The sequence below is a fragment of the Labrus bergylta genome, chromosome 13 (assembly GCF_963930695.1).
Source record: "Labrus bergylta chromosome 13, fLabBer1.1, whole genome shotgun sequence".
Taxonomy (NCBI): domain Eukaryota; kingdom Metazoa; phylum Chordata; class Actinopteri; order Labriformes; family Labridae; genus Labrus; species Labrus bergylta.
The window spans coordinates 4,829,112-4,935,389 of NC_089207.1; the positions used below are offsets into that span (position 1 = coordinate 4,829,112).

Sequence of the window (106,278 nt, forward strand, 5' to 3'; positions counted from 1 at the left end):
AGATTCACTCTTGAATCCTTCTGCAGCAGCTGAACATTGTACGATGCTTCTTTCTTTTCTCTCAGGTACCCTGACACCACTGGCACAGCAGAGGCCATCAACCAGCTGGGCTGCAAACATGTTAGTAAGAGTGTCGGCGAGAGCCACGTGGACCAGAAGAACAAACTGGTCACCACCTCCGCCTACATGTGCAACGCTCCCATACACGAGATCTTTGATGGAATCGGGGCGATGGTTAAGGACGTGCTGAAACTAGCTTGAATGTAGCAATACTCGCTTTTGGGGAAAATATCAGAGGCTTTTATTTTAGATATTTTTTTGTCTGATATATTGACTTCCTGATTTAAAGCACTAAAAAAAATACATGTTAGTAGTAATGTGGGCTACATGGTCTGTGTTACTTTACTTTGCAAAACTCTGTTTTACTGACTGGATTGTAAACTAATACAGAGCATCAAAATGTCAAACTGAAGAATGACATTCAGAATATGAGAAGCAGCTTGTACAAAAAATTCAATAAAAAAAAACATTTATTTTAAAAGTTCTGTTTATTTTGAATTTTTACTTTGTGGAAAAAAAGAGTACAGAATATTTACATTGTGTTTCTTTTGCATACTACTGCTAGGAAAAATGTACACCACATTGCTTCAGTAGCTTCATCAGATACAGTACATTTAAAAGCTCCTTGTCCTGTATAATTGCTTGTGTTGACTGCTTGTCATTCTCAGATATGAACTCAGGATCGAACTTTCTCTCACTCGCTCGATGTTTCCGATCACATCGTTCACTCCCTCCACTCCCTCTGTGCACAACACAGAGGAAGCGTTCACACTGAACTTCTCCACCAGGTCCCTCTGACTCAGAGGCTTCCTCCAGTGGCCATAAAAGGTATCACACCTGGCCCCATATCTCTGGCCCTGATCTGTTTCAATCTTAACCTCGCAGTACATCTTGTCAAAGCTTGGCTTGTTGTCTTCAGGGGTCTCCACCTCCACTTTGGAGAGGAGCTCTTTCAGGGCAGGCCTGTTGATCTGATCTTCGTCGAAAGAAGACACTGTCACTTTGTTATCCAGCAGAGCGGAGCCGCAGTTGAACTGAAACGAGTGCCTGGCTTGGTGCTCTGATGTGGGTGAGGGGCAGTCGACGTATTTGGATGGAGGCACTCGAAGTGTGACTCGCCTGATTTTTCTGAGGTCAAAGTTTCCGTCTGTGTTTTCAAGTTTTGCACGTGCTGCCAATGCGGCATCCACAACCCAGTGCATCCCCAGATGAGCCGGGATGCGCTTGAAGGCAACATCCTGTTTTTCAAGCCTCCATTTAAAGTCCCCAGAAGCAGAATGTGGCATCACTGAAGGACTGTAGTCCTTGTAATACACCCCAAATCCGCAGTTCTTATCCAGGATGGCAGGGTTCCCCTCCAGTCCCAGCCGGGCCAGCTGAGCGGCCTCCAGGCCTCTTCGAGCAGCGTTTCCTATGTGCAGGGGTTTGGTTTGTGTGGCGGCGTTGGCCAAAGGAGCCCCAGCAGAGGAGGCTGCGATGGCCAGAGCATGAGCACACTGAGCGGGGGACAGAGCCAGGAGCTTAGCTGAGGCTGCAGCACTGCCCATCACACCGACGACACTGGGAGGATGGAATCTGAGTGAAGAAAGATAAATAAAGGATTAGGAAACACTCGAGTAAAATAACTGATTAAGTTTCTATTACAATGAAAATTAACAAGCTGATTCCAAGAAAGTTAATTGGTTATATTAGTTTCAGCAACTTGGATTTGAGGGTTTAACCCAAACTTGAACTTTTTTTTTTTGTTTAAGATATTGTCAAATGAAATGGTTGAATTTAAGACTGCTTAAAGCACAACCAAACAATATAAAAATGTCACCTTTAGTTTAGGAACAAAACAAAGCACAGATGAAGAATAGAAGAGTGGGAGCAATTAAACCAAAGTTGCAAGAAGACACTGAAGACGGTACAGCTGGTATACTTTCATACATTTGCAGCGTTCAGGTACTGAACCTTAATAAGGCGATATGTATAATATATACATTAATCAAAACCTTTCCTTATTCTCAAAAGGACATTGAGGTTTCCCTCATTTTCAATGCTGTCTAGGTTACAATCTCATTTAAAAACAAGCGAGAAACACAACACATACAATAAAATAGAAATAGAAGAGAAATCAATTAAAACACTCAAATCAAAGTGGCTACAAATCAAATTCCTGAACTCTACAAGAGAGGGAAGAACTCCAATCTTTACAGTTTGATGGAATGATTCCATGAGTTTGTGGCATCAAAAGAAAATGCAGATTCACCGAGTTCAGTGAAAGCTCAAGGGACAAGCTAATCAGTATAAATGAGTGCAAGGTAGTAGTTAATGTGTGGAAGTGGTTTGTACTCTTGAGATATTATAACATGACTTTTCTTTATGTTATTTTCTGACATTTTATTGACCATTCGATTAGTTAGGAAAGTAATTAAGAGTCTGACACTTCACTACAAGACAGTTAAAACTGTATTATGTTTTCCTTCAGTTTTCTTCTTGAATATTTTTACAGTTGGAAACACTTTTTACTGAAAAAATAGTTTATGAAAGCTGTTGACAGTGAGGTGTGTAAAATGGGACACTGTTAAATAATATATGTTTTTAAATGTCATCTTTCAACACTGAGAAGCACTAACTGATATCAATTTACCTTAAAAGCCTCACATAAAACTACTCAAATGCATGGCCACTAGAGGTCAGTGTTGTACTCTTTGACACTTTGGCTGATTAGTCCCTGAATCCAGTGAACAGAGGCAAAGCACTGGAAAGAAGGTCAGCACATTTTGTTGGTTAAGGACTTGTAGCATCAATTACTCACCTTTCAGGGATGTTGTAGGCCTCTGTAGAGAATCTCATAAGTCTGCCCTGGACCTCGATGCCCACATTAAAGGCCAGCAGCAGGTCCAGACCAGAGGGCTGGCTCGGCAGCGTCTCTGCCAGGGCGAGCAGGGCTGGTAACACAGCTCCTGAGGGATGAGTAGCAGGGTGCCAAGTGTCATCAAAATCCATGGAGTGAACCTGGTGGAATGAGTCAGACAAAAAGATAATCAGAGGTGAAAAAATAGAGGCCATATCAGGTTAATGTTTTCGACTTATTATAATGCGGTTACTTGACTGAGCTTACCGCGATGCCATTAACAAATGCAGCATAATGAGGAGGAAGAGAGATCTCCGATGCACCCCAAACACTGCTCCTCTCGTCAGATGAGAAAGACTGCCAATCATAAATATAAATGTAAATATTAAAAGATTGACTTCAGAGATAAGGGGTAGGATTCCCAGTTGTCAACCTTAAAGGGCAATGCAAAAATAGCAGATAAAAAAAGATTATATCAGCTGATTGTCAAGAAGAAGACCAGAAGAAAATAAGCAGCCCACTGTATGGCTTCATACTAATTAAACATTTTATAAACTGTCAAAGAAATATGACAATCCTTGGTTTGGTATTTTAGTTTCAACACAAACAATCTCAAACAGATCTGTAGGAAGATGACAAACGGACACAAAAAAATGGTTTAAGTAAATCCTATAGGAGTGAGCCTGATGTAACAGACATGTGATAGCATCAGAACTTCCTCTTAAGAAAACAGCCTGTATTAGAAAACATAGAGGAGATACAGAAAATCCCAGGATATTTGTGAAATTCACATAGTTACATATTTGGGAAATGCCAGAATGGGAAGATGAATGCAGGGAACATAACACCTCATTTCATCCCAGGAGGACATCCAGTGGATCTTCAGAAACACTATACTCTGTGTGTACTTCCTCATACATATATATGTATTTGTGAAGGATTAGGATATGCTGCTATATCCTGCTTTAAAGTTACCTTCATTAATGAATTCATCATTATTATAAAAAGTCTATATCTATAAAGACTAAAACTATTTCATTATTCTTCTGATTACTTGCTTGCTCTCAGAATGACTGATACATACTCAGTCTAACATAAAAAAGGGTAAAAAAAGGTTCTTTATCCTTTATTATGCAGGTACTGATACTTCACAAATAAACACAGAGAACGTGTTTGTTGTCTTGTCATATTGTTGTTTTGTTGAAATGAATTGTATATTTTTTCCTCTTTAAATCAGATTATAACACTTTTTTCATATTAACAATATTGTTTGTGCCAAACCTGCTGCCATTCAAACAAACTGAATTCAACTTAAACATCATGTTTAGTAGCCTATATTAAAAAAAATATGGCTGATAGTCTTTGTTGGTATAAAGTTTATAAGAACATCCTAATTAAATCTTCCTTGTTAGTTGTTAACTTTTGTTTGTATTTTGTTTTGATCAGAAATATTTTCTTAGTTATCAGAAACCGGGTGAAACAGGTGAAACGCACCTGGCTGTACTTGAGAGCCTTGTTGAACACAGCTGTCCTGGTTCCTAGCAACCCGACACCCAAAGTGTCCAGCATCATCCTTTTGCTCCGGTTAATCACCACATCTGTCAGATGAGAGGTGCCGAGTGAATGGACAGCAGCTCCAAAGCTCTCAGTGATTCCCTGCAGAGGTGAAACGCAGCTCATCAGAAACAATCTCCTCGGACAAGAGGTCTCTTTTTGATTATGTAAAAAGACTGAGACATTGTGCAGCAAAGTAGCGTTTTAGGAAAAAGTTATTAAAGATAGGCTCATTGCCAAGTATGAAAAAAAAAAACAATACCTTGCGCAGCATTGTTAAAGCTCAGCAACGTCTCCAAGTGACAAGACATCCCTGTGCAGATGCATTTTTATAGGTAACACCAAAGTCAGGAGGCTGTTCCACGAAATACACCAAATTTCCAAAGTTGCACAAAAAAAACCTTCTGATGAGAAGTAAACACTTTCAGTATGACTGGACATCACCTTTGATTCATTGTTCCTGAGTTTGCTGACACAGGCAAATCTACTTTTGCTTTCGTTTTGAGCTATAAAAAAGAAGAAAAACGTAAACAAAAATAAAAAAATCCTATTTTACCTGTCTTTGGGTCATGAACTTATTGATGAAGTTTCTTTTGTAAATCACAAACTTTGAAATAATAAGAATCTGATGACAAATGTGGTTCAGATATTTTGAATATAATACACTGGTTTCCTGTCACTTACAGGTTGTCTTTCAGTAACCTTGGGAATTTTGGAAATGTTGGCTCTCTTCAGTGTGGAGTTTTGAAAGATTAAAGACACAACTCAATCACTCACTGACAGTCACATGACAAAGGGAAGCTCCTATCTCTCCTTCTCTCTCTTTGTACATTCCCATCATGTGACTGCAGCTCGCTCTCATAGGTTCTTCTAGATTTGTTGGTGCAGTCATGATAATATTTTCAAACTCATCTTGACCTCAGCTTAAACAAAAAATGTAAGATCATATTTCTTTAGCAGCTCTTTTTGGAAAAGACAAATCTGGACCTATTATAGCTTGTATATGAACACAAGAGGAGCAACTATGTTACTATGTGGTTACAATGTTTTTTTTAAATTATTGAGCCCAAGATTAATTTCCCTTAGGGGACAATAAAGTGTATCATATAGTATCGTATCGTATTGTTATCTTTTGGAGGTTTGTCACTTAAAATGTGAAATTTTTTTAATGTTGCACTTGATCAGTGAAAAGGAAAATGAATGTACTTTGTATATCGTGGTATAGATCATTATTAAAGTACAGGAACATAAGATTAAAGCATTTTTCTAATGTAAAAAGTCAAATCAGATCGATATTTTGGCAGGCCGATATAAGCCTCTCACAAGTATTGGCAAATATTTTTCAAATTAGTACTGATGTGAAGCATTTTTTCCCCCCGTAATATACAGTATATCAAACTGGAAACACTGCATCTGATGATTTGTCTGATGCCATGTTTGACTTTATCATTTCACTACCGTCAGCTCTGTCTGCAGCACATTCAGCAGAGTATCACATGCTGACAGTGTTTAATCATGTCAAACTTAAATCAAGTTGTAACTTTAAGAACTCAGCCTTCTTTGTATCTTGATCTTCATAGTCCAATTAGAAAACAACTTTTTTTAAACCAGCAACAATTTTATTTTATTTCATCAGACATCATATCAGTAACTGGTATTGTTATCGGCCTCAAACATTCCATATCTGCCAGGAGTTATATCTTAACTCATCTCAGTTTTTCAAATGAAAATAAAAATGTATGTTTTGTCTCTTTTAAGTTTTATTTGTGGACTAAAAGCGGTCCATATATGGTTTAGCATTACATTTAGGGGTTAAGATTAAGATTTTGTTGAATAAAAGAAAGTAAAGAATTAGGTTTTGGGTAACACATAAAGCAGTCTTGTAACTTATTTGCAGTCATCGTCTCTTGTTTTCCTCTGTAGATGTCTGGTTATAGAGATTAGACACTTAGCGGTCATGGTTTATCTTTAGTAAGTCTTCAGGCAGTGAACATCATGCAGTGTCTTCCTTCCTCGGTGATAAAATGAAGTTTGGGTGTTTCTGCTCTTGTACATCTGACTCTGTCCCAATTTGAGTTTCAAACCTAGAGAGGGATCGTTTTTGACGGACTCACTTCTTCAAAGGGCCGTTTAAGGGTTAAAGTTCTGTGTGTGTATTTGTCCATGCATATAGAGAGTGTGTATGTGTGTGTGTGTGTGTGTGTGTGTGTGTGTGTGTGTGACCGCTAGATGGCTGCATTTCCATCCCAGTTGCAATGGGTGTCCCTCTTTTCCATATTTTCCCATCAATTTCTTGATTTCAAGGCTTTTCTTACTCCATCCAACTGTGTGGTTCCTGGTTTTGAGAGTTCCTGTGGGAAGTCTGGAAAAATCTGAACATCATTTATTTCATGACTAATAAACATCGGCTAGAAGTTATGTGATAGAAGGATCGAAGTTATGTGACCAGTTATTTCTTGCGGTACTTCCTTTAGGACACAAACTATTGGTGCTGCAAGAACAAAAGATTTGCAGCTGTGCCCCAGAGACTCAGAAGATATCAGCAGCAGCAACTTGAAATGTTTGAGGGTTAAAGTTCTGTGTGTGTGTGTGTGTGTGTATTTGTCCATGCATATAGAGTGTATGTGTGTGTGTGTGTGTGTGTGTGTGTGTGTGTGTGTGACTGCTAGATGGCTGCATTTCCATCCCAGTTGCAATGGGTGTCACTCTTTTCCATATTTTCCCATCAATTTCTTGATTTCAAGGCTTTTCTTACTCCATCCAACTGTGTGGTTCTGGTTTTGAGAGTTCCTGTGGGAAGTCTGGAAAAATCTCAACATCATTTATTTCATGAATTAAATAAACATCGGATAGAAGGCTACAATTATATGTGTGCCAAACTCAGAAGGGAAAAACAAATGACACATTATCGAATGTGCTTGCTTCTCTCTCTCTCTCTCTCTCTCTCTCTCACACTCATGCCTACGCAAACACTCACTTAAAAGAAAAGATGAGAGAGACAGAGAGTGAGAGAAAGAACTGCACATGCACTCACACAGGGGGACACAGTCATGTTATAGTTAAATGTTAATTTAACAGTCAAACCCCCCTCTCAAGCACGTGGTTGAGCCAAAGGCTTCATAAACAAGCCCGCTGCCACCGAGTCGCTCATTCAGTGTTTCCACTGATCCCACATCAGTGCAGCGGCTCAGAGAACATGGCACTGGCTGACACAGAGCTCGGAGGGTCCAACTGCGGAGACTCGGGCTCTCCATTCTCAGAGATCATCGAGCTGAATGTTGGCGGACAGGTTTATGTCACCAGGCACAAAACTCTCATCGCGGTCCAGGACTCTCTGCTGTGGAACATGTTTAGTAAGAAGTCCCCAAAGGAGTTGGCGAGAGACAGCAAAGGGCGCTTCTTCTTGGACAGAGACGGCTTCTTGTTCCGCTACATCCTAGATTACCTCCGGGACCTGAACCTGGTGCTGCCGGACTATTTCCCCGAGAAAAGTCGTCTGCAGAGGGAGGCTGACTTTTTCCAGCTGCGGGACCTCGCCAAACGGCTAAGCCCACGCATGATTAAGGACAATTCAATGAGCGAGGAAATCAGCCAGAGCGACACGGAGGACGGCGCGCAGCAGTGCGGCTCCTCCGGCGCCATGGAGACTTTACGCACCATGACGGTCAGCTCCAGCGGGACCATGCGCTCCCCGTCTTTGGACTCCAGAAAGTCGGGTTACATCACGATAGGATACCGCGGCTCGTACACCATCGGCAGGGACATCCAAACCGACGCCAAGTTCAGGAGAGTGGCGCGCATCACGGTGTGCGGGAAGACGGCTCTGGCCAAAGAAGTGTTTGGAGACACGCTGAATGAGAGCAGAGACCCGGACAGGCCTCCAGAGAGATACACATCCCGGTATTATCTCAAGTATAATTTTCTAGAGCAGGCGTTTGACAAGCTGACAGAGGCGGGATTTCACATGGTGGCCTGCAGCTCCACAGGCACCTGCGCGTACACCAGCAATGATCCAAACGAGGACAAAATATGGACAAGCTACACTGAATACGTCTTCTGCCGGGAATAACTGTTAACATGTCGTGTTGATATACATTTCATAATATAGAGGGGGCAGGTGTTGCATTTGCTGTGTTGAATGGTAACGTTTCTCAGAGCGAGTGGCTTCAATATGTTGCTCCATTATTCTAAGAATAGCTGAATGCCAGTAGGCTATTATACAATCTGTGATTTAACACGCAGTGCCCCTATAGATTCCAAATCAGTCAGACAGTTTTTTCAAGTCATGATCATTCAATTTGATGTTCAAATTGAGAGGTAGGGCTGCAACTGTTATTGTCTCATCAATTATTCAAGTATAGCTATGAAAAGTCAAATATTTGTGAAAATTTTCACATCAGAATTTCAAAACTCAAAGTTGCTTCATTTGTCCAGCAAATAGTCCCAAACCCCAAACATTTCATTTACATTCAGATTGCAAAGAAAATATGATTTAAGAATCTTCAAAAAACAGCAAATGTTTGACATTTTTGAGTGAAAAATGAAATTATTAATGGATAATCAAAAAGTTGCAGTTAATCCACTCATGTTTAGATGTACTGTGGTACTGTGTATGCCGGTTAATGCACCTCTCCAACGTGTAACCAAAAGCCCCCCCCCCCCCAAAAAAAAAGAAATCAACTTATTTCAGGTAAATGAATGATGCTAGCAGAGTGTAATGTTACTGGAAGCTCTCAACAGTCAACAATCAGTATTTTTTTTTAATCAATATTATGTTTTTATGTTAGTTATCAGAACATCTCTGCAAAAGTTGCAGCTCCAGTTACCAGTGTAGTTTTGGGTCGACACACACCCATCCAAAGTGAGCACCAACAAAATGCCACCATCTCCATCTCATAGAGATGCATGTCAATGTTTCCGTCATTTCTGACTCAGTGCTGTGTGAAGTGATCGCCATCCAAGAACTGATGAGCAGCGATTAGTATTCAGTGTCATTGTAACTTCTAGGCTTGCTTTGGTCACCAGTTTTGTACTCTCTAATAATAGGCTCTTCTATCAGCAGTTCTATCACTGCCATGACTGTAAGTGTCCGTGCTTGCTTGGTAGAGTTGTTTGTGTTAAATCTGTTCAGATGAAATAAAATCTTATACTTGGGTTATTCTCAGCCCACTTTGCCAATCTACCTATCTTCTTTATAACATCTGCACGACATAAAAAAACAAAAACAGAGACATTCATCGCCCTCCAACCTTTTAAACTTTGCTCAGTGGAGAATCAAAGGAGTCAGCCTCAAAGAGAGATGCCCTACCCAGGAACCGCAGCCCGTCATGGCACTGAGCCTGCAAGCCCAACAAAATCTGTCACACTGTTTTAACCCAGAAGGAGGTACAAACGCAAGAGGCAAAACCCTGACCATGAACTTCCCTTGGCTCTGACTTTGCAAAAACCTTCCGAAAAGACTGCAACATTCAAGGCTTTGCATTTATTTTTATCTCTAACTTCTCCCCGTCATTAAACCACACCAGGAGAAAAACATTCTCACCCAAATATAGTTTGCATGTAGATACTGCGTGAGGATCCGTTTTGTCACACAAATTCAGCAGCTTGCAAGTCGCATGGATGCAAATAGTGCAGCTGTGCACACATGATGTCATTATCATTTCAAGTGTAAATAATGAAAGGGTCCAGCAGCTGCACACCAATAGGCGGGTCCGGTCTGCCAGGGATGCTGGGTGAATGGATCAGAGTTGATTGGTGCACCTCTGCATGTAAAAGAAACTTCTGTGGAACCAAACCTGGATTATTAGTTTCACTCAAACAGAAATGAAAAAAAAAAGATTAACATTCAAGGTCATAGGTTGGTTTAGGCCATCCTCTGCTACTAACCAGGGACATCCTCAAAGAGAGAAAATCTAGTTTCACATGAAAAATGAATCAGTCTGGTTCAATTTGGCCATTAGAAGTTTGGAAATGTTCAGCTTGGTTGGGAACAAAAAAGTTAATTTGGAAAATGATCTAACTTAGTATCATTTGAAAACACAAACAAATGAAAAAGGTTGCTGTTACCAATTATATATATATACAAGAATTCTTCACTGAAGACAAGTCTAAAACATAAAAATCATACGTGTAAAAAACAAGTTCAGTGATGGAAGACTTCCATTTAAAGGCTTCATATGCGATTTTTTGATCCAGCAGATGTTGCCCTTGAGCACCAGCATGAAACCAAAACAAGCATGCTAATGCTAGCGATCTTTATTATGCTGGTATCTTCACACTGCATGTAAATTTACCTGAAATGAGCGTGATCTAGAAACACAGTTAAGCAGTGAGTACAGTATGTTATTCTTCTTTTCTCTAGTCCCTCGATTAAACAACTTTTATACACGAGGGGAGGAGTCAGCCGGCCGTCCCGGCGATGTAAACAAAGTGAAGATAGGACTCTGAAAACTCTGAAAACATCACAGACAGTGGGACTCGGGTGTTACACCCATTGTAGACAGTCATGACTCACAGAGTTATTTTCAGAGGATATACTTGATTTCTATTATATTTAAGTGTGAAAAATCACATATAAAGACTTTAACTATCTCTCCTCTAGGATCCTTGTTTTCTGCATGCGGGCTCCCTGTCACAAATTCATGCCTTCTGGGCTCTTTGACATCAACTGAGCCACTCTGAATTGAATTTGTAACACCACAGTCCAAATGTGTAAAATATTTTAGTCATTAGCCTCACCTCCAAAAACTTGATCTGCATAATGACGGGGCATGGCTTAGTTGAATGACAGTTGGGCACGTTGTAGTTAATAATGTAGTGAAAAGGAGCCTCAAGTCCCACACTTACTTACTGTTCCTCTTTTCCTAGATTTATAGAAAGTCCAGCGGGGCAGCATTTCCAATATTGTGACCGCCATCATTGGACTCCTTTTGCCTCTTCAGAATCCGATGGGTGACATCACTGGGATCACGTCTATGTTTTATACACTCTATGAACAAAGCCATCCTTATGACTATGTACGTTAACTGTACTGCACAGAATCCAGGTAGAACAAGAGACGTCAGCAGCATTAACTAAGATTATTGTAAGCCAGGATAACGTCACACCTGTGAATTTAATCATTCTTTATACACGGGAATGTGCATATATATCAAGCTGACCTTTTGTTAATAATACACGCAAGCACAAACATCAGGGGCAAAAGCTAAATGTCTTGTAAATTATATCCAATAATACCGTTTTTTAAATTGATTTTTCTTTTTGTGTTAAAATAAATTATACATGTACTTAGAGTCATATCTGAATAGAGGTCATGTCCAAATCTCGCATGGTCCCATTCTTGTCTAACTTTGATAGTTTTCAAATTCAAAAACAGAGAAACACTCCGGGGCGGTGATAATTACTCTGTTGTTATCTGTACCAGCTTTCACTGTAGCACAAACGGGAAACATCACAGTTCAGTCAGCAATCCGTCATGGCAGTCAGCCTCCAACAATCACTGACTCACGCCTACGTTTACACACACACACAGAACAGTGTGATCAGAGAGCTTCCACATTACTTACACTCTCTGCTGTGGGAGGGGAACCCACTCGAACATGTGTGGCAAACGCTGTCATTCATTGCTGAACTAATGGCTCAAGCTGTTGCAACACACGCAGCTGCATATCCCATTGTGATCCAAAAAACATTTAGATATATTTGCAAGTCAGTTCAGAGCCAGTAGGATTTTATATCTCCCCGGGGATGCATATTATCTGCAGTTTTTAATTAAATGATAAGAAATCACAAATGTGGAACAATTTGGATGGAAGACACTTTGTTTTTTACTTCACTCACATGATCTAATATGAATCGGTAACACTTTGTATTAAGGTGCTTGTAATAAGCATTAATAACAGGTAAGTCACTTATAAGACCTTATTAGATTCTTATTTACACAAATAAGACTATATAAGTGTTAATATGGGCATAATTAACGCATTTATTATGTCTTATAAGACACTTATAGGCTCTTATTAGAAATGTACTGACACTTTATATACCGTCATAAACATTAATAAGATGTTTATTAACATTAATAAGACTTCATGAGTGTTAATTAAACTATAAATTAACTTCCACTCAAACAGTTTGTGAAAAAAAAAAAATGCTACGACAAATACAAGTATTATCTTTAACGTTAACAACATTATGATAACATTTGATGTGTCATAGCTACCAACATCAAATTCAGAGAAAAAGCATGGTTGTTTTTAACCCATGTTACTGTAAATAAAGTGTTGAAGGTGGACAAACATCAGAAGGCTAGGACTCCTGGAGCCCAAGGTCTGAATACAAGTCAAGAGATGCACACAGGAATACAAATATTGCAGGTCAAGATTACAATATACAATTTACCAATGCAATTAACAACTTAATAAAGTGTGCACATGAAATAAAACAAACATTTGAAGTGTCTAGGCCCAGTCTTTTTCGTCGGGGCTCTATCCAGGTGTGTGTTTCTGTTTAATCTGTGCTCTATGAAGTAGCAAAGGAAGTTCTTCCTTAGAAGAAACAGTCTTCTTAATCCCACTTGAGGTCTTGAAGGTTGGGCTCACTATCCAGTTAGCTGCTTACAGTTCTGTGGTGGATGCTCTTGTTGGTGGATGGTCTTCTGGATGAGCCTAAAATCTGCCTTTTACCAAAACCTGACCTACAGACAGGTCACACCACCCCTATAAAGATAAACATGCACTTCAGCATCAACACAGGCTTCATCTCAATTTAAGCACTTTGCATTTAACACCAATTATTAAAATAACATCTGTTTTTATTCACAATTTTCCATTAGCTCTGTATACTACAAAAAAAAGTGTCTGTTTTCATGAACTGCTCCTCCTTGCTCCCTCTATGCTCTGAGTCCGTCAGCTGCACTCTGTTGAGCCCACACTGTTAGACCCCACGTGGGCCAAGTCTGCTCTGATTGGTCTGCCGATCCGCTCTGTCGTTATTGGTCAGTTGCTCAGCACGCTTCTCGGAAATTTCAACATGAGCTGCAGGGCTTGCCACAACGAGCCAATGGGCTTAGATCAGTGATCTCACACTGACAATGACGCCACACTGACACATTTTATTCGAGGGGGGCTAGAACTGAGCGTTACATGCAGCTAATGCTACAGCTAACAGGAGGAGGTAGGAGAAGCTGCGTTTCCGCAGACTTTGAATTTTTGCACATAGATGTGCCTAAACATGCACAGGACACTTGGAAAACACACTAAAGGGCATATAAAACCAGAAAAAGCACAATATGGGACCTTTAAAGCTAAATACACAACTGTAATTAATGATGTGATTTGATATTAAATAAAGACTTAAGTGATGAGTGGTGATTAAGAGAAGAGCTTCTCACCCACTTTGTCACAATGTTATGTCAAGTTTTCTATGTGCTGATTCAGCTGACTGTAAACTCCCCTAAGTGTTACCACAGGGCTAGGGTTGCAGGAAGCGAGAAACCCTGAGGTCTTACTGGGCGCTGCCTTATTTTGTGTCTGTGCTCAGTTCACTCACAGAGTGAAGGATTATGGGGGATCTGCCGGCTAAAAATGTTGTTTCTCAGAGAGTATTACAAACAATTTACATCTATATCTATTTTTTCTGTCTTTTGTAAATCTACAGACACTGAGGACGGCATAACAAAGCATATGAACGTCAGCATCCTCCTGGTGATAGAAGATGAGGTCGTCCTGGAGCATCAGATCAAGCAGCATTAATTCATTTAACTCAATATTTTAGATGGATTCAACTTTTGATAAAGTATTTTAACTTTGGATTTCAAGTCAAAAGAAACTGAAAGAGCATTTTGCCTCAACTAGATAACGAGATAATTTCACAGGAACTGAGTTGTGTCCAAAAGTTTTGTGAACTTAAAGATTTAAGTACAACTGACTTGATGTCAAGTTTATTTGACTATGGAACATTTTATTTCTTTGGAATAATCACAAATTTATCTCAACTTATCTTTTTTAAGTTCAGGTAACTTAACATTTTAAGGCAACCCAGACACTAACTTTTTTAAGTCATAACTAGTTTTTTTTTTTTTTTACAGTGCTGTTTTATCTTTCCCAGTCCTTGTGATTAAAATCTGTAGATCACCTTCATCCTGCTGTGAACTTCTCATGCTGCAGAAAATGAAGTGTTCTACATTTCAACTGATTGTGTTTGAAGATGCACTCCAAGGTCTGTCCTTTTGTATTTTTGGTGTCCTCCTGTCAGCCCAAGAAAAGGGAATGTTTTACTCACTGCATTTGTTAACTGTGCTTCAAATTGTTGGAATGGCCCTTTTTAAGGATGGACTGCAGATTATATTTAGAAGTGTTTCCGCTGGAGTGGAGAACAGCAAATGTTAAACAAAAAGTCAAACTTGCCTTATATACAAATTATAGTCTTATTTGTGTTAATAAGAATCTAATAAGGTCTTATAAGTGACTTATTAATGCTTATTACAAGCACCTTAATATAAAGTGTTACCTATGAATCTTAATGTTGAAATATTGCTTAATTAAGGCTGCACATAGGCTGTCTTTTCGTTGTATAGTTACAGATCTTTAATGTTTAATTATTTTAAGGCAAAAGGCAACAGTATCTGACTTTGTGTATAACATTCTGGAGGTTCATTTCCATATTTTTTTGTGACAAGCTGTTTGATGAAGAAGGAAAAATCAGGAAAAAAAACAAACAAAGAATAACAATTCTTGATTCTTATTGTCATTGTGAGCATGAACAAAGGAGGATTTCAAGACACTGAATGGCAGATAAACATACTTCCTAAAATTCCCACGCTCGCCGTGTTACCTTTTTAGTAAAATGGAAATATAATAAATGTGCTGTCAGGTGTTTCACTGCGAGTGATGATGGGGATAACGAGGAACAAAAGAAAGGAAGCTGTGAGACAAATTGAATCACGGTCTGCAGAAAAATAGGAAGATGGAGAGATAAGCTTATCTCTCCCGTTTGTAATATTAGTTCTCCCGTCTCTGTGCGCGCATGCTCCATGTGGAGCTCCCAGCCATGAACCTCAGGACATCAGGACTGTTTGAATTGCACGCGTGGGTCCAGGATGCGTTTCAACTTCCTGGAGTTATTTTAGATCAAAGTCTGAATCATTAGCACATCACAACAGTAACTCCAGACCAAAGGCTTCATTATTCTAATTAAATTCTGAGTCAAAAATACATTTTAAACTTGACTTCCTCGCAACAGGGGATATGCATCAGTCAGTGTTCATCGGAGGACAGATCCCGCTGTTAAGTGAAAGTGTAATATTATGTTTCAAGGCTTGTGATCTCAGGAGCAACCCATCAGTGAGCACGATTTTAAAGAACTTATCAAACATCTACTTTTAGTTTGAACCACAATATGCTTCTACAGTAAAATCTGCAGCATGCCGCGAATGCTCGACATCTTATTAGAAAACCGGAACGACATACAGAAGTATTTTATAGTTAAAAATGTTAACCAGCATGCTGTCTTTAAGGGATGTTCATCAGTTTTTAGACTCATCTCTCTATTGTCTCTGTGAAGTTAATAGTATGAAAAAACATTTCAAGTTGCTGCTGCTGATATCTTCTGAGTCTCTGGGGCACAACTGCAAATCTTTTGTTCTTGCAGCACCAATAGTTTGTGTCCTAAAGGAAGTACAGCGAGAAATAACTGGTCACATAACTCCAGCTTTAGTTAAACAACACAGACAACCCCAGAGTAAGACAGTAGGCAGAGATGGAAAATAAAAGTTTTTTTCTTAAGTCAACAGAAAAAAGAACACTAAAGATGAAAACAAGAGGTTGGTACAGAGTTTGTGTTTTGTGTTCATGATATCTGGAACACAGGGGCAAAAAGAGAGAGTAAAGAAGCAGCTCATGTAGCCAGTGTGGTAAACATGGTTGCAGTTGAAACAAAAATGTGTCCTGCTGAATATTAAAGGAACATTATGGAGGAATTCGGTCTGGTGTGCTTTGGTGCCCCCGAAGGTCTCTGAGTGCAACTACACTGTCGTATAACATCATTGACACAGCAAGCTCTACGTCTGACTTGTAGCCTAAAGTTTCGCAAATCTCTCACCAACATGTAAAAGCCTGTCCAATATTTGATGTAGTCCATCATCCATCACTGACCGCTTAGCTTCAGCCTCTGTATAACACAGTATGGAGACGAGCTAACTGGCTAACTTGTTTCTGGCTGAAGGATGTTGTGTGAACTAGTGTTGTAAGGTCATAAGAACTTCTCTCCTGCTGCCAAAGTTATAGGTTGACTGGGGCGCTCTGTGGAAATGGGATGGATGCCGATCTCCCTGTTAGTTATCTCACTATTTCATAGACTTTTAGACCAATTTAACGTGATGTCACTGTTCTACAACAGTCAACAACATATCTGACAGTGCGTTGCAAGCCTCTAATGTGCTGTGCTCCTATTTTAGACCCTTTTCATTTCACACTTCTGACATCAAATGCCGTCATATGTGATCATCAGCATGCGCACTAATGCAACGTGTCCCGATCACCTGCGCTCAGACGCTGCTCCATTTCTATTCACGAGGCCTTTAAGCCACCCACCTTTTCATCCCCCTGAGTTCTTTAGAAAATTACAGTCATCAAGTCGAAAATGCTCTTTCCACTTGTATGAAAGCAGCTTTTTGTGCCGGGGCCACTCATCTGACATGGAGGAGACATTTTCTCTGACTTCAAGGGTTTATTGCATATCAGATGTCCTTTTAAACAGAAAATAATGCTGATTACTTTGATGTTTATTTCATTTTCAGTATGATACCTGAACTGTATAGGGACTCTCTTTTAAGAAATGTATTCCCTATTCCTATTTCCAATGTATTATTTATAAAAGACATGCTGTACAGAGAGCCTTTCCTGATTTTACTTGAATCTGAGTTGGTATTGTTCTGTCATGTTTGTGGAAAAACAAGGGAAACATGAGGATAGGAAATGAAAAAATAAAACAGGAAACACTAAAGGAGTTCTAAACACTGACATTAACAAAATATAAAAACTAAACAAGAACAAATCCTGACCTTTTATCGAAATATATTTCAATTTCAAATATTTATAATTCTGTCTGAACCATAGTAATCAATTTTCTTTTAATAACCTGATCATTTTCTTAACTATGTTGCTACATTATTTCCTTAGTAAAGCACTTTTGTAATGTGCTCTAGAAATCAAAGTCTTTCTTTTAAGGTGCAACCACTTTGAAACTTCTACAAGATAATCTCAACATCCATTGTTGTTTTTTTTATTTCACAATCTTCATTAGAAATTGTAGGTGAAAGCAAAAAACAACAACCCAACAATTTTATTTGTGAGGCATCATTTGTCGTTTGTTATCAGTTTTGGGAACAATATCAAGTGCTGTCATGAGAGAAGCATGCTTTAAAGGATGTATATATCATACACTTTCTTGTATGATGTCTGAAGTGTTTATCTTTTCTTGCTGAATCTGGGAAGTTGTTAAAAGCCGTCTGAATCATCCTGTAGGAGCCGAATTAGTCCAACATGGCAGAGTAATGTCTGCACGAATGCGGTTCCTTTTCCAGTGGTTTTTTAACATGAATTCAAAGGATTCGGTTTTGTAGCCATTCCTTCAGTCTCTGGATTTCTACATCTGCTTTGGTTTTGACGAGGTCTCAAAATTACAGGGTGCAGTCGCGTACATAAAAGGGGCAAAGGATCAAATTAAATGCTGACGTCTGAGTGTAGAAATAGTCATATTTAATGTATTGGTTATTGAATCTGTGGATATGAGTGGAATACCTGCAGAAATAGCATGTCATTATACATTAAATGTTAATTACTGCACTGCAGGCAAAAGGCAATTAATTCTTAGCGTTTCTTTTTCCAACTCAGAACCACTTAGCCTTTAATAACTTCTCTGAGACGCACTTTCAACAATACTCTGCGTGACCTATACTTTTGTTACATATGGCAGGAATTATGTTAATGACAGGCTGGCGTATGAACCACAGGATCTCTGGTTTCCTTTAGAGTCTCCTCTGTGCGGTTTAAGTTGGTTTGTTAAACAGCATTCACAGAGCATCAAGGACTCACTTTAAGTGCACTCCAGTTGAAGAGATGAGAGCTTGACTTGTGAACTCTTCCTATGTTCATGCTGTATTTTAACACTTAACTCTTTTTTCAAGGGCTTGATTTTTTTTTTTTTTTTTTTTTAAACTCGTATAAGAAACGATATTTGAAAGCACAACCACTTGTTTGCCAGTTTAAGTGAATCCATAGGAATTGGAATATATTTTCTTATCTGCCCTGATGTGGTACAAATGATGGTACAGTAGTTTTTATGATCAACTACAGATTGCACAAGTGCATAAAACATTTGATGATAATGGAAATAGAAAGAAAATCGAGTTTTGATTCAAGACTTTAAGGGTGTGTCTCATTATTTCAAATTTCATGTTGCATAGTGTCTTTAATCCATCTTGTGAAGTTAGGAGTTTTCTTTTGACTTTCCAGGTGAGAAATATTTGCTGTCTGGCTGTTAAAGAGGTCAATGCTGTAACATCAGCTTTGGCTTTAGGTAGAGGAATTCCCCGGCTATACCCAAATGAGGGAGACATGGGATTGGGAGTGATGTCTTTCTTTTTTAAAGATTCATTTCAATACCTTTATTCTAGAGACAGGACAGTAGATAGAGTTGGAAATCAGGGACAAAGAGAGTCGGGAATGGCATTTGGCAAATTAGCCACAGGTCGGGCCCGATCCAATGCCGCCTGTTAGCCACTGTACATGGGGCGTGCAAACTAACCACTGGACCACCGACGTGATGTCTTTCTGAAAACATCAGAAAGACATCAGTACAGAAGCCAAACATATGGACGTAGTCTGTGGGCTGATCTATAGACAATGAAGGGGTTTATATTTGGGTACATTTTGTGCCAGCCTTGCCTTGGTCAAATGTACTCTCCAATCTATTTTGAGTTGTTTCGAGCAGTATCTAGTACAAGGGGAAGATGTATTTAATATTCTAAGCACTACATGCTATTGGTTATCTGTCATTTCTTTTCCAAGGTCAATCTCCCAAAGTCTCCTAACATCTTGAAGTGAGTGAGGAATAACATGCATTCTTTAGAATGGCCAATAGGGGGTGACTGCACTGATTGCAAAAGGAATCCAGTTGTATGAGGTTTAAAGACTTAATCTGAAAATAACTCTGTGAGTCATGACTGTCTACAATGGGTGTAACACCCGAGTCCCACTGTCTGTGATGTTTTCAGAGTTTTCAGAGTCCTATCTTCAGTTTGTTTACATCGCCAGGACGGCCGGCTGACTCCTCCCCTCGTGTATAAAAGTTGTTTAATTGAGAGACTAGAGAAAAGAAGAATAACATACTGTACTCACTGCTTAACTGTGTTTCTAGATTACGCTCATTTCAGGTAAATTTACATGCAGTGTGAAGATACCAGCAGAATAAAGATCGCTAGCATTAGCATGCTAACACAACAATGCAGCGCGAGTTGTTTTGGTTTCATGCTGGTGCTCAAGGGCGACATCTGCTGGATCAAAAAATCACATATAAAGCCTTTAAGAGGAATCTACTCTACTTCTCTGGTGATTTACAACCACAATAAATATGATACAGTGTGATGTTTATGTTTATCATATATTAAAACATTTGAATTTTTCAATTAAAATAGGCAATAAAGCAGGGTCTCCTTTGGGGGGTAGCTAACTTAAGATTGACAAGTCTTTTGCCATGGTGACTTCCTAAATAACCGTAAAACACAAACACAGAAAAGCCTATCCTCCCCAGCTCCACCCCCTCAACCAATAACAGTCACTTGTGTCTGAAAAAACAAAACAAGATGGTTAAGTGCAAACGTGAGAATTAAAACCTGATATAACGTCACAGTGGCTTTTTCCACTTCGAGAGGTCTATAACTTTACTATACATTACAAATGTAAAACCCTATCACTTTTGGATAGCTAATTTAATATGTAGCTGGGGCAGCTGGTTAGCTTAACTTAGCTCAATGACTGGAAGATCAGAGGCTAAAAGAGATGTTGGTTGCCTAGCAACTGCTCAAAGCCACAAGCCCCCATAAAAATTGCATGTTGTGGTTTTTACAGTTGTTTTTGCAGTACGTTAAATATTCAAAATTATTTTAAAGTGAGCTTTAGAGATGCTGGCTAGTGAATTTTGTTACATTTGAAAGCCAGGGTCACAGCTGTATCACTGTCACTGTTCTTTATATTGCAAACAATTTTGTGGTGATGCCAACAACAGAAAAAAGTTCAGATTTCTGACACAAAATAAAATGCATACATAATTTAATAAACAACTGCTATAATGTTAACGGTTGACATAGATTCTCAAATTATTCTCTTTGCATGGGTGACGAAAACTTTTGGTAATGCTATTCTTCCAATCTCAGGATTTCCTTATCCTTCGACAAACTCTAAAAGCTTGTTTGATTTTCATGCAAAGGAAGCGCTCTCAAGCATGCATCATTGTTCTCCTTTTTGTTTGAGTTTGCATTTTTCTTTTGGTCAAAACGCTGACGATAGAAATATAATCTAAAGTACACGGATTCAAAGTGAATATTTGTGGTCTGAAATAAAAACAGTCCTGACAATTTAGTCTAAAATGCTTGCAACAGAACACTCGTCAATGACATTTGCACATGGTCTAAAGAAAAATGCAAACACAACATTAACTTCAATTTTATTGGTCGTAAATGAGGAAGTAGCTGTTATTCCATCTACTTTTCTTTTTCTTTTATGGGAGCCAATCCAAACCCAATGAACAATTCAAAGAAAAGGGCCAGTTTGTTGCACTTTCTCTCTGAAAAGGATGTGTTTCTCTGAGAGAATGTAGAACTCTTTTGTTTAACTGAATGCCGGTTCTCCTTTTTTAAAGCCCGGCTCACACTGCAGGACAATCGGGCCGATTTGAGCTCCGATTCTTCCTTCCTGACAATCGCAGGGTCTCGCTCCCGACTCGAGGCTGCTCGGAACCGATTCTCTGCTCAGATTGTGAGTGGTACTCTGATTTATTTCAAACATGTTTGATATTTAGAATTTAAAATCTTGACGATTACGTCATGAAAGGGTCTGGAATAAGTTGTGTGTGACTGTAGTCATGGCGACCAGTGGCAGGACGCAACCCAACGTTTTTTTAGTTTTTTTTTTAGTTTTTGGTACAGATCATCAATGCAGCACTTTTCTGAAACTGGGATCCATATATCTACGATTGTATCAACTTTTCTGTTTCTTTTAACAACTTCCACAACCGCCGTCCGTCGGAGTTTTCAAATGAAACTTTTGCCAACAATTGTCAACGCTCCGTCCTGATTTCACTCGTACAGTGTGAGCTCTCCGGTCGTGTCCGACAATCGGGTCATAGTGTGAGTACGTACATCGCAAAGTCTGGTTGGGTGTCGTAAACAATTCAGTCCTACAGTGTGAGCTGACATGCTACCCTGACTTTTATATAATTTATATAACAGTGTGAGCCAGGCTTAAGGCTAAACAAGAACTGGACATGCAGTATAAATCACAAACGATTAAGAGGAACAATTCAAAACATGAGATCAATTTCTTTATTCTAACCACCTCGAATACTGTCCAGAATTTATATTCATTCAGATTCAAAACAAACAGACTATGGGACTGCTTGTTCTGCAAACTATAGCCTAATAGGTAGAAACAATGTAACAGTAAAAGGATATGGGTCTCAAGGCCACAACTCCCAAAAAGCCCTCTCAGAAGCTGATGAAACCCCAGAAACCAGCTGTGTTGTTCAGATAAAAGGAACTGTCTGTATCTATCATATCAGATTCAAAGCAAGGACCCGGTGGAAAAAAACAAAACATTCTGCTTTTCACAGGTGATTTCATCCAGCGGGCTTTGAGCTCTGCTGCATTGTTCATCTGCACGCTGGCAGTCTGACAATCCTCTATTTGTAGCAGGAGAATAAAACACTGGTGGAGTTCATGGAAGCCCCTACAGATATGATGTAACGTACGCTAAATCAATATCAGCCGACAGGGACACGGTTCAGGTGGAATACGCTTTTTTTCTGGGTGGTTTTTCAGTTGAATTTTTGAACAAACATTGAGAAAAAGAAAGCCTCCCTCTGAGGATAGAGGAGGAGCCACATCAGGCTTGACAGATGGACAGCTCAAAACTATAATAAACATATCGAAATGTTTGCAGCAGAACAGAATTAAAGCATGAGATGTGCAGAAAGGCTGTGTGATCACAACAATGACAGTTCGCCTGTTCAGAACCGACGACAGTATTTAGGGACGATGAAATGGGGAGAGATAGAAATACAGGGTTTGCAATCAGGAAATATATCTGACATCTGCTTGTCTTTATTCTGACAGATGTTTGCCTCTGCTGGATTTGTTTACAGGTTTTAGCTTGATTAACTAACTAGGTCAAATAAGCTCCCTTTAACACAAACAACTTTTTTTCTTCTTCTAATCATGACATACATACAAAGGCACAGAGGAGCCACTTTATAATTATATTCTGGCAAGTAACATAATGTCATGGCTTGTATTGGTTTTTAAGGATACAGTTGAAGATGTAAATCAGATCTGCCTTATTTCTTTGCAACAAGCTCACGGAAAAAATAATGCAAAAACATGAACTCATCAGGTTTTTGAAAGAAATGCTGAGGGACGAGTTTCTCTGGCAAGAAAACTCAAATCAAATGTTCTGCACTGGAGCTTCATCCTCCAGGCAAAGCTCACACTGCATGTTCTGGTGAGCATCAGTGGCGTTATTTTGATGCTAGAACAGCATCATAACTAAGAACAACTTTTTAAGAAACAAATTTGGATCACATGTTTAACACTAGCTCTTATTTTTATAACTTCACAATCCAGTTAAAGGTAAACCACATGCTTTTTCCACATTTCTTCATGTTTTTATCAACATTTTAGAATAATTCCGTCCTCTAAAAAAATGATTCTTAAAACTCTTGAGGTGTATCATAGTGAATGAATGTGACTTAGCTGGGCATGTGTAATTGGTTCTTTATCAAACTGGCGACATGTTGTCGAAGTGAAGCAACATCAGGTTGTTATTGTTAACTATCACCCCAGCTTTGATAAAACAGCTGGCTATGAAAAGGTTGGTCAGTTATAGACGATAACAATACCTGTTAATAGAATTAAATATGAAGGTGTCCAAGTAAAAGATGTCAAGCCACTGTATTAGCACATCTGTTCACTTGTCAAGCCTGAAACAGAAAGACATCAGCCTCATTCATTTCAACATGTTAAGGTATACATGCCATAATCAGGCAAGATAGAATATAAGAATTAGACAACAATTGGAAATACAGGGTTATGTTTTATGAAACTGTGTTTGTAAGGTTTGTCAAAGCTGTCAACAAATTTCAAATTTTGAAAGAAAAAAAAAAGGGATGTGGTCATTTGTTTGTTGATGATTGATCGACTAAACCACTTCACTGCAGCACGAACATTTCTTGAGGATTTTTGCCTCTGTGCACTTCCTGTCAGTAACTTTGTCCGATCTGACTTAAATTTGTTTTTTTTTGCACATACTAACGTTGTTCCTCCTCTCGAGATCTTTTCTTGTGTTGTACTTACTCTCGTCTGCTAAATGAATTGTAGATTGAAATTGAAAATATAAAAAAAAGGAGTTCATACTCTACTACTGAAGACCAACACACTTTATTTAATTGTACCATCCTTGAAATTATACAGCAAAAAAGCAGTTTAAAAAAAGCAGTGAAGACTTGAGAGGTTTAATGACCTGACTCTTAAGGAGAAACTGTGAATCAATCTCTGCCATTATACAGAACGCTCAGCAGTCTGCAATTGAATATCTATTATATATTGACTCGGGTATTTTCTGCGGGTTTACAAAGACCTGCCGCTTGATCCCCCACAGTGCTCCACAAAAGAACCTCTGGCTCTGTCAGACAAGGCTGTTGAATTGCCTGAGTAAGTGCTGTTATATCATTGATCACTTCATCTAAAGCTCCACTGAAGCCATTTCTAATGACTGCTGTTTTTATAACTGTGGTGTCGTATACCTTTAATCTTTGCTAAGAGCTCATGGGAAGGTCAAGTAAGACCAGGTAGAAGCTCTTATAGCATACTCTTATAAAAACACCTCGGTGAAAATGGCAGAAAGTTGAAAGGATTGAGTGTGTGTGAATCAATTTCAAATTATGGATACAATGAAATGGTGGGGAGTATTCAAGAGTGCTGACACTGCCAGTTTGATTTCACTCTTTAATTGAGGTGCTGCTGAGATATTATTTTATTTATTCATGTGCTTGTTGACAGTGTCTTGTTTTTCCAAGGGCATTGATTATCTTGGCCTATGACTTGCACTAGCTTAAGTTGACCCATGAAGAACTGCTCTACTCTTCACCAATGCACACAGATTACACTGAGGTTGATGACGTCAATGCAACAGGTGGTCTGAGGAGTCTCACTCAGTGCCGTCCTTTTTCACAGTGAAGCTGAGGTCACACCGAGACAGGTGACATTTAAAGACTCTGCTGTGGTTAAGGGAGATTTTCTGGAAATGTAAAGGTCAAATGATGCCAGGGTGGCAGAAAAAAACATTCACAATATGCTCGCTGTTTGTTTGTGTAAAAATCAACTTAATGTTTGAGTTCAAATCATCATCATCAGAACACTGTGCTAATAAAAAGAAAAGGGGAATGAAAACTGTTGTTAACTTTGATTTCATACTCTATCACATGTAATGCAGATCATCTCCAAGACTAGCGGTTCCCGACCGTGAAGTTGGTTCTCATCATAAATGTAAGCTGTTGCAAGTGCGTACTTCCAAGTGCACACTTTTTATTTAAATACTTAGATGTGCACACTCTTGAGTGTACACTTTCAAGTTTAGGCTAAGTGCAAAGTGCAAACGGCCCAATACAAGCTCACGCTTACAAGTTAACACTTTCAAGGACGAGCTACTACAGTGCACACTTTACAGTTCTGACTTTCAGAGGTGCCCACTTTACAAGTACAGTACGTGTGCACAAGTGACAACACTTGAGATTGCACACTAACTCGTGCAAACATATAACTGCACACTCTTAACTGCCCAACTGCTAGTGCACACTTTCAAATGCACAATTTACAAATACATGAATACACTGTGGACATTTTAAAGTGCACACTTGCTAATGCAAACTTGCAACTGCTAATTTTCAAGTGCACACAAACAAGTGCAAACTTTAAATGTACAAGTGCACACTTTCAAATACACACTTACAAGTGCACACTTTCAAGTGAATACTTACAGGGGCATACTTTCGAGTGCATTAGCGCATGCTTTGAATTGAATACAAGCACACTTTCATATTCACACTTCCAAGTGCACACCTTTGAGAGCAGACTTACAAGTTAACCTTCTCAAGTTCTTAAGTGCACCCTTTCAAATATTCCCCTTTCAAGCACATACTTGTATACTTTCAAGTGCCAGAATAAAAAAAATAAGTTTTTTGTTTTCATGCTGTTATTTTTCACCATTAAGCCATTTTTAAGCACACAGGTTGTAACGGTTTGTCTTATTTAGCCTTTCCTTCAGCTTGGTAATTTCTTTGACAAAGTTTGCTGTAGCTACCAAAGAGGGATAGGCTAAGAGTGTTTCAAAGGCAAGCAACAGTTTCCTCGTTTTGTGAAGAAATAAGCAAATCTGTGTACAAATCCTGCAAAAAAGGAAAACCAACAGAATACAAGAGCTTTCTTTTCAAGACATCACAAGATATGGGGTGGCTGTTTCGCAAAGATTTCAGAGCAGGCTCTCCATATATAGACCCTAAGTCCTCGTCAGTATGTCCTGCTGGATCAGGTTTTCACAATTTACGCCTTCAATGATCACAACAGAGACACCACCATGTTCTATTCTTCATCAGTTACATCTGGCCTGTGCTCTTGCTTTTGTTGTTCTTCACTTACGTAGCCTCTTAGGGTGTAATTTCACTCTCCACTCTGAACGAATGGTGCAGCCAAGATGACGATGATGGATTGAAAGGCCTACAGACTTCAGGGAATAATCTCGAAAGCTTCACAGAGAAATCATCGCCATCATGGTAGTTCTGTAGGAGAGATATAGACATATGGATTGATAAGGAATCAGTTAGCCTCATTAGCATGTAAAAAGAGGGAACATTACCTTGCTTTACATTTGAAAGTTAATCATAGACAGTCGACTTTGAGTTTGATGATCTGAATTGTATTTTGAAGAACTTGGAGACACCTTGTTGCTATATTTATATCACTTTAAGAATCAGCTGAGCCCAAAATTACAAAATCCTTTTTTTCAACTCCAAAACTCCAGAAAATAGAATTAGTCATGCAGATGGTCTTTGTTAGCTCAATAAACATCCCACTGTGAGGTCTGTGAATAATTCAGAGCCAACCAGGGGGAGCGGGGGAGAGATGAAGCATGGAGGGAGACATATGATGGGGATACAACATGAGGGGAAAGGGACAAGTGAATCCCAGTTTTTCTTTTCTCTTTGTTCGACCCAGTTAATAAAAAAAAGTCAGCAGAAGCAGCAGCAGTGGTGAGCTCATGACGGTAATACTTAGGGCTCCATTGATGCTGCTGGCGCTGCACTCCTTCTCGGTTTCTCAAACTCAGTGAAAGGCCAACACAATGACACTATAGACATATATAGTATTTACATTCTGGACTTGATTACTTTCAATGATAAATAAGAATGAATGTCCACATACCTGTTTAGAAGACTCTTCTGCTGACTCCAGAACGTCTCTTAGAAATATTGCTTCTTAGGTTTATTCAGTATTAAAGTTGTACTGTGATAGCTTTCTCTACATCCTTAGGTCTAATGCAAACAGGAACTGCTACAGTAGTTGCAAATTCAGCATGTTTTTATTTGTGCCAATTTCTCACATTGTCACAAACATAAGCAAAAAAAAAAACACGAGTGTAACTTTATTGAAGCGAATTGAAGCGAATTAATTTTGTGATGCTATAATGTCCCCTGTAGAAAAAACCCCAGATATGAATATTTCTCAGAACTGAAAATAATATTTGATTTTTAATATAAATGGGAAATATTATCAAATAAATAAAGATATACAAAAGAGCTTTTTAAATGAACAAATAGCCTATAAGTATATTTTCCAAGGAACATGATCTGTCATTTTGTGTGTTTCCATGAGCTTATATGTTGATGAACTTTTACCAGGCAAGTATTTCTTTTAAAAATCTTTTGTGATGCCTCCTGGCTTTCTGTTATATTTTTCATTTGATGAGGAATTTATTTGATTTTTTTTTGCATATTGCTGAGTGCCTGTGGTTGTTTTTTTCTAGCTGGACCATGCATGAAGCTCCTGGAGGAATGTCCGTCCTCTGTATGAGCCGCTGTCTGCGGCCTGGCACCGTTTGGATGCTGACAACAACTGTGCTCGAGGAGACAGTGGACAGATTCAACCTAAATTAATATCTCCTTCTAACAAACTGACCCATGTGCTGTGTGTGACAACACTTACAATTGATGCCGACATGAATTTGTCAGGAAGTGAATTGAATTTACAGGGATCAAATTACCGGCCTCTGTTTCCTTGAACAATTTATTTTAGAGTGTTTAAGGCAATCATGTAGTTTCATTTCCCCTTTTTCTTTCAAATCACCCTATTTATGTAATATTGCTGCTCTAAAATATTACTGTTTACATCTGAGGGAAACTAAAAGAAATCAGAGACAGACTTATCATGATAGTGAATTATTCATATAAGAGAATGATGCCATTTTCTCACCATAATTTATGATTTTTGAAACCTTAATAATCAATGATGAAGTTTGAATTATTGTCTTATTTTCAAAAACCAATCTTTTTTTTTAGAATTTGCAACCTCATTTAATCAATATTAATATGTTTATTTATTACTATGTTTTTTTGTTTATTTATCAGCTACTTGCCTTTATTTATATATTACTGTCCCAAATTGTCCAAATGTAATTTGCTCTACAATAATCTGTCATGATCATTTAGTGTTGTTTCAGTTAAGCAGTCCTGCTCATGCATTTTTCTTTCAAAAGGGATCTTTAATTAATTTGTTTCTCATGTAGCTTTTTAGGGAAAGTTTAGACTGCAAAATGTTTTGATTCTTTATCCAACTAAGCCTATGAAAATACTGATAAAAAAGGCAGATTGAAAAGTACCTGGTTTGACATTGAAATGCAGAGGTGGGTGCTGGTTCATGACATCAAGTCATCAAGAAATGAATCCTGATGTGGCAACATGATTGTCTGTAATGTGCACTGATATCCTGCGTTGTGCAGTCAATCTTTTTATTGGCTTATGCTGAGACATTAATGCTATTTTTAAATGACACGTGTAACAAGAGGGGACTGCTTGGCTTTAAGCTCCATCTCCTGTAACACCACAGGGGAACAAGAAGAATTATATCATTAAGAAGTGATGTAATGTCTAATGATAGTTCCAGAAAATGAAGAACGCTGTTGACACTTTCATCAGCCCCTAAGAGCATTTATTGAAAAGTTATTATCTGCATATGAAGGGAATATTGAAGATTGATTGTTTTCATCGTTCAACAAGACTTTAAGAATATTTATTGACTTTGTTGCGCGCCAAAGTGTTTTCTAAGCTAAATACAAATTTTTCTCATGCAAATATATAAAAGAAATCTGACTGGCGTTTAAAAAGGGATCCATGTTGTCTTGCAGTTAGTTAATTACTGCTTTTGCTGATGTGTCTGCACATGCAAACCCCAGCTGTGCTCTGATATCTAAACTTAGAAGAGGAGCAGCAGGCTTTTCTATCAGCCGATAAAGGCCCGAGGTAAGCAACCAACCTCGACCAGGATGAATCTTCTCCTCCATCCTGCTCACTTAGCCAACTAATCTCCCCCTACCTGGACAGGCATTGACCCAATGCAAAACATTCTGTAGGCAGGATGAGACCAGATGGTATAGCATATTAGCAGTATTGATTACTTATTAGATCGGAGAGAGTTTGTCAGGAAGAGCGAGGGTGGTGTTTTGGAGGAAATGCAGCCTACAGCAGCTGGTGAATCAGCAGATAGCTGCTTTATCATGGCCTACAGTCGGAATCAAGGCACTAGAATCAGAGCTAAATCTATCTCCATAGTGGAGGTCAACAGCTGCCACTCCTCAGTCAGGAAATCAGGCTGGCAGCAAGAGATTACTAAAGGGCAAAGGAGGATTAATGAGCACTAAAGAGAAGAGAGAGGGAAACAACACACAAACAACAATACACTTTCTATGGATTTTTAACGGCCCCTGCTCTGCTTTGAAACATTCACACTTTTCTATTTTACAAAATGAACTATCTATAAATATAATATACACATAGCGTTAAACAGTTTAGGGCGTTGAACAACTTCATGGTCTTTAAGGAGCTGTGATGATGAGAAAAAGTCAATTACCCACCGGCTGCAACGTTGAAGTTATATAAGAGTATGTATTAGTGTATGCACAATAACCCCTCAATGGATGCTATCGTTTCATATAACATACTTATAATCTAACACGTCTTACACACAATAACATAACTTTTCTTTTTGGTATTTTTATTGTATTATGATGGTAATATTTTTGTACTTTGAATTCAGAATATTTTATTAAAGGTCACATATTATCAATAATACACTTCACCATGTTTTTCTAACTCTAATTTGTGTCCCTAGCCTGTCTACAGACACCCACTAATTATAAGAAAAGTCCATCCTCTCCGTCTTTTGCCTGCTCCACTTTTCAGAAAATGTGTGCTCAAAAAGGCCGTTTGGATATTTTCTCTTTGTGACATCACAAAGGGAAGTAACCCCTCCCCCAGGTGGGTGTTTGCTCTGCCCTCTGAGTCTGCCTTCTTACTGTAAACAATTGGGCATGGTGCAACCAAAGCCACCCAAGATCTTCCAAAGAGGGGGCGTGGTCAGACACAGTTCATTTGCATTTAAAGCTACAGATACGGAAACAGCCTGTTCTGAGCAGGGCTGAAATAGAGGGGTTGATAGACATGCGAAAATAGAGTATCAGAGTGGACGAGTGGACTTTTGGCAAGTAACTTCACAGACATGTTTTGGGGAACTCTGAGAATTATCTAAACTTGTTGAAAATGAGGAGAACATGTCACCTTTAAAGTTATTCTGCACAGTTCAGCTCACTAGTTCACAGTTTTGTCTGGTTTGATTTGTGTGTACAGAAACTTAAGTCTTAATACGTCAATTTTTTTTTTTTTTAAGGCTGTTGTATGCCAGACAGTTTGTTGGCTTAGAACAGGGAATATCTGGAATCTTGTTTTCACCATCAGACCAGCACTGAATATACCATCAAGTTATCACACTCAGGCAATAAACAGTCTAGAGAAAAACTTCCCTGTGTTTATTGCGACAAGAGGGGGAATAAGCAGATCATCAAAATTTCAAGAATTCATTTAACTGGACCCAAAAGTTACTGAAAGTAAGGCTGAAAAACTTGTGATTGATTGAAAAAAAACAAACAGTTCTGTGTTTGGTGGAAAAATATCTCAAGTTATTTCTACCAAAGGCGAGAAAGCTTGAAATAACCGGTATGATTCATGTGGAGCCATAAAGAGCGAGAGCCCTCAAAGAAATCAATCAGCACTTTAGAGAAAAACACTCAGTCTCATGTCCTCAAGAGGCCTGCATTACAATGGGAAGCAGGTGTTTATCAACAAACTGCCCAGCTTAGTGGCGTTGTTAATTAAGAAAAAGGATTATTCTCCTTAAATATGTACAGAGCCGGGGGAATATCACACTACAATAACAGTTAGCACAAGTCGACGATTCAGTCATAGCAGGAAGTTGTTTTGGTTTCTAGACAGCTGAGTTTTTAAATATTGTAAAAAGGACCTGCTAATATTAATGGAAAAAAATAGGCTTCATTTACACTATGGCCTCTACAGTAACGATGGCAATAACAAAGAAAAAGCTATGAGCCCTTTAAAGATTTATTGCAATGGAATTAAGTTCTGTAGCCCCAAAGATTCCTGAAGAGCAGAAAAAGCAGAACCTGTAGGCCACTAAGTGTCAGATAAAAAGCGAATTACATTTCATGATGAAGAATTGGCCACATACAGGTAAAAACATGTCAGGTGTGAAATATGATGTGGCTAAAATCAATGCAGTGTGTGAAAATGGGAATCCAACACAGGCGTCAATACACCAGTCATCATAAATCTGTAGATTTCTTTGTGAAATGGATAAGCAATGGTAAAATAACTTACATGTATATGCATACTCACACGTGTTCTTCTATTCACTTTTGAAACTAGATGTTTTATCTGTCATGTTGAAGAAAAGTGGATACATTCAATGATATGTTTAAATGTAATAACAAGGGATCTAATTATAATGCTGTTTTAGGAAAAGCACATAATACCTCTTTGAGTAAACTGAAAACATACTGATTTTACAAACATGAATGATACACAAAGATTGAGTCAACTGCTCACATATGAAACACTCAAGATAACAAATTAGAGGAGAAAGCCACAAAAAGTAAAACAATGTCAGGGTACACTAAGGCTAACTAACTAACTAACTGACCGACCAACCCTCCTTCCTTCCTTCCTTCCTTCCTTCCTTCCTAACTAGTTAGCTGAATGACTGAATAAATGAATGACTGACTGACAAATCACTCAATTTTTTCTTTCTTTTCTTAAGCAAGCAGGTAGACAAACTTATAAATGAGTTACAGCTATCCTAATGTAATGGCGCTTCTTGGATGATGTTGATTATCCTCGGTTGTCTTGCCGTTAATTATAACACTAAACATACTTAATTAAATATATATCTTCGGTTGTGGGCAAGTAAAAACACGGAGACAACTCCTGCTGTGCGTCTCATACTTTTAATGTCCGTCCATAACAAAGCATAACATATCCAGAGTGAACAACAACAACAGCGACACCTTACTTGTCTTAAAGCAATATCGCTCCTCCAACCGTAACCATGGGTAACCTTAAAGGCAAAGTGCATCATATAAAACAGATACTCTTGTAAAGTACAAATTGTACATATAAATGAAATTAGCATTAAATCAAATAATGTATATTATCTCGACCTGAGAAAAATAAAGATCTATAAAATAAAACTTCACAAAAATAAATCTCATCTCCATCTTACACTAACTTCACCTTTTTGGAGAAATTTTCAACAAATAAAACCAGAATAAAAAAGTCAAACCACAAAAAAAATAACAGATAGAAGACATAAAATGGCAAACAAAATACTTTTGATAGCCACTTTTATTCCCATCGTATAACTGGTCAAGAGAATATTATTAACAACACGTTGGCTATGACTCCTCTTCTTTTGATGCAGCTGCTTGTCTGCTGTTTTCAGGTTTAACTGATGAAGTGAAGCTCATACCACAGCAGCTTAATGATGTAGATGTTTTGAAAATCAGACAGTAACATCTTCCATTAGTGAGGTTTCTTGCTTCGAGTGTTTTTCCTACACAGACACAGTAAAATCACATGTTTGGTGCCTGGACCATCCATTCTGCTCAAACTGCCTCATATCTCCTCCTCCTTAGGACATGGAGTATCAGCTCAGGAGAGCATGAAATTGAGTTAGGAGACAAATGGGAGTAAGTGATGTTTTCATGATAACCTAAAGCAAACACCAAGGCCATTAGCAAGTTAACAAGCCAAACACTCTAATAAGCTTGGCTTTTTCTGTTTGCTCTGTGTACGACTGTGGAGCACTTACTGGGTTTAATGATGAACAGGCGATATGGCTGGATTGCAAAAAACAGACGAAGATACTGCAGGGGGGCCACTGGTGGTCTGAGCATATCTCTTTCTCCCTCCAACAGTGGAATTTGAGATCAAATCTGTCAACTGGAAAACATACTGAGGGAACCTGGAAGAAAGGTATGTACATTAATTAATGTCTGCAGAAGTGTTTAATTAAGAGAACATTACCACAGGCACCAGGGGATTAAACTTGATTATGCACAGTCAGACTTTAAGACAGCATATAATATAAAACACAACAGGGAACAGGTAGAAAGTCTTTACATAGCTTTACATATGTATACAGAAGAAATGTTTTGTATTGGTTTAAAAGGGAATGAGAGGACAAGTCAGTGGAATTTAATTTCCTATCTCCTTAGAGAGCCCCCACAATGTGAATATGAATGATGAGCATTCATCCAAAACAAACAAAAAAAAGGGAACAGTGATTTAGGAGCGAGGACTCTAGAGGAATACCTAAGGGGCACACTGTCCCCGCTCCAGCTCCGGCTCCAGCTCCAGCTCCGGCTCTAGCTTCAATACTCGGGGGCCTGCAGTCAAGTATGAAGAAGATAGCAGCTGGCGTATTGACATTCTGGACCCCTGGGACTTAAGGGCAAAAGCCTCTGAAAATTAAACTCATATTTGCAGCTTTAAAGTCCAAATGAAATTTCTCATTAAGTCTGGAAGTAAAAGAAAAAAAAAGGTTTTTGAAATATAGCAAATATTCAGGTCAACATCAATCGCTGTTCATGTTATTCTGCATTTATCTTCTGATATCACTCTCAGGACGGGAAGCTCCCCGTGGCATAATATTCTAGTAGTGTCCTTAGGTTGTAAGTTGTTCAAAGCTGGGAATCAGACAAATTGTGAGAATTTCAATAGCTTATAATTGATGAGCTACTAAAAAGACAGTAGATAGTGGAAACATGTTGCGACTTTTGGCCATATTTCAATTTAAATAACATATCGGCAATCATTTTCTGACTTATAAATTAAGTCAGCCTTTCCTTTAAAAATGTCAATAGGTAATGTTTACACTAAGGGCGCGGTCACACTGGCCATCTGTACCGTGCTGTACTCAAGCACGGTTGCCCCCCCCCGCTGCACCATACCCACGCTGGCCGGCACGGCCCGCGGTTATACTGGCCACGGCTAACCGTGCCTAAAAGCACGATTACCTCTTGTACATAACGTCGTAGTACAACACATGCACGCTTTATGTTATTATGAAGCGTGCTCAGTTGACAAACAGGCGGACGAGAGAGAGGGAGAGAGAGAGAGACGCGCAGTCGAGTCCGCGTCTGCACATCGGAGAACAACACAGAGAGCATGACAGCTACTTTACTGATTTTACAGCTTATTTTAAGCCATTTTAATCAGACACAGCAATAAATAAATTAAAAAATAAAATAGACGGCGCTAGTCCGTGCGGGCGCCTGCACATCGGAGTGTGCTCGTGCATGAAGTGTACCGTGCCTGAGCACGATACGGAGCGGTCACACTGGTCAAACGAACTGGACTTTAGCGTTGACGCATGCTTGGGCACGGTACAGATGGCCAGTGAGACCGCGCCCCGAGCTACTATTTAGCTTATACTTCTGCTAGTAAGTATATAATTCTTTAGGTTAACATTTCATTTTCTTTTTGGATAAGATAGGAAAGAGGTAATTAGCTAACTAATTTTAGCAAGGTATAGTAGCTTAATGCTTACATTAGCTGTTGCGTGTTGGTAACAAATGGGTTACGATGTATGCTGCTTTTATAAAGTTAAGTCTGTTCATGACTTTCCTATTGTGTCTCATAATACTTTTAAAAGACAATGTTATCATTAAACCACTTTTAGGAGGTGGCTTACACTTGAATTAACTGTATGATTTTTATCTGGGATTATCAAATAAATTGTTTTAAATTGATACGGCCCATATTTTGGACCCAGATGGTTAATGTTTATTTTCAATCAATATTGAAGCTTTTTTTTTTTTCTACATAGGACTTACAACCTGTAGCACAGAAGCTCAACATGAAAACAACAATTCAGCTCGACACCCTGAGCATAATGTCAGAGGTAAAAGGCTGCTGTGTGGAGCCAATATAAAAGGTAGCCTAAGCCTATACAAAGCAACTGGGGTCAACTTTTCAATATGTCAGAGGCTGTTAGAACTATTTTCTCCTCAAACTTCTCATTGATCCATGTTTCATTCTTTTGATGTAGCCACAAGGTGAAAAAGAAAAACCTTCCCCACTGGTGCCAACATGAAAATTGTTGATATCAATATCCACAAAAGCTCATCTCCTCTGTTGTGTAGCATGGACAAAACGAGAAGCTTACAGTGCAGGAAATGATGGTTTCTGGAAAGCTATTCACCATACAGTAATTACAGCTCTGCGGGGAGATAATGATGTTGAATGGACCTCTAACAAAAGACTGGACTCACAGCTTCACGTTCGAGTGGGGCTTTTCAGACAAAATAGTGCCCGGTTGCTGCAGTGGCGACAATAAAGTCCCATCATGACTGGCCAGCTGTCTTTTCAGGAATCCATTCAGAAACATAGTCACTGTGCTTGAGGAGTAGGAATGGGCTTTTATATTCACTCTTTCTGTTTAATTTACTCTTTTAATTTATGTTTAATTTGATGATGACAGATGCACACTGTCACAAATTTAAGTAGCACTTTATACAGCAATCACTTTCTCTTGGTTTTGATTTCTTATAGGCAACATAGCCAAAGATTTGTCATCTAAATCTTACAGCACAAGTATTCACTGTTTCATGATAGGCTAAGTGTATTACTGGTGTTAATTTCTTACTTTCAACTGGTTTTAATAATTCATTATTATTTACATTTTAAAGGGGACATAGTATGAAAAATCCACTTCGACAGTGTTTTTGAACAACAAATTTGGGTAACCTTTAATCTTTAACCTATAGTATCACTGATTGCACATCTCCCTATGTCAATACTGTCCATTTACAACTCTGTTTTTGCACATTTACATTTAATCTTTCATATTTTAGACTAGTAATGCTTAGTTAAATCCTGGTTGTATATATTCCCATTCTTAGTTTTGATATTTTTAGTGCTTATTTACTTTGTATTTAATATTATATTGTGTTTAAATTTGCTAATATTGTGTTTTTCTGCTAATATTGTGTGTTTGGACAACCTGCTGACAATTTCCCAGCTTGGGATCAATAAAGTAATTCTATTCTATTCTATTCTATTCTAAACTGAGTGTCTAACTTTTGCGCAGGTCTGCCATTTTTATTCTCTCTACAGAGGAGTGATGTCTACCGGGAAAACTCAGGGGGGGCTCGCTGCATTTAAAAAGACACACACACCAAAACGGAGCGTTCTGAGAGAGCTGGTTTATACAGGGTCACTAACCTCCTCTGGTGCTTGATTCATGTTATATTTTGACCAAAGCACAGCACAGATGTTTCATTTAGACCACAGGGGGACTGTTTGAAAAAGTGGAAAAGGGGATAATATGCCCTATTTAATGTTTTTTCTTCTTTAATTTTGTAGTCTTGCAGAATTGAATCTAGTGTTGCCACATTATTGTTCCTATTTCTGTTCGTTTGTTCCTATAATAAGCATTTTTAGCTTTCATTTGAAAGGTGCTATAGAGGTAAGTGGAATTAGAAATCCCTGAACTCAAAGTAGTTTACACCTGTCAGAAAAATGACATATCAAATAAACACAGGAACTCATAATTGCAATTGACAAGAAAATAGCTTTTCATTTTCTGTTCTGGTTGTTGGATTCTTCCGCACACATGATATGTCAGAGTAGGAATACTCTAAAAAAGTAAAAATGATACACATGACACAGCCATAGACCAAAACATACACTTTGAGCATAAATATGTCTTTCAACTGTCTGAGATGAAAGGCCAGATGAATGACATCAGTCAAAGTCCAAATCACAGAGAAGAGCACTTTAAATTGCTGTCTTAGGAACGTACACATAATGGTGAAGGCAGGTCATGTCAGCCAGGAAGCAGAGTCACTGTCAGGCACATAGTGCTGCTTTTATGTGTGTGTGTGATATCTGCCGCTCTGAAAAGATGCCATGACAAAAATATGCTTCGAGCTGATGTGTCATCAGTCTGGTCTTTACACATCTTCAAAGTAACGTTCCATATGAAACAAAGGCTGAAGAAAACCCTCACCATTCAGACACCAAACATCTTGGTTGTACTGAGACGACTCTTCAGAAACTTTTTATGTAAAGAAAAGGAATAAAAATCTGATCTGTCTCCTGCTTTGACAGAAAATCCCTCCTTTGAAAGAACTCTTTTATTTTCTTTATATCGTCCATTGTGCTCTGTGTAATCCTAAGAAGTGTTGAAAAGAGGCTTCTGACACATGATTCAGTCTCAGATTGAGACTCATGTTGTGTTTTGAGGTTTGATTAGCAACTTTTTCAAACATTTAAATGTTTCAAAATATATCTAGACATAATCCTTTTTAGTTGTGAGTCACACAAAAGAAGCAATTGATATGTAAAAGACTGAAGAAGGACAGGGGGACATTATGTAAATAAATGTGATGAAGGGTAACATCAATTAAACTGTAAAACATTTCTTTGTGAAGACAATATCTGCAGGAGTCATGTCACAATTTTTTTATAAGGTTGTCATAATATGAAAGGAAACAACTCCCAAAATCCCATGCTTTTTCACAACATCATCGATCCACAAGTTTGTGTTTTTGAAGTTTTTTAACTTAAATCCTGAGTCACAGAGCATACTTACTTACATCGTGGTAAAGGTAGAGAAAACAAATTAATTGGTTGGCACATGGGAGAAGTTTGGTATAATTAAATGATTATTGCTGCATTGTAGACTGGAATAATCATTTTATTTTACAATCTGTGGGCAGTATTTGAAAACAAAAACATAATAGCTAAGGGTTGGACAAAGAAGGAACATTATCCAGTCATTTAAAGTCATACATCTGGTCATCTTCAGATCCAAGTGTGACAAAGTTGTGGGCTGGACGGCTAACAAGAGTTAAAACTTGTTATAACAGCTCTGTCAGGCCTTATGAGAGCTCTGTAAAGATACAGGAGAGCTGCAGATTTGACGTTTGGCTCTCTGTAGCTTCATTATTTCAAGCAACACCATTATCATTAACATCATGTGAGACCTAATTGTCCTAAAATATCACTTAGTTGCTTTAAAGTTAAATTCCTAAAGAGCAGGCTCTCTCTAAGAGTCTTTCCCATTGCATCTTTTTTTATGTCTTTAGGTATTTATCCATAACTTTTACAAATCTGTCAACTATTTTTGCATAATAGTTGATTCATTACACTCCTAATACATGATATTTACTTCAATGTCTAAAGTGTCAAGACCTGCCAACCAAATTGTCTGTTTAACTGAACTCATCATTTCCCCTTACGTAATCTGCACAACAGACTGTTCTGCCTAAAGTGGTTAGAGTTCCACAAAAAGATCCTTTTATAGTCCAAAGAAGAGGAAGGATTTGAAAAAAAAAAAGGCAGGGGAAACCACAAATGAATAGTTCAGAGAACATTTACAAAAGGTTGCATTTTTGTAAACATCCCTGCTAGTTATTTAAAAAAAAAAAACCTATTGAAAGGTTGTAGAAAATATACTTAAACATACAGTATATCACATTCTAAATAGACAAATATAGCAAACATATACGCTTCAGCCTCTGCCGTGAATCACTCCGGTGTGTTATGTAATCATCTGAAACAAAGACAGTAAATTGTTCTACTGTCAGTGTGTGTTAATCTGTCGGTTTCAGCCTCAGGTTGGCTTCAGGCTCTCCAGAGGATTACAGAGTTGTCCTTATATGGCTACTCTAAGACAGAGAGAGAGAGAGAGAGAGAGAGAGAGAGAGAGAGAGAGAGAGAGAGAGAGAGAGAGAGAGAGAGGAACAAAGCTGGGTCTTGGCATTTTTACATCTCCTGGTGAATGAGCAGCACTCATGCACAGTCACACACACTCCCCACAGATCCCTCATATACTCTGACACTGTCCTGCCAGAGAGGAATTTACGCTCGACTTCTCTGTCCTCCACACTGCTACACTGCACAACCACACACACAAATACACAGTTGAACCACCATGAATCCACTTGACCTCCTTCACCCTTTGTTTGTTTATGTGACACAGACGTTAAAAGGGTCTTTGAGCTGCGCATGTAGAGAAATCATGAACTTGCTATCCATAGTTTGAAGGAATGGTCCCTTGAGGCCGGCTAGAAAAGTGAGGCCAATTGACTTACTAGTTTAAAGTTAATAAAGGTTCAAAGTTATTCATTTGTTTTGTTCGTTAGTTTTGTTTTTAATTAGGTCGTTTTACTTACAGAAGTTTGTATGCTAGCTAGCATTGATTTTTATATGTTCCTTTACTGTTTAGTCCCTAAACTACCACCACAAATACAATCGTGTTTGTCTGTGATTAAGTAGCTATTGAACTGGCTAATGAATGAGTTATGGTCATAGACTGTAAAGTTTTAGACTCTTCTCCTCTGTCGCCCCCCGGTGGTGGAATCAACTTCCAAACTCCATTGGATCTGCAGAGTCCCTCTGCACCTTTAAGAAAAAGCTAAAGACGCAGCTCTTTCATGAATACCTACTAACTTAATGATGATGGTCTCCATATTATTGATGATGATGATGGTAATGACGATGGTTTCTGTTTGATAACGACGACTTATAAGATGGTTTCTATACTGATTAGAGCTCTCAAGAACTGCCCTCAATGTTGTGCTTTGCCTCTGGTCACTTCCTGTCAGCACCTGTGTGTCCAATCAGACTCAAAGCTGATCGTTTGCTCTTACTGACATTGTTCCCTTTTTTTCTAGATCCTTGCTTGTGTTGTTCTTACTCTCTGATGTACGTCGCTGAAGTGAATTGTAGAATTTCCAGCTCCAGTATTTTGTTGAAAAATAGTTTTTCAGACTCCCAAAAAGAAAACAACACAGAGACAGTCTGAGTGCCAAACCTGAGGCTTTGCAGTCCACAAACTAACGGCTGACATCATGGTGGCTACCTCAACCTCTTTGTACATTTCTAACGATACCCACAGCTTCAAACTTCAATCTCAGTCGAGGTCTAATCAGTGATTGATGACACCTGTGTGGGTGTGCAGTGTTTCAGCATTTTAGGAAACGTTTCCTTTCTTGTTTAGCTAAACAGATTTCTTTTTTTTTTTTACCAATTTAATATACTTTCACTTCATATTTTCCAACAACCATCTACCATCTAGCCTAGCTTTCCATGAAGTCTGGAAACTAGCCTGGATCTGTCAAAACCTAACATCACTTAATTTTACTTTTTTAGCTTCATACATTTGGATTAAACCAAAAAGAGATATTTGTGGTTCTGTTTTTTATATCTGTATGTTGTCTGTGCTCCTGCTAGAGTTGTAAACAGCAATAACTTGACATTTAGCTATAATGTGAGCATGACGGTGAGCTGGAGGTTGTGGGTGGCAGCTGCATTCAGGACCCTCTAACCCCCCCCCTCCCCCCACTACCACCACCACCAGAACCCCTTCTATCTTTGTAGCGCTTTGCATAGTGCAAACGTCAAAAAAACGAATCTCCTGACATCAAATGAAGGGCAGATTTTAGAGTGTGTCATCGTCTCTTTTAAGTTTCCCTCTGATAAAATTCTAATTAACTTCAGTCCTGTATGACAAGTGAGGGCAAGATGGGTAATGGGTCCCTGTCAGTTCATGACAGACGAGAATTGCCGTTCCCATCTGTGACACCTACACATTATAAACCAGTGTGCCAGCTGCAATCTATGAAGCAAATTCTCCTTCTTCTTCTTTTTCTTTCAATTGCACTGAAAAGTGACACACATCCAAATATTCGTCACCTGCTTTTATCTCACACCTGTCTTCCTGTCTGGGTAATGTTTGAACAGATGCAGCAGACTGTGAGGTAGTGCTGCTTTAATGAACGGGGAGTGCGACAGCCTCCGGACTACAAATAGGAAATGTGCGCCGAGTTTAATATCGGATAAATTTGATAGTATTCATTCTCGGCAAATTACTTCTCTCTACGCTCATCTTCCCCTGCTTGACACGCACAAAAACAACAGATAAAGGAGTGGGGAAATGCTTGACAGAGAATCAGTATTCCAACTCATGCTCTGCTGAAACAGGACGGATTAATATGAGGGCAGGAAAACTTGGTCCCCTGTCACCCACGGGGGTATAATGCAGTCTGGAGCATATCAGGGTGCCCCAGCTGTGACCATGCAGTCTTATCATTTCACAGCCATGTAACCCTTTCTAGACTCTTTTGCTATTTCCCTTCCAGCTGGATAGAGAAACTCCAATGCACTCCTTTGCCAGTAAGACTCTTCCTTTCTCAGCTGCTAAAGAGAGGAACCAAAATAAATCAGAGTGCTCTTTGAGGTCACGGGGAGAAATCACAGATGTTCTTTTTCCTGATTGTTACATGGCTGCATGTTTTCTTTTCTGCACGCAGAGGAAGAAAGATTAAGAAAAGCTTTCTTTTGTTTTGTTTTTTTCTCTTTCTTTGGGCGTTTGGATGAATAATTCTCATGGTTTGTTGGACTGTCTCCATGCAGAGGCTGTTTTTCTGTAGGAAACAGAGGATAAAAAAAAAATGGGGCTCCTTTGTCAAAAGTAACATTCAAGAAGGCATTATTGCTCATGATGAGTCATGTTAAACGATTCCTCTGCAGACAACTAACCTGCTCCTTTTGAATGTGTCATGTTTTCTTCAGTTCACTTCTAAAGCCCTCAGTCAATCTTCGCTGGTCTTGTTTGGAAAATGAATTGAGTTGAATCCCTCAAGCTTTACCCTTTTGTGAGTCAGGGATTAGAGTTCATAATGAGGACAAGCAGGGATCTATGCCGATCATTTCCTCACCGAACAAAAGGTCACAGATCAATATCTCCCCACAAGTTTGAAAAATGTTTTCATGTCTGCAATTAGAGGCGATAATCTGTTGATAATCGACAATTAATTCGCCACCTGTGCAAGCCATGAAGGGGGATTTCATTGTGAAGTGCTTTTCCACTTGATGAACACTTTTGTGAAACATTCATTACCTCGCATGGATTTATACTCTGCACAGGCCCCCCAGGAGGCAAATGGTTCAGGGGGCCCAAGGGCCAGAGCCTCTGTTTGAAGGGACTCTTGACTTGTTCTTGTTTGGAAGTCAATTAAAGGATCAGAGAGACTTACAAACAAAACAAAGACAACTTTTAAAGAGACTCAAAAACATCTCAACTAAACTCTTTAAACTCTTCACAGCTCAATCAGCAGCGTTTGTTCAGCTAACTTTCTTCTCTGTGACTCATCGGATCGTCTTGTCATTCATCCATTTATTTGGGCTTCTTCTGAACCTTGGGTGTGTGCACAAAGCGAGGCGATGCAAGCCTGTCTTCAGTCAGTCTTGGTTCAATAAGGCTGGATTGCGTTAGTTTCAGCCTGACTTTTTCAGGTGAGCCTGGCTTTGTTTATTCAATTCAAAGCTTTATTGTCATTTAGTTGTACATACAACAGTAGTGCAAGCAAAATGAGAGAGCGTTTCTCACCGTCAGGATCCAAAAAATAAAATAAAGAAGACACAATTAAACTACACACACACAAACACATACACACACACCTACGTACAGCCCATTGTTCTCCAGGGTGGCAGTAGCTCGGTCTGTAGGGACTTGGGTTGGGAACCAGACGGTGGCCGGTTCAAGTCCCGGTGCAAACCAAATATGGAAGTTGGGCTGGAGAGATCAACTCCTGAGCACTGCCAAGGTGCCCTTGAGCAAGGCACTGAACCATCAGCTCAGGAGCACCTGCTGTGGGCAGCTCTCCATTAGTGCATGTCCATAGGACTGCACTGTTTGTGCATGTGTGTATATTTCAGCCTGTGTGTGTGTGTGTTGCATGACTTACAGAGTGTAAAAACAGAAATTTCCCCTTCCGGGGTTCAATGAAGTTAATCTTAATCTTTTCCATATTAGGAACTCCGTGCTATGTTGTTGGAATGCCCCCCAGAAAGAGAAATACAATGAATAAATACATTGTACAAGTAGCCCAAAGGAGACACAAAACAACTAGAAAAAAGATGTTAGGCGATGATAACAACAACAAAAAAACAGAATATCATCCAACAGAGAGTTCAAAAACAACAGAGGAGCGGAGAAGAACTACAAAGAGATATCAAATTATTACAGACATACTAAAGAGGCACACAATAATCACAAAGATAAACCAAATAACAAAAAACAGGTGTAAACAACAACAACAACAACAACAACAACAGCAACAAGAAAAGAGAACACAAAATAGACTGACAAAATAAAGACACATATGACCAGACAGGGTCAAAACAACCAAAAAGTAAATACTACATTTTTATTAAGAAACGATAGAACCAAAATCAAACACATAATGATTACGAGAATTAATAATGTACAACAGAACACAAATATAGGTTCAAATGACAAAACAGAGACACAAACTGGATTCACCAAGACTACAAAAAGACAAAAAGACAAAAGGAATGAACACAAACCAACCAAAACAGCCAAAATGGAGACAAAGCCACCAAAATAGACTCAATTAAAAACACAACAAAGAGGTACAAAATGACAAAATGACAAAATTACAGAATACAGAGATATAGATTAATTAATTAATTAGAGTACAAAAACGATGACGGAAAGACACCTAATGAACCCAAACAGCCTAAAAAAACAACAAACAAAAAGATGAATTGACTCAAAGCAACAAATAAGACACATAAGGTGTCAAGGAGACGTTTACAACAACAGAGACACAAAACAACAATAATGAGACTTTGGTCCCATAATCTGTCAGTTTGACTGAGCAGCTGTATGAGATATGCAGCTGCTGGTAATATTTCTGTAATAATTAATCCACTAGAGTACAAAGAAGCAGTTGCATATACAGAGCACATTAAAGATTCAAGCGTTTAGTTTGAAGATTGGATCTAAAACGAAGAATGACGTTTAATGCCTGAACCGTGAGAGAGCATAAAGCAGCTTTATGAATTATACGCTGCAAAAAAAATCGATACACTTCTTAATCGCCTCTATGGCCTCGCAAGGTATTTGGTCAGAGTTCATGGCATATTTAGCTTCACCTTCTAACATTTCCAAATAATATCCAATAGCTGCTTCTCTGAACTGTAATTAAATCAACGCACTGGATTCATCATTTCTCCTGGAGAGCCATAATTTCCCGAGCTCACATGAATACATTATAACTATCATACAAGTGGTATTTTCATCACTTTAATGGTATGCTGCCTGCTCATGTTGTCAATGATTGTCGTATTCATGCCTCATTTTTCCGGTTAAACAAAATCTAGTGGGGATTGAATATGCCACTGTGAGTGGAGAACAGTCTCTCGTCCTGATGTTCTCTGTGTGAATTTCCAGGTTTACTTATAATCCATTTCCTTTAATCTCTGTAGTTAATTTTATTTGACAGCGCATCAAGTCGTATGCACGGTGCCCGCAAGCCATGGCAACAGGTCTGGTGAGACAAGTGTGCAATTACATGACTAATTATAGCATCAGATCAGGCTGCAGGTGAATTAGTGCCTGGTGGCTCCTCTTAAGTGTGAAAAGCATTTCTTCTAAAATGGCAGAAGATGCAGCTGGACTACAATGTTTTTATTTCATTTTAGATCAAATAGGTTTTTTCTTGTAGGTTAGAAGTGAATTAATATATGTATTTTTCACTAACGAAAAATACAGAACATCGTCCCAGTCTGATGACATCACTTCTGATAAAAACTAGAGCCAAAATGTGCTGTCAATCATGATTAATTTTCAAAATAAAACACAGCATCTTATAATGTTATCTGCATTATATTGTGTTGTATCAGTTGGACTATTGATCAGTGATATGGGCTTTAAAAAAAATGTGGTTACAGTCAGCACAGAACAAAGTAGACGACATTGAGTTAAAGTGAGGACAAAATTTATATCATTAAGCTTGATGTATATTAAAGAGCAGGTTACATTATTCTCTTAAAAAATAACTAGAACCCTGGAAAAACTTTATTGTATCCTATCTCTTTTTCCAGAGAGACATCATAGCTCTACTTGACATTCATATAAGGGACGTTTTGTGTAATTTAAAGAGGACATATTATCCCCCTTTTCCACCTTTTCAAACAGTCCTCTGTGGTCTAAATGAAACATCTGTGCTATGCTTTGGTCAAAATATAATATGAATCAAGCACCAGAGGAGGTTAGTGACCCTGTATAAACCAGCCCTCTCAGAACGCTCCGTTTTGGTGTGTGTGTCTCTTTAAATGCAATGCGCCCCCCCTGAGTTTTCCCACGGTGGATATCACTCCTTTGCTAGCGAGAAAAAAATGGCAGACCTGCGCAAAAGTTTTGCTCTAGACTGGGGGTGGAGATACCAGGGGAGGGGAGTTTTTTTTTTTAGCAGAATCCCACTGTGACATCACAAGGAGAGCAAATTTGCATTTTTCTCTATATTGTAAGACTTATACAGACCACAAACAAGGACTGGATGGATTTATTTCACATTTTGTGGGTCTTTAAACACTGAGGTTATGCAAATATATTTTCAAAAACACTGCAAAAGTAGATTTTTCATAATATGTCCCCTTTAAGTTTGGACTGAGTTTTACGTCTGATTTTAATTGGCTCTTATTTTACTGTTGATGTAATCCATCTGTATCGTGTCTTTCTGTGTGCTCCTGCTTTATATCAATATCAAATGTGCTCTTGTTGGACAATAAACATGATCTAAATCTGAAACCGTGTACAATTCAAACAGAGTTCTGTTCATTATCAAGCAATATTTGCAAAACAATCATAAACAAATTGCTTGATTTCAGAAAGTAATGTTTAAACTAAAAGTCTAAATGATACCAATACACATTATTTTTGTATTCTTATAATTGGTACTTGCATGTTTTTATCTGTTTGTCTGTCAGTCATTGTTGAATCATGTTGCAGGGATATGTAGTATTGCTTTTTATATGCAGGAAAGGTAGCTACTGATGCAATACAGGAGCTTATGGGGATCCAAATAAATAATTATTATGCAAATATGCTGCTGTGGTCAAGGCAACATGTTTCTACTTATCATGAAGTATGCAGTGTTCATGACATGCTTAGAAGTGCAAGTAACTCAAGTTAGATACAGCTGCAGTCTTACTTAGCATGAATCTTAGATCACAGTGCCCCCTTTTGGCTCCAGCAAAGCTTAAAAGAAAACTTCATAACGCTCAACAGTGGTGAGGAAATGCTGCATGATTATCAGTCACTCTGGTATGTTCACAGTTGGGTGAAAAATCCTTCCCATGGGCCTCCAATTCTTGAAGAAATGTTTGATTCTTTCCGTCTCGTGGGTAGAGCATTAAAAAGGAGCTTATAGATAGGAATGACTATATTTTAAATGGAGGGGAGAGCGAGCATGTCTAAGCTCTTCCATCTGTCCTCCATCTTTTTACCGACTCTTTTCTTCAGAGCAGGAAGGTAAAAACTGTCTCTCTGTAAGCCCAAACACATGCACGCCATTTGATTCCTCTTACATCAGTCTGGTTGCATCCTTGACTTTTTTGTTTTAAGGGGGGAAAACATGGGACGGCTGATCATGCTGAAAGGTTTAGAATTTCTTAGTCACTCGACTCTGCTTGGCGCCATTCAGGCCGTGCTTGTTTTCTAAGCGTAAGGATTAACATCTCTTCCTCCCACGAGAGCGCCAACAGGAATCTAAATAAAGGAATCCGAGAATTTGAGATGCCTGCCTCCAGGGGCTGTGTGTGCTTCACCTCAAGGAAACCGAGACTGTTTGTGCGCCATCCAATCTTTTTCCATATGTTGCAGAAACTGAGTTTATTTCGATTTATGGGAAATGAGGAAGATTTAAAATAATAAAAAAAACATTTTGGAGCTTCAGGTTGAACAAACAGGAGAGCCTCCACATATATGAATATTCCATATAATGTTTATGCAGATATGATTTCATGAAACGGCTGAAAACGACAGAATGCATGAAGAAAATAGCTTATCAAAGTGTAATCAAATGTAATGCATGCACACTGGATGAAATATGCATGACAAATTGGCTTTGGAGAACACAGAGCAGGCAGGTCCTCTGAACCCCTTTTGCACAAAAGCTCATTGAAATTCCTTTCATTACGACTGTGGCACTACAGAGAAACAGAGAAGGACGGGGACGGGCAGAGAAAGAGGAGTATAATGATTTCTGATTACAGAGGCAGGAAAAGCTTTGCATCATGGGCCGGCAATATCATAACAGAGAATCATTGCGATTTCACAGTCGGAGAAAGTCAACATAAACACACAGGAGATGAGCTTTTTTTTTAGTTGTTTTATTTACAAATGTTTACTGTCCGATGCCATTCAGGATGATATATTCTTCACCTGCTAGTGTGCACAATCCTCCATTTATCAGTGAACAATCAAGACGAGCGTACGGTTTTTAAATACATATTTGAAAAGAGCTCTAACAATCTTAATTACTTCTCCCTGTTACAGACATAAAAGGCACATTGACATGATAAGAATACCTTGGGCGACGAAAGCGTTAATACCACAAGACGGAGCGGAAGAAGAAGAAGAAGAAGAAGCATGAATAAGAGATGATCCAGCACAAATCCTCCACAATTCTCTCTCGATTCACTCAAATTTGCCTCAGAAAACCTTATTGACAATTTTTTTTTTACTAGTTTTGTAGCTAAAATATTAAATACTCTGGTGCATGCAGGACCCTTACACTTTGTACAACAGTAATACTTAACATGATATAAGTAGATAACATCTTTGCAAGCTTACCCCCCTTTAGTCACACGCGAATAAAAGCGCAAATATAATTCTCATCAGCGAGTTTTAAAACGGAAGTAAATTCCAAACCAAAGTGCCCCCCCGGCTGTTTCGCAATGGCTTCAATGTTCACTTTTAAAGTTCACGGGTTGTTGTCACAAGTACTTTCTTCATCAATCTGCTGGAGCACGGTCATATCACATAGCGGTGGGCTGGCCAGCTGAAAGACAAAAATAAATAAAAAAATCATCACAGACTGAAAGAAAGATGAAAACAAACGCGCCATGAGGCTGATCGGTTTCGGCTTCATACTCACTTTTGAATCGCATGTAGCAGGAGTTACAGTAGAGCTGTTTGTTTCGTATTCTGACTTCAGCCCCAGCCTCCGATCCCCCGAGTTCAGAATGACAGTCGATACACTGAGGAAGTTGAGGAAAGACGAGCGTTAAAGGAATACTTTACGGAATAAACTCAACCAAAGGAACCAAGTCCAAAGACAGGAGGAACGAGGACAGAAAGAAACACCTAGAACAAAAAAGGGAGGGACAAACATTCGCAGGATGAATGGATTCAGATGAGGGAGACAAAACTGAAGGGAAGACTAAAGTTCCAGGTAAGCTCAACTCCAGACTTGGACGAAGATAGAGAGAAAGAAAGTCAGGGAAGGACGAGTTTGGCCTACAGGTTTTGGCACAGAAAATCTACTTTGGACAGGTGCATCAGGATCTTGAGATTCATCGGTGTTAGTAGAAACAGAAAAAGAGTTTTAAGTGTAGATTTTTTTTTAGGATCGGTTGCGGAGTGCCGGCGAAAGTGCTCCGGGGGGGGGGAGGGCGTCTGGAGCCCAGCTCTCACCTTAAAACAGCCCAAATGATAACAGAGTCCGAGGGACTCGATGATCATGGCTGCTCCCTTTCCCAGCGCGGTGTCACAGTAGGTACAGATTTTCTTTCCACTTACTGACCTGGATTACAGAACGCACAGCTTTGATATTATGGTTGAGCACACATGCATGACACATGTATGTAAGCACGCACACACACACGCACACACACACACAACAAATGTCACACAGGTATACAACAGGGTTTCACCTGGCCACAGTATTGGCCTTTTGTTAAACATTAATATTGAGATAATTGTGGCCCTCACAAAAAAAGAAAATACGCCCATGTATGACTATCACTTGATTAAAACCATTTCCTTTTTTTTTTTTTAAATGTTATGTTGCCTCTAAGAATTTTTTCTGTTGAAAGTCTATTTTTGAAGGATTCAGAAAAAAAAGATCTTTAAGTATTTGAATAATTAGTCTCAAATAATGAACAGAATTCAACTCTTCAAATATCAGTGCTAGACCTTTGCTTCAAAACTTGATGAAAAAACACACAAACATGCACCATGCTGTAGGTGCACGATTAAATAAAAAGGGAATGAGTAAAAAAAAAAAAAAGTCTGTATAGAAACTGGGTAGAGAAGGTTACATTAAAGAATATCATATGAAACAACAACAGCACTTTAAAAAAACATGCACAAGTGGAAAATAACTGTAGTCACATTGCCACCACTTCCCATCCCAACTTAAGGTTTTAAACACCAACCTAACCCTGATCATGTAACCCAGTATACCAGTGAGAGGTTAGAGGCGGCCTGCTGGCGGTTGTTAGGGGAAGCAGCGTTTTACCTGCTCCTCTGCTGAGGGCCGCCTGCCTCCGACGTGGGCTCCGGAGAGGTGGTGGGTGACAGAGAAGAGAGGGAGGGGGAGGAAGACTGCCGGGACCAAGGGGCCGAGGGGTTTCCTGTGCCACCTCGCAGGGAGCCCATGGAGTAGGAGGAGGGCAGAGTGGAGGAGCCTGACCTATGAGACCCTGACCAGCCCTGGTAAGAGTTAGTGACGCCGGAGAGGGCAGAGTGAGGGCGGCTGTAGTTTGGGATGGAAGAGCTGCTTCTTGGTGTCCACGATGAGCGCCAGGAGTTGTAGGTGGTGTCCAGGTTGTCGAGAGACTCGCCTCTGCAAGCCAACCCACGCCACACCAACGTTAGCCCGTTAGTAAAGGCTTTTAAGCTGTCTGGCTACCACTTCTTTCTGCCGACACTGTTATCAGTTAATTTACTAATTCTTCAAACAAATCAGCCAATGCAGAATTAAGAGTGGTAGCCAGACAGAAAAAAACATTTCAATTAAGCTAAATGGATATTAGTAAGTGTAAAAAAAAAAAAGCCAACCACCAACTTCACACAACAATTATTTTACTCTACCTGCGCATGGATGACATGTCCTGGTCTTTGTTTGCTGAGGGTTCAGCAGAGCGCTGGCGGATCCAGCTGCTGTCGGTCAGCAGCGGCGTCTTCTTCTTCATCTCATCCAGGATCTGCTGCCGCTCCAACTCGGCGTGCGTCGAGAGCGGCTGACCCTTCTTATCTAACCCGCCGCTGCCCGTCACTGCGCCCCAGAGGGGAGAGATGAAAGTATACATGATGATGATGGATGAAATGATAGGAGGTTTAATGGAAGTCAGACGTCGAATCTCTCAAGAGGTCTGGAAAAATCATTTTGATTTGTGTTTGTCGTTTTATTTTCTGTTGTTTGGTCAAATAATATAATATAAAATAAGATCAAATTGGGATTGGGATAAAGTGAATAAAGTTGTGATGTTGTTTTTGATTTGATTACATCATTGCTTTTTAGAATAATTAAATCATAAAATCCAATTTGCATCAACCTGACAGAATTTGCAATCAATGAGTTTGTCTCGTCGGCTGACTGACTGATTTACAATTTGATTGTTCAGCAGGAAATCACACATCTGTCTGTCACAGCTGACTGATCAGATGATCAAGGAGTGCACTGATTTGGTTTCAGATTAAAAAGAGAGAGGCGGAGGTTTTTCGTTTTTTTTTCCGGGGGGGCCGAGCCCACCTCTCTCTGGCTCTCTGTATCTCATGGCATTGAGGATGTCTCTCCTCTCCAGCTCCAGCTCTGAAGAAGCCCGCTCAATCTGGGCCTGTAAGTCACGAGCACTCCTGAACTGCTCCTCCAGCAGCCAGTGAGCCATGCCCCCGAGCTGCTCATGCACACCTACAGCAGAGTACAGCCCACATGTGTGTGTGTGCAGTGACAGTCAAACATGGAGTACTTTATCAAACACAGGCCAATATTTTAATGTTCTCAGTCTCACTTTGCTTTTGCAGCCATCAAATCCTGCAGGTTAAAGTTCACTTTATTACAAATACAAAAAAAAGAAAGGACACTGACCTCTCCTCTGAGGTTTCTCCTCTTCATCAAGCTGGGGAGTTGATCTGGATTTCGCCCTATCAAACAAAAGAAAGTGCTCATTCGATTGTTCAAAATAACTGGAAGCGTTAAAGCAATCAAATGTACAGTAGTCTTTTTTTAAAAATATATATAGAGGCCACAGAGCACACCTTTGTGTTAGTTGTTATCGACATAAAATGATGTGTAAAACTGCTCTGCTGATTGCAGAACAGCAACATGTAATTCTCCTCTCGGCTGGAGCTCTATCCCACGAGCTGCAGGACTTCCACTTTCAATATACTGACACATATTTTGAATGTTTCGGTTCAAATAGAGCCAGCAGGAAACAAAACCTGGACACTCAAGAAGTGCCAGTACTCTTCTGTACTGAGGAATGTGTGGAAGATGTAACGAAAGAACACAAGATGTAGAGCATCACATCAACTAATAACTAGTATGCTACCTGCTGTACAGTTTATCTGAAAGAGGTGTTCGTGTTTTGGCACGGTTTGAGACTCGTTAAGACACTTTTTTGGCACTTTCAGTACAATAAAGAAAATAACTAATTGTGTTGCTAGGGTAACTTCTGGCGCATAGATTTAAACACTCATGAAGTATAAAAAAAAAAAGGTAAACTAGGAAACCTGGAGAGGCTGATCTGAAAGCAATATTTATTGTTTACTCAGATAAAACCTGAAACACTTCAAGTCTCTCTGCTTTGTACTTGTAAGCAGCTCACATCTCTGCATGGTAACATCCTATCATGCAGTTATAAGAAGATATATGAGACATTTTAAGTGCATATCAAAAGACAGTATTTGTCACTTAGTTAAATTTATCTCATGGTGACACATTTAACATCTTTACAATCATGTGTTATAGAAACAATTCAGCTATGATTATACACAAGTCTCCACCTATAGGGGCCCACAGGAGAAGGTTTTGTTGTTGAGAAATACATTAAAAGACCCTTTTACATAAAGGTCTGCTCAACTCTAAAAAAAGATTCCCCACAGATTTTTGTACTTGTTTTCTGGGTTTGTACTCAGTTTGACTTTGCATTGTTTACATGTTTGCAGTATGTTTTTCAGTGCATGCATTTGCTTCATCTTTCTGCAGCATGCTTTTCATTGGCAGCACGTTTCTGTTTTTCGTATTTGGTCTGGATGATTGCATAGATTTTTTTTAAAATTTGCATCGTTTCTGAGTTCGATAAGATACGATGAACTTAATTCTCACAGGGTGAAATTATTCTTGGACTCCACAGTGCTCTGCAATGCAGTAACGAAATATCAAATCACACAACAAACTACAACAGTGTGGCCGCAGGGCAGCACCATGATCAGAAAGCAGATGGTTTATTCAACTGAAAATCTTTTGGGTTGAGTGCGATCGCCCTTGTTGGCTACCCTACTTATATGTGTTAAAAAAAATACATCACAATATGTTATAAACTATTTCATGAATTATTTATTTGTACTGATTAAACATGCTAGAGTGGGGGACCTGAGAAAAATTGCCTTAAACATTTTTTAATAAAAGGGTGCAATCATCTTGAGGCACTGTTTCATGTATTCCTACTGGTTAGAATAAGATGTTAAATAAGCATGTGTGAGGGTAAAAGCACAAGATGTAAGAAGAGGTTTGATGAATGCAAATACACCATTTATATAAGCTCAATGCAGAAGATGTTATAGCAGCAGATTCAGAGTGAGCTCCTGTACTGACCTGTCTGTAAAGGACAGTGCACGCTGATCTAAGCCGTAGGAGCCAGCAGTCCTTTAGTGACCGAGTGAGGAAGAGGAGGGACGAGGGTTAAGACACAGAGCACATGCAAACATGTTAATGCACACACACAATGAAGCAGGTTATGTTTTGCACTTATATGTGTTATGCACGATGACGGCAGATGAGGAGGCGTTTAAGTAAAGTGAGAGGAGCAGCGTCTCTACTGACCGCTGCTGCTGCTGCTGCTGCTCGAAGGCCCTCTCTCTCTCCCTGCGCTGCTGCTCCAAAGCCTCCTGCTTCCTCCTCTCCAGCTCTCTCTCCTCCTCCTTCCTCCTCTGCCATCTCAGCTCCTCCTCCTCCATCTTCTTCCTCTCCTCCTCCTCCAGCCGTTCTCTCCTCTTTCTCTCCTCCTGCAGCCGCTGCAGCTCCCGCTCCTCCTCTTCCCTTCTCCTCCTCTCCTCCGCCTGCCTTTGGCGCTCCTGCTCCTCCTTCCTCTTTCTCTCTTGCTCTTCCCACGGAGGAGAGACGGCGTGGCTGATGGGAGAGAGAGGGGAGTGCGGGCCGATGCCGTGGCTGTTCACCTCGAGGCTGACGGGCTGCAAGGGAGAAAGAAGGACACAAAAGAGGAAGCATTGAACACATGATGGCCTGCCTGACCTCCACTTATCTACAGGAGGAAGTGCAACAAAAGTGGATCAACTTGTGTTATTCCCTGAGGTTTGCGATTGTTCTGCTCTTACTTAAACTATCCATTATGAGAAAAACTGACATTTAAAAGTCAGAAGCAACAGCTGATAGTTATGTAACTGCTGCATAATTACCCCAATTTCAAAGACCAATATTACCTACATTTTTTGGGTTCATTTTGAGAATTTGTTGCTTAAAGTCCCAATTTATTCCCACCTTTTTCTGCTGTGAATGTTAGGTTTAAAATGTTACCTGGCGTTGGTCTCCACTCTTAGTAATATCCTCCTGAGACTTGAGCCACTCTTCCTGCAGTTTCTCCTGGTCACGCTTATATTTCTCCTGAGAGAAAAGAGCAAGAGAGAGAGAGAGAGAGAGAGAGAGATCAATGTCATACATTTAATTACAAGCATGCACACTGTCACATAAATAACGATGATCAATCATGAAACAACAACCCTTAAATCTTTAAAGAAAGTGAATAATAGGAGCATATTGTGTGAAGAAAGGGGACAAAAATTGTGAAAACTTTGTCAGTAAAGACGCAGGGAGGGATGTCAAAAGGTAACCTGTGTAATAATATGAATTCCCACACAAAAATAAATGATTCAAATTAATACAAAAATCTTTAAAAAAAATCACAACAGAACTGTGCAAAAAGTGGAAAAAAATGGGTAAAAACTTTTGCATGAAAGAAGCAGGGGGAGTCCAAAGGGCATGTGTGATTACACAGTCACAGTCAAATGATTAAATAACAACAGAAGTTATTGGAGTATTTGAATTTTATTAACATATTGTGCAAATAATAAGCGTAGAAAATGAGTAAAAAAACGAAGAAGAGATTGCAGCTGTATTATTTCGGCTCCTCCTGACATCCCCTGCATGTTATCTAACCGACATTGTGGAAAGCTGATAAATCTCGAGAAGCTCGCCCTCGGCTGGAAGTCTCCGTAGCACATCATAAAAATCAGGCCGTGAATCCAACAGGGAGAAACACTGGAGGAGTAACGAGCCTTCCCCGGCTCCATCAGCGCTCCGCTTGGACACCTTTGATCTCCATCCAGAAATAGAGCCTCAGAAAAATGTTTTGACAGGATTCGACTACATTTAAGTTGGATACTCGTCAGGTGCTTTATCCTCAGCTGTCTCTGTTAAGGTTTCTGTTTTGAGCCGAGAAGGAGAAGTCTGATTGTGAGACTCCCTAACCCTTTCATTTCAAGCTCTCAGTGACTCGTCTCACTGTCAGACCGAGCATGCAACAGATTTCCAAACTAGATGGTTCAGATCAAATGGATTGTGAGTGTTGCTCCTTTGGTATTTCTTTGTGTTTTATTGCGGACTCAGTTCCCACTTTTAAGGGAAGTTTAAACCAGTGGTTCTCAACAGGTGGTTCAGGACCCAAAAATGGGTCGCAGAGCTGTTTTCAGAGTCTTTTCAAGTGCTTTTTTTTAAAACAAGTTTATTTCATACAGTTTCTTTGTTCTATCCCACTTTGTACCGTCAGATGTCCAAACTCTGATGTCCAAACTGAGAACCACTGGTTTAAACCAACAGTCTAATACCTATACTTCCTTTATTGATTTTTTAAAAAGTTATATCTTGAGCCTTTTTGCCCTTATTCGATAGGACAGCTGAAGAGAGACAGGAAATGTCGGGAGAAGAGTCGGCAGATGATAAAGGGTCACAGTCCGATCCAAACCCAGGGAAGCTGCAACGAGGTCTCAGCACATGGGGCGCGGGGACACAACCGCCAGGCTATCAGCACCCCGATGTTATGATTTTGTGATGACTTTTTGGATGGATCAGATTTATTCTCCTAATCTTTGCCATCGTTTTTTTTATTTGTACAGTGACTGCTGCACAAAAAATCCCTCAGGAAAGTTAAACCCTTTTTTCTCTCGTTCTATTTCTGAAATGTTTCTTTTTAATTCTTCCACTTTTTTGACTTATATTCACTGTTTTTGTTACAGCTTTTTCTCAGAATAACAACCTGTAATTTACAGTACCATTAAAAACATAATCACCACTGAAACCAATTGTTGTTGTTGTAACCTTCATGCTACTGGGAAGTCATTTTTATTTTCACTGGACTGAGTTATTCATTTTAAAATGACGTATAACTAATTAACTGACATTAGCATGCCCGTATATACCTGTAGGAGGCGCTCCTGCTCCTTCTGCCATTTCTCCTGTCTTCTGCGCTCCTCCTCTGGATCCCAGGACCAGCGACTGGAGGGTGTAGTGATGGGAGGAACGGGTATCTGAAGAACACATAAGAACAACATGCATATGTTTAATCATTCTATCTAGCCAAATATGAAGCTTCTCTTTTCATCTTTAGTTGCTGTACCCCACAAACCACAATGTATCCTCTGACCCTTGAGTGTTCTACTTTTCATTAGCCAAGATACATGAATAAAATAGCTCCCCGCAATCAACATTGTAGAGTAATTGGACGACTAAAAGGTCTAAGAGGCAGAGTGGAGCAGCGCTTGAAGTAAACCAGTAATGCATTCTATGTGGCGTTGATAAAACACTGTGGTATCTAGAGAAATCAAAACAAAACAGACAAATAAAGGTCCTTTCAGCAGTAATTGTTATACTCACATCTGGCATCACAGACTCTGATCCTCCTTTAAAAGAAAGACATATAATCAGTCAATACATCATGCATGCATAGACTGAGCAAAATATCCGAGTTAACCTCGAGGCCACATCAGATGACAAGCCTATTAAAGTTCCCGACTTGTTTTTTTTTCTCTTCCAAGTGAAGCACAAATTCATCATTTAAAACCGTTTTAACAGTAATTGATGTTTCAGACAAGCCTTGAGTAAAGGTCAAACTTCACCCACTACGACTTATTGATTCTCTCTATTCAAAATGCTCCCACTTGCTGACATTTAGATTGGCTGCCGGCCCGATGGTTCTGAATAGAAAAATCAATAAACTGATTGTGAGGACAACAAGATCAAACCAAAAAAAAAAAAAACATCACACATCTTAGCAGCATGCAGAAGCGAAAACCACAAGTGCAAGGCAGCCAGTCTGACAGGCTGAAACACACACTTCAATACATGCATGTCAACGAGAGAGCAACAGGGAATGCTTTTATCTTCATGCACAGCTAAGTGAAATGTGCAACCGTGTGTTAAGCCGGCACACCAATCCAAAAAAACACCATAAACACAACAGGATTTAAAAAAATGTGTTTATGGTTGGTACTCTGGAAACGTTTCTGAAATGCTGCTTAGACTCTTTAATATATATATTCTTTAATTTGTGTCTTTTTCCCTGCCAACAAATAGGTGTTGAACTTTATTCTGATACTAAATTGAGGATTTTTCAGCTATATTTTACAAAAAATTATGCAAAAAAAACTTTTGATTTTTAATTTCTTGTTATTTTTGATAATTATATTCCTGTTTCTTGAGCTGTTTGTGACAAAAAAAAATCCCCCATGGGGGATCAATAAAGTTTATCATTATCGTTATCTTTATCTCTTTTACTGCCTTGGAAGAGTTTGATTTCTATAAAACATCACTTGATTTCCTTGGTTTTAAAAGCATTTCAGAGTCCCAGTTTGTACCAAGATAAGGTGAAGAAGTCACTGCACACTCAACCCTGTTTACCACAGAGGTAGACCAGCGCACTGACACTGGACCCTGAGCCACCTAAAGGGGGGGAAAGTGTGGGGAGGGGGGGCAACAGCACAACAGGTTAAGCTCTGACACCAAACAGAAAAACAGAAAAGCTCCCCTGAAAGAAGAGCCAGTGAGGAAACCGACTGCAATCTTGACAGCTCACGATCAATTGATAATGACTTGTTATCAATTGAAAATGAGGCTTTGACAGATCAGGAAAAACATGCAACACTCCCCGTAGGAATCGGAGGAAATTCAGCGAGAAAAACAAAAGCACAGAAAACCCAGCCACCAGATTACACACAGAACTCTTTCTAACTTCTAGGAAAACAACCCCAAAAAGCAAGTCATTCTGTCGTATTGGTTTACCTGTTTCAAAAAACTCTGACCTCCGCTTTAAGTTTTTCAGAGATAAGGGTTCTGACTCTACATGAGGGATAGAAAACAAGAAAAAGTGAGGCACTTTGATGAGATTAACACGTTTCACCAGCGGATATCCACTTTATAACACTCATACATGACTTACTCATTCAGTAAATGCTCTTTTCCATATATCATTGAATTTAAATGTGATTATAATTGATTGGTATGAAGAACATTTCACATGGTTTCAGTACAGGTCATGCTGCGTATGCTTATGCTTATCTTCCACTTTTGTCCCTAGTTGGGCCTTAACATTTATATTCTAATTAAAACACACAATGTTCAGCGTCACAAACAACAATAAGCCCACAGCATAATTTGAAGGTTGGCCGTAACTATGACAACCAAGGTCTCTTTGTCTTCCCTCATATCTGGCTTTTTTTGTCTGCTCTCCATTATCTATGGCATCTAACTTCACATTCAAGTTTTATGTAGAGTAGGTAGGGTAACATGTCCCTGACTTTTAGCGTCATCTTTAGCATAAATATGAAGCCTATGGGTCGGTCGGTGTGCTGTTCATGTCATTTCTCCTCGCGGGTCAAATTTAAACAACTTCAACTTAAGCCATCTGGGTCCCCTGAATCTTTCTCGTGTGGAGTCAAGTATCTACAAATTGACTCAACAGATACTATACCACTGCAAAAAACGGCATGCATCTGAGTAATTCAGAGTATAATGAGTAGAGGTGCACTGATGTGCCCATGTTGAAAATAGACGATTGACCAATGTTTTTTTTTTTATCATTACTTCTTTGTGTTTGTTTTTCAAATGAGTTATGAGATTCAATGTATTTAAAACTGTTCTTATTAATATCTCCTCTTGAAATTTCACTGGAGGAACATGCCCTACAAACTGCATGTCAATGATCTTCCTCAGAGACAGTGAAAGACTCCAATACTCGTCCAACAGGTGAATTCTCCTGCCTAATAAATAACATCTCCTCTGCATCAGCTGTTAAGTGTATTGGCTTGCCATCATTAAATTGAAATGACACAACAGATATACATACTGTAGGCTACTGACATTGGTGCATGCCATATTATTTGCCAATGTCAAGTATAGCCCAATATCATTGTTGTTCAACTGATCCATCGGTGCATCTGTAATACATTTAAATTAGTACAACTCTGGTTTGACTTTTACTAACCTATTTAAGCTTTGTTTTGCTGTTGGTAAATAGTAGTTCCCAACTTGTCAACCGTTTGTGCAGAAGCCACTTTTTGATCTAAAAGTCTGTATATTAAAAGGTGCCATTCACCGTGCTTCTAGTTAATCTTTTACTATCTATGTGAAGGGAGGATCCGGGGTTAGACTGCTCATGAATATATCTCACATTCTGTGACATAACAGAAAGTATCCATCAATATAATCTGCAACAGTCCACTGTTTGCAAAAACTTTCTCCCAAAGCTAAATCAGATACATGCAGTCCCCTCGTTGTGCCGTTTTGTATTCAGTACAGATCACCGGGATCAATTTCATAACCTTTGGCACTGTTCGCTCTGCTCTTTACCTTTGTTCCTCATGGTCACCGACTCCTCGCGGAAACCTCCATTAACGCCGTTTGAAGCCACATCCTGCAGGGAGACGCAGCATGTAGTTTGCTCATTAAAAAGAGACTCGACTCGGGAAAACAATACAGGAATAAAAAAGCGTCATGATATTGGAGCCATTCAGGGTCACTTACGATGACTTGGTGGGTGGGAGTCTCTTTGGATGGCATTTTCTCCGGGGAAATGCGAGAGGTGAAATCCAGGCTGGGGCTGACAATGTTTTTGTCAGAGGAACCTAGAAGTATTGGATGATCCGAACTGGTCAGATTGATGATCTTATGGCTTTTAAATGGCAGGGAAGGTTGATCTCTGTCCCAGTCTGCACCCAGACAATGCAAACGGCAAAGCAAAGGATGTGTGTGTACACTTCAAACTGGTTTTCTGTGCACTACACGTAGTATTTGTTGTGTAGGAGTGAAACTTCTACACTGCATAAAAGAAGTGGACATGACAACTGTGAGGTCACACATTGGTTTGTGAACCCCTCGTTTGGAGCTGAAGTTTGTAAGCAGAAATGACAGGGTGGATACACATTTCTCTTTCCTGGTAGAAAGGTTGTGGCAGTATCCACTTGACATTAACATTAACTGGTAGCCTGGTCCTAAAGCATATCATGCTTTATTCAAAAAAGGATCATAAACTAGAGATAGGGACCATAAAGTCAAATACAAAGTGTTTACTTTGGTAATAAATGAAGCTATTCTGAAAATAAAGAAAATAACCCATCACATTTTTTTTAGAATTTTGAGAATTAATTTGCAATATTTTGAGAATCAAGTCATAATATAAAGTTAACTAAGTCAAAAGTTTGTGAGAAAAAAAACATATAAGATGTTACTGCCTCATAGACTGCCCTTCTTAGAATTAAATTCAGTTTCTTGTGCAATTCTCAGAGTCCTGATATTTATTCCAATGTGATACTGATGTGCTAAAAGTTTCAGTACTCAGTTATTAATGAAATATAACTTCACAAGATGTTCTCACTTTAGCAAAGGCAGCTGGCTGCTGTTCTGTTATTTCCCTTTAAATAATAAATAAACTAACCATAGACTAAAATGTGCAACTTTTCTCTCATTACATTACTAATATATTCTTCATAATGTAACTACTGTATTCTCAAAATGGTACAACTTTATTCTCATATTACAACTTCATTTTTCTAATACCAAACTTTTTTCTTTGAAATATAACAACTTTATTCTGTTACGACTTCATTCTTGCAGTCAAAGATTTTTCCTTGCTGCAGCTGTAATACCTCGTTGTATTTATATGTTTGCCACTTCAAAATCAGAATTGATGTCCATTTCTTTTAAACAGTTGATGGTGACTCTAAAGATTCGACAGGAAGCGGTCTATGTACATTAGGACCAGGGGACGAGGTTGATGTTATGATGTTATCCCAGAGCAGCAGGGAGGGGGACAGAGAAACACCTTCCCCAGCCATGCAGCATATTCAAGCTTTTATAAACCCACACAGTGTTTCTAACAGGCTCACCAACACACAGGGCTTCACTTAGCTACTTCAGCAAGTACCAGTGTTAGTTCAAGTGAGCTACTCTGGCTGTTTTATTATTTTTGGGGAAGGTAAGGTGACCCTGAAGTAGTTGGAATAAGTTAGCCTGTTATACTAACACTATGGGAACAGCACACTCAAGAGGAGCCTAGACCTGAGCTGCGTTAGTTTCCACAAGAAAAAAACACCAGAAAGGAATTCTAATGAGACAGAAGAGGCAGCAAAAAGAAGAAAAACACCAGTAGAAATCACAAGAAAAGAACCGTAAAAACAGGAGAGAAATGCACACAGGATAACAATAGAAAAAGTAGTAACCCACTCATGTCAACACAATAACAACGTGTCCTCGCTAGATGAGGGGGAAAAAAGTCACAGGTCCTTCCCCAGCTGTCATGACATCATTCATGGATGATTTCACAACAGTTTACGGACCAATTTAAAGTGTCAAAACTGTTTAGCGACGCAGGTAGAGTAAGCAACACTGTCAGTCCAGGAATGCATCCCCTACAGTGGTTCAATGCAATCTCCTGCTTTCATGCAAACACACACACACACACACACACACACACACAGTTGAGATGACTCACTGTTCTGGCCATGACGACGTATATCCATAATCAGACTACCATCCTGCAGAGCCTCATCCATGCAGGATTTCCAGTCTGTGTAGCTCATGCCTGCCACCTGGTGTCTGTTCACCGCCAGCACCTTGTCTCCCAGCTGCAGCTGGCACATCTCGGCCGGGCTACCTGCATGAGAAAAGGGGACACATTATTACCTTCGAAAAGGGTTAACAGTTCTGACATGGTAACATATTCTGATGACACTCATTAGAGCACATATTCTTTCTTTTTTTTTAAATCTTAAAGTTGACTGTAAAAGATTAGAGATTATGTGATCTCTGTCCCCCCAGATTAAGCTCTGGAAAATAACGCAGCAATACACTGTTCACAACACTAAAAGAAAACAATAAAACAGACATAAATCATATTTTACAGTAGCAATTCTCAGGATCACATGCAACTAAAAAGGAAAAAGAGGAAATGCATCTACGGGAGGAAGCAATTAAAAATGTAGATTGATTTTGCCTCCAGACCCTCCACTTCATTTTCAAAACACCTCCTCATCAGGATGAATTCATCTCACAGAAAATCTGTCTGCAGGTGCTTTTCTAAAGATAGAATTACAAAAAAAAAAGATGCTAAGTGCTCAAGTTAAAGGCAGCCAAGCCATTGTGTGTTTTTATATTTTGAGGGACATTTTGTTATTTTTTAAACTGTAAAAATGAATTACCTGTATTTAAAATGATGCATATGTATACAAACATGTATTTATGGAGTACTTTATGTCAGAGAGTCACACTTTGACTTTTCCAACTTTTCATAAACAGTCAAAACAAAACAAAAGATGTATTCATTAGAAATGTACAAAAAATGTGGTATTGTTATTTTATTGTTACAGTGTCATTTTGTGCTGAATGGCTCAATGCAGCTACTATTTCAATCACCATAGTACTGTATGTGTACGGTAACAGTTAATAAACTGTTTGTTAACATCGCATTTCATTTATCTGCATTACTAAAGTGTGTGTTCTTCATCGTATTAACTGTATTGATGCTCATGTATGTCCTGTTGCTCTCTAAACTAGGCTACTGAGCTGCATGTCCTCAACAGAGCATGTGTGCTACTTTGCACAATATGTTAAACGTGACTCTTACTGTATGCATACTGATTTTTTTGGTATCTGTCCTTTGTTTGTATTTCTAAATATGCTTTTTTAAATAGTGTCAACACATGTTGCTTAAACGACCAGCTGGCGATCTCAGGCGCATTTACAGGAATGCAAATGAATGTGTGTTGTTACAGGTAAAGACCGATTGGGATTTAAAGGGTTAATAATGTATGACGACTGACTATAGTAGCACTCCGTATAGGTTGAACCTTGGTGTTTACAAAGCTAGAGTAAATACTGTACGATGGAGTGAGGTGTCTAAATGACGTGAGTTACATGGAAGGTGGAAAAATCTGAGGAGAAAGAGAAAGAGAGGCTCAGGCCCAGAAGATTTGACCCACATAGATGCTGCCCTACATAGGTCTGGCACCGCCACTGCAATGGACTCAAATCCTGCAGATGACTAACCAGCAGAGCCTGGATGTAAAATACACAGTAACAGAGTCCGAGCAATGCTTTCTGGTATTTCCACTGGATTAGTATGTGTGAATACATCAGTCAGCTTCAGTTAACGTGAGATACAACCAAAGCCTGTTTGATCTTTGCACACCAAGTTTCACTGCTGGGTGATCGAGTTTGAGGGTGCCAGTTTGTTATATTGGTGAGAGTAAAGCTCTACCAGTGCTGTTCAAATCCCTTTTGGTATGAAGGTTTTTTTTTTCCCCCCTGTTTCTTGTTACCTGGCTGGATGGATGTGACGCAAGCTCCTGTGGAGTCCCACGTCGCCTGGAAGCCAAAGTCTGTGCTGCTGTTTGGCTTCTGGTTCAAGCTGATCCGCATCTCACAGAAGTCCTCCTAGAAAGCGAAAAAACAACAACAACACGGGTGAGAGGATATTCAAAAACAGCTGGTCACATGTTGCAGTTTGAGTGCAGAAATGTGCCCCCTGCCTTTCCATCACTGTGGAGCAGCAGTGTGTACTTGCTTTGGCAAGTGTAGCATGAATAATAAATGGCTGTTTATTAAATGCCTTCTTGTGGCTAATTTAAATTTCTGAGCTGTAGCATTGGATCATTTAGAATTGGATCATTTAGAAATTTAAGCAAAAACTAGATTAAATGAGGAATTTAAAGTGCTGCTATTATTGGATAAAATTTTAAAACAGACACATAAATATGCATTTGAAGCTTCAACATACAAGCTGATCTGTTTTGTTAACCGGACGTGAACTTGAGTACCTGGCTGGTTTCTTTGGCTGCAGGAGGACTGACGGGGGCTTCTCTCTTAAATAGAGGTAAGACGGGTGAGACACTTTTGACCTGAGGAGGGACAGGTGTGACACTCTGAGTGGAGGTGACGCTCTTGGGTGCTGCCTTGCTCTCTTCCTCTTCCTCCTCCTCCTCGTCCTCGTCCTCACTGGAGTGGGCCGAGCTGGACTGGGAGCGAGCCTCGTCCTCCGAGGTCATGAACTGGTGGTAACGGCTCGGCACTGTCGACTTCTTTGAAACGTCGGCGCCACCGTTCAAACGCTTTTGGGATTCATCCACCTGACGGGGTTAAAAGCAGGGGAGCAGAGTGCGACACTTAAAAATGACATAATGTAAATGACCTTGAATGGCACGGGGCTGAGAACAGAGGCAACGCAGCTGATAAATGTGCTTTGAACTCTTTTATTAAGTGTGAAACTGATTAAAGTTAGAGTTAGAGTTCACAAACTTTAACTGACAAGCAATACATCTACTGTAACAGTAATGAATGTGAGGGAGGCTGAAAATAGCAGCTCTGCCTGTTGAGCTGGCGTCATAAAAACACTAGCCTCATGCATTATTTACACAGTAATCAGATCAGGCTCTTGGGGGAATAACTGATGCACTAAAACAAACAACACGGCACCTGAATAAAACAAAGCCAAGGTTTCTTACTGCCAAACAAAAACACTCTCTTCTCCTGCCCTCTACGCAGATATGTCCCACGTCTGTCGGCCCCCCTTTTTTTGTGCCGCTCTGGTCGTTTGTAATTAGTCTTAAAAATGATGTCGTACTCACTGTGAAAGGTCGAGGAAGGGAGGTGATGCGAGACGACTGGGTCCCGAAGGGCCTCGGTGCGACAACTGAAGTTAGACGAGCGCTATCCGATCTCTGGTAGCTCCTGGGGAGGGAGGCGGAAACCCGAGACACCCCGGGAGGCTTGGGTTCCATGGAGCTGGTCTGTGGTTGTTTTTTGTACAGAGAACCTGAGGAAGGGGCCTCCACCGCACTTTGTGTGACCAACAATGGGCGCCTTGGCTCGGGCGCTTTTGGTGTGGAGCTGGAGGAGGGCAGAACGGTTGTGGTTTTCTCTGTTTTGACTGTGCTGCTGTATTCTCTGACAGGACTCCTTTGTGGAGGTGTATCTGCTGGAGAATGGGAGCTGCGTAGAGATCTGGCGGTGGCGGTGGTGGTGGTGGTGGTGGTGGTGGTGGTGGTTGTGGTGGTGGAGTCCCTGCCTGCAGGACTGTCCACAATGTCAACTTCCCGTGAGACTCGAGGTGAAGCGGCCCGGCCCTTGGCTGGGGAAGCAGCGCGGGGTTCTTCTTCTTTCAGAGGAGTGTCAATAGTGTAGCTCCGCGCAGGAAGGTTTCGGGTACGAGGGGTAGCGACAGGTTTCTCAAACACGTCCTCGTCGTCGTCGAGGTAGGAGAGAGATTTGAGACGGCTGCCAACACTTTTTCCTTTATTTTCTCTGCGTACGAGACAGAGGAGGAGACGAGGGGTTGCAAAAAGAGGTGAATAGGAAAGAAGTGGACAGAATTGGGTACATTAAAGACGAGAATTGAAGAGGGGAGCAATTTAGGGAGATGAAAGGGACAAGTGACAGGCAAAAAGGGGGGGGGGGGGGGTGGGGAGACAGAAAGGAGAGCACAGGATGAAAAGGGAAGGGTGGAGAGGGGTGGGGCAAAAAAAAAGGGAGGCAGGTTGTAAGCTGTGATTAGATTACACTTTCACACCGACTCAAGGCACAATTACAGTGAGACTCCTCATTCACTTCTGCACAAATGATCCTACAGCCAAAACACACGATTTTCTTTAATTACCTTAGGAAGTGATCCCCCTCTGAGGGTTCAGAAGGTGTAGCAAAGGAAGGATTTTAGTCTGTGTTGCTTTTTTTGGTTAAAAAGTCAGCCTCACAAAATTCAAACGAATGCCATCAGGAACCATAAAAAAATAAATCACATCGGGTGTTCATTCGCTTACCTCTCCTCTTGCATCTCCTTGAAGGTCATCGACCTTCTGTTGCTGCTGCTGCTGAAGGTGAGCTCCTCCACCTTCTCCCGCTCCTCCTTCTTCTTCACGATATCAGAATTGACACTCCTGCGCCGGCTCTTCCATTTGCTCAGGTCCTGCAGATAAAAGTCAGCTCACATCACCTCGTGCAATCTTAAAACTTTCATTTAGATAAAACAGACCGGCTGTGTTGCATGGGTCAGTGTAAAAGCTGAAAGAAGTGAAGTTGAGAAGGAGAGGGGGGGAAAAAAACCCTCAAAAAGGGCTACATTTGAAGGTGTTCTATTTGTGTGCTTTAGGCTCCTCCCGGCTCACCTCCCCTGTGTGTTAGGGACTGTGTGACCCAAATGCTTACTTTGAGACTTTGCCATGAAACCAATCAAACAGTTACAGACAATCAAATCCATGTGTACAACTTTATTCATCTTTAAATCTCTGCTTACAAATAATCATTCATAACGTACAACTTCTATTAAAAGTAGAGCATGACCGCAATGTATTGTCCAAAAATAACTTGACCCCAGTTTGACATCCAATCTTGTTCCTGTCCTACCCTCTCTGTCTTACAACATTCTATACTCCCTTGAAACGCTTATTTGACGTGAATTAAAATATTAGTATTAACAGATTGCAGTGTTTCCAGTCATAAGCAGGGTGAACTGGAAATGAGGACAGTCAATAGCCAGAGGGCAGTGCTGCACCAAACAGCGTCTGCCTCCATCTCTGGCTTCTATCTACAACAAACTCTGCGTTCACCCCTCAGACACCACAACACCTGCACTCCTGACTGCAGCACAGATCCCATAGATCATGTGCTCACTTCTTGCTTCTAACAAAACTGTGGTACCTTTTCAGCGTTTGTGTGTAAAAAAACCCCCAAACAAAACAGTTCTACTCACATCCTGCCACTTGTCGTCACTCTCCTTTATCTGCTGGCGATATTTCTGCAGCTCTTCAAAACGGGCCTGTCTGACGACGGGCGTGGTATCGAAGATATCGCTTGTTGATTTACTCCTGTGGAAAGAGAATAGTTGAAATAAAAAGCCCTTAGCAGCAGCAGCAGCAGCAGCAGCAGCAGCAGCAGCAGGAGTAGTACAGATGGCCACGGGATGTTTAGTTTGCAAATCTTTGCAGAAGCTTTACCCAAAGCTGAAAAAAAAAGGTTAAACAAAATTTATACCACTCCAAGCAATGCATGCACCAATGTGCCAAATGAAATGTGGGGAAGAACATTTAAACTCCAAAAAGTCAGATTAAATTCCACCTTTTAACCCCACTGTTGCTGAAAATAAATTGGATTAGACATTTAAACCGCAACCATGAGTTAGTTTCCAAACACAGCAAACAGCTGAACCCACTGTTAGGTGATGTAAGCTCAATCTGTTAGTAATATGTATATCAAGCCTTCCCACCATGCGGAGCTCAAAACTGACAACATGTTTTCACTTACCTGATGATATTTACACCTTTCTCACATTGCTAACAGGGCACTAAGGACAGTGCTCGGTCATAACTCCCACAGGGAGACACTGCAGTAATGGTAAATGACCCAGTGGGATGCTTTTGTTTGCATCTTTTCACTTTGTTGCTTTGTCAATAGAGCTTTGTGGTGTGGAGCATTGAACCCCCCCTTCCCTCCCACCACCATGAACTTGGCCCTGTGCCTTACAATACACAGTGTTGTGTGTCAGCATTTAGCAGCTAGAGAGTGAGAAGAGCAGCACAAAAGCAAAGGGGGGGAGGTCAGTGAGGTGCAACTGTAAGAGACCAGAGCGAATGCAAACGTGCCACATTCCTGGGTGCCCGTATCAACTCACCCTTCGATACTGTCTTGAGTTTGGTCCTGTCTGGGAAACCGGAGAGAACCACACACACACGACAAAGTCACTTTTTCTGCACAAAAGGTCTTTCACAGAGAGTCTGGAAGTGTCTGGTCAAGAGCTGGAAGTGACTCTCAGACTGGGTCATCCCCAAGTTCAAATTGTACGTAAATAAACCAATAAACCACATGACTCAGCTGGTTTTAGAGTTTAGAGGGGAATTCCAGCACATTTAGACATGTGCCATATTCGTACATATTATGGGGACTAAACTAAATGACTTCTATGTACAAAACAATTTTTAAAAAAGCACCAATAGTTGGCATCAATCAGCTAGCAGCTTGAAAAAAAAGCTGTAATAGCTGTCATCTTTTCCTTAGGGGAAAATGTAACTAATACGAACACATCCAATAAAAGGTTGTTTTTTTTCCCACCTACAGTCTGAAATTGTGTCATGGTAGAAATAATCTCTACAGAAATAGCCCCTCAGTTTCAGAAAGGATCCATTTTTGCTGTTCTACTTAGTTCTTTTCAAAGCCGACAGACTCCTTTGAAGAACTAAGGTGGTTTCCTTACAGAACACAGGAGTTGCTGATCGAGCAGCGCTGCAACCACCAGTGCTACTAGTCTGTGTCTATGTTATTGTGTTGTGAGGGATGTAAGCTTAGCCTTTAAAACACGTAAAACAACAGTACAAGAAGACTTAAAAGTCGGAGCAATAGTGGAGCAGCAACTCTCATGTTCTGCAAGGTAAAATGTCCAGTTTCGTCAATGGAGTCTGGTTTTTTTGTGGGTGCGATGTAACGTCCAGTACTGGTTGAAAAAGGATCTTACTCTTTGTCAAAATGAGATATTTCTCTATGCATCCATTTCCTGTAAAGTTTCAGACACTTAGAATAACAATCTGAGCCCAAAGATTCTGTTTCAGCCATTACAGCTGCTGTCTAGCAACCTACAGTAGCAAATTTAATACCAACTACTAGCCGTTTGGAATGAGCCAATCACCCAGAAAATACTAGAATTACCCTTTAAGGTGTGCTTATAGTAGGCTTACAGTATCAGCTTTCCTTTCCTTTGCATTTGGCTGCGGAGGTGTGTTTGTATCTTTCTCTAAACAATGCGGCCTTTCTTGAGACTCCATCATGATGTCAGTGGACACATGGCTTCACATATGGATGTGAAGTAAACCCAGATGGCATTGACTCAGGTTTAAATGGTTGCTTTGTGCGTGATTGTGTGTGTCTGCTCATGTGCAAACACTGCAGTACAGATTTGTGTTTCAGGGTAACTATGGAGTCCACAAGTCCCAATCTTCTTTCAGAGCAGTGTGGAATTTCTAAAAGCTTTCATGTCGGTTTAACACACAAGACTGTAATGTAATTGCCCCCCGCTTGTTGCTGTCGGTGTGTTCAGGACGTAATGTTTGGATATTACTGACGCTTGAACCTTTCCACACTCACATGCATGCTGCACTTTGAGCTTTACATGTCAGTGTGAAGTTTCCTCTGCTGTGGAAAAAAAACAACACCGGTGCTGTGGTCAGATACGTGTAATGTGAGGTCAACAAGTGGCCAATTTAATGCATCCATCACAAGGTCATTAAGTCTCGGATTTTCCTTTATTAAGCTTGAATATTTTGTTCATTCACAGACAAACTCGCTCCGATAAGAGAAATGAAACCAAAAGATAAAATGTAGAGAGTGGGTTTGTTTCTAAAATGCTCAGGATGAACAAAATCACGTTGTCTATCCATCCTCTTAGCATAACCATACCATGTGTCGCTAAAGTAAAACCAACAACATTCCAATCATGCAGAAAACCCTAATAAACCTTTTTCTTTCATTTGCACACAATTCCTTGTTTTGTTTTTTCTCTGACAGGGAAAATAGATTTAAAAAAAAAAAGAAGTTTTGCTCCTTTAGTCGCAGTTTTTGCTGAAATTACAGTTCCAGTGAACGCTGAAGGAACATTTTAAGTCTTCACAAAGAAGACCAAATATTATAAAACTCCCTTTTTGTCACTGTGAAAGCCTTCATATCAGTCATATACAAGTTAGATCGACATGCGTTTAGACCACTTCACCATCAGACAGGAAATATAGTTTGAGACTGAAACAAACCGAAAACGATTAAAAACTGAAAATTAAACGGAAGAAAAAGCTACGACGGGAGGAGAACAGTTACAGAAATGACTTTTTTATGACTTCAGAGCAGCCAGTCTCTCCACCAAAAGCTTCTTCTTGTATCTCAGCTGACTGGCTTCCCTGATCGCCTGCCATTTTTGCAGGTCGCCCTCGCTACGGGAGGAAGGCACTGAGGGCGTCATCTGATTGGCTGACGAGCCTCTGAGTGAGTTCTTATCAGAACCAACCCCAAATTTCCGGACGAGCATGTCATCTGTTTTCGGACGCGTTTCGTTCTCAACCTGTTTACTTCCTCCTGCCTCTTTGGTCAGAGGGCACGGCGGGCACAGGAGGCGGGCTTTGAGATCCGGAGGCAGTGCCCATGGTTCTGGGACGGGCATAGGGGCGTAGTTGTCGGGGGCTCCGGAGAGCGGCCGCTGCTCCTGCTGCGTTTTCTCCTTTCGATAAACCACATCGTCCTGCTCGATGTCGGGGAATTCGCTCTCCTCGGTGCTGGCGTCGGCGTGGCGTTGCGTGACGATGTTGAGCTGCGGCTCAGACGTGTAGAGCGGACGACGGGCCGTCAGCTTGGTCTTCATCATCGCCAAGTCCGTGTTGGACTGGAAGGCCAGAGTCCGCCTGGCAAACATGTCATCGTTCTCCAAGTCGGGGATGATGCTCTCATAATCGAAGGGATCTAGGGGCTCGCGGGGGTCTTGCCGCCCGAGCAGGGGCCACCTCTCACATTTGACCAGTCTGGGACCCGAGGCGGGGTCCACTGGAGGGAATACCAGGGGCGGGGTCAGTAACAGAGGGGGCTGTATCTTGGGGAGCTGTGGGGGAGAGTGTGCTTGGGTGTGAGGACTGCAGGGCGGGCAGAAGGAGAGAGAAGGAAAGAGAGGTGATGAGTGCATGCAGGTGAAGAAAAAGGAAGGAAGAGATACTTAAAGCAGCCATAGAGAGGATATTTGATTCAAACATGTCGATCAAATCAGACATTTTTTAAAGAATCTGCTACGGAAAAAAAAGGCATTACTAGTAGCTGTAAAAACAAATCTAAAATAGGCTGTAACAAAAATAGTAAAATGTTGAGACGCAGCCTATTTTCTGCTAAGGTCAGTGAAGCACGCAGCGTTATAAAGCATGTCACAGCAACCTTCAGCTTTATTTTAACATTAGTGTATTAGAAAGAAGCTCATCAGATATTCAGCCCCCGACAGGAGCAAATTATGTCGCTTCCAAATAAATCCAAAAAGCCCTAAAACATTCCTTCATGGTCACAATCATGCAGCTGTATCGACCTTTTCCCCACAACGAGGGTGGTGGTGTGAGCCGAGGCCTCGTGTGTGTGGGTGTGAGAGGGAGAGGGGGCAGAGGAGAGCCAGGGACTGATGTCGCAGTCCGATTCGTCTGACGAAGAGCCCGACTTCTTATAGCTACAGCCGAGGACAGCGAGGAACAAAGGAAAGGGAAGGGAAAAGGGGGTACGGAAGCAGATGAGAGGGCGCAGGGGGATAGATAGGAGGAAGAGAAAAGAAAGGTAAGTGGGATGCATCTGGACAGAAATTGGAATAAATGACAGAAACCCAAATTTTGATTGTCAGGCTTTTGCATGCAAATTGAACTTAAAGGCTTTATATGCGATTTTTTCGTCCAGCAGATGTCGCTCTTGAGCACCAGCATGAAACCAAAACAACTCGCGCTGCATTGTTGTGTTAGCATGCTAATGCTAGCTATCTTTATTATGCTGGTATCTTCACACTGCATGTAAATTTACCCGAAATGAGCGTGATCTAGAAACACAGTTAAGCAGTGAGTACAGTATGTTATTCTTCTTTTCTCTAGTCCCTCAATTAAACAACTTTTATACACGAGGGGAGGAGTCAGCCGGCCGTCCGGGCGATGTAAACAAACTGAAGATAGGACTCGGGAAAACTCTGAAAGCATCACAGACAGTGGGACTCGGGTGTTACACCCATTGTAGACAGTCATGACTCAGAGTTATTTTCAGAGGATATACTTGATTTCTATTATATTTAAGTGTGAAAAATCACATATAAAGCCTTTAACCAAGTGTAAGGTAGAAAAGTAAGACATGATTGTACAAGAAGCAGAGAATTATATAATCTATGATTTAAGAACAATGTAAAGTTTGAGTATGTTTGAGATACTTTCTATATAATTCTGGATTCTGCTTCCCTCACACACCTGAAGCCTTGCATCTTCTTGTACCAGGGTCTCCTCTGAGAGCCCAGTTTGATTTTCTGTATGTGAACGTCTTCTTCAGGAGTCCAGAACTTGGGCAAGAACTTGTCATGGGACGCAGTGGCGGCAGGCTGGGGTTTGAGGCCCATCTTGCGTGCGTACAGATCGTCTTGGACCGGGTCGGCGTAGCCCTCCTCATCGTCCTCATCTTCAGAGTCATCGTATATCTGTCTGAACAGGCTGTCGGCCGACACGGCCCGGTGGTGGTCCACCCTCACGGAGCTGTGTTTTTGGGGCTGCATTTCCCCGCTGCTGAAGGCGCTGCTGCTCGGAAGAGACAGCCAATCACACATGTCAGAAGAATTTTCTCAGCAGCTGCACAGCACGGCAGTCACGCATATTCCTTGAGCACTACAATCTCAAGTAAGATGACGCAAGGGTTAGCAAACCAGTGCAAGCTCAAACCAAAAATGAAACTGAGGCAACATTTGATTTGAGCCGCGTGGCCAACTCAAATCACTCCTCCAAGCTTCAGAAGGAGCAAAAAAAAAGGAAGTGCTGAAGCTTAAATCAAACAACTCAAACAGAAAACCAAAAAACGGTCTTTCAAACTCGGTTAGAGGCAGCAAACAACGACCAAAGACGTCGCTCATGGTTTAATTTAACCATGCAAACTGAGGACAAGGCAAGCGTTTTGCTTTCATCAGGCAAGGCACATCAAAGTCACACCGTCGCTGCATGTTCTGACCTGTGGAAGGTCACATTCTGTTGGGGGGCAACATTGGAACTCATAGTGACCTTCGGCCAGGTGCCTCCTCTACCTCCGGCTGCCGATCCCATCGCCACGGGACTGATGGGCAAGGCGAAGTTGGTGGGAGGAGCCGGGGAGGGGCTGTGGAAGCGCCTGCCGGCCAGGTCATCCAGGACGAGATCCGGGTCCGGGCGATCCGCGTCCGAGTCGCTGCCGCTTTCGTACTCGTAGGCACACTGTAGATGAGTCGCGGGCAATGCGCTCTGGGGTACTTGAACATTGTCGTACCAGTCGGGGGCCGGCCCTGTTTCGCTGAGGTTGTCATTCCACAGGGAAGCAAAATGAAACACAACACCGGCGACAATTCGCAGACCACACAACAGCAGCACAAACACCAACAGTGATAAGAGAGGAGACAATGTAAAGACAAAAGTATTTGGAGCACACACTCGTGATTTGTGCATAAAAAAAAACTTTTGTTTTCTTCAGTTTTATCAGCTTCAAAGTGTTCACAGCTGTGTGTATTCTGACGGTACCTGGTGAGAGGTCCCTCCTCCTCCGAGTATGTGGGGTTGGCCCAACTGCGTCGGTTGTCATCGTTGCGCTCGGCCCGTTTCTTCCTCAGCGGCGCAGGCACGTAGCCCGACTGTTTGTCTTTAGTGGGCAGGAACTGGTTAAACGGCGTGGTGGCTTTTGGTGTGATGGATGCCGACCGGCGGTAACTGATACCGTCCCTGTTCTCGGACATCTTGAAGACGGAGTCCACCTCGGTGTCACTGCAACAACCTGGAGCACAAACAAGAGTGGGGGAAATATAGCAGGTGTGAGAGAGAGGAGACGAGAGGGGTCTGATAAAGTAATGAAGTAGCTGAAAAGGAGACAAAGGAGGAGAGAATAGAGGACAGAGGAAGGGGAGTGTGTTGTGTGTTGACTCTGGAGGAGTAACAGAGGGGTGCAGGGTGGGGATCGCAGACCTCCTCATTTACAAGGCGGTGTGGACGGCTGAGGAATTCTTCACTGCGTCCCTCTTGGAGGGGGGCGGCAGGGAGGGGGGGGGAGGGGGGTTACTGACCAGCCCTTCCCCTCTCTCAAAGCGTATATTTGTCTTCAAACAAGAACATAGCCGGGCACTTCAGCATTGATTTATTATATCTACTTCCTTGGGGACTTGGTGTGAATTTTCACTGAAAATATGAAACTTCAAAAAAACACCACTAGATGGCGATAGGTGTTTGTTTTCACAAATAGGAGCCAACTTTCTGGCCCTGATGCTGCATTTCTTTCCTCTTTGCGAATGTTTGATGTTCAAGTCCAAGTCTGGACACTTTATGAGAGAAAACTGCGAAGACGTTCAAGTGCATCCCAAAAATACAAGTATAAAAATGAAGAAAATATGGCAGAAAGTCAGTTTCAGAAAGATGAAAAACAGGGTCAGGAAGAGTTACAGAAGCTGTGTCTCGATTTTAAAAGCGTCTGTTTGTGTTTTGATACAAATGACATGACGTCTCCTACCCTCACTGCTGCCTTTGAGAGTGGTGTCGGATGAGATGCTGAGGGGTCTGGAGTCTAAAGAGTCCAAGCTGTCGAGGGAGTCGTCTCTCCTGTGTCCGCCTCCGCCTCCTCCTCCTCCTTCTTCGTCTTCTTCTCCTCTCAGTTGGTGGAGCTCCTCTCGCTCTGAGTACCAACTCTCTCCAAAACCGCTGTCTCGGGTGTTGTTGCCTTTCTGGCTGGATGATTCTTGCAGAGCCTTTCATGCACACACACACACACACACAGACACACACACACACACAGAGAAATCACACAGTCAGATAATAGGGAGCCAATTGCAATATTTAGCTCTGCTACGTGTGTGGTTCATGACAGATCTCCCAGGTAGAGTGTGAACTCTTTGCAGCTCGGGCCTCCCAAAGTCAGTGTGTGTAAACATGGGCTCCTATACTGTCTATGAGGGGGGGAATGTGTAATGCTGAAATTTTCCCTCGAATGACCTCATTGTTTTCTATTTGCTGACAAATCTGTCAAAACAAAAAAAGGGCCGAGTTCAATGCCCTCTTGATGACTGCATTTACTACATGTAAAACTTGTTTCCTTTTATATAAGCGCTCCAAGCGGCATGCCACATGTCCAAACTTGTCAGCCACTTTGAAGAGAAAATGATTTTCAGATCGTTAATCTGTTGAACTCTACCAGACAATACAACTCCACAAACTAAATCCCACCCAAAACCCAGTGCCTGTGAACTTGGATTATCGAAGCCAAACGTACACGAACGCGTCAAAACCGACTGCGGTTACTGAAAATCCCGGTAGTCTGTTGAATTATAGAGGCCCTGCACACAACCACCTATAAATCTATGTGAACGCAAGGTGCCAAATTCAACACTAGCATGAGCAGGGGGGAGGAAAAGAAGACACTTTTCACATGCATGCTACGCAAACTTGCTGCAAACAAGATTAAAATAGCTGAGTCAAGGGATCAGGTTTGCTTATGACTTAAAACAGCTTTCGTTTGAGTGGCCAGCAATGCGAGGCTCGGCGGTCTTTAACAGCCATTCTACTGCACATAATCTGAATACCAAGGAGGATATGGAAAAATACTTGGCAGCGGCGTTTAAAGAGAATTTCACTTATGTTATTTGCGGTTTCTACAAGAAAATTTAACTTTTGTTCCATAAAAGTACACATAAAAATGAGTGCAAAATGAAATTATTATCACTCTTATTGTGAAAAGTTTTACCTTGTATAGTGCTGTGCCTAGCAATCCCTCAAATGCCTTAAAATTCAGGTAAGGTCCATCATAGAAACGGTCACTTTGAGCTCTTCTACCCAGCCAGAAAATGGTGATCAATACCTGGAGAGAGGAAAACAAACAGCTTATTTAAAAAAAAAAAAGTCCATATCCTGAAATGTATTATCACTACCAGAAATATTACATCCAATTACAGCGCTACTTTCCCCTTACTGATGAATGTTCTGGGTGGTGGTACTATAGCAGGTGATTGTTATAGTTGCAGCTCTACACAAACACAAGGTGATATCATCCCCATGCCCCTGCTCGTGTTTCCAGGCTCATCCAGAACCCTCTGTTGTTGTTTGTGTGTGTGCATTTTAAGGCTACACAGGTAAATATGCGGCTCTACAGCAAACAATCAGAGCTTCATCAAGGATGTTTGTCCTTCTGTTACACCAACACATTTCAAACTGACATGTCAGCTCTTTGATTGTTCATCATCCTAGTAAGAGAATGATAAATGTGTCAGTTGGACTGTACACAGAACGATGCAGGGAAAAAAGTGAGCGAGCACATGAGGGAGCTTTGATATAATTTTACACTTTAACTTTCAACATGAACATTTAAATAACAACCTTTGGCTAATGTAACACTTATGAGATAAAATAATCCATAACGAGAGCATTTTAAACACTTTCATATCATTATTGGGTTAAAGGGTTTTTCAAATATACAGACCAGATATTGATATCTGAAAATGTAGGGGGGGGGGGGGCGTGTCAGGATAAATGTCTCGGGGCAGGATGTTGAACTAAATAATTTTTCTTTTAAGATATCATCCCTTGGGTTCAATATTTCTTTATCCAAAATAAAGAATTATAACCCTCCTTTCTAGACTGTGTTCTTAATGTTAAAGCTGCTGAAGTGTTATCTTTTAATGAGGCAGTTCTTTAGAGGTATTTTTGGAAAGGTGAGAAACAGGCGACAAAGTTCTGCAGTGTTAAAAAAAAAAACACATTTCGCAATAAAGCAAAATATAATGTGATCATCATGTACTTAGTAGTTTAAAAAAAATATGTGAATAACACTTTAAATGTCATCAATACAGAGCTACAAAACGAACCAAGGGTTAAAAAAAACGTGTTAAATCAATAAAGTAAAGTACTACTCTCATTCACAATCAATTGAACAGTTTTGGAAAAAAAGGACACAACTTCTCAGAAATCATACTCAGGTTTATAATTTTTCCACCAGTCTTCCTCCTTGACGCCTACATCACCCACAATGCAACTTATCTCATGCAAATTGAGTTGGAGAGTCAACTGTGTTTTACACTTGTTGGGGCTGAATACGGTTGATCTGGTAGCATAGGGACACGAGAAGATGCTGGCCATGCAGATCTTTTATTACTTCAGCTTTAACTGATGCTGACTCGACTGACATCACTGGAGGCAATTAATCAGATTTTCCTTCTGGAGTCCCATATGTTATGTGCCACATTTTTCCATGCATGTGGAACATGCCAACACCTGTAACCAGACTTTGATGCATTAAATCTGTGGAGTTCCCCCTTTATTCTCCACTGACACATAAACAGAACTGCAACTGAAGCTAAATTATAATTTATTACTGTCAAATGTCGGGCCAAGGTTCACAGAAAAATAAAAAACACAACTATTTTTCCACTCACATTTTTCAGCCTCCTGTTGGTCTCTTGATCCCTGCGAGAGAAAGAGCAGAAAACACAGAGGTGTGAGTGTGTGAGAGAGAGGGAATATGACAATAAAAGAACAGAGGGCATGCTTGTTGGGTCTCTGTGTGTTGGGCAGTGAAAGAGCTGGAAAGTGAGAGCACAATCCAGACGACTGCCAGCCCTTCACTCACCCTCACACAAAACAAAGGCTGGGAGAAAAACAAACACACATTGCGGAAGAAAAAAAACAGTTCAAGCCATAAAATAAAGTTCTGCGTGTGCATTTTAACTCTAATTACAAAATGAAGCAAATGTGGAAAAAGTGTCGAAGTTAAGAGTTACAAAAGGTGTTTTTGTGTCTGATTTCTAATAATGATGGAACTAATTAGGTCTAACTAAACATGTGAATACCAAACAAGGGTTCACTGTTGGAACAAGCAATAAAGCCCCTCGCGTGCTACCGGGGTCATGCAGAATTTCACTCATATTTCTGGGGTTTGACAGTTGACCTGGCAGTCAGTAAATCACTTTTCCTGGAAAATGTCAGCTTAGCGTTGCTGCTGTGAAGCCACACAAAGCCCACAGTGTCAACCTGCATGCCTGGTTCAACCTTTAACTTATGTACATTGTGTCCCTGTCACCAAAGCGGACTGTAGTGTCTATAAAAAAAGGTCAATAAACAGAGATAAACAGCTTGAGTACATACGGCAACCATAACGGTGACAGAGGAAGATATACAGTCTGCAGCACATCCCCTTGTGCATGCTACACATTCCTGCTATCATGTGGTAATGCAATAGTCACACATGCCACTTTACACAGGAGCTACAGGGGTCTTCTACCCATTTCTAACATGCAATGTAACGGAGGCACCTGCTGAAAATGTGATGCACGTGTCAAGTTAATACCTAAAGTTCATGCCTGTCAATCAAACAAACAGGTTCAGGTGCCAATATGTATTTTCAAGCTTTAGTGAGGATGAGCGTGGCTGCAACTTATATCTGTATTCATGTCCCTTTAGGAATATTGTTTACTTTCCTCATATCTTTGGTGTAAAGAAGTAGTAGGTTTTTTTTAGGGCTTTTATGCTGCACTCAGCTTCCTGCTTTAGCCAACATGATAACTGTGAGAGCTGTGTGAGAGAGAAACAATAAAGGTGTGGGCCAAATATCTGAGCAATGAGCTGAATCTGGCTCCTTGAAGTTTGAGGGTGATGCAGATTCTGTATAGCTATCACTGTCAGTCATCCCTTTACATCGTCGTTTTACATCGTGGTGCTTTAAAAAGTTCTATCACACTTGCTCAAAGTACATCATGATTTTTTATTTGAACTGCAGTTGAGCTCTGCAACAACTTTTTAAAGAAGAAGCTTCCTCTGAAGAGAAATCTGTTAAAAACTTCAACTCAAACAAAGGATCTTAGCACTTCTTGCAACGCTGAGAGATTATAACTCGCCGAGAAGCGGGTCAACTTTCTCACCAGTGTGCGTCATCTCACACCATGGGCGTCCAAATGCTAATTCAGAATGGTAAAAAAAAAACTGAACTGGATGTTCACCAATTTAGCATATTGCAAAGTTAAATGCCCAATAAAAGAGCCCTGGGAAAGAATGGCCTTTCTTGCGTGGCTTGGAGCGCAGTCACAAAGTCTAAGATTATAGCAGCGGCAGCCAAGTCCAAGAAGAAAATGAGCTATATTCCCTAAACTACAACCACACCGCTTCTCGTAATTCTCATTTATGGCTCGTGGTAATAGATGAACGGAAGAGAAAATACACAAGGGCTATTTTCATAGCCTTGCAGAGCCGCGGGACTTTTCTGTATTCTGTAAGAATCAGCTGAGTGCTCATATGATTCTCCACGATCAGCAGCAGAACGTCACACAAGTTCTGCACAGAGAGTACAGGCATGGGAATAACATCAATGAAAACATTATGAACAGGAAAATAACCGCATTAGGGTTTTGTGACTTAATTTGCTGAAAGAAGAAAGCGAGTTGTGTTTGTGTATCTTGCACGTTATAGCAGTTAAGGGAGAGTGAAATGTTCTGAACAAACTCCACCTTTATTTAACTAGAAACTTCATAGACACCACATCAAACAGATGAGGTCGAAATGATCTGATAATGTTTTCTACTATTCCCCTTCAGTCTATTTCTGATGTTAAAAGGGTGAAACAGTTCTATTCATCATGCAGAAAAAGACAGTTCAGGGCTCTTTAAAGATTTGACGGACGAGTGTAAATTCAGTAAGTGACAGGAAATCCCTCAGTTTGACGGATTAACAGGAGAGTCATTTCAGCTGTGAGCCTCAACCTCTGCATTGCTAACACAAACTTTCACACCCCCAATCTTGTGTCAAGCAGGTGAAAGGATGAGGGACAACCAATCCTTCACCAGCCGGGGAAACCCTTCTTCCATGAATTTCTAGCAGAAATGCGAAGACTGAAGAAAGACACTAAAACACTTACTGTGTTCTGCCAGAGTTAAATCACATAATGCGGAAAAAAAAGGCAAAACTTTTCACTGCAGCTGCACAGAAAGTAACTATGAGTTGCAACGTGAATAGATAAATCCAGAGCTGAAGATGTGGTGACTACGCCGGGTCAAACTGCATAGTTTAGAATACACACAAACATTACGTTTAACCCGAACCCCATTTTACAGAGAGCAGAGGAAAAGTGGAAAAGACCGTCTTAATTGAGCAAAACCATTGCTAGCATATTTGTGCAATTTAATAAGTGTGCAGGATTTTCCCCGCAGTTTGTGGTTGTAAAAACCTAGACGTCCCAGATATTCGGGTGCCAGGGACTTTTTTGTTGTTGTTATTGTTGTGACGACAGAACAGCTGGTAAAAAAATCTGGTATTGTGACAATCTTACTGACAATAGAAACGACTGTATGAGAGGAGCAAATAAAACTGATGTCATATAAATTATCATAGATAATTGCAAAGGACAGCACATGCTCGCAGGGAGTAAAGTTCACAGATAGCTACTGATAGCATGAAGCATTAAATGTTTGAGCATCTCACACTGCACAGCATATTTTTCAGATTTTCAGAAAAGTTTTTTCTTGGTAAAATCAGTTGCTACCTTTTAATCTAAGGTCAAAATAATCAATCCAGTAAAAACACAATAAAGAAGTTTTAAACTACTGCTATCATTAGCTACACATGTTTCTATTTCAGGATTTATGTAGTGTACCGAGCCAGGTCAATTTCATATAGACATACAGTAATAGAATAACAATAATGTGTATTTTATTTTTAACACCATAGTATCAAAGAAGTATCTGCATGGGCCAATGCTTCAGACTTGGAATCAGAATTAGTATCAGGAAGACAAAATGTGTATCAGATCATCTCTAGATACATCAGTTATAAGAGATAAATTAATAATTAACAAGTTGATAACAAAACAGGTAACTAAACAACAATTTTTGGTCAATCTGAGCTCTCGTGGTCACATTAGCGTTGTAAACATGACCACATTTGACTTTAAGGTGTTGAATAGTTTTGTTGTGCCAACACAAACCACAGACAATGAGAACACACACAACTAAAGAAGCACAAGTCACTATTCAAATGTTAGACAAATAACTTCGTGACATCAGCCAAAGTTCATTCATCTTTCAATTCTTAACGCTAACAAGAGAAATATCTACAGGTGAGAAATTATCAGACTGAGCCCACAGGATGTGTCTCAATCCACGTACAGTACAGACACCGAAGAGATAAAGGCAGCTCAGCGTCTTTGAGACACTAATACCTAAAAGACAAACAGCCCCGTGTAACCAAAGCCTCAAATTAATGGGTGTGCATGTGCGATCAGAAGCATACCTGTGCGACGACGCTCACCTGCTCTGCAGCATTCAACAACACCGCACGTAACATCCTTCATCTGCGTTCTCTCATTCTAATAAAACGCTTTGGGTACAAAGGCACACCCTGACGCTCTCATGCATGAGGAGCACTGAAAAAAAAAAAAGTTAGAAGACACGAGGAGAGGCTTTTATGGAGGAATCAGCTGTGGGTGAGACAGTGTCTGGCATCATTGTGTCGTACTTATCAGAGACAGTGTAGCCTCTGTGAGGGAGGGAACAGGGTGAGGCTGGCATTTCTCTCCCCCATTTGAGCCCAGAGCACAAATATAACCCTTGTGTTGGCCTTCTTTTTTTTTTTTTTTTACAGCCACGGCCTCATTAAGGGTGTAGAGGTTTTATTAGCTGTTCTCCATCATCACTGGTTTGTGTTTTACAATTTGCCCACAGTTCACACAACGCTGCAACAAGATGTGCAACAGGGCCATATAAGAAGACATAAAACCAGAAGGTGTAGTGCCAGCTCATTGAGCCACACCCGAAATACTAACATACAACGCACGCTGAAGGTTTTTTTTGTATTATGAAATATGAATTTGGAGCTTTAAACCACAAACAAAAGATTGCTCACATGGCTCAAAGGTGCAAAATATGATATTGTTCAATAAACTCTGATAACAAGCTGTGTAATCAGTCCAAATTTGTCCTAGAAACAACAAATTTCCTTCAGGTATGTCAAACATTTAGTTTGGTCCTCAGCCACGGATGCTATTGCATAATCCACATCATGTAATCACCACAGCCGCTCCTTTATCAATTGTTCTGAGGAGGTCACAAACATTCCTCAGAGGACGTTGAATTTTCATGTTCCTACCATACTTGTGCAGTTTCCTGCATTTTTTTGTTTTGGGGGGGTTTGGAGTGCAGTCCACCCTTGTCAATAATTTGCCTGATCTAAACGGCGGAAACAATGAGACTTTGGACTCATCTCAGCGGGGGATTTGTTCTGTCTGTGACACGAGGACACAGAAGCACAAGCTGGATTCATAAGCAATTGTACATCCCTTTGAAATATTTAGAGTTAAAAGGACTTACTTGTTAGCCAATAGTTTTGCTCTTACATATCCAGCAGTTAAAACAACCCTTTGGCTGGTTTTAAGTCCAGTTTGTTGCCACCTGATGGGTGTAGGACCAACATCCACTCCCTTATATATCTTTGTTTTTTGCTTCCACCAATTAAGAAGTAAAATATTTGCCTTTTTTATCTGCTTAATGTACCTCTATATTAACAGGCTGCTTGCTTACTCTGGCTGCCTGCTGTTTTAGATGATGCTGTACAGTTTGTTTCAGATGTTTTTTTGTTCAAAATAAATATGAGAGCAGGGAGGGTGAACTGTAACATTACAATCCTGGGTCACTATGAAGCTCAGTAAGTTTGCTCAGAAAGAATTGCATATGGGGCGCTGGTGGTGAAGTGGTTAGTGCGCGTGCCCCATGTATGGAGGCTATAGTCTTTCCTGCATGTCATTCCCCACTCTCTCCCTGATTTCTGAATCTATCCACTGTCCTATCTCTCCATTAAAAGCTCAAAAAGCCCAAAAATAAATCTTTAAAGAAAGATTTGCATATTAATTCTATGGATCCATCGCAAGGAGAGACTCTTTTTTTTTTTTTGGCACAATAATGAGTACAAAACTTTCCTCTTTGATGTAGCGCAGTATGATGTGGCTTAAAAGGGAAATACCAGTGTGGAGGGTAAATCCACCATACTAAGGCTTTTACTCTAGTGTAGTAATTTTGTAAATGAACCTAGTTTTAGAACATTTACAGAATATAAACCTTTCATTTCCAGATCCGATATGCTGTAATTACTGTTGTAATGACAAGATGTCTCTAAAATATGACAACACTTGTAGCTTAAACACTGAAGAAGGCTGAATAAGAATGAGAGTCCCTCGGTGACCAAAGTACAACAGCACATTGTTTGATGTTAAGAGCATTGTGCCTGCACATCTTTGGTTTCTACAAGCAGCAATATCCACCCTTACAGCCATACATCCTGTTGAAGCGGCTCCGTGACAAGTAACACTTGAGAAAGCATTCACAGAGGTCAAGTGTCAAGTAATCTGCTGACATTTAGTGTCATTTGGGAAAACCTTGCAGAGTCTTTTCCTTTTTGTCAAGTGTGTTGAGTTGTGGGTCTCGTCCAGACTTGGCTGCATGCTGCTGAATTTCCAAACGACAGCTAAGGGGCTAAAGGAAGTGGCTGGAGTTAAATCGAGCACTTTCAGATGGAGTGATTCATCCCCAGCGCTCTAATGCTCTCATTTCCTGGGCAGCTGTTGGAAACTGACACAGTCGATCTAACTGAATCAGACCTGAGTAAGAGTCAGCCTGGTCACTCTAACACAAAGACTGCATAAAAAGATGGGCAACATAACAGCTCACCAAAAGTGAAGCCAAAAACAGTTTGAGCCATCCAAAATAGCACTGTTAGCATCATTTGAGGGGGCTTCACTTTTACACAACAGGAGGAGGTGGAGGCACATCGTCCATCTTTATATACAGTCGATTCTATTTCACTTCTACATGTTGAAAGAGTGTTTGCACTTGGTTATAGTGCACCGACACGTCATTCATGAGAGTAAACCGTAAAGCAAACTCTCCCCTCTTATCAGTCTGTATCACTGTTACAACAGTTTGTCACGCTGTTTGATCATTTGGATTATGAACGTGTTTGTAACTGACTTTACTAGGCAGCACATTTCACAACACAAAGCGACAGGGCCATTTACACTGCAGAGGGTGTTAAGACAGAACCTACAGCAACTGCTGAGCTCAAAGGTCAAAGCAGACATCCAATAATCTTTTATGACTGCCGGGACAACACAGACGGGGTTTGAATTAAATTTGCTCTCAGCCCACATGACTTCAGCCAATGTCTGACTTCATCTTCATACCAAAAGAGAGACACAAGCCACGCTAATAACTGTAATTTAAGCACAAACGTTCAACGTAGGAATTTTAGCTTTTCTCAAGGAGGTGATTGATGACTCAAATCAAACGTCTGTAATTTTGTTTCTTTTTCAGAGCAGAGGGGCTGAGTTCCATAGCTATGACCTAAAAGCACCTTTCATACAAGTTGGAGCCCACTGTGGTTGTGAGTGACTCATAATTTGTTTCATCATTGGGTTATTTGTTTTCACAATTAATCCACAATTTTTCACAAGACTTTTCACTGGCCTTTTGAATTTAATGATGTGACAACTGAAGAGAGATGGGAAGAAGAGTGGGGAGTGACATGCACAAAATGGTTTTGGGTTGGGAGTCAAACCAGTAACCAGTGCATCAAGGACTTTACTTTATGAGACACCTGTTGTACCTACTGAACTTTCTTTCTCAATATAAATGACTGAAATACATTTTTTGTCCTACTTGCCCTAGTTGACAGGACAGCTGGGGTGAGGCAAGAAATGTAGGTAGGAGGGCAATGGGTCGAGGCCAGGACTCCAACCTGAGGACGATTGCGATGTGGACTGTAGCTCTGCACACGGGGAAGCAGCTCTAACGACTGAGCTTAACTGATGCCCCTAAATAACTGAAATGTCGGTACTGTTTGAAGCTATAACGAAGCTAAAAGAGGTTACTAGTAACAGTTAAACAACATGGATCAAAACATCGAAATGTTAACCTTGACTTTACGTTTAACTGAAGTGTTTGTGAGGAAAAAAGAAACATACAGCACAAGCACGATAACGAGCTAATTGCTGCTGGAACAGGGAACAGGGAAGCTGAGCGAGGCACCTGTCAGACTGGGTTTGAGGGAGTGGACGTTGGACACACACCAGGAGCAAAGACAGCTGATAGAGACAACTTTCTCTCTTTGCTCTCTGAGGCCTCATTTGCATCGACTCTGATAAGCAACAGTGAAATTAAACCATAGGCTGCAGCCTTATTTGGGGATTATCTCCTCGTGTTATACTATGTGTGTGCCATTTCTCTTTGCATGGGATGTGACTACTATTGCAGGGAAACCACATAATTGTGCCCTCGGAAAAGAAAATACATAAGAAATCTATTTTGTTATTCTAGTTATCTAAGCAAAAAGACCACAAAACCCCACACAAATATGCTTTATATAAATCCACAGTTAGTGTAAGGAATTAATTTCTAGAAAAATCCGCCTGTGACGAATGAATGAGTCAAAGCAGCGTCTGTTCTTCTTAGAAATAAGAGCGTGAAAGAATGGAACACATTTCAAGTGAGCAACAACACACTGCTGCCAGAATTAAAAACACACAAAAAAAACTACATATGTCTGAACATGTCTGCTCTGAATCAAAACATTCCCACGTGGGGGACATTCAGAATACCACAACCTTAGCTTCAAAGTGAAGTCAAACTTTCACATGTACACACACACACAGGTGTACCCTTCAAGACCAAATGCAGGGGTATGCATAGGGGGTGGGGGTGTACTGGCAGGCGTAAAACACACTATTAAAAGCTCTTCCCTTTCAGTCCTGATACCATTCCAATCAGTCCTGGTGGACACTTTGACCGGCAGGACCTAAAAATAGGAGAGTGAGCCCCCTCAGTCCAAACCCCCGCACGCACACACTGGCACACATGCTGTCAAAGACCTGAGCTACGGGGGGTAAAACTGGGATTGGGAGTTGCAAACTCAGTGAATTCATGGAAAAAAATAGAATTTGGAAATGCTTTTGAATGCAGTCTAAAACATTTAAAAAAAAATATTTATATATATAGTTATATTAATTATAGGAGAAAGTGTCAGTTACAAATCAGCCTTCACAGTAAATTTTCCACATTATGATAACTTGTGTTATTTACTGCCAATCGAGGGAAAGGGTTATGCAACAGAGGACGTGTGTGATAACGCAAAGGGCACGATCTGCGTATTTATGACACTGAATCAGACTTGGGTGAACGGTATCTCAGGGCAGGGTGGGTGAGTTCCTCTGTGGGGAGAGGTGGGTGTGTCTTGATAAACGGCTGGCAGATTTGTTTATTTTGGGTTCATATTCCAGCGTCTCTACAGAACATCTGCCTCTCTGAGCGTCGCTGTGAGAACTGCGGTTTCGACACCATTGTCAAGGGTTGCTGAAGAATGACAGAGCAAGTCTTGGGGTGGATCATGGGAAACATGTTCCAGGAAGTTGTGGTAACACCTCAAAAAAGGAACATCCAGACGGATTTTAATTGCACAACTAAGTGAAAAATCAGGAGCAGATCTGGTGTTGCAGAAAAAAAAAACTCACACTCACGACATCACTTTGCAATATTTTGCCAACTTCAGTCATGTATTGGAGATCCTATCTAATCCTACTATCTCCAGGTTTAACCACCTGCTGGTATTGCTGCTGATGCACTTTTTGTTTGTGCTTGCACAGCAGTGTTGTACAGCCACAAAGAGCCACAGTGGATGGTGGACTGTGCCCTGAGCGCTGCTGCCTTACTTCACCTGCTCCTGAAGGCACACCTGTGTAACAACTGAACAGGTTGCTCAACATACCACATACATCCATGATTGCCATGCAAGAGACACAAGAGCAACTGACTTAAATGGAAAAATAAGAAAACACTTGGCAGCGTCTGGAAATGTTTGCAACACACACTAATTATCGTATCGACAAAGCTGTACAGCACCGCGTTAAAACCATCAGATAATCAATTCCTTTATGAACTTGAACCGTTCGCTGCATAAATGCTTTTTTTTTTTTTGTCTCTGAGGACATTATGTCTCAAACTCACATGAAGAAGAAACTTATTTGATCAAATATAAGAACATCAGACCAGAGCTCTGGATACAATGAAAAGGTGTTCAGTTGTTCCCTCCATCATATTTTCCAGCGACACACAGAGCAGTGCCTAAAACAGGTGTTTACCAACAGAGGAAATCATGTACACTGAAAATAGCTCTGACCTTTTTTAACTGTAGCTTGAATCGTGCCTCACATGAGACAACATGTGCTCTGAAACACCATGTAGTGTGACAGTCGCAATTAAACATTCATTCTTTAAGCATGACAGAAATAGAAGCTGAGACTTGTCGATTCAATAATGTGTTAAAAACCCAAGTTTACAGGAGGCTCTCAACTCTGTGAATAGAAATGGTTTGTAATAACAATGTTTTTTTGTTTGTTTGTTTTTTTACTAAAATCACAACTTACTTGACTGTAACTCTTGATGATAAGTCCTGAAGGTCTCCTGGGTGAAAGAGCTGTGCTTCCTTTAGTCCGAGCTTCCCGCAGGCCTTGAGGAAGACGTTTAGGTTGTCCTGGAAAAAGAACAAAGCGGGGGATGAGGGCAGTCCACCTTCGGAGGCAGAAGAATAATCACTCAAGAATTCCCTGGCAGGGACACAGCCTACAACTCATTGCTTCCAAAGTTCATATCAGCGGAGAGCAGAGACGGACAAGAGGGGAGGGAGGAGCATGTGTGTAGCAAATAAGAAGGGACTCGGTGCAGAACACACACAAACACACACGCAGGGGGGAGAGGCTGCGTGACAGGAGCTGACTGACAGCGGCAAAGCCACCTGTGGGCGGGGTTAGGGTGGGTACAAAGCCTTAACCAGGAAGGATGACATCAGAGCTGTGGATACAAGTCCCACCCAACCGGCCATGCGAGTGCAGAACTGACACACACACACACACACACACACACACACACACACACACGGGAGCACAATGCCTGCTGTGGCGTCCTTCTTCTCACACCCTGAAACTGTCCCCTCCCCTCCCTGCCAAGCCCTTCACTCGAGAATACCTGTGAAATCTGCGGGGCGGCGGAGTATTGTGGAGACATTTGGTTGCTATGAAACATGAGGTCGGGTGACAGAAACTGGCAAATGTTTTTTTTTTCCTGAGGCAACTCGTGAAGACATGGGAGTAGAGGGATGGTTTCTCTTCCTATACAATGTCTGCTTTTATTGGGTAAGGTTCATATGTACACAAGATTTACACAGATGTGAGTTTAAAGACTGCCTACACACATTATGCTCTATAAATACACAGACACCTCAGTCATGTCAAACAAATCATCAACCGCAGAAACACCATTCCTTTCCGGGGTTTTGTTGTAATCCCAAGGGCCTTGTTTGCGAGCCTGCACTTCCCAACGGGACAGCCCTGCTTAAGATGGTTACATGTAATGACACACGGCTTCAACATGGGCTGCAATAATTGAGGGGTAGCTTGTTCTATATTTAAATGGCAAACATGCTTATTACCCAATGGTAGGAGAGGGCTGACCTCTCTGTGTAGGAATCCCCTGCTTACAAAGTAGTTGCTTGTCCCATAACAGCACTTTGCCGGGCCCTTCAGGTCACTGAGGGCCCCTACAGTTAAGGGATAACCCCCCCCCCCCCCCCCCCCGGTCTTGACTTTGTATTCAGTTACTGGGGCAACTACTTTCTCTTGTTAGATAACATGATCATGAATTTGATTAAGAGTTGTAAATGGCTTGTTTTATCTGTATCGTCTCATCATTTAACTGTTCAGACAGATATTTTTTCTGTGACACTTAATTTATGATCTTGTAAATCAATGCGTACAGCAGGTACAGTCATAAACTTCAGCACTAACCACATTGCAGTACAATGTACATTGAAGTACAGGTATAACATGTGTTAGGTATCTAGCTATCTTGACAGATAATGTAACTTTTGGGCTGCAATATTTTTTATAAAGGCAAGCGCCATCTTCCAGTGTAAAATGAAGCAGCACTGTAGTGCAATAACTGCAATTCCTAGATTGGCCACTTGAGGCTGAACTGAACTGAAAAAGGCTCCAAAAGCGAGTCAATCCCCATAGAGCCTCATGTTAAAATGCCACACTTCACAGAGGAAATGAACATGTTTACACAACCTGGTACAAAATATCTTGCTTTTGGCACTATAGCTCATTTTCTTTTGCATGACAATTATACATCCAGTAGTTTGCCATTTCTTAATACTGAACAGTTTAAATGATCTATAAGCTGAAAGGTATGCATAATTCTGGGAACTGTGGCTTTGAGTGACAAATGCATGCCATAGCACAGTGCTTCCCAAAGTGTGGGCCCCCTGGTGGGCCGTGTGGGTACTGCAAGTGGGCCACAAAAAGCCCACCAATTTTAAAAATAAAAGAAATATCACAATAATGATGATTTACCATGAGTCAATCCTTAAAGTGATTAGTAAGGTGTGTCATGACTATTCATGGACATATTGTTTCGTAAAGTTTTGTGTCTATCTTGCCATAACATCATGTTGTAATGTCCAATAATTTACCCTTTCTGAAAGATATAGTTGTAGTCATAAAACATTTTTTACAAAGGGCCCTTGAGTAATTTTGTATTTTAAAGCGGGGCGCGGCTGTCTTAAGTTTGGGAAAGGCTGCCAAAGTCTGCCAGTCACAATCTCAGCTAGCTCACTGAACTTTTGGGTGAGATGTCGATAATACTTGATATGATTTTTATGTTCCAAAAGAATTCAGGCTGTAAAACATCACTGAGCTTTATTACTGCAATACAGATGAAAATCTCACTCACAACCTTTGGCACATGCCTTTTAATATCACTCCGGTATGAATGTCATTTTGACAGAGAGCTCTATGAACATATTAAAAGCCCCCCCCCCCCCCGACAGTAAGTCCCAGAACATGCAGAGATAATGATGTCGAAGGAATGTTATGCTGACTTGTGCCTGCACATAATCCTGCTAAATATGCTGTACCCATCCAGCAGCCTCTAATCCTTTCATACAGACCGGAGAACTCCGATTTAAGCACTTCACACCAAGAACAGAAAGATTTGACTCTTAAGGTGTCTGATTTGGTATAAAGGGATCATTTTCCATACTGGTCACAATGCGGTCACTCTATTTCTTCTTCTGCTGCATTCTTTCTCTAAGACGGGCATACTCTGCAATTACCCTCAGCTGACCCCATGGCAGTGCCTCCCACTAGAAGCCGAGCTATGGTTAAAATATCGGGCTATCCACACAAGATGGAATACTTGAACGGCCCCAATAAAAGACTTTGTATCCTTACAGTCAGATCCAGTCATAACATGCACCCATACAACACAAACACAGTAACAAAACATGGTCAGATTCTTGTCATTGCACAGATGATTACACAGACATTCAGAGGAGTAAAGACACCCTGAGGGCCACTGAAACTGTCCGTCTATCTCCTCCCATTGCTGCCTCAACCCACCAAGGAGTTTGTGTATGCGGAACATCCGGCACCACGTCAATGAAAGTGTATTTATCATGGGCAGAAGCCAGTGGAGTCATCTTTAACACCGTCCCTCTGGATTGAGCCAAGTGGGCTCATGTAGCCAACTGCCCCAACGCAAAAAACAGTTTTTCCTGCCGAGTGCTGGTTAAAGTAGAACCAGGACCAAACCGGGGTACCGTGACCCAAACCCACAGCTCACTCAGTGCTCAGAAACAAGCGGAGAAGTGTGCTGACATGGGAAACATTCCCTAGAACAAAAAGTAAAGCCAGAGAATAGTCCCAGTCTGGAGCCAATGTTGCTAAATATTCCACAAAAACCAGAGAGATTTCTGTTTCTTTTTCATTCCTCCCCGGGACTTTTTTATTTCACCAGAAGAAGCCTGGTATCCATTTAAGTGCTGAAATCTTGCACATAGTAAAACTAAGACAACAGTTACGAGCGTAATGGTAGAAAAAGCTCATATCTAATTGTTAATGAGGCATGAATAAAGCAAGACTTTCATTCTGCTGCGCAATGCCGCCGCTACATGACAAACCAAAAGAGCCCCAACAACATGTTGTTAGGAATTTAAGCATGCCACTAAAGCGGCATGTTCCCAGTTTAGTCTTCTCCAACTGCACAGAGAGGCCAAGAAGGAAATGGTATTAGTGTGAGTAAGTTTGACCATTAAACAGATCTAAGTTCGTCCAACAGATGACGTCTTCTGCCCAATAAAAAACCTCTCCTTAGAATCAGCAGTTGGGTATATGAGCTTTCCAGCATTAAATTGATGACACAACAGATACACATCAGATATTGACATTGGTGCATGCCACATTATTTGCAGATACAATGATGTCTTTCAACAGGGCCGACATTGGCTGATATCAATGTTCAATGGATTCATCAGTCATCACTACCCTTCATGTGTTTTATTGTCCATTTAGGTTGAAAACAAAAATGAATGTACTTGATGTAAATCTACAAGCATAGATAATTGGATTAAAATATAGAATTCTTCAATTCATTCAGCAGACACTTTTATCACATACATCAGAGAGTAAAGAACAACACAATCAAGGATCTAGAGAGGAGGAATCAATGTCAGTAGATGCAAACAAACAGTTTTGAGTCCAATCGGTAACAGGTGCTGACAGGAACTTTAAAAAAAAAGTTAATATAATCATCATTAACAACTACATCGACAGCATCAAAACCATCCGAAATTGCCATCATCAATATAATTAATTGTGTCGGAGTTCATAAAATAGTTGGGTCTTTAGCTTTTTCTTAAAGGTGCAAAGGGACTCTGCAGATCAAGTGGAGTTTGGTAGTTGGTTCCACCACTGGGGGGCGACAGAGGAGAAGAGTCTTGTCAGAGACTTAGGGCCTTGTTGTGAAGTTTGGACCAGGCTGCTATCATAAGCAGAGCATAGTGAGTGCAGACCAGGATGATAGAGTGTAAATAGGAGGGGCCGTTTCTGTTTTGTAAGCGACAGCAGGATTTTAAAGGCTTTATATGTGATTTTTTGATCCAGCAGATGTCGCCCTTGAGCACCAGCATGAAACCAAAACAACTCGCGCTGCATTGTTGTGTTAGCATGCTAATGCTAGTGATCTTTATTATGCTGGTATCTTCACACTGCATGTAAATTTACCTGAAATGAGCGTGATCTAGAAACACAGTTAAGCAGTGAGTACAGTATGTTATTCTTCTTTTCTCTAGTCCCTCAATTAAACAACTTTTATACGTGAGGGGAGGAGTCAGCCTGCTGTCCTGGCGATGTAAACAAACTGAAGAGAGGACTCTGAAAACTCTGAAAACATCACAGACAGTGGGACTCGGGTGTTACACCCATTGTAGACAGTCATGACTCAGAGTTATTTTCAGAGGAGATACTTGATTTCTATTATATTTAAGTGTGAAAAATCGACTTTAAGGGAATGCTTATATAGGGGCTTATATTTAAAAAAATAATCCGAAAAATAATACTCAAGTAAATTATAGATACATGAAAACTCTTTCGAGTGCAGAAACAATGTGTTTGTGAGTTACTCCATGCACCTGTTAAGTGGAGATATGATGCTAACTGATGCTAAATGAACAATGTCATTTCTATTCAAGCACTTCATGCAAACATTTAAAGAGCAGACGTGTTACTATTCATAAAGCTGCGAGATAACAGAGGGAAATCTTCTCCCAGCAGAGCTCGAGTGAGGGATGTTTGTTTGAAGAGCTCTTTTCTCCATGTGGCTGCCAGCAACACTGATCGCTGCAGGGCCAACCGGGAGTCTTCTACATTTGTTGGAAGAATTTATGATCAGGTGGTTTCACTTTTGTGTCCAAGCTCGGAAATACCACACCATGGCCACTGAATGATGGAGGAGATGGTTTACCTCACTACCTCAGCAGGTGCCCAGCCAGTGATATCACCAACAGTTCAAAACAAACTGGCAGGACATTCGGTTTATGTCATAACACGCATATGATGGTACACTGTTTGAGGCCGAAAAATACTATGTTTACTGTTTACATCCAGCCTTCAGGCCTGTCTGTTCTTTTCTGCCACAGACTTGTCATTGTGTTGCCAAACAGTGTTTCTGAGCCCACCGACACACTCAGACTGGCTGCTGAGGGTTGGGGTTCTCTATAATTCCTCCAGACAGCTGGACTCAATTACTCCCACAAGAGAGCAGGCTTTGTGAGGGATGGGTTTAAGGGTTAGGGATTTCAACCCTCTACTTCCAGAGCGTCTTGTATGCAGACACTCCCAAAACATTTATCTCAACTGGGGCCACAAGCGGCGAAAATTTGAAGACATTTCTACGCCTCGAAACGGTGATGAGAAACACTGATTCAATTACAGATTATTACGCGAAGTAAGTCTGCCGCCTTCTGAACTCCTGTCACTCAGTCAAAAGTTAATTATCAGACCAGCACAAAGACTTTTTGTCTCGGACGGTTTTGATTGAACGCAGCCTCAAGGATCACAGACATCGTATTTTAGGGAGCGCTCGAATGCGGCTGGTGGCCTTTCAAGCAGCTCCACGTTCAACGGACTTATTAGCGTGGATGGATATGAGGAGTGACAAGCCACTGAGGCAAACACCTCGCTCTCATTGGCAGCCGAGCCTGAGACCTGTCACCAGTCAGCTCCACTGCTGCTGCTGCTGCACCTCGCACTCAACAACAGAAATTACCTTAACATGGAGAACAAAGCAGTAAAGGATAAAAACTATGTGTGAAGAGAGCTACGATGATCTGTTAAAAGTAATGTGTTAAAATATCTTTCAAGCATAATGAACATGGCACATCTTAAATCTTTAAGCTGCATAAAAAGGGAAAAAAGACTCACCAGTCCAGCAATAGGTGTGGGCAGCCTGTTAATCTTCCTGATAACACCGGGCTTGATCTTGTTGATCACACTACAAGCAAAAGAAAGGGAGAGAAAACATATGAGACTAAAGAAAAAGGGGGGTAAGTGAAAGCACCAGGTCATTGGCTCCACTGGTCTTACTAGCAAGGAAGGAACAAAAAAAAAGTCTGGGTGTTGTTGTGTGTTTACGACTTTGTTTAATGGGGGCCACCTGGCTTCAGTTTAGTAAATGGTCGGTGGTGCACCCTGATGTAAACACACCGGGGTCTTCTGCTTCTAAAAAAAAAAACACACCCTGTTAAACCGAAGCAACCCCAAACAAACCCGGAACTGTCACATGTAGGCTACACTCAGAAAAATATTGAATTTAAAAAGGTAAACCAACGGAGACATTTAAAGAAGTCCATCATGAAAGTGCAGAACTACTCAGTTTGGAATTGCAAAAAGTAACAATTTGAAAAGAATTAGAAGCTAAATGTACTCCAAGTACTCGAAATAGGGCAGGAACTAAGGACGATTAATTAATGATCAGTCTGCTCAATGTTTTCTATTACTTCTCTCTACAAATTGAAACCAGAAAACTGTGAAAAAAAGTCCTTAAAGATTCACTAAACCATCAGGGGCCGTATTCACAAAGCCTCCTATGTACTAAGAGTTGCTCCTGGTAAAAAAAAAGTCTAAGAAAGTTCTTTTAATCATGACATTTTCCCCCTTAAAGTTAAGACTAGATCCTGGTAAAGATACAAGCTTCTCAGCCCTTAAGAGAGCTCCGAAGTTGTTAAACTGTTGGGAGCACTGAGGAGGATTTTTAACAGGCTTAAGAGTTTCTCAAGCTGAGGAGGAAATTGAGAAATGCTCTCCAAACACGTTCACACAACATATGAAGAATATTCTTATTGACTCATAGTTGGGGCGAACAGCCAAAATTATTCATGCAGACATTTCAATCCATCTATGATTTTAATTAGTGCAAAGTGTGAGACATGCATGTTGAGTTTCTCTGCATGTGTTACCTCCAATCACCAATTTAGGCTTTCACGTTCTGATGTTATGATCAGCATGTGAAGAGGCCGCTGCACAAGTGGGCATCTGATTTCAAACATTTTGTAGGCTATTTAAAGTATGTCTCACAAATGATCACACAGAGATGTTAATTGCATAGTGCTCATAATTACACAGTGTTTAACTAGATTATATGATTACGTCTAATCCATTTCACTAAGAGAAATTGATTGTATTTGTATTAACCAATCACAGCTTTTGAAATGTGTCATACATCACCTCCTCGCTAAGATAAATGTTTCTGTACACTGTGCTCTGGGAATATTCCCAAATCTGCTCCTAAATCAACCCTTGCTGGGACGTTTTAAGCTAAGCGAGGAGCTCTCTGAGAGTTTTCTCAGAATGTTTGTGAATATGGGCCCCATGTCTTTTTGGCCAGCAACATTTTGAATCACTTAAAAATGTATTATTTGCTCTATTTGTAAGATAAGAAATGGAAGAATACTGTCCAACATGAGAAGAAGACATTTTTTTTAAAGGTTTTATTTTGGGGCTTTTAATGCCTTTATTAGAGAGATAGGACAGTGGATAACATAGTTGGAAATTGGGAGAGAGAGAGAGAGAGAGAGAGAGAGAGAGAGTGGGGAATGACATGAAAAGGAAAGGAGCCACAGGTCAGATTCAAACCCAGGCCGCCCATTGATGGACTCCAGCCTCCACTCATAGGGTGCCCACACTAACCACTAGGCTACTGGCGCCCCTGAAACCTCAAATTTGAAGAATTAAAGCATGAAAGGTAACTTAAAAAAATGAATGCTCAACATCACATTTTATGAGCTTTAATTCTACTATACCCCTTTAAAGATGACATCATCAGACACAGTGTATCATTGGATTGCTTTTGCAGAGGCAGTAACGCGTAGCATTCAATAATGCTTTGGATGGACTAGTAGTTATGTTTTGTGAGTCAAATCTAAATATAGAGAAGAAGAAATACACGAGCCCTAACCCTAACCCTAACCCAACATCAGATGTGAAGAGGCCAGTAGTTGTTAAGGTAGTGTTCATCTTCTCTCTCTGCAGACACACTGGATTTACTCTGGGCTGCATTCTTACATTAAAGGTTTTACACTACAAAATAAATCTGATGTTAAAGATTGGAAAACCAGTTGTTTTATATCTGTATCTGATGACGTAATCTGAAGGACAATGAAGACATGGAAGAGTGAGCTTGTTAAAGATTAGTTAAAGCACTACTTCACTGATAAACTGCAGAAAATTATCATAATCATTTCTAGTGTCTGAAAACTTTTTGACATTTCATTTTAATATCAGTTGAAATGGTTTTAGCTAGACATACCAAATAAAATGTGCACATAATTAAGGATAAAAAAACTGTGTATAGCTTCACTAACTTCATCTTAAATCTCAACACAAGATGAAATCTTTTGATAGATTAAGTGGTTTTGGTTGTTTTTACTGTGTTTATCTTCTGCTCTCTCAGCAGACAGACTTGGGGGTGGATGGGATGTTGCGGGGGGGGGTAAAACAATAGTTGTTAAGAAAGAATGCAAAAGGCATTTGGGTCTATGTTGCTCATTTAGCCGTGAAACAATAGAAACGTGTAATGATTTCATCAGATAACAAACACTCTGTCAGCCAAGTAGGATATAATCATGTGTGCGACCCCGCACTAAACAATCCTCCCCAAGCTGTCGAGATAACCACAACACAATGGGACAGGACGCTGAGTTTCTAGGTGAAAGCGATTTAATCTCCCGTCTTCCCCTTCCTCACGCTGAGAAAACACGGACAGCTCTGCGAATGGAAGTGTCTCTGATGTTCCCCGAGAGTGAGCGAACAGTGGAGTCAGGCTCAAATCAGCAGAATGGAGCGCTTCTCCCCTGAATCGAAGCCAATAGAGGTTTGGAAGATTCTGCATGGGGCTGCTTGTAATTACAGCTTCCTGCTGATTCGTGCAAATCCCATCACTGTGTCCATCCACCAGAACATCCCACACACACACACACACACACACACACACACATGCAGAAAGGGACATGATGCTAACTCTGTTTGTAACACACACACACACACACACACACACACACACACACACACATCCAAGATCTAAGAAAAGCCACAACTCTTAGAGGAGGAGTTGTTGAATAAGAAGACATTTCTGTGTAGATAAATTTGCTCATCAAAACTCTTGATGCAGACGAGCTAATGAGAAAGCAGGCTGCTCTTGCTTCCCAATGTGGTTTCAAAAAGAAGCTTTCCATTCACTGCACAGCTCAAATTAGAGTAAGGATGGGCACTCAGCCCGTCCACAGATCTCTAACATCTGTCACACATGCAAAAAAAAACAACTCCTCTGAAAATAGATCACACTTCATATTCTCAAACAAGACCACAGAGGGCAGATCTGAAGCTTGAAAACATTCAAAGAAAAAACTACAGATAACAGCCTCTATTGTGCAGCCGTGAAAACAGAGGCTCACTTTTATTGGGCTCACAAACAAACAGTGACCCGGCGGGGGGTCCGCCTGGGAAATATCAGCAACACTTACGTAGACCTGGAGGAGAGCGGAGGGATCCCGTATGAATGAGTAGGGCTTAAGAGAGAGGTGCCTGGGAAAAAGCAGCATACTTACTCACACAACAGAACGCCATTCTCCAGTGCTGATCGGAAGTCGTTGCTCCCGAATTTTTTCTTGGTTACAGCCTGGAAAGAAAAAGGGAAACAAAAACAGTGAGCAAAATAGCGAGAAGGGGCTGGGTGAGGAGAGGTGGGGTGGGGTTAGTGTGGGGAGGGCTGGGAGAAGAAAGGTAGGATGTTGAGAACAGTAGCAGAGGAAGTCAGAGGTATTTCCTCCTGAGTTCCTACAGTGTGTCTCTGGGAGAGAGTTGAGTTCTTCAGGTATTCCTCAGAAGGTGCTGAGTGCTTTGTTGTTCCTTGCTTCGATGTGAAAAGAGTTGCTGGAAAAACGCGAGAAGCTGTGCTAAATCTGTGCTGGAGCCAGGCTTGCCCAAGCCGCAGAGACAAGCTATGGCAGCATCTGGAGCTGTGGAGGAGCACAGCGCTGTGTTATAGCCTCATGCCTTTCTCATGATCTCAAAACCACCGCCGCGGGAACACCAAGAGTCATTATGCAGGGAAACATGCACACACTGCATGCATGACGTGCAGCCTTACACACTGTAACACACTGCATACAGTACACAAACAGAACCCTTGATTTTGTCCTTTAACACATCTGCAAACTGTAACTTAGATGAAATCTGCATTACATGCTTTGTTATGTCATATCACATTCATACTGAAGGCCACTCCTTAACAGCTTCCTGCTCCGTTTTGTTGGAATGTTTTCACCATCAACGCCTTGACCAATCAGGACCTGAGCTACTAAAACCAACACAAGTACTTACTTAAAAACAATTGCAAGAGTATATGTACTGAATTTGCACAATTATATTAAAATCTCTTGTTGTTTTATGAATATTCATTTACTTACTTTTATTTGATCAACCTCTTTAGACACTTTATAGAAGTCTGTTTTAAAGACTCCCTTTGCTTTAGGTGCTGCTTCATTTGCTGCTTTAAGTGTTAACTACTGGTGATATTAGGGTAAGGGTTAGGGTGATATTATTGTTACGGGGATATATTCTTCACATTTAAGTGTAAATAACTGGATTTTAAAATTGTAATTGTCATACTTGTTTAACTTATGTATTTATTTATATATTTTTTTTAATTTGTTCTGTTTTAATCCTGCACTAAAAAAGCACTGCATGCAGGTTCAATCTTGTAATTAAGGTGCAATATGTTTAAATTAAGCTTAAGGTGGAGTCAGATGTTTTTTGATAAATGGATTAAATCTAAAATACATATATACATGGAGAACAGGGGCATGTCCAGATCTTTTGGACTGGGGTGGCCCAACTGGGGCACTGACTCCTGCAGGGGTGGCCTGAAGTTTGTGTGCACACACATGAATGAAGAACATGTATTTACCCTTTCTGTCTGCAGAAATCACATCAACTGTTGAGTCACACAAGGTAATGACAACAAATATATCTTCTAAGCCTAATTCTTCAAAAGGTGCATGTCCAAACGCAAAAAATTGCAAACGAAACATCTGCACACTGAAAACTATGAGCTGCCTGTTGCAACACAGCCTGAAAAGAGGATTTCAACACATGTCCCACCACTGGCAAGGCAAATAGCCAATCAGAGTTAAGGATTTGAGGGTGGCACCTGGGGTGGCCAATAAGATTTCAATGGGGGCCCATACCACCCCTGGCCACCCCTCTGGAAACCCCTCTGGTGGAGTAATACAATTGCTGTATTTTTTCAACAAAGTGCTACACAAGTAGTTTGCAGAAATGCTCCAATGTCTGATATAGGTATAAGTATAGATATAGGTGTACCTTATCAAATGGTCACTGGGTGCATGTAATGAAGTATGAAATCACTTTGTGCAGCTTCACTTCCCTCACTTCACCTTCTGTGTGTGTTTGATTTTAGGTCTGCAAGTAAATCAATTAATTTACTCGGCAAATAGAGCAGATGAGCACACGTACTGTACAGTAAGATGAGACAGCTGGCATTAACCAAATTGCACACTATCTTGTGTGCACACAATGCAAAACAAGTCCAACAAGTCTTACAAAATCAAATTGATGAGATGTGTCGAGTTACTAGGTTTTTGTGCCCTTTTCATTTTAAGAGAATCCAGGACAATTACCGCCCATCGCTAACTATGGGCCGTCATTTTAAGTGGAGCAGGAGAAACTAGAAGCAGGCCAATTAGACGGACTGACTGAGTGGAGGACACTATTATTATTTTCAAACAAAGTCGTGTTACACCTCAGGACACACCCTGGGAAACCTGAGATGGTTGTGTCCTTAAATACTTGTCATTCCTCTAGATTACACAATGTTATCTCAGCCCTCTTACTCTTCAATTCAAAAAAACCCTGATCAGTTAAGGTTTGAAAACACAGCTAAGAACACAAAGCTACAGACGCACAAGCACATACTGAGTGTGTGATCAGTGAGGCGCTGCAGCACTTGGCATATGAAATCCTGACCCCTACTGTTCTATGTATGTGGGGGCAGCAGAATGCATGCAAACAGACAGTACAGGCAGAAACAACACATTCACTCTAATCCCTTCTTGCAGCCTTCAGGTGTTTTATTACTTTGATGTTCCCCCTCTTGGAGATTACACATGACATCAGCCAACATACTGAAAAGGAAAAACAAGACATTATCTCCCCAGTCTATGTGTTTAATGTGGGGCCCTCCCTGGCACTAATCTGGCTGTAACAAAATACTTTTCTCCTCTCTATCGTCATCATTAGAGGTATTAACTCCCCTCAGATCCAAGCCTGCTGTGCCCCCCTCCCCTCCCCTCCCCTCCCCCTGTTCTCCTGTTGAACCTGCCATGTGGGATAACAAGTCTAATCTGCAGCAACATACTGCTGCTCTGGTTTAGCGGGGAGATTTGAGGTTGGGGCAGAGTTTTTCAATAACAGCTCGTCTGTGTAACATTAAAAATGGCTGAAAAAGTTTTTTCTTTTCTAATGAGAATTTCCAAAAATCACTTAACTGTTCATTTATAGAGCTTTGCTGAGGGGGATAAAGGTGCAGACATGTCTTAGTTTCATGCAGTACAAGATTTTGTTGTTGGGGGGAGGCTTTATTTGATAGGGCATAGGAAACCAGGGAAAGAGAGTGGGTATGACATGCAGTAAAGGAGCCAGGGGCCGAACTCAAACCTAGGCATTTTTTTGTAAGAAGAGCTTTGAGTATTTTTTTTCATTAAATCATCGTGTTTTTGCACCATGTCAGGCATGAATAATGTTAATGAAGTAAATCATATGTGAGGAGCCATATACATATCAAATTAAAGATGAAGTTGTGTTTTTTTTATAATAAGTTTAAAGCTCCTCTGAGGATGTTTTCATTTATGTTGATTTGGCGCCCCCTGTGGACAAAGTGGTACATCTTATCTCTTTGCTGAATTTTTATGTTCTATAAATGTTTTTGAGTACAAAAGAAATCTCATTCTGCTTTCTTTAAACAGTCCAAAGTATCACCATCTGAAAGTCTTGGCCGTGGAATATGTTAAAGGCTGTTACGGCCTTTATCTGACACCTACCAGCAGCTGTTACAGGCATTATTTATAACAGTAAAGAAATAATTTTTCATGTGGCTCATGGTCTGGTTTGCTTTTTGAGGTCATAAAAAGACATCATTATCAATTTCAGCCTGTTTCATAACCAGCTAAAAAAGTCAGCACAGGAGCTTTAATCTGAAGTGCTTGATTCCAATCTGTTTGTGGTATTGGGTCAATGAATATCTATTTTAAGTGAGGGATCTAGGTGAGTTTTATTTGGGTCTGGAGGGTTAAAGTGTTCCCAAACATGTGTGAAATTCATTATTATTATTATTGCCGGGAAGCAAGAATGGTGTCTCGGTAAAATTGAGGAGTCTCCGGGTCCGTGACCACAGCCATTGTTTATTCATGCAGGGCACTGAGGCAAATCAGTATTCAAAGTTTAATTGTCCCTAAACTTCTCTGGTCCTTCTCCACAGCACAGAGGTCATGTGAGGTCAGCTGGGACATTCTACAAATACTTTGGCAATCTTATCAAGAGATAAATATACCACTTCGGAATAGAATGGTATCTACACCATCAGCATTTCAGAATAAAAGCGCCCGCGTCAACATGAATCTGGAGTGAATGGCTTTCTTGTGTGAGGTTTCGGCTTCACGAGAGTACATCTGAATGCATGCGTCCTAGTTGCTAATTGCTCCCCAATCAAGACAGTTAATACACAGAATGGAGCTACAATGAGGTGACTAATGACCGGTTCAGTCAGTCAGATCCCGGTTTGAAAAACAACTTAGAGACAGAGGTCAGGGAAGGCTATTTATGAGGGCCGAGGACTGCAGCATCAACAATGGAGAAAAAGGGAAAACAAACAACATTGAAACAGTTTAAACACGTTTTGTTGATTACAGAAACATGCTCTCTAATTACTGATATTAAACCATGCAGAGATGTGTTTTTTGATGTTGTCAGATATTAAGCCTTGAGGTTTAAGCCACTGAATGAATACTCGAGGAGGGGACTGAATTGAGTTTGCTTTGATAACAGGTGTAATGATGCTACCTGTTTTTATTCTACTACTGTAAATCTCCTGCAGGTGTTCTCCCCTCACTCACATTCAACTACGCCTTATTCATCTATATATCGTTTGACTATTTGACATCTTATTTTGTTTTTAATTGTAAATAGTTTGAACTCATGGCTAGCTGTATTATCTACTGTTGATCTGGAATGACCATACAACTTCATTAAATCTGTGATTATAAAAAAATATTCTAATAGTTGACAGCAACATCCTGCCTGAATATGTAAGAGGATTTACACCTCAACTCAACAAATGACATACAAACCATTCATTTTTTTACTACAAAATAAAAGTCCATAACAAACTACAAAACAATTAGCAGATTAATTGACAATTCAATGATTTCTTCCCTTAATTCAAACATGTTCAATATTAATGGACACCATGAGGAGTCCTGTAGTGGGTTCAGTGTTACATGGAAAAATTTAAGAAAAAAAAAAAAAACTTGAGAGGAATGTGTTGCCTTTGATTGGCTGCTTGATTCCAGACTATTTCAACCAGACACACAAAGAAGTGCTAATGAGTAAAAATCAAAAGTTGAGCTGAAATCTGATGGAGATTAAAGATTAAAGCCTTTGTTGTTACACGACCTGAAACTAGATCAATGGCTGAAGTGAAACTCTGCCTAAAACCTGTTTAAAGAGGTGTTCCAAGTATTACAGGAAACACCTTTCCCGAGTGGAAGATTTTTGAAACTAATACTGGTCAAGCCAAACTGGTTTAAAAAAACTTACATAATGTTACTGGCACTCGTACCTTTGCTTGTGATTTATTACTATAACCGTCTGCAATCACTTTAACGCCATCGGTGGGAGCAGAAAAGGCCGTCAATCAGACATAATGTGACAGAAAGTGTTTGTGTAACAGACGGCCACATGCATGCCCCTCTGACCTTTGGGTTGCATTAACAACGCCGCTTGTTCTCGACAGTCATAACAGTCACACTTACAGCCTTTTCTATCCAATTAACAAGGACCTCTATTATTCCAGCGAGCCCTGTGGTAGCAGGACGCGGTGCCCTGTGCTGACAGCTGGCCAGCTCTGAGGGGAAATATGTTCACAGCCATGGCAGCTAATGCAGGAATGCGTCCATGTGACAGGCTCCAGACCATTTTCGTTTTTTAACAATACCACCAACCTCGCCATGCACACATGCGTCTGTTTAAAGTTCCGTGAAGCTGAGCAGTTTGTTAATCATTCAGGGGCAGAATCCAATAACCGCAAAGCTCACTCTTTGAAGGGAAACTGTTTTCCCCAACCGTGCCAGAACTCCCTCTCTGATTACTCTTTATTTCCACAACACCAAATCTGTCATATCTAAAGAAAAAACGCATCCAGTGGCTTGTACCCTTATAGTCCTATACCTATTCACTTCCTCCTTACTCCCCCCCCCCCCCCCACAATCTACCTCCTCCCTCCACAGCTCCACGAGGTAAAGCCACCACAATGGGCCAGTGTGAGAGTGCGAGAGACACTGATGTCACATCACAAGCATTCAGATTCCCTCCTCGTGAAATTAGAACAATATTTGTTTAGCTACTGCCATGCCGCAGCTCCACGCCTCCCCGCCGACGAGGAGAAGGAAACATAATTTCACTTCGCTTGTAAAGAAAGAAAAGAACGAACTGAGAGTCTGGCTGGAAGTTGGACGGAAAACTTTACATAGTTTGACATTATGGGAATCAAAAAGGGACTGTCGGAAAGATTTTGGTGGTTAGTCGTTATTTATGCCCTGAGAAGGATCATAAAAACTGCATTTTTTTGCCCATCATATTACATATTTTCCATAAATGTGCCTGTTTTATTTTGTATTCATTACTAACACCTGAAATAACCTGGAACTTTTGAACTTCCTGTGCATGGCAAAGAGTCTAACAAGTGCCAAAAACCATGTGGACATTCAGTCAGTGTAAGTATCCAGGTTGACCTGTGCTTACAGTAGGCGTCAGGTTCAACAACTTAGATCATTTATAAAAGATTTCCTTAATTACTCTGCTGAGTTAAATGCTTGTAACTGTAGCCTTACAGCCTTCGGAAACATACAAAGTTAAATAGCAGGTCTGCGTTAAGATCTGAGGCAGTAAGAAAACTGTCTAGAAAAAAGGGGTCAGATCCATGTAGCTGTACTCAACGAGAATGCTTGGAATGGTTTAAAGCCACATGATGATAACACAGACATATTATAGTGATGCAGCAACCTAAGACTTGAGATCAAGAGTGACACTTTTCTGTTTTCATCTCTTTGTCAAAGATTCGATTTCCTGAAGTGTGAAGCAAAAAATCTAAAGTTAAAGTTAGACAGCATAGTTATGGAATGTATGGGAAAGAAAAGCACATTTTTACCACCACATTAGTCTTTCCAGTGCACTCAGAGATGAGTAATACTGTCATCATACACGAGATTAAGCCTTCAAACAGAAAGAACATAATAGAGACACTCTCCTGGATTGTCATATTCAGGTTATTCAACTTTTTTTTGCCAACTTTTTTTTATGATTTTTTAAAGCTAGATCACTTAAAACACGTCAAGAAAAAAAAGGTCATTTTGAAAGTTTCTGCTTACCTCAATCCACCTCTGCGCCTCCAAGTAGGCTTCATCACTGCTGACAGCAGACTGCTCACGCCACTCCATCACAAAACGCGTATTATCCCGAGCTGCTCCGGAGAATGTCCAATGGCTTCCTAGCAGTGGCACCGCATGTGAAAGGTAAAAAGGTCCAGTAGAATACAAATGTGAGAAAGTTCACAAAAGCAGACACTTATAAATAAAACCCGTCCAGCAGTGTGTAGGAGGGCACGGGCGCACGTAAAACCACACTCATGCATGAGAAATGTCGTCTATTGTTCATAGAGCTCATCAGTGGATCAATGCAAGGTGTAACAGAAACACATTCCCTCTGCATCACTGTGTCTCCTGCTGCTGCTTACCTGTTCTTTCATCCGACACACCTGTGCTGTGCGTTGGGTTTTTCTTAGGTAGATAATTCCACACTTGATTACTGCTCCACCTATGCAGCGGTACAAAACGAGTCGACCTGAGCTCACTAAAAGAACTGACTTTCTACCTCAGAAGCTGCATGAGGTGGAGGCAGGGACAGGGTCGTTTCCAAAGCGGGGTTCGAGGACCACCCAAGGGTCTCTCCATGCGCGGCTTCCAGGTGAACGTTTGAGGGTTTCTAAAGTCGTTTCATTCCAGGTTTCCACTGCTGCTCGGAAACATTTCCTTCCCATACCGAATCATATATCCAATAAAAAAAAAGCGTTCACTCAGAACAAAATGTCCCCCAGAAGAGGAGTGTGGACATATGGACAACAAGCAAAGAAAGTTTCAGTCTCAGTGAAAACTTTTCTACTTGAAAGAGTTTTTCCTTTCTTAAGAAATCTCTTTCCTGCACCGCCCCCCAGCGGTGCTAATGCTGAACTGAATGACCTTAAAACTAATGATTTAGTGCAAAAATGTAACTATATGAAATCATCACATCATTTTACAATTTTGTGTGTTTCTTTGAATTATAAATTTAACTTATATTGTACATTTATTTGTTGATTTTGAAGATTAAAATGTTTTTTTTTTCTTTTAAACATGTTATCATATAGTTCGAATTGTATTTGACCGTACAAAAGCTTTTGATTCATTATTAATAATATAACATGACCACTTTTTTTACATCTTTATTAAACATATTGGCCTCATAGATCATGATGTTTTATTAAAAATACATATTCATGTGTCTTTTTTCTGGAAAAGAAGTGTGAAAAAAAATAATTACTCAAGTTATCCTTCTGTCATCTTCTTCCCTCTTATTACAAGAAACAGGCGGGCAGCAGACGGGCAGTATAAGAGTGACTCTCCTGTTTGGAGCTCAATCCTGTTTTGGGTGTAGACAAAAGAAAACTATATTTCAGCTGTGATGATTTTGAAAGCATGACAAGTATTCAAGGCCAAATGTAATTGCCAAGACTAACAGGATCTCAGGTTTAAGTAGGAGGCGCTCAAGAATATTGAAGCGGATAAGCAAAGATGTTTTTCCTCCTGAGAACTTTTCTTTTAAAATGTTCATCTAAGGTCAGGCCCACATCACATAAACAGGACTCACATTAGTAGAAACTTTAAGATGTGGTTTACCTTAAAGTTGTTAATGACTTAGCAAATCACATGGCCTAAAAGATCAATAGTCAGTTCTCTGGTGTGAGCATAGGAACAGGTTTCGCTTGCTGTAGCCACTCTTCCTGTTCATATTGGCCCTGAAGAGATCTGTTCCTTACCGTCAGTGGAAAGGATGAAGGCAAAAAAAAATCCCCCGCCTGATCAGTCTGTGGGACGCAGACTTTATCTGAGCTAAAATAAGGCATCACTAGGAGTCGATTTAAGACAAATCAAAAATGCCTCTGTGTAGGACTGCCCGACGTTAGAAGATGTTCTGCTTCACGCATTCAAAAAAAAAAAGTTTGCCCCAGCAATTTAAGCTACAAGTCAAGTTTTATGATCAACAGCAGAAATAACTGACTCCTACCAAACCCCCCAA

General features: G+C 40.5%; 4 protein-coding genes across 15 annotated transcripts in view; 2 read left to right on the forward strand and 2 right to left on the reverse strand.

The window, feature by feature from the left end:
• Positions 1-541, forward strand: part of zgc:162944 (uncharacterized protein LOC569993 homolog) — a 3,599-nt gene extending 3,058 nt beyond the window's left edge. Inside the window, exon 4 of the mRNA XM_020652602.3 lies at positions 66-541. Coding sequence (XP_020508258.1) covers positions 66-261 — 196 coding nt within the window. The 3' untranslated portion in view covers positions 262-541. The remainder of the gene's footprint in view (positions 1-65) is intronic.
• Position 542: 1 nt separating this feature from the next.
• On the reverse strand, positions 543-5,415 carry acod1 (aconitate decarboxylase 1). 2 transcript variants are annotated; one of them, XM_020652618.3, is made up of 5 exons: positions 4,716-5,415; positions 4,394-4,555; positions 3,167-3,256; positions 2,861-3,060; positions 543-1,635 (listed from the first exon to the last, which is right to left on the reverse strand). In XM_020652618.3, exons 1-5 carry the CDS (start codon positions 4,725-4,727, stop codon positions 675-677), a joined length of 1,425 nt encoding a protein of 474 aa, XP_020508274.2. In that variant the 5' UTR covers positions 4,728-5,415; the 3' UTR covers positions 543-674. The 2 variants fall into 2 exon arrangements, with proteins under 2 accessions (XP_020508274.2, XP_065818409.1); XM_065962337.1 differs by having other exon boundaries at positions 4,394-5,415.
• Positions 5,416-7,212: 1,797 nt separating this feature from the next.
• On the forward strand, positions 7,213-9,631 carry kctd12.1 (potassium channel tetramerisation domain containing 12.1). Its single transcript, XM_020652599.3, has one exon. It carries the CDS (start codon positions 7,650-7,652, stop codon positions 8,520-8,522), a length of 873 nt encoding a protein of 290 aa, XP_020508255.1. The 5' UTR covers positions 7,213-7,649; the 3' UTR covers positions 8,523-9,631.
• A 37,959-nt stretch (positions 9,632-47,590) lies between these two features.
• Positions 47,591-104,859, reverse strand: lmo7a (LIM domain 7a). 11 transcript variants are annotated; one of them, XM_065961826.1, is made up of 31 exons: positions 104,681-104,835; positions 104,316-104,434; positions 97,200-97,270; positions 93,520-93,589; positions 87,130-87,236; positions 77,114-77,144; positions 75,430-75,543; positions 74,203-74,437; positions 73,227-73,476; positions 67,610-67,639; positions 66,692-66,806; positions 65,763-65,908; positions 64,575-65,250; positions 63,768-64,076; positions 63,270-63,384; positions 61,445-61,606; positions 59,479-59,663; positions 59,305-59,368; positions 57,739-57,795; positions 56,335-56,360; positions 55,881-55,988; positions 53,983-54,069; positions 53,272-53,639; positions 53,044-53,094; positions 51,316-51,371; positions 50,980-51,138; positions 50,319-50,502; positions 49,744-50,070; positions 48,918-49,026; positions 48,379-48,481; positions 47,591-48,282 (listed from the first exon to the last, which is right to left on the reverse strand). In XM_065961826.1, the coding sequence occupies exons 2-31, from the start codon at positions 104,382-104,384 to the stop codon at positions 48,260-48,262; spliced, it is 4,407 nt and encodes a 1,468-aa protein (XP_065817898.1). In that variant the 5' UTR covers positions 104,385-104,434; positions 104,681-104,835; the 3' UTR covers positions 47,591-48,259. The 11 variants fall into 11 exon arrangements, with proteins under 11 accessions (XP_065817898.1, XP_065817903.1, XP_065817906.1 ...); XM_065961831.1 differs by having other exon boundaries at positions 59,479-59,579; positions 104,681-104,834; XM_065961834.1 differs by lacking the exon at positions 49,744-50,070 and having other exon boundaries at positions 104,681-104,859.
• Between the last annotated feature and the right edge of the window lie 1,419 nt (positions 104,860-106,278).

Coding starts and splice junctions, on each gene's coding strand:
- lmo7a (XM_065961826.1), bottom strand. CDS start 104,384: ATGGAGTGGCGTGAGCAGTCTGCTGTCAGCAGTGATGAAGCCTACTTG. Junction 65,251..65,762: donor AAGGAGATGCAAGAGGAGAG/GTAAGCGAATGA, acceptor TCTCGTACGCAG/AGAAAATAAAGGAAAAAGTG. Junction 59,369..59,478: donor CTCCCACCCACCAAGTCATC/GTAAGTGACCCT, acceptor GTCTCCCTGCAG/GATGTGGCTTCAAACGGCGT.
- kctd12.1 (XM_020652599.3), top strand. CDS start 7,650: ATGGCACTGGCTGACACAGAGCTCGGAGGGTCCAACTGCGGAGACTCG.
- acod1 (XM_065962337.1), bottom strand. CDS start 4,579: ATGAGCTGCGTTTCACCTCTGCAGGGAATCACTGAGAGCTTTGGAGCT. Junction 3,257..4,393: donor AGGCTCTCAAGTACAGCCAG/GTGCGTTTCACC, acceptor TATGATTGGCAG/TCTTTCTCATCTGACGAGAG. Junction 1,636..2,860: donor GCCTACAACATCCCTGAAAG/GTGAGTAATTGA, acceptor TTCTTCACTCAG/ATTCCATCCTCCCAGTGTCG.